Consider the following 115,692-nt stretch of genomic DNA (forward strand, 5'->3'; position numbering starts at 1 on the left):
AAGAAAAAGACAGAGGCAGCCCTTAGACAAGGTTTGAAGTATCATTTGGAACTTGAAGGCTACATTGTTCCTAGAGATTACGCCATAATGACGCCAATGCACAATTTATCCGGAGGGGGGCGGTAATGAGCTACGTTTGTCCGCATCCGCCGTTAAGCAGCCAAAGAAGAAAAAGAAGAAGCAGCAGCAGCAGCAGAAGTAGAAGAAGACGACGACGTCATTCGCCCGTGACGTCACACCCGGAAACAGCAGACGGAAATCAAGATGGCGCCGCTGGAAGAGGCCGCGGAGAGCAGCGGTGTTTGTGTGAATTAAAGCCTGAAAAGCGCGGTCCTGAGGCGGCGGTGGAGCGGGCGCGGCTCGGGGACATTCTCTGGTTCAGTGTGATCGACGGGATCGGGGTTTGGACCAGGTGAGACCCGCGGAGTCTGGGCTTTTCGTGGCTCTTCTGGTGTGAGGGGTGGTGCCTGCCCCAAAACATTAGCCAGGCCAGTGCTAGCGAACCTGCGAGCCCCAAATCCCACAAACATCAGCCGTAAACCACGTGAAAACCACCACAGCCGTAAATATATGCCGTGTGTTAAAGTCACGCGAGGACACTGAGGGTCGGGGGTTAAACATTTGGTGCTTTGTGTGTAAATGCTAGCCGTGGTTTAGCCGGGTGCTAGTGTGCTAATCGTAAACGCAGTTAAATTAATGATCTGAAGTGAGAGGAGCCAGAGCACGCACTGTTCTGGGGTTTACTGATTTTTTTCGGATCCCTTCACATCTCCAACACACGAGAGGATTTGGATTTGTGGTGTTCGTCACTGTGACCGAAACACGCAGTTCTTCTCAGATCATTTGGTCGCGGCCTGAAATAATCGCGGTGTGATGGTTATTTACTCCCTGCGCTCGTAAAAGTGGCCGGTCACGGTGTTGCATAAGGGTGGTTGTGACTCAGCTTTTAGAGAAAGGTCCTTTTCTTTCCCGTGTGAGAGACTATGGGCCTGAGGCGGAGTTCAGCAGGACATTTAGAGCCAAGATGAGACTTCACGCGAAGATGTAAAACTACTTTATTTACCTATATATTCAGAACCAAAAAGAAGTATGTAGAAAAATGACGTCTTTGGATGGGACTGATTCTTTTTAATGGTGCTCCGTGTTTATATATCCTTCTGCTTGTTTAATTACATGTTCTTGTCTCAAGTCAAGAGAAAGGCCATGGTTTTGTGTATGATGAAAATCTGACACACTATAGGCTACTGTTAAATAAACACTGTGCTGTTTGTTCACTTTTGTCTATGACGTGCTTTAGGGCTGAAACAACTCATGGATTGACCGAGACTAAAGGATGTTGGATGAATGTTTTTCTGGTTTACACAGACTCATGGTATAAATATGATGTCGTCTGTGTCTCAGGACAGTTATCCAATCAGAAAGTAGAATGAGCTCCACTCTCAAATAGTTTAAACCGGTTTGAAGATAAGATAAAGATAAGATGGTACTTTCTCCATCTGTGAGATCAATAAAGTACCATCTTATCTTTATCTTTATCTTATCTTAAGATCCCAGCTTCTGTCCCCGATAAAGTCCCAATCAGTGTCAGTGCAGCCTCCAGTCCTTTCAGCTCAGTGACTGAACTCTAGAGGTTCTTAGCTTTCAAATATTCACACAAATTTGTGCTTGTGCTCTGACGACACCATCTTTCTCTCCCTACTAGATACGAAGGTCGACCCCAGCGTGTATTTCAGGGAGATAGACAGTTGCAATCTTGGTGCGATGATCATTTTTTGGGCCTTAACACAAAGAAAGTAAAAGAGATGATCTTCGACCCTCGGGGGGTCGCAGCGCATGACCCTGTAATAACTGGCAACAGTGTCATAGAACAAGTGCCCACATATAAATACTTAGGCCTGATGGTGTCTCACAGCTTGAGCTGGAGTGAACATGTAGAGTATTTACGCGGTAGATTAGCTCAAAGGCTGCATTTCCTCAGAAGGCTGCTCTTGTTCGATATGTGTGCAGAGATCAGGACTATATTTTACAATGCAGTTCCTGCAAGCATTGTGAGAAGTGGCTCCCTGACCAGAGTAAGACCAAGCTGCACAGAGTGGCAACATCAGGAAAACCAGACTCACGGCCTCTTTAGTCTTTGTGAGGAGGTTGTTGCAAGCCTCTAAAATTCTGCTTGATTAAACTCATGTTTTGTTTTCAGAGTACGATCTGTTGCCCTTGGGGAGGCGATACAGAGCCAGCCGATGCAATGGCAACTGCTTTAAATGTTCTTTTATTCCCAACTAAACAAACAGAAAAGCAAGGCTCGGTCCTTGCCCCCTCCACTCCCCTCCTAAGTTAGTGAGGAGGCCCCCAGCCCTGGATCCACTACCCTAGACCCTCTGCCTGGGTACTGTAGATCCCCCCTCAGTGTTTCTCAGTTCACTGGACAAGGAGAGGCCTAACTGCGGTGGATTCCCCCCGTCCTTCCCTCCTCTCAAATCAATTATTCTCTCTCACCGCTATGTGTAGTGTATTACCTGTCTGCTCACGGCTGGTTGTTTTTTTGTTCTTCAAACGTTTTATTCATCAGGTAAATGTTGTGCGACTGAAGATGGAAATATGAACTGGTCCAAGTATTTGAGAACATGTTTGGGCTGGAGTGGGCTGCTCCGCACGAGTCGGGACAGTTATTTGATGAGGGCATTGCATTATAACATGATCAGCTGAAGAAGTGAACAAATGCAGACAGATGTTTGACCAGAGGAGCTGTATTTCCTCTGGACGTGCTGGAGCCTGTGTGGAGCTGCTTGTGTTCGGTGGAAAGCGAGTTCGGTGCTTTTGCCTGAGGGAGAGGAGCAGCCCAAACAGTCACAGAGAAAATAGGCTTCTTAAGGAGTGATGTATGAATCAGTGTAACTCTTCTGACGGTCACTTTCTAGGTAAAATACTTACTGAGTGTGTCTCCTGTTTCTACAGAATCGCTCATGGCTGCAAGGAAGTCTGGATCAGAGGCATCCAACAGCGGTGAGGACCCCCACATCTACAGCGCCGTCAAACAGTCTTTACCCCCTTCCTGATTTCTTACATTTCTTTATATATTTACCACGCTTAAATGTTTAGGTTCATCAAGACATTTTTTATATCACACAAGGACATAATCAGTGAATACAAAATGTAGCTTGCCAGTAGTTATCACATTTATTATGGCAAAGAAAAGTCCAAACCTCTCTGGCCCTGCGTGAAAAAGTAAATGCCTCCTGACCTTAATAACTGAAGTCACGTGTTTGCGACAGCTGCTGAGTTTGTCACATCGCTGAGGATGGATTTTAGTCGAACTCGGCCATATTGGAGGGTTTTTGTGCATGAACTGCCCTTTTGAGGTCACACCACAGCATCTCACATGGATTTAAGCCTGGACTTTGACCTGTGGGATCCTTGTCCGGCTGCATGGCCAAAGAGCGCGTGAACTGATGGCCGGACGCTCTCCTCCAGGAGTTCCCGGTAGAATGAATTATTCCATAAATGACAGCAGGTTGTCCAGGTCCTGAAGCAGCGAAGCCCCAGACCGTCGCACTGACACCTCCATGTTTGACTTGTGGCATGGCGTTCTTTTTTAATCAAATTCTGCGTTGTTCTTACGCCCGATGTAACGAGTCGCAGTCATGATAAAAAGTTCACCTTTGGTCCCGTCAGTCCACAGATCATTTCTCTAAAAGTCTTGGGAATCATCCAGATGTTTTTTGGGGAGACGAGCTGTTGCGTTCTTATTTGTCAGCAGTGGTTTTCGCCTCAGAACTCTCCGTGGAGGCCATTTTTGCTCCGTTTCTAATAGTTCTAGACTTTGACTGAGCTCAGTGAAGCTGCAGATCTTCAGACCTCGTTCCGGGTTCTTTGGTGACCTCCTGGATGAGTCGTTGCACTTTTGGACTCATTTCGTGGCGTTATAGGTTGTCTTCTGAGATTTTGTAGCTTCTTTATTTGTCTGACCGGTGTAAATGTGATATTTTCTTGATTCATCAAACGTGGTGGTAATCAGGCTTGGGAGCGGCCAAAGAAACTGAACTCAGCTTTTACAAAAATCTGGTTGTTCACTGATAATCACAGAGGGGACATTTAGAGGTTTTGACTGTTCTTTCCTTTAATAAATGTGCTAGTCATTTTGAAAGTGCATTTTGTATTCATTGTGATATAAAAATTGTCTTGATGACTGGGAACATTTAAGTGTGCTAAATATAAACAAATGTAAGAAAGATGGAAGGGGGCAAATACTTTTTCACAGCCCTGTACAATACATGACATCTGAAGCCTGTCACTGCACAATATATCATGATTGCATTATTAGGTAGAGGTTATGCGTGTGATATGATATCCCGACATAGCAACACCATGGCAGTGAGCATCACAGCAACAGCAGCATATTGTTGTTCATTGATTTTTCCTCTTAATTTGCTGCTATATTGCTTGTTTGGTATCGAAATATGGTTTAGGTACTATGAACAAAAAAGTAAAAGTATCGAAAGCAGAAGCTGGAAAAAAATCTGTATATTCAAGTTTATTTGCTGTTGGTCGTCACAATTTGAAAAACGCAGTGAAATCATGGAGGGTGGGAAAATTGGGGAAAAAACATGGTTTAAGAGACTAGATGCAATCTGGTCATTTTTTTTACTCAATATTGCCACTTCAGGTCTGAAGCGTAACTGCAGGTTCTATATTAAGCTCGTGCATGACGGCAATTAGGACCCGAATGAACACCTTTCTGAGTGACAGTGCAGGATTTTAGAGGCAGTTGTGGTTAACAGGTCTGAGCTCATTCTACACATTAGGACATGGCTGGAACATGTAGGGGGAGGAACATACTTAGTTTTCACCAGTGTTTGAAATACCCTTCAATATTCCCCATCTCCACATCAGTTTTCTCAACATAGCCTTTGCAATGTTGTGCGTTATTACAATGCAAGCAAACAACTGAATAAATGTCAGGTCTATGGACATGCAGTGCACCTGTCAAGGACTAAGGTCTAGAGACCTGGACTCCCGTCCCGCGGGGATCGCAGGACCCTGTCCGACATGTCCCGAACAGAGGAGACAACAGCGTGTTAGACGTGGACTCGAGCGCAGATGCAGATTCCATCTCCACGCCGCAGCACCTTGACTAGCTGCTTTTGCCCCGCACTGAGCGACCGAACTTCCAGCTGAAACCCGCTGTTCCCTCCCGCGCAGGGGAATTCAACACTTGTCCAAACCTCTTCATGCGCTGCACTTTGTATAAGCCATTAAAGCCAACGCACACCAAGACGCTTTTTGACCCTTCTAGACCTTTGACCCTTCTGTAGTGGCACAGACGACTCTGTGGTCTGTGGCAGACGGAGAGATTGTTAACTTTGTTGGGAGTTATAAGAGAAACGGCAGAAAAAAAGAGTACTCTGGGAAGGGAAGCTGTCCATCGCCAACTCACTCTTAAACTGCAAAAAGAGCCACGTATGCTCTCTCGTAGAACACGGACCTGCGTGTTGTATTTTCTGTCTGATAAGTGGATAAATGGTGTGTTTAAAGTGCCATACGCAGCGTGCTCCAGGGTTGGTACATGGCGTGTTGCGTTCTTTTAACAGCTCAGGACTCGTCGAGACTCGTGGGCGGCCAGTCCCCTGAAAACCATTCCCGTGCAGGTCTCTAGGGTTTCTTTCCAAGGTAATAATTGGGGACAGAGACTGCGGAGCGTAGGGAGCCATACTAACTGAATTTATAACAACATTTTTTTTCCATTTATTTATTTATTTAATATGGACATAGCAATTGGACGAACCAGATGCATTGTTTAAAGTGTTATAGCACATGTGCTAATTTTCAACACCTGTCCATAGGGGGCTTTTAGGTTTCAAAGATAAAACACATTATTAAACACAGTTACAATAAAACAGATTATTAAACTAGATAAGGCACATTTTACACATGTGAACACCTTTGGGCCGATTTGAGCCACTGTTTAAGCTCTCTGGTGAAGATGGTAACGTTCGTCTGCAGTTTCAGAGCCGTAGGGAGAGAGTTCCACAGTGTAGCCCCTCTGAAGGAGAAGCACGACTGTCCAAAAGATTTTCGAAATTTTGGGAGCACACAATCCCCATTAACTGAGGCTCTGGTGGAAGGTCTGAGAGAGCCCTGACACCTCACCATGAGGCCAGAGAACAGAGGTGACACACAATTGTTCATGGCCGTCCCCAGCTCACGCTCAACCCACGCTTCGCCCTCGCGATCGGGCCCCAGGGGTCTGATGGGTTAATCAGGGGGGTCGGACCCCCCCACACCCCCCGTATTTCGAACACTGGTTTTAACATTTTTAAACTACGTATAGTCCCTTTAAGGAAAACCGTTTAAAAATGGGGGGCAGATGAAAGATGTAGAAAGTGTTTATTCTGCCCTTTTGTAGTTAAAGAAGTGCCTTGTTTGTTTCACCACAAATAAATGATACAAATGTAAAAGAAATTAAATGGAGGGAAAAGGAATATTATTATGTTTTATTTTTCTATATGACAAATATTTTACAGGGCTGTAAACTTTGGGCGAGATTCTGCATTTTGATTTCGAAAAGGGTAATCCTCGTGAATTATGCAGATCTGTCATAAAAATACTTGGAGGGGTTAGGGGAGTCTGTGAGGCGACCCGGTGCCGTGCTGGCATTAACTGGCACTCATAACGATGACTGTTGACTGCACCAAAGGGCTCATTCAGCGCCACAACAGCCAGGTCCTGAAGAAGCTGCCCGGTTGAAGGCGAAAGGTTGGCTCTGAATGAAGTGACTGACTGGTTTGGAATCCATAATGAATCTGTTGGGTGTTTTCCCCTCGTGTCCCCAGGGCCAGTCAGTTACCTGGAGGACGTTCCCTTTAAGGTGAATGAGAAGTTCCGTTGTCCAGCCAAAGTGGGCCTCCCTGTGGGCTTCTGCCTGCCAGACTCCTCCCTGCTGCTCAGCACTCAGGTCAGTGACAACAGGCTGTTATCCAATGTGTTCATTTCCAAGGTCTGTGGGGATATCCACGTGCATGTGCAGACGTTACCGAACCTTAGCCGTTTTCACACCATTCTTGCAACAAAATGGCCTTTTCACCCTTTCAAGACCCTAATGTCAAAAGTACACTCCACAAAAGAGCCTTAAAAGAACCATACATTCAGATTTTTTTCTGCTTTTTACAAAAATGTTCAGTGGCTTTTGGGTCATTTAGATAAGCCACTGGAGCCCGCAGCCGACCACACAAGGGTTTTTAAAGGGACTAGATGCAAGTTGGTCATTTTATACTCACTACTGCCACCACAGGTCTTACACGTAGCTGCATGTTCTATATTAAGCTCGAGCATGACGGCACTTTGGACCTGAAGTAGCACCTTTTTGGTGAACAGGTGGCTGGAACATGCAGGGGGAGGAAAATACTTAATTTTAACATTTTTAACTCTGTATAGTCCCTTTAAGTCGCTCCTACAGACTCCACACTTTAGAGGCTTGGACTCAACAACATTTGGAAGGTTGTTTTCACATGGATTTTTCAGTATCAATTCATGACAGATTTATTGAGCTTTGAACCAGAGGTTCAGCTGGACTTTTTTTTTGCCAGACACTTTGCCCGGCTGGGTCATAAAATGTCGGCCATTCACTAGAATTACCGGCCATTAAAAACATTTAATGAATGTATCTTATTATCAGTAATATACACCTACATTTATTCATGGACCGAGTGCTTTAGTCCAAAAACACAGCTATTTCTAATTAAAGAACGATGTGAGAAAAATGCAACTATTCACCTTATTTCGCCCCGCCCACTTTTGCCTCTTGTTGCGTTGTCTCGGCACTTCTGTTGTCCAGACACTTCCGGTCGAGCGCAAAGCCCGTTCATTTAAACGGAGAACGAGGGAAAATATTCTCCGCTCAAATCTGATGTTCAGTCGATTGATTTGTGTAAAATGTCCGATGTTCATTTGCACCGACATGTCGACACTGCATCGTTTCTCTGTGTGGCCTGAAATTGGCCTAGTCTTTTTTGTAGTAACTGATTTTTATCTGGACTTCTCCAGTTCTATGTGAACTGATAGGAGAAAAGGGGTGGGCACAGTTCATGGCGGCGCCCACAGAAACTTCTGGAATTAGGTGAATAGCCCAGATCCAAGCATCAAGTTGTGCAGTGGCAGCGACAATGACCCAAAGCACAGAAGAAAATCCTCTTCAAAATGGTTTCAGAAGAATAAAATACGCGCAAACTTGGTGGGTGGTAGTTCAAGCAGACACTGTTTGTCTATTCTTGTGATTTAAATAATGATCAGACATTTTATGACCAATTTATGCCAAAATTGAAGAAATTCATAAAGGTTCACTTACTTTTACCTCTCACTGTAAACTTGGGCTACGAAATAAAGAAGCAACCCAAAATTTGTACTGAAATGGTAAGTGGACCGAGCTGAATGTCACATTTAAACATGGCTCCCTTGTTTTATTATTGTGGATGAATAAAATGCCTTATTTGGATTGAAACCATAATTGTATTCTCATTTCTGTCCTAAAGTGTGAAGTCCATATCTGTGTGTAAATGTTTTCCCGTGTGTCCCTCCCTCAGTATGACTTCTCGCTGGAACGCCGCAGCGCGCAGTGGGGGGTGGATTTGGCAGACGCTCGTGCAGCTCAGGCCCGTGCTGAGGAGACGGCGAGGGTTCAGAGCCAGAGCCCCCCGGAGGAGGAGCCTCCCCCTGGCGAGCTTCCTCCGCCCGCCCTGAACCCCGTGCTGGCCACTCTGAGCCATGACGCCATCCTCACGCCGCTGCCTGCCCCCTCCCTGGGCGTACGCAGCCTTCAGCCCGCCCCCGTGCCGCACTCCCTCGACCTGACCGACTTCGAGCGCGAGGAGGACCCCTTCGACAAACTGGAGCTGAAAACGCTGAACGACAGGGAGGAGCTGCGGTCCATCCTGCAGAGCCAGCCCCAGCCCCAGCCCCAGCCGCCACCAGCCCCGCCCCCCGAGAGGAACAGCCCCTCCCCCAAACCCTTCACACACAAACCAAACGGGCTGGTGTCACTGCTGGACGAGCGGCCCTGCAACATCCGCTCTCTGTCCTTCCCCAAACTGTCTGACTCTGAGCTTCCTGCTGCCCCGCCCCCCTACGTCAGGCCGCTGCTCCCCAACGGCTCCCCCCAGAGGACGCAGAGAGGAGAGGTCATCGTGGAACCGGCGCTGACAAAGACTCCGCCCACTAAACCAGTGAGTTCATAAGGGTCTTTTTATGACCTAGGGCTGTGCCCGTTTGGATGTTTTCATACCGCGGGCGGTAATCAACAACTTCCCGCGGTTTTGCGATATACCGCTCATTGGCGTCAGAAGCATTTCGAAGGTGGGGGGGACACATTTGAATGGGGAGGGGGCCTATCCAAGCGCCTGAGCCACTGTTCTCCTGCCAGACCTGGCGCTTTATGAAACACTGAGTGAATTAGGCTCTTATTATGAGGTGACGCTCATGTTCGCGTGATCATTTATTCAGCTTCAGCCTCTTCACTCCGACCATCACAAACAAACATCTCTGCACTTCTATCTTCATATTTCCCACAAATGCAGATCAAATTGAGTGAAAAGGAGAAAGGAAGCAAACATTTACCCGTCAAATGAATTGTTCTGATATTATTTGGCTTAGTTCGAGTCCAGACAGCAGGTTTAACACGCGTGTTGACCGGTTGAACACTCGTGCCAGCCCGGTGCAGTTTCCCCAAACTCACGCTACATCAGCTTCATCACCCGCTTTGTAAACACATCCAAAACTAAAGTTCCTTACCTTTAAGTTACTGGTCAGGCCCTTTGTTCTGATGAAGGGAAACACGCTGTCCACCTGCCCAGGACCGTGAAGAGTCCTGCTCCTCCAGGATAATCTGTGAAAAGTCCAAAAACACGACGCATGAGTGTCCTTGTGCTTTGGTCAAATCTGCCAGTCCGTCCAACGATCAGCCTCTGGTCTTCGTAGTTTAGCCGTTTTTCCCCGGTTTACAGAGCCATGTGTACATTTCAGCCGCTCTGAGGTGACGGTAGCGGAGCCGCATAAACACACTACACAAAGCGGAGCGGATAATGTCAAAACATTTTTTTTATGGAAAATGAGAGGCGGGTCAGATTTAATTGTTTGCCCTAGCGCCGCCTATTGGACAGGCCCGGTCTAAACTTTAAGTAAATGCGTCCTGCTCATGTGCATATGGAGCTGTGTCTCGTCACCCACACACTCCGCGCTCACATAGGCCTGACGTGCCTGCTGCACCTCCTGCTCAGGGCGGCTGGTTGTTCATTTTATGTTCACCTGTGGCTGGTCTTTTTTGAGACTTTTGTTAGTTTTTTCTTTGAGACACTTGTTCAGGTTTATTATTAGTTCCTTTTCTGGTTAAATTTCATTTACTTATAGGCCTTTTTTTTTTTTTTTGCCGGTGATGACGGTGAGGAACTCAGACCCGCGGTAATCCGGTTACCGCCACAGGCCTATTATGACCTTCAAAAGTTTTACATTTCCTGGACATTTTACAGAGTGGCTAACGCGATTAGCATGGCCTCGACACCACTTATAGTGGTGTGCAAAAGTAAGAGAAAAACAGGTGAAAAAAAAGGTAGAAAAAGTCATGTGTCCCGGCTCTCTAATGTTACACTTTACCATGAAATATCCGTCCAATATTCTTCTGCTTTATCTGGGGCCGGGTCGCGGGGGCAGCAGTCTAAGCAGAGATGCCCGTGGGAGGCGACCAGGACGCATCCGGAACAGATGCCCTAGCCACCTCAGCTGGCTCCTCCGAGCTCCTCCCGGGTAACTGAGCTCCTCACCCCATCTCGGAGGGTGCGCCCAGCCACCCTGCGAAGGAAACTCATTTCGGCCGCTTGTATTCGCGATCTTGTCCTTTCGGTCATGACCCAAATCTCATGACCATAGGTGAGGGCGGGAACGTAGATCGATCGGTAAATCGAGAGCTTTGCCCCGACTCAGCTCCCTCTTCACCACGACAGACCGATACAGCGACCGCATCACTGCTGACGCCGCACCGATCCGTCTGTCCATCTCACGCTCCATCCGTCCTTCACTCGTGAACAAGACCCCGAGATACTTGAACTCCTCCACTTGAGGTAAGGACTCCCCACCGACCTGTAGAGGGGAAACCACCTTTTTCCGGTGGAGAACCATGGCCTCGGATTTGGAGGTGCTGATCCTCATCCCGGCCGCTACACACTCGGCTGCAAACCGCCCCAGTGCGTGCTGAAGGTCCAACAGAACAACATCATCTGCAAACAGCAGAAATGAGATCCTGAGGCTCCCAAACCGGACACCCTCCGGCCCCTGGCTGCGCCTAGAAATTCTGTCCATAAAAATAATGAACAGAACCGGTGACAAAGGGCAGCCCTGGCGGAGACCAACACGCACCGGGAACAGGTCTGACTTACTGCCGGCAATGCGAACCAAGCTCCTGCTGCTCATACAGGGAACGGACAGCCCTTAGCAGAGGGCCCCGGACCCCATACTCCCGGAGCACCCCCCACAGGGCACCACGAGGGACACGGTCGAACGCTTTCTCCAGATCTACAAAACACATGTGGACAGGTTGGATGAACTCCCACGAACCCTCGAGCACCCGACGGAGGGTATAGAGCTGGTCCAGTGTGCCACGACCAGGACGAAAACCGCATTGTTCCTCCTGGATCCAAGGTTCGACTATCGGCCAGGAGGACCTCCTCTCCAGCATCTACATTTTAATTATGTCCCTGGGTTTTGACTCAGTCCTGTTACCCTGACACATTACCCCAGCTATAAAAATTGTAGCATTCTAGAAGTCACATTACATGGTCAACAAAAGGTTACATTTGTTGGATGTTATTGAGGCCATGGGAAGACCAAAAGTAATATATTTGTCAATATTTCTACTAGTGCTGTCCAATGATTAAAATATTTAATCGCAATTAATCGCCTGTTTTTTATATTCTAAATGTCCTTTGAATGATACTTTTAATACTCTAATGCTGCTATTGGGTTCCTCAAGCAAATGCACAGAAAACTTGGCGTGCAAGCAAGGTTGGGTTAGAAACCCTTACATTGTTGTTTTACAACATAAGGTTCATTCTTATCCACACATTTCTCTTAATGTGTGGATAACAGGAGGGATGAAATAGAACGAGGCTTTGTTCTTGCTAACCGGAGGAGCGCAGCAGCTTCGTAGCTCAGGTAAAGGCGTCTCTGCTGTAGTTCCAAACTTTGTTTTGGTTGACCAAAATACTTGTCCATGTCGTGGTAAACAGTAAAGCCTTGGGAATGAGTGTGCTCCATCTGTCATCAGCGGGCAGACGGAAAACAAACCAATGTGATATTTCTTTTTCTGTAAAATGATGTGACGCGCTCCCACAACAGCAGCAGCAGAGAGCTTTGTGAAGCCGGCCCCCCTTGACACATACATTTATATACAACCGATTGACACACATTAGAGAATGATGAGGGGAGGTTCACGGAGGTGCAGCACAGCGGCTCATGCAGCGGCTTTGTAGGTCGGAAAATGAGACAAATTAATCTCGCAATAACAACATTTATGGAATAGATATATAGAATTGGACAGCGCAACTTTCTACTGAAACTTGGTTTGTCACTTTTAATATTGTATCCTGTTACCTCAATTATTTCTAAAATGTTGATTGATTTCTTAAAATTGGAAAGCTTTGACATATCATTAAAATGTGCTCGATGTCCACATGTCACCAGACGCTGGGTTCCATCCCTGGTGATGTTCTGCCAGGCCTGATAGTGTCCCACGAACAGTTCGTGGGACACGATCCCTTCAGTTTGGTCTTCAAGTGAAATGCCGCTCAAATGATTGACTTGGCCATTGAATAACATTTCACTTCTTTGCCTTAAAAAGCTCTTTTGTGACTTCTGCAGTAGCTTCGGGTCATTGTGGTCGCTGTGAAGCAGCGTCCAAGCATTTGGCTGAATATGAGCTCATAATATTGACCGAAACACTTCAGAATTCATCCTGCTGCTTTTGTCAACAATCACATCATCAATAAATACAAGTGAACCAGTTCCATTGGCCCAGACACGCCCATGGCAATTTGAGTATGACAGAGACTTGAACTTTGATTTTATTATCTCATCAATCAATAAAATACATTTTGATAATGTCAGGTCTCGCCAGTGATGAACTCCAGGACTTTGTTAAATCTCTTTGATCAAACTTTTTATTTAAATGTAGGTCCAAATTATGATATAAATGGAGTATTTCCAATATTTTGCACCAGCTGTAAAACTATACTTGATTCTCTCTGGATTCCAGTTCTCCTTAATGTGTAAAATAAACTTATTTCATCCATGTTGTCCAAACTCCCAGTTTCGAGCAAGGCCATTGTTTAAAACCTGGTTATTTCACAAGCTCCACTCACCATCTGCTTCTCTGTCCTCAGGCGAACACAGCCAACTGCGGCGGTGGTCTACCATGTGGGGGCGCTCTTCTCAGTATGACCCCGGGGGAGCAGCAGTGTGTAGAGACACTGGTGGGAATGGGCTACTCCTATGAGGGGGTGCTCCGTGCCATGCAGAAGCAGGGCCAGAACGTGGAGCAGGTGAGAAACTGCACTGTCTACTGGCAACCTTTCACTACACGTCAAACAGCACCATCTACTGGCAACCTTTCACTACACGTCAAACAGCGCCATCTACTGGCAACCTTTCACTACACGTCAAACAGCACCATCTACTGGCAACCTTTCACTACACGTCAAACAGCACCATCTACTGGCAACCTTTCACTACACGTCAAACAGCACCATCTACTGGCAACCTTTCACTACACATCAAACAGCGCCATCTACTGGCAACCTTTCACTACACGTCAAACAGCGCCATCTACTGGCAACCTTTCACTACACATCAAACAGCGCCATCTACTGGTAACCTTTCACTGCACGTCAAACAGTGCCATCTACTGGCAACCTTTCACTGCACGTCAAACAGCACCATCTACTGGCAACCTTTCACTACACGTCAAACAGCACCATCTACTGGCAACCTTTCACTACACGTCAAACAGCGCCATCTACTGGCAACCTTTCACTACACGTCAAACAGCACCATCTACTGGCAACCTTTCACTACACGTCAAACAGCACCATCTACTGGCAACCTTTCACTACACGTCAAACAGCGCCATCTACTGGCAACCTTTCACTACACGTCAAACAGCACCATCTACTGGCAACCTTTCACTACACATCAAACAGCGCCATCTACTGGCAACCTTTCACTACACGTCAAACAGCACCATCTACTGGCAACCTTTCACTACACGTCAAACAGCACCATCTACTGGCAACCTTTCACTACACGTCAAACAGCACCATCTACTGGCAACCTTTCACTACACGTCAAACAGCGCCATCTACTGGCAACCTTTCACTGCACGTCAAACAGCGCCATCTACTGGCAACCTTTCACTGCACGTCAAACAGCACCATCTACTGGCAACCTTTCACCACACGTCAAACAGCGCCATCTACTGGCAACCTTTCACTACACGTCAAACAGCGCCATCTACTGGCAACCTTTCACTACACGTCAAACAGCGCCATCTACTGGCAACCTTTCACTACACGTCAAACAGCACCATCTACTGGCAACCTTTCACTGCACGTCAAACAGCACCATCTACTGGCAACCTTTCACTACACGTCAAACAGCACCATCTACTGGCAACCTTTCACTGCACGTCAAACAGCGCCATCTACTGGTAACCTTTCACTGCACGTCAAACAGTGCCATCTACTGGCAACCTTTCACTACACGTCAAACAGCGCCATCTACTGGTAACCTTTCACTGCACGTCAAACAGCACCATCTACTGGCAACCTTTCACTACACGTCAAACAGCGCCATCTACTGGTAACCTTTCACTACACGTCAAACAGCACCATCTACTGGTAACCTTTCACTACACGTCAAACAGCACCATCTACTGGCAATCTTTCACTACACGTCAAACAGCACCATCTACTGGTAACCTTTCACTACACGTCAAACAGCGCCATCTACTGGCAACCTTTCACTACACGTCAAACAGCGCCATCTACTGCCGACTAATGATGGGAATGGAGAATCTACTTGAGTAATCCATTGGAACCGTATGTCTCCTTCATAATCGATTGTTCTTATCGATGCCACAGCCTCTTTACCGCTTTCACTTCATCACAAACTTAAGTCTCGTTATGTCGTAACGAGTCCGTGTATCTGTCGTCTCTATTCACCTTATTGTGGAAGTTCCAGTGAGCACCACAAGTACCTGTCCCTGTCCCTTCTCTATTAGTTTACATCGAACCATAGACGACAAGACAAAATCAGTTACTCCAGAAATACAAAGCTGTTTTCTGCCCACAGAAACAGAGCAGTGTCCACTTGTTGGTGCAAATGAACATTAGACACTTTACACAAGTCAATCTACTATAAAACTACAAGAATCATGCTCACATTATAGTCTACAGTCCACCAAAATATCTGCAGATTTAAGTCAGTTTTAAACTCATTGACTACATTCTTAAGTGAATGTAATGTAATGTGTAAGCATCATTCTTGTCACAAAATCTGACTTTGGTTAAATGTATGGTGAAATGTTGAAGTTGCTGAAGTGAGTAGTGCCACAGTCACTGAGGCGTTTGTTTCAGCCTGTGATTGGACGTAAGGATCATGTGACCGTGTGTGTGCAGGTGCTGGATTATCTGTTTGTTCACGCACGCCTGTGTGAGAGAGGCTTCGACGCCGGCGCCGTGGAGGAGTGTCTGGAGATGTACCAGTGCTCGGAGGAGAAGGCAAGTCAATCATCAATGTAGCTTTATGTTACTTCAACATCGTAAGGCTCATTTATGCTCCATTTCATTTGTAAATCAATCAGTTTGTTCCAAACTTAGTTACTGCCATCTGCATTTATGCTTCCACCCGTTTATAATGTCCAGCATGAGTTGTGGAAAGTTGCCACCAGAGGGCGCTGGAAGATGTACTTAAAGATGAAGAGCACCACCTCCAATGTTTTTTATCATTATCCCTCACGAAACCACTGGTCTCCGCATCTACCATATTGTCACTGAAAGTCCTCTCATCTGACAAACAACATACCTGTGTTTTTGAATGTCTCCACTTTGGTGACAGTCATGTGACCTGTGTTTTTGAATGTCTCCACTTTGGTGACAGTCATGTGACCTGTGTTTTTGAATATCTCCACTTTTGGTGACAGTCATATGACCTTTGTGACAGTTCAGTTTCATGTGGATCGCTCTAAAATCCAGCATTTTGACTGAACAGCACCAACTCCATCTGAAGTGATAGGCTGTTTATAATGTTGTGACATCACTTTGCATGTATCGTCATGGTAACAGTCCCCTGTCCCTCTCTCCTCAGGCGCTGCGCTTCCTGCAGCTCATGTCGCGTTTCGGGGAGATGGGATTCGAGCGTGAAGCCATAAAGGAAGTTCTACTGTTCCACAACAACGACCAGGACAAGGCTCTGGAGGAGCTGATGAGCCGAGCTGCGGCCAGCTGAGAGCGCCCTCTGCTGGGGCGACACTCGCTTTACTGACACTGTGCCTCAAAGCAAGACACACTGGGGTTCCAGAGTGTGTGGTGAAGTGCCGGACTAGAACCCGAGTCTGTGACAAGACTTTATCTAAGTTTATCTTGTGTGATGATGGAGAGACGGTGATGGAGAGGCGATGATGGAGAGGCGATGATGGAGCGTTCTCTGAGGAGCGCCTCCCAGGCTCAGCTGTAGGGGGCAGTGCGGGGCAGACCTCTCACTTAAGTGCCCTCTGCACGATGGGTTTTTACTGTTGGCACTTTTTAGACGTTTAAGTTGTTCTGATTTTGTAAAAGTTGAAGCGCACTGCAAAAAGAGGTGCCTCTGAATCTGCTGCGTCTCGGTCTGTCCAGAAAAATCACTTAAATCACCATCACTGACTTCATTCTGTCAATTTAGATTCAGAATCACTTCAGCTGCACAAAGGAAGAAATTATTAAACCAAAAATGTTCAGAAGATTTCAGATCTGTCTGAACCTTGGGGCCCCAGACAGACAGTCCTGAAATCCAGGCTTTTGTCTCTAAACAACACTGACCCGGGATCAGTAGCAGTCATCGCCTGACGCTGACGCCTTTAGAAACTATGAAAATGTACAGGGGGCGCTGTAAACTGTGACGACAGACGAGATCTGCTCTGTCTGAGAAACTCCACTTACAAAAAGTCATGTAAAAGTATGTCTTCTCCAAATCAGTGAAGTTGTCATGGTTTGAAAAACTCATGTCAGTTAATCTGTCCATGAAGAACCGAAATTAAGAAAACACATCCACAGCCATGCTCATTTAAACTAAATACGATTTTTTTTCATCTAATTTTGAGTGAGATCTTTTTTCTTTGCGTTAAGGAAAGACTTAAAGACCTAAATCAGGGTTGAATCAGGGGATTTCTTTCAAGAACATCGGACTTATTTCTCGAGGACTTTTGTGGGACTTACCTGTAGAAGGTCCCCGTGATACATTTAGTCTGTGATCATCCGATGAGGCACTAGTTTAAAAGTCTCTTCCCAAACTCCTCCCAGTCACCGCCCATAATGTCCTGTTGGAAACTACTTCCTGTCCACATTACAGCTACAATTCTAAACTCCGAAGTCAAAGTCAGTGGTTATGAACAGCTGCTTGTTTCTTAACCGTCTAACTCTCCATAGGAATAAACCAGTGAGCCTCTGCATCAGTGTAATGTTGGAGCTCTGGGTAGACCCTGAACGCAGCACTTCTATGATTAAATAAATGTCCTGTTTCTAACTCACCACAATCGCATCATTATTTAGAACGGACTCGACACCTTCAGCTGAGGTGGTGGTCTGGACTGGGTTTTGGATGTAATCTGTAAAGCATTCTTTCCTTCAGTAATATTTATTTAATCATTTTGTGAGTTTCTAAAATAAATCACACACAGTTGGTCTGCGTTACTGACTTCACTGAACACAGTCTCGTTAAACGGATGTAACGCTTGTTGCTGCCGCCGTTCTGCTGCACAGAGAGTTTCTCCTCACACCCATCAGTCTGCCCCCGGGCAGCACAGAGCCGTGTGAGTGCAGGAGAGGAAACTGCACTGGATTACCAGGGAGGCCACGGCTCAGCTGGTCTACACAGAGGTGGGTACCGTTAACAATACCCATACCTATACAGTACTTTTTGCCCATACCTATACTAAAATATAAATGGAACAATAAATGTGTGGAAGATCTGCAAAGTTACAATATTGGGTTCATCTCTAGTATCAAGAAATGTGTGAAAAAATGGGAGAAATTGTGGCAAAAATAAGGGGAAAAAAAGGGGCCTAAATAAGAATAAAAAGGGGAAAGATAGTGCAAGCTTTGGGCATGGATTGGATACCGGCCGCACCTAAACAGTTTTTTCGATATCATAAAAATTGACTTTTTCAAGCTTTACATCCTGTTATTCTGTCCCTCCCTCATTAAAAACATGGCTGAAGTGTTGCCTTGGCACATTCACGTATTTCTGAGTAATCTGTAAAAACTCTGATGGCGGCCATTTTAGGGATAGGTTTGCCTGAGTCCTCCTAGGAACGCCCCCACCTCCTGGAGACGCCTCCGAGCTTTGGTCACCAGCCGAGTAACCAACCACTGCTCCTCAGCAGAACCCCCTCCCCACTGATGCCACAGACAGCGTGTGGAGGGGGCGTGTCTAAAGGCTCAGAGGTTCTTAAAGAGACAGAGGCCTATTTCAAGACATTCACTACAGACATTTTGAGAGAGACATTTTATACAAGGCAGTTATTCTAATTTACTGCATTTACAGACCAACAGAAGGTTTGTCATCATTGTAGTGTGATATAGACTGGTGCTGTGGGGCTGACAAAAGCAGAACACCCCCTCTTTAAGAGTTCCATCAACACAACTGTATATGTTCTCAGAGGTGTTGATACTCTTACATGAGAACATTTACTTACAATTACACCTGTGCATTATGCAACTTTGTGTGGGGAAAAATGCATATTTGACCTTTGTGTGAACCCGGCGGCTGTATGGGCGGCCAACATGGCATCTTTACTTTCCATCATGGTGGCCTCAACGATGCTTCAGGGCCAATTGTGTTTTGGTAGGTTTTCACTGCTGATGGATCTGTCTCCATGGATACGTATACATTCCATCTAGAAAAGCTGAAATCAAATAGGTTTTGTGTTCTTAGTTTGTTTCACATGACCGTGACAGTACTCCTGAAAGTTGTGAGAGATGTTTTTACACTCATTACTGTGAAGAAAGACCGAGGTGTTCAAGTCTTTGACCGAGCGCATTTTCTCCAGCTCGGCTTTACCCAAATCTTAAAGCTTCTTGACTGGGGAGCAACAGTCTGTGGCAAGACGAGTGGTTAAAAAAATATAGTATTTCCTTTATTTACATGGGTTTTTAACATTTCATGGCATTTAAGTTCACAGATCTTACAATCCATATCAAACAGTAGAATGTAGGCAAGTTTCACAAGCTTCATATTGTGTCTATGTTGATATAGAAGAGAAACATGGGTGACTTAGAAGAGAAACATGGGTGAGACATAACCATAGACATGGAAGAGAAACATGGTTGAGACATAACCATAGACATAGAAGAGATACATGGGTGAGACATAACCATAGACATGGAAGAGAAACATGGGTGAGACATAACCATAGACATGGAAGAGAAACATGGGTGAGCGTTGATGTCACTTCCTGTTGTTTCTGCTGTTGGGTAGGGACGGTCGTATTGGGCAAACAGCTCTGAACCTTTAGTTCCTAAGTGCATAGGGATCTAACAGTTGACCTTATGTTCGGACCTGGTTCTTTTGTATCACGCCAGAACAGATATTTGGAAATAGCCAAAGCAAACACTGGAGATAGAAGTCGTCTCAAAGATAAGGCGTTTATTGCCGTTGTTCCTATAGTTACAAAGAAGTAAAACCAGCTGATGACTTAAGAGAGAGAGAAGTCCAGACCTGTGGACACGCTGTCAGGACGCAAACACCCGGAGGAACCAACATGGAGGACAAAACCCACGCCATCAGCCGCCATAGGCCATCTGTACACCACGGCACAGGCAGGATAGGCCGTAAGGTGAACCATGAAAAGTTGCCCAGAAATTGAATCTCGTTCCACGGAAAGGGAACTTCACAATCTCCAATTCATAAATAATGAGTTATGTTAAGCAACCAAAAACAAGCTTGTTGCAAATTATCCTGCCAATTGGTTATTCATACTGAAGAATTTAATGCTGAACTTCAGGCATAGTGCGATATTGGTGGCACCTGACTGGTGCAGCGCGATCACCGGATTGACCGTGTCGCCAATATCGAATTACGCCTGAAGAAAGTGGTTCTGCAATAAATGCTTCAGTATGAATAATTGGCAGTATATTTTGCGACAAACTTTTTTTTTGCTTAACAGTGTTGCCACAGTTACATTACTGATTACTTGATTTTAAAAGTAACTAAGTTAGATTAAGTTACTTTATTAGTTACATTCAACTGTGGCCACAACACAGTAATGACAAACCTTTTACCAACAGTCACATTAACAAAGCTGAGCAGACTCAGTAAAGTGCTGTATTTCCCCCTCTCTCCCCGACCAGTGTTTGTGTCTCAGGCTGAAAACAGGACCTGTCACATTATATTACGTCACTCGCCGACATTCAGATTGTTTTTTTTTCTCCAAAGCAAAATGACGAAATTATAACTCAGTAATTTGGAAAAGTTACTTAAATCTGATAACTTGTTTGGAAATAGTAACGCGTTAGATAACTAGTTACTAAAAAAAGTAATCCGATTCCAGTAATAATAATTACTAAGTAATTAGTTACTGGCATCACTGCTCGTTTAATATTTATGGGGTGAGATTGTGGAGACGCTCATGCATGCTTTTATCACCAGTCGTATCCACTACTGTAATGCCCTGCTCTCTGGACTTCCCAAAAAGAGTAACTCAGGTTTACAACTTTTACAAACTTCAGCAGCTCGTGTCCTGACGAAGACCAGGAGGCGGGACCACATTACACCGGTTTTAGAATCGCTGCATTGGCTCCTTGTGTGTTTCAGGATTGATTTTAAAGTTCTTTTAATGGTTTTTAAATGTCTTAATGGTCTTGGTCCTTCTTATCTTTCAGAACTGCTTTGACCTTATGAACCTTCACGGCCCCTTCGCTCCTCCGGCAGGGGCCTATCCATCCATTTTCTTCCGCTTTATCCGGGGCCGGGTCGCGGGGGCAGCAGTCTCAGCAGAGATGCCCAGACTTCCCGATCCACACACACCTCCTCCAGCTGTTCTGGGGGGACCCCGAGGCGACACCAGGCCAGCTCGGAGACATAGTCCCACCAGCGTGTCCTGGGCCTTCCACGAGGCCTTGTGTGGCTGTGTGGGTGCTGTCCTGTGGAGGTGTGGCCCTTGTGGGTGCTGTCCTGTGGGTGCTCAGGTGGAGGTGTGGTGTCTCTGTCCTGTGGGTGCTCAGGTGGAGGTGTGGGTGCTGTCCTGTGGGTGCTCAGGTGGAGGTGTGGGTGCTGTCCTGTGGGTGCTCAGGTGGAGGTGTGGGTGCTGTCCTGTGGGTGCTCAGGTGGAGGTGTGGCCCTTGTGGGTGCTGTCCTGTGGGTGCTGAGGTGGAGGTGTGGCTGTGTGGGTGCTGTCCTGTGGGTGCTGAGGTGGAGGTGTGGCTGTGTGGGTGCTGTCCTGTGGGTGCTGAGGTGGAGGTGTGGCTGTGTGGGTGCTGTCCTGTGGAGGTGTGGCCCTTGTGGGTGCTGTCCTGTGGGTGCTGAGGTGGAGGTGTGGCTGTGTGGGTGCTGTCCTGTGGAGGTGTGGCCCTTGTGGGTGCTGTCCTGTGGGTGCTCAGGTGGAGGTGTGGCTGTGTGGGTGCTGTCCTGTGGGTGCTCAGGTGGAGGTGTGGCTGTGTGGGTGCTGTCCTGTGGGTGCTCAGGTGGAGGTGTGGCTGTGTGGGTGCTGTCCTGTGGGTGCTCAGGTGGAGGTGTGGCTGTGTGGGTGCTGTCCTGTGGGTGCTCAGGTGGAGGTGTGGCTGTGTGGGTGCTGTCCTGTGGGTGCCCAGGTGGAGTTATGGTGTCCTCCTATGGGGACCCTTGTGTCTGTGCCCGGGCGGCCGTGACTGGTCTGCTGCTCCCGGGGAGGACGGCTCCTCTGATGGTGTTTCCTCACCCTGGTCATCTGTACCCAGCCTCATGAACTTGACTTTGATTCTGTGTGTGAGTGTAGAGTAAAGGTTAGGGGGGTTGGTGTGTGTGTATTGTGATAACTGTATATATTGGGAGGGTGGGAGGGTTTGACGGGCGTTTTAAATGTCTTCTAAATGTCAAGCACTTTGCGATGCACCTTTGTATGAAAAGTGCTGTATAAATAAACATTGATTGATTGATTGATAGTTCCCTTTCAGTGGAACGGGACAACACGAAAATGGGGTTCACCTTACGGCCAGTGCTTAATTTGTAAATTTGTATTTTCAGGAACACTTTTGGTCTGATGTGATGGATTGGGGAAACAGGCCAAAACATTTGCCGGAACACTCTCATTAAACACCATTATATCAGATACATTTTTTGCCGGATCCTCCAAAATATTTCCCGGATCCTTTACCCTGAAAAAAATTTGGGGAATGCTTTCCCCCAAACGGGGGATCAAATTAAGCACTGCTTACGGCCTATTTTAGGGCCATCCTGCTACAAATGTAATGCCTAATTTGAAAGCTAAGGCCTTCTGACTGAAAGCTGATCGGAAATTTTTTGTCGCAGTGTTGCCTTTTTTTCTCACATTTTTGAAGCGTTTTTGTTTCTATTAAATACGACGCTTTGTGTTGTATTTTTGTCACTTTTTAATTTTTTTGTTTAATATTGTCACTTTTCCGGCACGTTTTGTCGCTTTTTTGCCACATATTGGTTGCGTTTTCATCCTTGTCATAATGACGCAGGAAAAATGCACTCGGTTAAGGCAAGTACTTGTTATGTATTTGATAGTCAGTCGGATTTTGTCTATGACGTATGTTTAGATTAATGAATCAACTAATTTTATATATTAAATATAACAATGACATTTTCATTTTGCCTTTTCCGATTTTCATGAAAATCTCTTCCCGGATGTTTTTGTATTTATTGCGATGTCGTGAGCGCGCACGTGGATCGGCGGCGGCGCGCACGCGGTCCTGATTGTTGTTGTTGACGTTTGAGTGGTTTCTGCGTCTGCGCACTCCGCTCCGTGCCCAGGTCAGTGCCAGTTGTGTGCCAGTGTCCAGCGTCTGTTGGTGCCCACCAGAGACACTCCAACTCCAGCCGTGAATGCGCCCTCTTCCTTCGGCCTGAGCAGCGAGTGACTCCTTCACCTCACCACCCCGCATCAGAGGCCCGGTCGGCGGCTGCGCTCCCTGGGAGACTGCGGATTAGAGGCCTGTTAGGCGGCTGGACTCTTGATGTGAGCACCCTGTCTGTGCGCCAAGCGAAGGCCCGCAGCACCAGGAGCCTCCCCCCGTTTGATGAGCCCTCTCTCGGCCGCTCTCTGCAGCTCCATGTGGGTGACCGCCCTGAGTGTGTCCGACTATGGCCCGAAAAACAGTTAGCAGGAAAAGGAAGGCCCCGGAGCCACGGATCCAACAGCAGGTGAGGCTAACAGCTAACAGGCTAACCTCCGATACCGAGCTGATACTCCCTCAAACTGAACCGATACCGGGGGGACAGTCCCGCAGACCTGTGGTCAGATTGGTGGGGAAACGTAGATCGAGGATGCGGGTGTTGGTTTATTGTAATATTCAGACAATATTCTGTGACTTTTCTGACCCCAAAACAACCAGGGCTAAAGGCTAACGCAACAGCTAACGTAACTAACTAGCGTCAGCCCAAAGACGTCCGGATTATGGAGTTTACGCAGTAAATAACCCAGTTCAGTATCAACTGTAATATAAAACAGCCCTGAGCATCATATTTAAAAGTCTTCTAATGATGTTTGTGGAAATCTACTGATTTTAAGAGCTATTTTGTTATAAAAAGCCGTTGTTTATGCAGTTAGCCTTTAGCTTCGTCATCGCTAGCACAGAAACTACCGTCATGTTCTAGTTTTGATTTAAGTGTGAATGATTTAAAGAATGCCGTGCTCTCGTGTGGACTGTGTTCTAATGTTCTGATGTTTGTTACTTTTGCCATGAGGTGTCACGTTTTTTAAACTAAACCAAGGAGTTTGTGAAGGTTCAGTCACTCCGGACCCGGAGGGTGTCTCCTATGACGCGATCATCTTTGACCCACAGACAAAATGTGACAACACTAATGACCCTCACAGCAACAAGGTCCACCCGGTCCACCGCACTCCCACCCTCACAGTAACAAGGTCCACCCGGTCCACCGCACTCCCACCCTCACAGCAACAAGGTCCACCCGGTCCACCGCACTCCCACCTGACCTTACAGCAGCACCGTCTGGATGAGGCTCGTGTACTGCTTCACATGATTTCACAAAGTGTCAGCGAAATCGTGATTATTTTGTAGGAAACTGACATTTGAAATATTCAGATGTTTGGATATTTCAAAGGCCAGTTGTTTGGATTCACCTTTATTTTATTGTTTTTAGTCCATTTAACTACCTGGATGAGTGAGAAACTACATTGTTTTTCTAATGCTAATCATTTATTTTTCTTCCCAATAAGACGGAGAGATAGGGAGATACGTTTTTTTAAATCTTTTTTAATATACATAATGTATCTAATATATATTATATATTGTATATTTTTTATATATATATGTATATATATATATATATATTAGTGGTGGGCCGTTATCGGCGTTAACGTGCTGCGTTAACGCGAGACGCCGTTAGTCTATTCTCAAAGCTGGGTTGGGAGCTGGGTCTATACTCTGCTATGATGACTTTCACCGTGATATTTTAAGGTCAGCACACATTACACGACTTTTATGCCCAATTTGGGACGCACAGGAGAAACGTGAGTGATTATAGCGTCTCCAAAGCGACACACAGAAGCAGCGGCCAATGACATAGTGAAAAGAAGACAGAAAAACACCGCGGCGCCTCCCTCTTTCAAAACAGAGACATAAACAACTCATTTCATGGCCACAGCCCCACACGAAACAGCCCCACACCAAACAGCCCCACACGAAACAGCCCCACACGAAACAGCGCAACTTTATCACCAAATGTTCACCAGAGCCTTTTCCAGCTACATTTCAACCGCGAGCAGAGTTTAACCGCAGCACTTACTGAGTTTGGAGACAAACTTTCCTGCTCCTTTTCTCCGAGTCCGTTAGCTTCTCTTTCTCCGCTCCGCCCGTTTCCTTTTCTCATCAAATCCAAAGAAATACGTCCCACATCTTCGTGTTGTCGACGTTTATCTCATTTTGACAGAATATCTCCAGGTTGAAGCTCGTAGTAGCAGAAGCTGCGTTGTTGTGACAGTGATCACGTGACACTGTTGACCAATCAGGAGACGCACACATGTTTCCCACGCTCACAAACAGAGGCCTATATTTTCTGATCTGGTAAGACGGCCCACATTACCCGTAAATAAATACTTGGGGACTCCTGCCACAACTATCCCATGTGAGAGACTTTTTTCTGTAGCAGGTCATAGTTGCAGAAGAGGAGATTTAGTTTGTCACCAGAAAATGGATTAACACAAAGCTACTGACTGTAAACAGTTCATCAGGACCTCTTAGTTCAAAATGAATGTTTAACTGAATAAACAGTTAGTAAACACAAGTGCATCTTCTTGAACATGAATTATTTTCATCACCAATTATCATAGTAGAACGTTCTCATGCAGTTTGTGATGCATTTTGGAAACAGGAGAAGATGAGCCCCTGGTCTAACGCACCAGCTGACTTGAGAAACTCGTTCTCAAAGACTTACGTTATATATATATATATATATATATATATATATATATATATATATATTATGTATAAATGTTACGTATTATCGTGTGCAGGCTTTGGAGTGCCTGTAGTTATGGTGCATTATGTAAAGCTCGGCTCCATAATCTAATCTGTGATAAGTTACATTTGAAGTGTTAATATGTGCTTTTAAAAGACTGCTCAGCATCACACCTACATACTTGACAGACACTACTTCCAGAAGTGTTTCTCCTTTAACAATAGTGTGTGTCTGCAGTCGCCCTGGTGCCAGCTGAAGCGCTCCCGCCTCACCTCCCTCGCCCACCGATGTCATGGCGGCCGCTCCGTGGTGTGTGCCGTCAGGGGCAGAGAGTTCCGCCCACAGCTACAGCTCGAGAGCGCCCTCGAGAGGAGTCTGCGTGGCGTGGCGGCCGCTCGTCTGCCCGCCATCCTGAAGGAGAGAGAGCTGCCCCTGGGAAGGTTAAACAAAGTGTTCGCCGCACAGTGGCTCAACCAGAGGCAGGTGGTGTGTGGCACCAAGTGCAACACGGTGAGTTCACTGACCGCTGTACAAACGGCCCTCAAATGAACATTCTAACCCTGTGTGCTCTGTCCCTGCAGCTGTTTGTGGTGGACGTGCTGAGCTCCCAGATCACCAGGATCCCCATGCTGGTGGACAGAGAGTGCCCCCTGATGGCGAGGCGTTACCGTGCGCCACGCCTGGAGCACCTGGGCTGTGGGATCCACGCCATCGAGCTGAACCCGTCGAAGACACTGCTCGCTACTGGAGGAGACAACCCCAACAGCCTGGCGGTGTACCGGCTGCCCACACTGGACCCTGTCTGCCTGGGTGATGTACGTGTTTCTGTGGGATGTAGGTGTGAAGGAGGTCTAACCCATAGAGCAGTACAATATTCAGACACTATATTCCTACTCTCACACAGCTTGTCGAAAGCAAGTGTTAGAATGGCCAATAGTAGAACAACAACATGAAGTGATATCTTTTCTCTGAAGGAAGCATTTCAAACAAGGCGTCATTAACAATTTGTAATGCTCAGTTTAAGAGTCTTGTTTTACATGTGGCCTCCAGGACTGGCTGAGTGCATCCAATGGTTCTGCTGGCTGAGCAGCTTCTTTATCTTTCAGAGTGAGATTACCAAACCACACAGTAATAGAACTGGTTAGAATGTTCTATTCAAACGCAGACATCGCACTTCCATTGTGTAAAAGCTTCAAAAGTCCTCAAAGTATCCCATAAATAATGTCCAAGTTTTGGAAAACATCGGCTCCTTAGCCACAGCGTAGGCTAGCCTCTGCTCCACACGCAGCTAAAATATCCATCCTGGTATGGATACATTCCTGCACGGAACCAACTTCACAAAAAAATATTTTCAAAATAAACTAAATAAGCTGCATTTTCAAATATGCAACCTTTTAATGAATGCAAAGAATTGTATAAATATTATAAAGTAAAAAAAAAAAAGCTACACCTGAGCTGAACAAAACTCCACTAGAAGTGCATTTATACAAATAATGTCTGACTCCACACACACAATAAGTTACATTTATTTCAAGTAAATTACCAGTATATTGGTGCAAACATGACATCTGTTCATAGCTAATCATAAAATCTGATCAAAAAATATCAGAAAAAAACAAAAAAATACCTGTAAATAAGAGCGCCATCTGCTCTATTATCAGTGCACATACCTTCTTCTACGTCAGCACTGAAGAGCGGTCTACTGTTGCTAAGGTGTTGCTAAGGACAAATTCAACCAAAGTTTTGACTTTTTAATCCTATTTTCTCCACAAACTGATACATTATAGGTGTAAAACTGTGATATTTTCCTTAACACGGGTATTATCTCACCAAATCAAGAGGAATGACAAAAACTTTACAACCTGTCATATGCACTTTAAAGGAACAGGCCACCGTTTTTGCATACTGCGATATGTTCTTACCTTAGACGAGTTGATGCGTGCCTGACTGGTCTTTACGCGTGCGCTCAGTCACGCAACAATGGGGGTGAAGATGGAAGCGACCAAGCTCTTTCACATTTCCCCTACTTAAATACAGTTATGTGAGTAGTTACACGATCCAAGTATAGATACACAAAATTAAACAATTTTGTAAGTGGATTTAAAAAGGGGGACTATATTGTAAGTTGTAGTAAGGCTAAACGCTAACAGCATGTTTGGTGTTTGTGCGTGCGCTCAGTCACGCACAAACACCAGACAGATATGCATCAACTTGTCTAAGCTCAGGGAAGAGCATATTATCTGACGGTGGCCTGTTCCTGTAATGTTGAGCTGCTATGGTTAGCAAAACAAAGCTAGCCTCGCAATAGTGGAGTATGTTCTATCTGTGGGTGCGCCTTGTCGGTTTTCTCTGATGGCCTCTGTGCTCCTCAGGACGGACATGACGACTGGATCTTCTCCATCGCGTGGATCAGTGACTCCATGGCTGTGTCGGGTCAGTGCCTTTTCTCCTCAAAGTCCGGGCCCTTGACTGAAATTGTGACGAGATGTTTTAGTGGAGCATAGCCATGGAAATGTGGACCGACATCGTGTTTCTGTGATTAAAATGAGACCAAAGCTAAAGTCAAAGTTGTTAATGATACTAAACTGTCGACTCCTAAGAACCAAATCAAATGAAATGAAGGGACTAAAGAGGGGACATTAGAATGACTAAAACCAGTTCTAATATGTGAATGAACGCTGCTTGTAGGCTCTCGTGACGGCTCCATGGGGCTGTGGGAGGTGTCGGAAGCAGTCCTGGCAGAGGGTAGGCGGAGTCAGTGTGAGGATGCCGTGGTGCCGTCGTACGCTCACATCTCTCACCGAGCACTCAAGGACATCCCCAAGGAGACGACCAACCCATACAACTGCAAAGTCCGAGCGCTGGCCTTCAACGGGGCATACAAGGTCAGCACCTCCTCTGCTGTTCCACAGGGCTCTGTAATAGGGCTCCTGCTGTTCAGTCATATGATCTTCTACCAGCTCCCCGCTCTCCTGTCTCCTCCTCTGGCCCTCTCCCTCCTTTTCTCCTGACGCTCTCTCTCCCTCCCCTCGCTCCTCCCCTTCTCTCCTTCTCTGACCCCCTCTCTCTCCTTCTCTGACCCTCTCTCTCTCTCTCTCCTTCTCTAACCCTCTCTCTCTCTCCCCCTCTCTCCTTCTCTGACCCCCTCTCTCTCCCTCTCTCCTTCTCTGACCCTCTCTCTCCTTCTCTGACCCCCTCTCTCTCCCTCTCTCCTTCTCTGACCCTCTCTCTCCTTCTCTAACCCTCACTCTCTCTCTCTCTCTCCTTCTCTGACCCTCTTTCTCTAACCCTCTCTCTCTCTCTCTCCTTCTCTGACCCTCTCTCTCCTTCTCTGACCCCCTCTCTCTCCCTCTCTCCTTCTCTGACCCTCTCTCTCCTTCTCTAACCCTCTCTCTCTCTCTCTCTCTCCTTCTCTGACCCTCTTTCTCTAACCCTCTCTCTCTCTCTCTCTCTCCTTCTCTGACCCTCTCTCTCGCCTCTCTCTCTCTCTCCTTCTCTGACCCTCTCTCTCTGACCCTCTCTCTCGCCTCTCTCTCTCTCTCCTTCTCTGACCCTCTCTCTCTGACCCTCTCTCTCGCCTCTCTCTCTCTCTCCTTCTCTGACCCTCTCTCTCTGACCCTCTCTCTCGCCTCTCTCTCTCTCCTTCTCTGACCCTCTCTCTCTGACCCTCTCTCTCTGACCCTCTCTCTCCCCTCTCTCTTGCAGGAGCTGGGTGCTGTGTCTCTGGACGGTTACTTCCATCTGTGGAAAGCAGAACACAACCTGTGCAAGGTGAGCTCAGTGTTTCAGCGTCAAAATCCCCAAAATCAACACCGCGCACTCTGATAGCTGAGGTCAAAGATCCATTTATTCAATTGATAAAGTTTCGGCAGAGCCATCTTCAGATCATTCTTTTCTGAACCACAGTGCATGTGGAGCAGACCAGCCCAGGTGGCTTAGATCTTCTCCAAAGAGATCAATCCGGAGGCCTGTTAAGCCGCTTAATGTAATAACTCCGCAATATGTAAGAAAAGTACACAATGTAATAAAATTGTCCCTTCATTTTGTAATGAACCTATCCAACGCATTATGTCATAAATTTGCAGAATTTTGTAATAAGTTATTACATTTTGAGACAGTTTTTACAAAATGTACTTGACACATTTTTGTTTTCCGGAAAGTGTACTAACATGGTCCATTAAGTAATAGTTGTATTGCTGCTCTGTAACAATACAATTTAAGAGCAAATTAGAACCAAGCAGCTGCACAAAAGGTAATAGTATTTGATATTAAAAATCCCTTTTTTCATGTCCACCTTCTGTGCCCTGCCCCACTGTTTGAGAACCTTGTTCTTTTCACCCCCTGAGTCCTCAACTCAACTCAAGGACAAGGACACGTCACACCAAAACTCATCAGCTTAAAGTCTATAGCTGCAGGCGCCCTCTGGTCCCTGATAGGGCTGCAAGCTTTATTGATATCGAGTCGCAATCAAGGTATTGACAGCTAACCGAAGCTTACGGTTAGGTTTTCTTCTGTCTGTGGCATCTGAGCGATAGATGTCAGGGATCAGTGGCGTTTAGGAGATGCTCTGTGATTCCATCCCCCAGAGGTAGTTCTCTGCAAGAATATGTTGTTTGACTAAAGTCTAAAAGTAACTCAACTTCCTTAATTCATCATTTTAGCAGTACACATTTAATATATCAAATATAGATATCGCAAATCCAATCGCAATATTGTTCTGAAAACTTGCAATCATTTTTTTTTCTTTGTCAAAATCGTGCAGCCCACAGTTTGAGAAACACTGATTCATAGACAAACATCTGACTGACCTGCTCTGATGCAGCTGAAATCCTCGTGAAATATCCATTTATTTATTAATCCAATATCTACAGTTAGTTCTTAATGGAAATATGATGTTCTAAATGCCAAAAAGAGACTTTGATGAAAGTTGCAGTTTAACAGATCATTTTAAATCAAAACGTTTACTTTGCTACATTTTCTTTATGCGGATAAATGTGTGTGGATTCATGAGATTTCCGTATCTCATTGAATGCAATCAGAGCAGCTTGTGAAGTGTGGAGGAGAGTGAGGGGTGAGGGTGACAGGTGAGGGGAGGGGTGGTGGTGGTGGAGCAGAGCAGGGTTCACGACTCAAACTACTGATGAAAAAAAATCCAAAAAGACTCAATCACTTAAGGCAGCTTTAAATACCCAAACATACAAATACATCCAAACTCTGCTAAACCACAATCTACAGCAGTGGTTCCCAGACGTTCTGTGCCCGCTGTCCACCCTTTGGGAACCACTGGTCTCCAGCACTTACAGAGGGTGAGCCGTGTGTTTTCATCCAGACCCTCTAACGTGAGGCAAAGACGCTTTAGCTTTCTTGGATGTGTGTTGACTCCGCCCTCTCCATCCTCTCTCTCAGATCCTGTCCACAAAGCTGCCTCACTGTAAGGAGAACGTGTGTCTGGCGTATGGCGAGGAGTGGTCCGTCTACGCCGTGGGCTCACAGGCGCACGTGTCCTTCCTCGACCCGCGCCAACCCACCAGCGCCATCAAGTCTGTGAGCTCCCGGGAGAGAGGCAGCGGTACGACCCAGCCACGCAGTGTCATAATGAGGATCAATGTTAGGGCTGAACAGTTCAATCCCTATTTCCATTTAAAGTAGACTGAGAAGTAAACGTACATCAACTACAGGGATACGCATACTTTCCACGCAGAAAAAACAGAAACCGTTGATCCAGCGGCTGTGTGGTGATCAACATGGCGCTTCTTTGTGTCAAGTTCCATAAAGCATCTTAAATTGTAACTTTAAACTTTCATATAATTAATAATTGTCTGCTTCAGTTCAGTTCAAACATTTGGAACTAAATATCAAAGATATGAACAGCCTTCAAACCAGTCCCAGACGATAGAAACATCCCATAGTCTTGCTTAACCTTTTCCCTTTGGTGTGCCGCAGGAATCCGCTCCGTCAGCTTCTATGAGCACGTGGTTACCGTGGGAACAGGCCAGGGCTCGCTGCTGTTCTACGACATAAGAGCGCAGCGCTTCCTGGAAAACCCCATGTTCAACGGAGGATACAGGAAGTGTCTGTCCGAGGGCCCGCTCAAGCTGTCCACGGGCAAAGGCTGGCTGGTAAAACTCTGCACTATTACTACATGTAGGAATGGACCAAAGTAATGTGTTAAGTATTGACTCCATACCACATGCTTGTACTTGTACCCGTACTCATGACTGTGGCCCCGATGCCTCGGCACAGCGCTCCTACAGGACGCCTCTCCGCTGAGCAGAGCAAAGAGCAACAAGCGGGACAATTCTTTAGTGTCAATCCAATATTCCACAGAGAGCCCACTGTAGTACAGACTACACTCCCTAAATCAGCTAAATGTTGGGTCTGCAGTATTTACGTAGTATTTATTTAAGACCAGCAGCTAATGTTGCTAACTAGCGGCTAACGGCTAAACCGCTTCATTCTTAGTGGCTTAATGCGTCTGGAAAACTAATCCAGAGACTAAAAAGTACTCAGAATGCAAAAGAAAGAGATATAGCATGTCCATATTGATGATTCTCCTTTCTTTCTCCTCACTCTCTCCTCACTCTCCCCCCTCTCTTCTCACTCTCTCCTCACTCTCTCCCCTCTCTCCCCCCTCTCCCCCCTCTCTCCTCACTCTCTCCCCCCTCTCTCCTCACTCTCTCCCCTCTCTCCTCACTCTCTCCTCTCTCTCCCCTCTCTCCTCACCCTCTCCCCTCTCTCCTCACTCTCTCCTCACTCTCTCCTCACTCTCTCCCCTCTCTCCTCACCCTCTCCCCTCTCTCCTCACTCTCTCCTCACTCTCTCCTCTCTCTCCCCTCTCTCCTCTCTCTCCTCACCCTCTCCCCTCTCTCCTCACTCTCTCCTCACTCTCTCCTCTCTCTCCCCTCTCTCCTCTCTCTCCTCACCCTCTCCTCACTCTCTCCTCACTCTCTCCTCACTCTCTCCCCTCTCTCCTCACCCTCTCCCCTCTCTCCTCACTCTCTCCTCACTCTCTCCTCTCTCTCCCCTCTCTCCCCTCTCTCCTCACTCTCTCCTCACTCTCTCCTCTCTCTCCCCTCTCTCCCCTCTCTCCTCACTCTCTCCTCACTCTCTCCTCTCTCTCCCCTCTCTCCCCTCTCTCCTCACCCTCTCCCCTCTCTCCTCACTCTCTCCTCACTCTCTCCTCTCTCTCCTCACTCTCTCCCCTCTCTCCTCACTCTCTCCTCTCTCTCCCCTCTCTCCTCACTCTCTCCCCTCTCTCCTCACTCTCCTCACCCTCTCCCCTCTCTCCTCACTCTCTCCTCTCTCTCCCCTCTCTCCTCACTCTCTCCTCACTCTCTCCCCTCTCTCCTCACCCTCTCCCCTCTCTCCTCACTCTCTCCTCACTCTCTCCTCTCTCTCCCCTCTCTCCCCTCTCTCCTCTCTCTCCCCTCTCTCCTCCGTCTCCTCCTCTCTGACAGAATCACGATGAAACGTGGCGCAGTTATTTCTCCGACATCCACTCGTTCCCGAACGCCGTCTACACTCACTGCTACGACCCGTCGGGCACCAAGCTGTTCGTGGCCGGAGGTCCACTCTGCTCCGGCCTGCACGGCAACTACGCTGCCCTGTGGAGCTAACGGCCTCCTCTGCACCTCCCCCGTACAGCCCAGACACTCTCCTCATGAAGCACCAACGACTTTTGTACAAACCTGTCTCTGAAGAGAAACTAAGTCCCAGACGAGTCAAGTCTGAACGGAATAGGAAAAACTTTACAAAGGCTCTGCGTCTGGACTGGGCTGAAAACCAGAGACTTTTACCGACGCATCCAACTGTCATTATCAATGATTTCAATCATAAGAATCTATTGAAGATTAGAAGAGAGTTCCATCTCCATGTGATCACTGCTCCTCCTCTGCCCCGTCGCTGCTCCTCCTCCTCTGCCCTGTCACTGCTCCTCCTCTGCCCCGTCGCTGCTCCTCCTCTGCCCCGTCGCTGCTCCTCCTCTGCCCCGTCGCTGCTCCTCCTCCTCTGCCCCGTCGCTGCTCCTCCTCTGCCCCGTCACTGCTCCTCCTCCGCCCCGTCACTGCTCCTCCTCCTCTGCCCTGTCACTGCTCCTCCTCCTCTGCCCCGTCACTGCTCCTCCTCCTCTGCCCTGTCACTGCTCCTCCTCCTCTGCCCCGTCGCTGCTCCTCCTCTGCCCTGTCACTGCTCCTCCTCTGCCCCGTCACTGCTCCTCCTCTGCCCCGTCACTGCTCCTCCTCTGCCCCGTCGCTCCTCCTCCTCTGCCCCGTCACTGCTCCTCCTCTGCCCCGTCGCTCCTCCTCCTCTGCCCCGTCGCTGCTCCTCCTCTGCCCCGTCGCTGCTCCTCCTCTGCCCCGTCACTGCTCCTCCTCTGGCGGGGGTCCTGCGGGCAGTGTGGTCGGTGTAAAGTCCTGGGCCTCGTCTTGTTTCTATTGAAGCCAAAGTTATTTTTCTTAACGATTCCGGCGCCGTTTCAAATCCGACCTCTGCAACCAAAAGGATGAACCGTTTTACAAGTTTTGGAAGCGAATCTCTGAAAACGGAATGATTTTATTGAAGAAAAAGAACAATTCTGTTTAACCCTGATCTTTTTCATGATTGTTCCCCACATCCGAGGTCTTCAAACTCAGTCCTCTCCAAGATCTGACCTCGTCTCCAGGCCCAGATCCAGAACGGCTCTGAAAAGACATTCATTACAGAAACACACTGCTTCAAGCCATTACTGCTTCAAATGTGTTCCGTCAGAAATGTGCACCTGAAGAAGCTCAGGGACCACCAGGGGAGGAAAGGTTTGAAATAGTGTCAGAATGAGACTGAAACGGCGCTGAATTATGGAAAACCGCGACTGAAGCTGAACTTTGGCACATTTATCACGTCCATGTGTTTTTGTGTTTGTAAAAATCTGGGGATTCTGAGATGGACTTTGGCTTCTCGTCTCTAAATATCACGATGATTTGTCAATGTGTTGTGCAGCTCTGACCTAAGGAGAAGATTTCTGTTTCATGTGGATCAGCCCAGGAATCACACAGACAAATCCGTAATCACAGACTTATTCATGACTAAATCCAGAGATATTATTATCAGTGATATTTCCCATGACCCTCTCCTGATCAGGTGATGGCTAGGCGTGTTCAGACCCTCTATGACGTGTGTTTTATATCCGTGCGCGGCGTGGTCATGGTGTGTATTTTAACGTGGACATTTTTTACTCTTCTCGAATGTTTTTACGAGCGGACGGAGCTTATTGTATCAAAGGCATAAACAAACAGTAACATTTGAAAAGAGTCACTAATAAAGACGTGTATAATTGAACCTGTGTCTGTCAGTCTCTACCTAAAATATGTTCAATAGGGCTCTCTTTAAACCTCCCTGTGTGAGTAAATGTACTCCAGTAGATTCAGATTAGTATTTGTGTTGAGAACTTCTTTAACTCCACTCCATTTAAAGGAACAGGCCACAGTTTTTCCATACTGAGATATGTTCTTAGCTTAGACGAGTTCATTTGTACCGGTCTGGTCTTCACCCGCGTCCTCAGTCACGTAAACACAGCACAGACGCCGTTAGCATTTAGCCTCTCCTTTATAGCTCCAAACCAGTTGAAGATAGAAGCTACCAAGCTCTTCCAGGTCTTCACTATTTAAATATGGTTACATGAAGTGGATGAAAGGGGAAACTATATTGAATTACCATAATGAGACATGTAACAAAAGCTAGGCTGCCAACAACACATTCCCAAACTAATGTGTGAGACCAACACGCACCGGGAACAGGTCTGACTTACTGCCGGCAATGCGAACCAAGCTCCTGCTGCTCATACAGGGAACGGACAGCCCTTAGCAGAGGGCCCCGGACCCCATACTCCCGGAGCACCCCCCACAGGGCACCACCTCCGAGTCCCCACGTCTTCCTCATCGGAAGACGTGACGGCGGGATTGAGGAGGTCCTCGAAGTACTCCTTCCACCGCCCGACGACATCCCCAGTCGAGGTCAGCAGCCCCCCACCCGCACTGTAAACAGTGTTGGTGAAGCACTGCTTCCCCCTCCTGAGGTGCCGGATGGTTTGCCAGAATCTCTTCGAGGCCGACCGATAGTCTTCCTCCATGGCTTCTCCGAACTCCTCCCAGACCTGAGTTTTAGCCTCCGCGACCGCACGAGCTGCAGCACGCTTGGCCTGCCGGTACCTCTCAGCTGCCTCAGGAGTCCCACAAGCCAACAAGGCCAGGTAGGACTCCTTCTTCAGTTTGACGGCATCCCTTACTTCCGGGCGCCACCACCGGGTTCGGGGATTGCCGCCGCGACAGGCACCAGAGACCTTACGGCCACAACTACGAGCAGCCGCATCGACAATGGAGGAGGAGAACATGGTCCACTCGGACTCCATGTCCCCAGCCTCCCTCGGAATCTGGGTGAAGCTCTTCCGGAGGTGGGAGTTGAAGACCCCACTGACAGAGGGATCCGCCAGACGTTCCCAGCAGACCCTCATCACATGCTTGGTCCTGCCAGGTCTGACCGGCTTCCTCCCCTGCCAGCGGATCCAGCTCACCACCAGGTGGTGATCGGTTGACAGCTCAGCCCCTCTCTTCACCCGAGTGTCCGAGACACGCGGCCGGAGGTCAGACGACACAACTACAAAGTCGATCATCGACCTCCTGCCTAGGGTGTCCTGGTGCCACGTGCACTTATGGACACCCTTGTGCTCGAACATGGTGTTCGTTATGGACAAACTGCGACTAGCACAGAAGTCCAATAACAGAACACCACTCGGGTTCAGATCGGGGAGGCCGTTCCTCCCAATCACTCCCTCCCAGGTCTCACTGTCGTTACCCACATGGGCGTTGAAGTCCCCCAGTAGAACAATGGAGTCCCCAGTCGGAGCACCATCTAGCGCCCCTCCCAGGGACTCCAAGAAGGCCGGGTACTCTGCACCGATGTTGGGCCCGTAGGCCGAGACAACGGTCCCGAACGCCAGAAGCTGTGCATGTGGACCAGGTTGTCGAGGCACCTGCCTCTGACTGCCACCCAGTCCTCTTCGCACCCGACCCCTACGGATCCCTCTGCGGGTGGTGGGTCCACAGGAGGGCGGGCCCACGTCGTCCCCGTGGGCAGAGGCCCGGCCACCAGACACCCGCGTTTGGGCCCCAACCCCAGGTCTGGCTCCAGGGTGGGGCCCCGGCTGTGCCATGCCGGGCGACGTCACGGTCCTTGTATAGTGTACGTCCATAAGAGTCTTCTGAACTGCTCTTCGTCTGACCCGTCACCTCGGACCTGTTTGCCATGGGAGACCCTACCAGGGGCATAAAGCCCCGGACAACATAGCTCCTTGGATCATTCGGGCACTCAAACAACCCCACCATGTTAAGGTAGCAGTTCACGGGGATGTGACTTTACTAATCCAGACAAATATGCTTCAATGCAGGATCATTTTATGTACGCCTGAAAATGATGAATAGCTTTAACCGTTTTCAATAGAAATGTAAAGCTCATATGTTATTAACAGTAGCTAACCTAGCTGCTCACTCTCCTCTACAAACATTTATCAAACATTTTGTTTTGGCCAAAAACTTTGTAATTACCACAAAATCCATCTCATACGTTCCTGTCAGTCACTAATTACGCCTTTATCTGATTCAGCTGTGTCATGCGTTGCTATGGCGACGCCACAGCGGAGTGATATCCCAGTGATTTAACTACCGGACTACGTGTGCGGTTATACCAAAATAATGCACCAGCCAATCAGAATCCAGTATTCACCCAGACCATGGTATAAAGATAAGATAAAGCAATGGGGATAATTAACAAACAATTTGTTTCTGTAACTTGTTACTTTTGTAAAGTGTTTCCCCCAACGATTATTATAAGCGGTAAATCATTATATTTCTGACCTTTCTCCAGCTATGGGTTTATTATGATTATTATAAATGTTGAAATATGTCGGACCTGACACCGTGCTCCGGCGCCGCAGGTTCCTCTGGTGCCTCCTGCCGCTGTAGTGCTGCAGCGCCATCTGTCTGAGGGTGAAGGAGGTGCCGCACAGAGAGCACAGCCGCTCTGGGTCATCCTCTGGACCAGGGGGTGCAGAGGAGGAGCAGAGAGCAGAGGAGGTGGGGGCAGGTGCAGAGGAGGAGGGGGCAGAGGAGGAGTCCAGTGTGAATGTGGGAGTGTTCTCCGCTGGAACAGAAAAGGTTTGTGTCTGAGGTCGAACTGTGCCTGATAATCTTCTCTTTTGTGTTTTTACATAAAAAAAGAAAGGTTTTGTAAGGTCGGTCAGGACAGGAGTTTGAATTGGCCTGCAGCGCCCTCTGCAGGCAAAATTGGGAATGAATAAAACAGTGAAAACCAACTTTAACGTTCAGCTAGTCAATGGCATCATGATAAACAGGTAATGGACAGGCATGAAAAGCCTCTTATGATTCACTCAGAAACAAAAGTACTTAACTTCACAAATGTCCTTGTTTTGGACCAGCCTCAGTCACCTGCAGTGTTGTATTACTCAGAGGTGTCAGTAACTAAGTAAATGTACTCCAGTACTTTACTTGAGTAGTATTTGTGTTGAGAACTTTTTACATGTTTGGTTCATGTGAAAAGCCTAATAATGCAATCTCTATGAACAGTAGGTGGCGCTGTGCAGATGTACTGTCAATGCCCCTGACTCACAACAAGGAAGAAGGGAAATTAGGCACATTCAACAATCACAGTGATTGTTCCTACCACTTTTTATTGAAACAGATTTGAACTAAATACTTTAAATACTCCTGTATTTTCAACAGCAAATACTTTCACTTATGGAATAATCTGACAGAGCAACTTTTGCTTTTATTGGAGTAATATTTGACCAGTAGTATCTGTACTTGTACTGTAGTACTGAAGTACTACGACTTCACAGGTATTAATGTAGTACTACTGTTGTGCTCACAGTTAGGGGCGTGGCCGCGCTCCGCAGGTTTTTGCGGTGGACTTTCCCGTCGTAGAGAGACTTGGCAACAATGGCAGAGCTGAACACCATGTTACAGAAGGAACAGAACCTCTGACCGTCCACTGGGGGGCGCTCTGTCGTCTGCTCCCTCAGCTTCTGCAGGTACAACTGCAGCTTCAGCACATGTTTCGTCCCCTGGACACAGACAGAGACTTCATTCGTTCCTCGACGACAAATGTGTTTGCAGCATTATTGCCTACAGTATGTTCATACTATATGTTTATACAAACAACACAAGCTGCACATGGAGGCGCACAGTGCCTAGAGACTGTCGTCGGTATAGCATAACTAAACTTACTACTGAGAGGGAAGAGCACCTTCTGCCCGAGAGCCGCAGTGAGAAGGATGCTCTCAAACGACCTGTGCAGTCTGCCTGAAGACTCTTCTCCAGGCTCTGCAGAGGGACCGAACTGCTCACTGGCTGTGGTCACAGTTCTTTACACAAGTGCATTACAGAACCAACCTCTCACATGAATGAAACATTAAGAATGTTGTAAACATTGAAAGAGACCGATTTCTTTAACACCTACAGCCTCTGGTGACCTTTGGCATTTCCGAATGATGGATTGAACAGTGCCCCGTCAGATGTTCAAATCTTGGGAAATCTTTGAATAACTAAACGCTGCTTTAAACTTCTCCACAGCTTTATCCCTGACCTCTCTGGTGCTCCTTGACCTTCATGATGTTGTTTAGTGACCACAGCTCTAAGGCCCTCACAGAACAGCTGTAATTATTCTGAGAGTAAATTACACACAGGTGGCCCGTGTTTAATGGTTAGGGCAAGGTGTGAACATTCTGCAGTCATTAGGAATGTCCGTCCGTCCGTCCATCCATCCATCCATCCATCTTCTTCCACTTGTCCGTAGCCGGGTCGTGGCCCCTTATGGCTCCTCCTGCAGGTGGTGGGTCCACAGGAGGACGGCCTCTCATAAGGGGCTTCTGAACAGCTCTTTGTCTGACCCGTCACCTAGGACCGGTTTGCCATGGGAGACCCTACAGGGGCACGAAGCCCCGGACAACAGAGCTCCAGGATCATTCGGGTGCTCAAACCCCTCCACCACGTTAAGGTGGCGGTTCTAGGAGGGGTCATTAGGAATGTTATAAAGGCAATTTAATGCACTCAGAAAAATGCTGTATGAATACTTATGCACGGCTATTTCTATTTTTTGAAAAATCTCTGTCTGCAGCTCTAGTGAAACATATGAAGACTGAAAGCAAAAGTGTAACATCAGGCGCAGCAGCTCATGGACCCGCTGTGCCTTTCTCTGTTTCATTACGTTTCTTTTCAGGATAAATAAGACGAGAAGCTCTGCTAAAGTTGAAGAAATGAAACGGGCTGAGAGGAAGTCTGACACGGAACCATGGGGGCAGCACATTTCACAATAAAGCACATGGTTCGTGTTTACATTGCGGCGAAACAGAGACAAGTGTCACACGGAGACGTCTGACCTGGAGGACATTTGAGAACAGGGACGATGATGGAAAAAGAGAACTACCGCTTTATTTGGATTATATGGAGCAGATGGAGGAGTGAGGGAGTAGGAGACTTAAAGGTGTGATTAATCTCTCTTTTTCAACATAAACGCACGTTTGCATTGCTTCTACGCAGGGCTGGACTGGCCATCGGGAGATTCGGGAGTTTTCCTGATGGGCCGACGTACTTTTGGGCCGGTCAGACCGAGATAAGGCCCGTTTTACTTTACACCGGCCCACAATTAACGGAAAAGCCATCAGAAGCTCTATCATTACACTTATGCAATTACACAACTCCTCCACTAGAGGGGTGTGACGCCTTTTATACCCTTCTGGTGGCGCTTTCTTGAGTCATGGTTCACAGATAATCTCGTATAATGAGCAATGGGCCTCTGGGACATAACACTCATGCCCCTCACATTGTGAATATAAGAGGAAATAGTTTATTGTAACTCCCTCCAGGACCCACAGAACCTTAGACCTCTATTTTTTATACATTTTAGACAAATGTTTGCAAAGAAGTGCATGCTGGGAGTTGTCAGGTGACTCCGTCTTGCCCCTCGTCGTCAGCGCAGTTTGTGAATCTTGTTTCCATTAAAAGGATTTACAATGTTTGGCCTTTTTGGGACTTCTGTTCTCGCACCTCACCTCTCTGACCCTGTGGTGAGTTTTACCATTTCATCTTCATCTACAGTTTGATCACTTGGTTGGTTTTGAGAAGTTTATTTGTGTTGCAGTCGCGAGTGGAACTTCATTAACGGAACGCGCATTTTAAAATTGTTAAGTCATTTTACAAAAATTCCTTCAAGTTATAAATGACAAGATTAAAGTGTTGAGTGCTATGAGGTGTGAGCTTGAATTCAGCAGAAACAATATGCAACTATTGTCCTCGATTTGCAGCTTATACTGTTTTAGTTCAAGCCAAGGGCTTATTGTTTTGCTCATCACCTCGACTATTGCATTGAACATGACTGTTTTTTTTTAGAGGGCCGGTCTTGACCCAAAAGTCCCGGGCCGATTTTTTCTGCCAGTCCAGCCCTGCTTCTACGTATAAATAGTAGTTACAGCACAAGCTCCTGTAATGTTGTCTTGTGAGTGCAGTTTGGGTCAGATAAGTTATAGTTTTGTCAGCGGCGTGCACAGACGCACTGTTGTTTAAAATGAAGATGGGTATTACACCATGCTCAGATGTGTAAAGGGATAGTTCAGGAGTTTTGACATAGGGCCTCATTTCCTATTTATCCAGAGTGTTGCTGATTTCTGGAGATATTTTTTTTGTGTAATTCATGCAGTTCTTATATTTGAAGAGTTCTGTGGTGCTAGGCTGGTGCTAGGCTGGCGCATTTCCATGGTCTGCATTAAAAACAGTCTGACACACTCCACAGTGCACATGAGGCAAATCACTTATAACACCAATATAAAATATAAATGTTTGTGTTGATAGAATAATTTTTGGAATATAACTCTAGCAGATCACTCCGCCACTGCGTAGCTTATTCACCTTATTCCGGAGGCTCACGTGGGCGCCGCCATTAATTGTGCCCGCCCCTTTTCTCCTATTTGTTAACACCGGACTGGAGAAGTCCGCATAAAATCAGTCACTACACGAAAACAAAGCCGTTTTTCGGTCACGCAGACAAACGCTGCAGTGTTGACATGTCGGTGCAAATGAACATTGGCCATTTTACACAAATCAATCGACTTAACATCAGATTTGAGCGGAGAATATTTTCCCTCGTTCTCCGTTTAAATGAACGGGCTTTGCGCTCGACCGGAAGTGTCTGTACAACGGAAGTGCCGAGACAAAGCAAAAAGTGGCAAAAGTGGGCGGGGCGGAATAAGGTGAATACAACCACAAAGCTGATGCTGCTCAAATATAAGTTCTTTTAAATGCAAAATGGTTAAAACTACTCTATCGACACAGACATTTATATCATTAGTTAATGCAGGCTAGCTGATATCCTAGAAATGCGCTAGCCTTGCACTAGCCTAGCGCCACGAAACTCTTCAAATCTAAGAATTGCTCGAATTACAAAAAAAAATCTCCAGAAATCAGCAACACTCTGGATAACTGGGAAATTAGGCCCTATGTCAAAAATCCTGAAATATCCCTTTAAGAAGCCAATTTTACAGCCCTTAGCCTCAGTGCAAGATGCCTGACCTGATAATGTGAGCTCCGCTGAGACTCGTGGACCAACACGGCATCGCACACGTAACAGCAGGAGTCCGTCAGGACACGCTTCAACATCTGTTCCTCCCATTCTAGACAGAACACAAAATGATCAACATTTAACAACAACAAGAAGTCAGTCTGGTGAGAAAACACAGAATTACTATTCAATTTAACTGAAAAACTCAGCAGTTACTCCTCAGGCCCTGCATGTGTCAAAATGTAGACACGGGACATTACAAGATATTATTATATGCACATTTAAGAAGGGCGCACAACTGAAAATGCTCACCCTTTTTAATTGCCTGCTCCTCAGATGTGGCATTGGTGATAATCTTCAGTTAGCTCTGAAGCTTGAATTCCTCTTACTGTGCTGCCAGGCATAATACACTGCCCATAACTACTTTTTCTCTAAATACGCAACTAGTTTTTCTGAAATAAAAAATTCGGAATTACATTTGATCAGGACTTTTCACTCATTAAAGGGACTATAAGGAGTTTAAAAATGTTAAAATTAAGTATTTTCCTCCACCTACATGTTCCAGCCATGTCCTAATGTGTAGAATGAGCTCAGACCTGTTCACCACAACTGCCTCTAAAATCCTGGACGGTCACTCAAAAATGTGTCACTTCGGCCCGAATTGCCGTCATGCACGAGCTTAACATAGAAGGTGCAGTTACATATATGGCCAGAGGTGGCAGTAGTGAGTATAAAATGGCGAACTTGCTTCCAGCCCCCTTAACCTGTGATTTTATTTCAATGATTGAGTGGAAGCTTTTCAGATTTTCACCAACAGGTTCTTTTATACTGGAAACTTATATTCAAGCACAATTTCACACCACACAATACACCAGTGTGGAATAATAGGTATATATTGGTGAATAGAAAGTCTATTTTCATTTCAGAATGGTTCTCTAAAGGTGTCTGGGCTATTGCCCACTTAATGGATGAAGAAGGAAATATTTTACAACATAATGATTTCTGTGACAAATTTCAAATTAGATGCACCCAGAATAAGTTCAAACAGATTGTGAAAGCTCTCCCAATATCACTTGTAGCTATGATTAAGCAGGATATAATATATTCAAAAGTCTCTCCTACCTTAAGACAACTTTACATTAATGGTATTGATTTTCAGAATTACAAATGTAACAACAAACATATAAGAAACTGTCTACTTAACTGTCAAACGAGCTCTCTCAAAAGAGATTATATTCTTAAAGACTTTGGAAAGGAGATTGTAAAAAAGATTAGATGTAAATATTTAAAATTCCCAGTCCCGCCAAAGATGAAAGAAATTCAATTTAAAATAATCAATAGGATCTATCCAACTAGTAGTTTTTTAAAACAGAGATTTAAAATGGATGTAGGAAACTGTAGCTTTTGTGAAAGTGAACCAGAAGATTTAGATCATCTTTTTTGTTTGTGTGAAGTTGTCCAAAGGTTTTGGCTGGACCTTCAACAATGGATTGTCTCTAAAGGAACTCAGATTATCAACCTAACAATTAATGATATAAAATATGGTATTTTTCGCAATAATCATAATGATTTTGGTCTTAATAATATTATTTTGTTAAGCAAACATTATATACATAAATGTCGTTTTTTCAAGACAAAACCTAACATCACTCATTGGAGGAATGAGCTGAAACTTTTTTATAAATCTCTAATATTGATCAACACCCAAAATGCAGAAAAACTGGCTTCTTTTATAGACAATCTTATAGAATGAAATGCCCTTTTACATATTTTTTTTATTTTTTATTTTTATTTTTATATAACCTGCCCCATGTTCTTTTAAATATATATATATATATATATATATATATATATATATATATATATATATATATATATATATATATATATATATATATATATATATATATTCTGTATTATGTGCACTGTACATAGTGAGGTCTTTACGCTGTACCTTTTTTGTTTGTATTTGAATTAAAAAAAACAAAAAAAAAACAAAAAAAAGATTGAGTGGAAGCTTGTATTATGGGAGGCCGTTTAGGAAAAAACACATTGAAAATGAAAGAATACCCATTACACATGTGAAAAAACACAACAAAAATCACAGGTTTATACATTAGATGGCGCACTTGTACATTGTTTGTGTTTGAAACACGTTCAATGAAGAGCAAAATGTATAGAAAATGTTTAGAATTAAAAATGCATTTTTATTTATTTTTTTACACAGAAAATCTTGAAAAAGCTGGTCAGGTTTTTTCACATCGAAAATGAATATGTTTTTTTTTTTTTCTTTCAAAGTTCACCTCAGATCTTTATTTTTTATTTTTATTTATTTTTTACATTTAAAAAAAAAAAAAAAAAGAGGTTGGTGCAACCGGAAGTTGATTGTTGTGACCGGAAGGTACCTGCTGTTGCCGGTGTTGAGGATCAACCTGGGCGGGGTTATTTTGGGTTTGAACTGAAGTGCCTTCGCTTAATTTATTTTATAATTTATTTTATCTATTTTAATTTTTGTTTTCTACTTTCTTGTAGAAATGTTTTATTTTAATTTTATATGTTCTGCATTTTTTTTATCTCCCAACGAGAGTTTTCTGTAAATAAAAAAAAAAAAAAACAAAAAAAAAAAAAAAAGGACAGTCTTGTGGACATCCTTATATGTCCATTAGATGGCGCTATGAACCTCAATAGGCTCACCTCAAACAGATGCACCTTCACGTAGGCTATGATAAATGACATTTAAAAATAAACTTTTGGCTGGTATTTCCATGGGGCTTCGTGGAGGTGAGGTTGGCTGTGTCCATGCCTGACAACAATGCACCTTTCGGACGTCCAGTGAACAATAAAGAACAAGAAAGAACAAACTCACTGTCTTTTCGTCGTCTTAATCGGGATTGCATTAGTTGTGAAGTAGTGTTAATATGAGCATAATCGCACTGTATGATGGCAGACATATAAGCCTATTTTGATGCCTGATGAATTTGAAACGTGAACTGAAACAATATTGTGGACAGGCATAGAGCCAGCCACCGGCTGCCTGTCGTAGCCAATTTTAAACTTTAATTTATTTTCACTATTTAACCAACATTAAGATGATCTATATCTCTAGGAACAGAAATAATGGTTGATGCTTCTGCCTGTATGTCTCACAATTGGATTTATTATTGACAGTTTGGCCATATCCCCGGTTTATTGTAATTAAAGCCCTCTGTTATTTAAATGTCATTTATCATAGCCTACGTGAAGGTGCATCTGTTTGAGGTGAGCCTATTGAGGTTCATAGCGCCATCTAATGGACATATAAGGATGTCCACAAGACTGTCCTGAGACACGCCGATAAACAAACCCAAAATAACCCCGCCCAGGTTGATCCTTAACACCGGCAACAGCAGGTACCTTCCGGTCACAACAATCAACTTCCGGTTGCACCAACCTCTTTGTAAAAAATAAATAAAAATAAAAAATAAAGATCTGAGGTGAACTTTGAAAAAAGAAAAAGAAAAAACACATTCATTTTCGATGTGAAAAAACCTGACCAGCATTTTCAAGATTTTCAATGTAAAAAAATAAATAAAAATGCATTTTTAATTCTAAACATTTTCTATACATTTTGCTCTTTATTATTGTGTAGGCAGTGTATTTGAACGTGTTTCAAACACAAACAATGTACAAGTGCGCCATCTAATGTATAAACCTGTGATTTTTGTTGCGTTTTTTCACATGTGTAATGGGTATTCTTTCATTTTTAATGTGTTTTTTCCTAAACGGTCTCCCATATTGAATTAAGCTCCAAAATGCATCTATTCCGTTTTTTTTTAAATTTTATTTTATAAATTAATGTCCAGCATCAAACATACTATTCACCAATGCAGGACCATTGATTAGTAAAATTATAGTTGGTATAGTCATTTCTCAGTAAAGGCTGAGTATCAGGTACAATTCTGTAAACGTGATTCTGCCGTAGATCAGCTGAATAATGTAAACAAACTGTTAGCATGTGTGGCTAACGGGTTAGCTCCAGGTGGCTAGTCTCCGTATACAGCGCTGAATGTTCCCGCTCTGAGGTAGACTCACCTGGGCCTCGAGCACTACCTGCGTGAGTGTTTGTGACAGTGTTTTTGTCAGACTCAGGGTCCGTGTTTAGGACTTTATTTTTATTTTTAGCTGACGCTGGCTTCGTAAACTGTTCTGTGGCCGCCATCTTGAACTGCACGAACATGCGCAGTGAGTGAGTGGATCTGAGTTACGGTGACACCGTAAAAGGCTTTAATTGTGTGTAATCACTATTTATCTTTCATTAAAATGCCTTCCAAAATATGATATACTTGAATCAATGCATAATTTTATTTGACAAAAATATGCTTCTGTAATTTATATAATTGTATTTACACTCGGGAACACACCACAATTTTGTTTTCTTTAAAAACGACGTAAAATAAATAAAATAATACTAATTTTAAAAAAATTGTGACAAACAATCTGGGCAGCACTAGAGCGCGCACGTCACGTCCAGAACGTACGCGCTTTTACGTACACAGACACGCGCAGTGGTAGCCGGAAGCGTCGACGGAGAAAAATAAATTCCAACAAACGGTCTGAATTTAGTTTAAACTTGCGCGTTTCTCTTCTAAAACCCTCCACTTGAACAACATTACACTCCTCTGCTGCGTCAGCGCCACTGAACACGCCGGACAGAGCTGTTTCTGCCGCAACTTCCTCTGCGACTGCAGCCTCCTCCGAGTGCAACAAACGTAAACAACAACAGCTGTGTCCGAGGGAACTGGGACAACCAGGCCGAACCGGGACAAACCAGGATAAACCAAGATAACCAGGTCGTACAGGGACCAACCAGGACAAAGCGGGACAAACCAGCCCCAGCATGCCCCAGCTCCGACACTGATCCGCGGCCTGAACAGAACCAGCACCGACCCCCGAGTCTGCACTGTCCCCGTGTCCCAGCTCCGAGCGCCCAGGCCCGGCCAGACATGAACCAGTGACCCCCAACCAGCCCGGGGACAGAGAGTACACACACACACACACACGGAGGTACGACACCAAGGCTTTTATCTGCGAAAAACATCTGGATGTGATTCATGTAAGGCCTTCTGCAGGAAAATAATACAAATCAGTCATTTTAGTCAAAGTTGAAGACTTGGGTGTTTAAACGATTTTCATCTACTTAGAAGAATGGGGATTTTACAATATAATGTGTGATATCCTTTTAAACAGTAGGTTGCATCACAACATTCTAAAGAGCCCATAGTTTAAAATTGAGGTGGCGGTAACTATGGTAACTGTGGTAACTGCAGAACTGCAGATATTTTCCTCTTAGTTTTGGTGAATGTTCAGTCATTAGTGGAAGAATCCATATGAAACAAAAACTGTTTCAAAGTTCATTATGTCCTCTGTTAGCATATGAACACATATGGCCACATATGTCCAATTATTTTCTCTGTAAAGTGGAAACAATAATTGAAAACATGAGCGTGAGGTTGGCCAATAGGAAGGACTTTGTTTTGAGATTACTTACAAAAAGTGTATTTCTCCCATAGAGTTGTATCGGCTCCTGCCCTCCACCAGACATTATGACATCAACCTTAAAAAAAGTGCAAATTACTTCAAAAACTGGAGGTGGGCAACAAGATAATAGTTGTTTGGGAGATATAAAAAAAAAAAAACAGTATATCGCCTGAAACTGTCCAGAAACTAAAAAGTAGCAAAATCTGCTGCTGCTAACTGTTAGGTAGGTAAGTGTTTTATACTGCAGTTTTGCAGCACAAAGTAATCGAAATGAATATTCTTGCCAGGATGTTTTTGCATATTTTTCATGGTTTGCATAACAACGATAGGGCTTCATCATTGTTATCAAAAATGCCCCCCAAAATATTGATATATTAATATATATAAAATGAATGTATATACATTCTTTTTTTTTTTTAGATAATATTTGTACTTGATTCGTTTCATAATTGGAGTTTGCGAATACAAGCAGTTGAAATAAGTTTCCTTGGCAGGGTGGCTGGGCGCACCCTTAGAGATAGCGGGAGGAACTCAGTCACTCGGGAGGAGCTCGGAGTCATTCATTTAGAAAAAACAAACAATCAGATTAATCACACTTTGGAAATTTGATTAAGTTATACTTTATTAATCTCCGTAGGAAAATTCGTTCTCAGCATTTGACCCATCTTTAATGCCGCAGGGACGACCTGTAGGAGCAGAGGGCAGCCAGTGTAGGCAAGTTTAAACAAAACTGTAAAAAAGTGAAATAAAATAAATGAAGAATTGTCTAGAGAAGAATACTGGAATTAACAAACTATGAAAAGATGCCACAAACACCATAGTGTGAACATATTTTGAATATATGAAGTTATTTAGCGTATATTGCAGAATTGTAGATGGAAAATGTTAGCATAGGGTTCTGTGTCGGGCTGTTCAGCTCCAGTCTCAGTCACATGCTGCAGGAGGCTGGGAGGGCATCTGCTTTACTCTGTGTGTGCTGCAGGTCCGGAGACATGGCGCAGCAGGCCACGCCCTCCTCGCAGAAGGCGCTGATGGTGGAGCTCAAGTCGTTACAGGAGCAACCGGTGGAGGGCTTTAGGATCACCCTGGTGGAGGAGTCCGACCTCTACAACTGGGAGGTGGCCATCTTCGGACCACCCAACACGCTGTACGAGGGCGGCTACTTCAAGGTACTCACTACACGCAGTACGAGAGCGGCTACTGTAAGGTACTCATTACATGCTTTACGAGAGCAGCTACATCAAGGTACTCACTACACGCTGTGAGGGCGGCTACTGTAAGGTACTCACTACACGCTGTGAGAGCGGCTACTGTAAGGTACTCGCTACACGCTGTGAGAGCGGCTACTGTAAGGTACTCACTACACGCTGTGAGAGCGGCTACTGTAAGGTAATCACTACACGCTGTGAGGGCGGTTACTGTAAGGTACTCACTACACGCTGTGAGGGCGGTTACTGTAAGGTACTCACTACACGCAGTACGAGAGCGGGTACTGTAAGGTACTCACTACACGCTGTGAGGGCGACTACTGTAAGGTACTCACTACAGCGTACAGCGTACGTCTCGTACAGCGTACGTCTCGTACGTCTCGTACAGCGTACGTCTCGTACAGCGTACAGCATACGTCTCGTACAGCGTACAGCATACATCTCGTACAGCGTACAGCGTACGTAGCGTACAGCGTACGTCTCGTACAGCGTACAGCATACGTCTCGTACAGCGTACATCTCATACAGCGTACGTCTCGTACAGCGTACGTCTCGTACAGCGTACGTCTCGTACAGCGTACAGCATACATCTCGTACAGCGTACAGCGTACGTAGCGTACAGCGTACGTCTCGTACAGCGTACAGCATACGTCTCGTACAGCGTACAGCATACATCTCGTACAGCGTACGTCTCGTACAGGGTACGTCTCGTACAGCGTACGTCTCGTACAGCGTACGTCTCGTACAGCGTACGTATCGTACAGCATACATATCGTACAGCGTACGTCTCGTACAGCGAACGTCTCGTACAGCGTACGTCTCGTACAGCGTACGTCTCGTACAGCGTACGTCTCGTACAGCGTACATATGGTACAGCGTACATCTCGTACAGCGTACATCTCGTACAGCGTACTTCTCGTACAGCGTACATATCGTACAGCGTACATATCGTACAGCGTACGTCTCGTACAGCGTACATATCGTACAGCGTACGTCTCGTACAGCGTACGTCTCGTACAGCGTACGTCTCGTACAGCGTACGTAGCGTACAGCGTACGTCTCGTACAGCGTACGTCTCGTACAGCGTACGTCTCGTACAGCGTACGTCTCGTACAGCGTACATATCGTACAGCGTACGTCTCGTACAGCGTACATATCGTACAGCGTACGTCTCGTACAGCGTACGTCTCGTACAGCGTACATATCGTACAGCGTACGTCTCGTACAGCGAACGTCTCGTACAGCGTACGTCTCGTACAGCGTACGTCTCGTACAGCGTACGTCTCGTACAGCGTACATATGGTACAGCGTACATATGGTACAGCGTACATCTCGTACAGCGTACATCTCGTACAGCGTACTTCTCGTACAGCGTACATATCGTACAGCGTACATATCGTACAGCGTACGTCTCGTACAGCGTACATATCGTACAGCGTACGTCTCGTACAGCGTACGTCTCGTACAGCGTACGTCTCGTACAGCGTACGTAGCGTACAGCGTACGTCTCGTACAGCGTACGTCTCGTACAGCGTACGTCTCGTACAGCGTACATATCGTACAGCGTACGTCTCGTACAGCGTACATATCGTACAGCGTACGTCTCGTACAGCGTACGTCTCGTACAGCGTACATATCGTACAGCGTACGTCTCGTACAGCGTACATATCGTACAGCGTACGTCTCGTACAGCGCACGTCTCGTACAGCGTACGTCTCGTACAGCGTACATCTCGTACAGCGTACGTAGCGTACAGCGTACGTCTCGTACAGCGTACGTCTCGTACAGCGTACGTCTCGTACAGCGTACGTCTCGTACAGCGTACAGCATACATCTCGTACAGCGTACAGCGTACGTAGCGTACAGCGTACGTCTCGTACAGCGTACAGCATACGTCTCGTACAGCGTACAGCGTACGTAGCGTACAGCGTACGTCTCGTACAGCGTACAGCATACGTCTCGTACAGCGTACAGCGTACGTAGCGTACAGCGTACGTCTCGTACAGCATACATCTCGTACAGCGTACGTCTCGTACAGCGTACGTCTCGTACAGCGTACATCTCGTACAGCGTACGTCTCGTACAGCATACATCTCGTACAGCGTACGTCTCGTACAGCGTACATATCGTACAGCGTACGTCTCGTACAGCGTACGTCTCGTACAGCGTACGTCTCGTACAGCATACATATCGTACAGCGTACGTCTCGTACGTCTCGTACAGCGTACGTCTCGTACAGCGTACAGCATACGTCTCGTACAGCGTACAGCATACATCTCGTACAGCGTACAGCGTACGTAGCGTACAGCGTACGTCTCGTACAGCGTACAGCATACGTCTCGTACAGCGTACATCTCATACAGCGTACGTCTCGTACAGCGTACGTCTCGTACAGCGTACGTCTCGTACAGCGTACAGCATACATCTCGTACAGCGTACGTAGCGTACAGCGTACGTCTCGTACAGCGTACAGCATACGTCTCGTACAGCGTACAGCGTACGTCTCGTACAGCGTACGTCTCGTACAGCGTACGTCTCGTACAGCGTACGTCTCGTACAGCGTACGTCTCGTACAGCGTACGTATCGTACAGCGTACGTCTCGTACAGCGTACGTCTCGTACAGCGTACGTCTCGTACAGCGTACGTCTCGTACAGCGTACGTCTCGTACAGCGTACGTCTCGTACAGCGTACATCTCGTACAGCGTACATCTCGTACAGCGTACATCTCGTACAGCGTACTTCTCGTACAGCGTACGTATCGTACAGCGTACGTAGCGTACAGCGTACGTCTCGTACAGCGTACGTCTCGTACAGCGTACGTCTCGTACAGCATACATCTCGTACAGCGTACAGCGTACGTAGCGTACAGCGTACGTCTCGTACAGCGTACAGCATACGTCTCGTACAGCGTACGTAGCGTACAGCGTACGTCTCGTACAGCGTACAGCATACGTCTCGTACAGCGTACAGCGTACGTAGCGTACAGCGTACGTCTCGTACAGCATACATCTCGTACAGCGTACGTCTCGTACAGCGTACGTCTCGTACAGCGTACATCTCGTACAGCGTACGTCTCGTACAGCATACATCTCGTACAGCGTACGTCTCGTACAGCGTACATATCGTACAGCGTACGTCTCGTACAGCGTACGTCTCGTACAGCGTACGTCTCGTACAGCATACATATCGTACAGCGTACGTCTCGTACGTCTCGTACAGCGTACGTCTCGTACAGCGTACAGCATACGTCTCGTACAGCGTACAGCATACATCTCGTACAGCGTACAGCGTACGTAGCGTACAGCGTACGTCTCGTACAGCGTACAGCATACGTCTCGTACAGCGTACATCTCATACAGCGTACGTCTCGTACAGCGTACGTCTCGTACAGCGTACATATCGTACAGCGTACGTCTCGTACAGCGTACATCTCATACAGCGTACGTCTCGTACAGCGTACGTCTCGTACAGCGTACGTATCGTACAGCGTACGTCTCGTACAGCGTACGTCTCGTACAGCGTACGTCTCGTACAGCGTACGTCTCGTACAGCGTACGTCTCGTACAGCGTACGTCTCGTACAGCGTACATATCGTACAGCGTACGTCTCGTACAGCGTACATATCGTACAGCGTACGTCTCGTACAGCGCACGTCTCGTACAGCGTACGTCTCGTACAGCGTACATCTCGTACAGCGTACGTAGCGTACAGCGTACGTCTCGTACAGCGTACGTCTCGTACAGCGTACGTCTCGTACAGCGTACAGCATACATCTCGTACAGCGTACGTAGCGTACAGCGTACGTCTCGTACAGCGTACAGCATACGTTTCGTACAGCGTACAGCGTACGTAGCGTACAGCGTACGTCTCGTACAGCGTACAGCATACGTCTCGTACAGCGTACAGCGTACGTAGCGTACAGCGTACGTCTCGTACAGCATACATCTCGTACAGCGTACGTCTCGTACAGCGTACGTCCCGTACAGCGTACATCTCGTACAGCGTACGTCTCGTACAGCGTACGTCTCGTACAGCATACATCTCGTACAGCGTACGTCTCGTACAGCGTACATATCGTACAGCGTACGTCTCGTACAGCGTACGTCTCGTACAGCGTACGTCTCGTACAGCATACATATCGTACAGCGTACGTCTCGTACAGCATACATATCGTACAGCATACATATCGTACAGCGTACATCTCGTACAGCGTACATCTCGTACAGCGTACGTCTCGTACAGCATACATCTCGTACAGCGTACGTCTCGTACAGCGTACATATCGTACAGCGTACGTCTCGTACAGCGTACGTCTCGTACAGCGTACGTCTCGTACAGCATACATATCGTACAGCGTACGTCTCGTACGTCTCGTACAGCGTACGTCTCGTACAGCGTACAGCATACGTCTCGTACAGCGTACAGCATACATCTCGTACAGCGTACAGCGTACGTAGCGTACAGCGTACGTCTCGTACAGCGTACAGCATACGTCTCGTACAGCGTACATCTCATACAGCGTACGTCTCGTACAGCGTACGTCTCGTACAGCGTACGTCTCGTACAGCGTACGTCTCGTACAGCGTACAGCATACATCTCGTACAGCGTACGTAGCGTACAGCGTACGTCTCGTACAGCGTACAGCATACGTCTCGTACAGCGTACAGCGTACGTCTCGTACAGCGTACAGCGTACGTCTCGTACAGCGTACGTCTCGTACAGCGTACGTCTCGTACAGCGTACGTCTCGTACAGCGTACGTCTCGTACAGCGTACATATCGTACAGCGTACATATCGTACAGCGAACGTCTCGTACAGCGTACGTCTCGTACAGCGTAAGTCTCGTACAGCGTACGTCTCGTACAGCGTACGTCTCGTACAGCGTACATATTGTACAGCGTACATCTCGTACAGCGTACATCTCGTACAGCGTACGTCTCGTACAGCGTACGTCTCGTACAGCGTACGTCTCGTACAGCGCACGTCTCGTACAGCGTACGTCTCGTACAGCGTACGTCTCGTACAGCGTACGTCTCGTACAGCGTACGTCTCGTACAGCATACATATCGTACAGCGTACATATCGTACAGCGTACGTCTCGTACAGCGAACGTCTCGTACAGCGTACGTCTCGTACAGCGTACGTCTCGTACAGCGTACGTCTCGTACAGCGTACGTCTCGTACAGCGTACATATGGTACAGCGTACATCTCGTACAGCGTACATCTCGTACAGCGTACTTCTCGTACAGCGTACATATCGTACAGCGTACGTAGCGTACAGCGTACGTCTCGTACAGCGTACGTCTCGTACAGCGTACGTCTCGTACAGCGTACAGCATACATCTCGTACAGCGTACAGCGTACGTCTCGTACAGCGTACAGCATACGTCTCGTACAGCGTACGTAGCGTACAGCGTACGTCTCGTACAGCGTACAGCATACGTCTCGTACAGCGTACAGCGTACGTAGCGTACAGCGTACGTCTCGTACAGCATACATCTCGTACAGCGTACGTCTCGTACAGCGTACGTCTCGTACAGCGTACATCTCGTACAGCGTACGTCTCGTACAGCATACATCTCGTACAGCGTACGTCTCGTACAGCGTACATATCGTACAGCGTACGTCTCGTACAGCGTACGTCTCGTACAGCGTACGTCTCGTACAGCATACATATCGTACAGCGTACGTCTCGTACGTCTCGTACAGCGTACGTCTCGTACAGCGTACAGCATACGTCTCGTACAGCGTACAGCATACATCTCGTACAGCGTACAGCGTACGTAGTAGGGATGGCCGATATATCGGCGCCGCCGATATTATCGGCCGATATTTGTCCTTTTTTCTCATATCGGTATCGGTCCGATATGGGAAAATATCGGCCGATATTTTTTTTTTCTTTGAATTATTTACTACACCGTAATGTCATAGCGCACCTGAAAGCAGCAGCGGTGTAGATGGGCTGCACTGACCTGACTGGGGCAACAATTTATTCAAATTATCTCAAATAAACAGTGGCTCCTAAAAATAAAGAACCTCCAGCATAAATTCACACGTCTCCAAAAGAAAGTATGTTTTTACTAAGTTTAAACAAAGTGGAGCGGACACTTGGACACCACAGAGATGCAGAGCCACAAGTTACTGCTGCAACAAACTGGACTAAAACTGCCTCCATGGACATTATTCTGAGTCAGGATTAACAGGAATCATTTTCTGATGGATTATTTGTCGCTACATCTGAGGTGAGTGTTGCAAAAGTTTCTCCGTCCTGACGCCAGATTTATAACTTTGTTTGTTAGCGCTAGCATAGCTGCTAACAGGCTAAAGCTACAACACGTAAACATGACCTTTCTGTCATCATATAGGTCTCACTACAGTGATGATAATGTCTGTATTGACGTTTACTCTGCCCACTTTTGTCATGTTAATGTCCTGTGAAAACGAGGCGTTATGTCATGTCGCATTTTCGCGCATATTTAATTAGACGCATTTGCGATCGTTCGCGCATTTATCATTGAAAACAAAGCAGATCAAAGCTCATGCTAATCTTGTAAATCTACTATTTGCTTTTTGCCAGTTCTAAACCAACTCTAAATATTCAGTCTGGCCTCATAAGTTCATATAAGGTGCTTCAAAGCTTCATACAGAGCAGTGTGTCCTTTATCAGATTTGTTTAAAGTTAAAACATGTAGCTTAAACAACATGGTAGGCTACATATTTTAATAAAAAATACAATCAATAGTAGCCTAGCATATTCCCAGTGTCAGTGTTTCCCATTAATAGAGGACATGGGTGAAAGTATAATAATAAGTAGGTCTGAGTAAATATTTAGCCAAAAACAAAATGACATTTCACTCCAACATTGCATTTGGTCTTTTTAATATTTTTCTAATAAAAAGGATTGTTTCATCCTGGTGTGTGAGATGTGTCCCAGGCATAAGCATAAGACATTCCAATAATGGAACAATTTACAAACTTTACCACATTTGAGTAAGCCTTTCTATTGATTTTTAACGTTGAAATAAATATCGGCAAATATCGGATATCGGCCACACCAGTGAGGCAAATATCGGATATCGGTATCGGCAGAAAATTTTCATATCGGACCATCCCTAGTACGTAGCGTACAGCGTACGTCTCGTACAGCGTACAGCATACGTCTCGTACAGCGTACATCTCATACAGCGTACGTCTCGTACAGCGTACGTCTCGTACAGCGTACATATCGTACAGCGTACGTCTCGTACAGCGTACGTCTCGTACAGCGTACGTCTCGTACAGCGTACGTCTCGTACAGCGTACGTCTCGTACAGCGTACGTCTCGTACAGCGTACGTCTCGTACAGCGTACGTCTCGTACAGCGTACATATTGTACAGCGTACATCTCGTACAGCGTACATCTCGTACAGCGTACGTCTCGTACAGCGTACGTCTCGTACAGCGTACATATCGTACAGCGTACGTCTCGTACAGCGCACGTCTCGTACAGCGTACGTCTCGTACAGCGTACATCTCGTACAGCGTACGTAGCGTACAGCGTACGTCTCGTACAGCGTACGTCTCGTACAGCGTACGTCTCGTACAGCGTACAGCATACATCTCGTACAGCGTACAGCGTACAGCGTACGTAGCGTACAGCGTACGTCTCGTACAGCGTACAGCATACGTCTCGTACAGCGTACAGCGTACGTAGCGTACAGCGTACGTCTCGTACAGCGTACAGCATACGTCTCGTACAGCGTACAGCGTACGTAGCGTACAGCGTACGTCTCGTACAGCATACATCTCGTACAGCGTACGTCTCGTACAGCGTACGTCCCGTACAGCGTACATCTCGTACAGCGTACGTCTCGTACAGCGTACGTCTCGTACAGCATACATCTCGTACAGCGTACGTCTCGTACAGCGTACATATCGTACAGCGTACGTCTCGTACAGCGTACGTCTCGTACAGTGTACGTCTCGTACAGCATACATATCGTACAGCGTACGTCTCGTACAGCATACATATCGTACAGCATACATATCGTACAGCGTACGTCTCGTACAGCGAACGTCTCGTACAGCATACATATCGTACAGCGTACGTCTCGTACAGCGTACGTCTCGTACAGCGTACATCTTGTACAGCGTACGTAGCGTACGTCTCGTACAGCGTACTTCTCGTACAGCGTACGTAGCGTACAGCGTACGTCTCGTACAGCGTACAGCATACGTCTCGTACAGCGTACGTAGCGTACAGCGTACGTCTCGTACAGCGTACATCTCGTACAGCGTACGTCTCGTACAGCGTACGTCTCGTACAGCGTACGTCTCGTACAGCGTACGTCTCGTACAGCGTACGTCTCGTACAGCGTACGTCTCGTACAGCATACATATCGTACAGCGTACGTCTCGTACGTCTCGTACAGCGTACGTCTCGTACAGCGTACAGCATACGTCTCGTACAGCGTACAGCATACATCTCGTACAGCGTACGTAGCGTACAGCGTACGTCTCGTACAGCGTACAGCATACGTCTCGTACAGCGTACATCTCATACAGCGTACGTCTCGTACAGCGTACGTCTCGTACAGCGTACATATCGTACAGCGTACGTCTCGTACAGCGTACGTCTCGTACAGCGTACGTCTCGTACAGCGTACGTCTCGTACAGCGTACGTCTCGTACAGCGTACGTCTCGTACAGCGTACGTCTCGTACAGCGTACATATCGTACAGCGTACGTCTCGTACAGCGCACGTCTCGTACAGCGTACGTCTCGTACAGCGTACATCTCGTACAGCGTACGTAGCGTACAGCGTACGTCTCGTACAGCGTACGTCTCGTACAGCGTACAGCATACATCTCGTACAGCGTACAGCGTACGTAGCGTACAGCGTACGTCTCGTACAGCGTACAGCATACGTCTCGTACAGCGTACAGCGTACGTAGCGTACAGCGTACGTCTCGTACAGCGTACAGCATACGTCTCGTACAGCGTACAGCGTACGTAGCGTACAGCGTACGTCTCGTACAGCATACATCTCGTACAGCGTACGTCTCGTACAGCGTACGTCCCGTACAGCGTACATCTCGTACAGCGTACGTCTCGTACAGCGTACGTCTCGTACAGCGTACGTCTCGTACAGCGTACGTCTCGTACAGCGTACATATCGTACAGCGTACGTCTCGTACAGCGTACGTCTCGTACAGCGTACGTCTCGTACAGCATACATATCGTACAGCGTACGTCTCGTACAGCATACATATCGTACAGCATACATATCGTACAGCGTACGTCTCGTACAGCGAACGTCTCGTACAGCGTACGTCTCGTACAGCGTACGTCTCGTACAGCGTACGTCTCGTACAGCGTACATATCGTACAGCGTACATCTCGTACAGCGTACATCTCGTACAGCGTACTTCTCGTACAGCGTACATATCGTACAGCGTACGTCTCGTACAGCGTACGTCTCGTACAGCATACATATCGTACAGCGTACGTCTCGTACAGCGTACGTCTCGTACAGCGTACATCTTGTACAGCGTACGTAGCGTACGTCTCGTACAGCGTACTTCTCGTACAGCGTACGTCTCGTACAGCGTACTTCTCGTACAGCGTACATATCGTACAGCGTACGTCTCGTACAGCGTACGTCTCGTACAGCATACATATCGTACAGCGTACGTCTCGTACAGCGTACGTCTCGTACAGCGTACATCTTGTACAGCGTACGTAGCGTACGTCTCGTACAGCGTATGTCTCGTACAGCGTATGTCTCGTACAGCGTACGTCTCGTACAGCGTACGTCTCGTACAGCGTACGTCTCGTACAGCGTACGTCTCGTACAGCGTACGTCTCGTACAGCGTACGTCTCGTACAGCGTACGTAGCGTACAGCGTACGTCTCGTACAGCGTACGTCTCGTACAGCGTACGTCTCGTACAGCGTACGTCTCGTACAGCGTCTCGTACAGCGTCTCGTACAGCGTACGTAGCGTACAGCGTACGTCTCGTACAGCGTACGTCTCGTACAGCGTACGTCTCGTACAGCGTACGTAGCGTACAGCGTACGTAGCGTACAGCGTACGTCTCGTACAGCGTACGTCTCGTACAGCGTACGTCTCGTACAGCGTACAGCATACATCTCGTACAGCGTACAGCGTACGTAGCGTACAGCGTACGTCTCGTACAGCGTACAGCATACGTCTCGTACAGCGTACAGCATACATCTCGTACAGCGTACGTCTCGTACAGCGTACGTCTCGTACAGCGTACATCTCGTACAGCGTACGTCTCGTACAGCATACATCTCGTACAGCGTACGTCTCGTACAGCATACATATCGTACAGCGTACGTCTCGTACAGCGTACGTCTCGTACAGCATACATATCGTACAGCGTACGTCTCGTACAGCGTACGTCTCGTACAGCGTACGTCTCGTACAGCATACATCTCGTACAGCGTACGTCTCGTACAGCATACATATCGTACAGCGTACGTCTCGTACAGCGTACGTCTCGTACAGCATACATATCGTACAGCGTACGTCTCGTACAGCGTACGTCTCGTACAGCGTACGTCTCGTACAGCATACATATCGTACAGCGTACGTAGCGTACAGCGTACATCTCGTACAGCGTACGTAGCGTACAGCGTACATCTCGTACAGCGTACGTAGCGTACGTCTCGTACAGCGTACGTCTCGTACAGCGTACGTCTCGTACAGCGTACGTCTCGTACAGCGTACGTCTCGTACAGCGTACGTCTCGTAGCTCATTTCCTGCAGAACAGCTCTTTCACTGCAGTGTTTTATCAAACTTGTGAGAGACTCTGTTTCAGACCTGCACCCTGCTGGCCAGCCCTCACACCTGCAAAAGTAAACTGAGCAGCGTGGCCTGATGACATCATCACACAGCGCTGTTTGTTTTTATGTCAGGCAAAAGCATGAGCCGTGGCATATGAAATGCGAAGGGAAAATAATCCCAGCGCCATGAAATAATGCAAGTCTGCTTTGCAAAAAATAAATAAATAAATTGAAAAAAAAGAAGAAAAAAAAAACGTTCTTTTTCGATTATGCTAATTTTGTAATCGTTTAGTGTAATAATCGAAATTGTAATTGAATTTCGATTAATTGCACAGCCCTACTCCATGATATGCAGGTGGGAATCGAACCTGCTGCGCCACCGTTTATTTGCCAAATTCTGCTGGCATGCTTGTTCCAGAGGGCATACCTCTACTGGATATTTGGGTATTTCACAGTTTAATCGAGTGGTAGAGTTGGCTAATCAAGCCAGAATTAGAAACAACACATGACTCAATGAAAGGCAGGGACTGAAAAGTGTGCTCCACCAAACGGTTGAGGAAACCATTAAAGGGTTTCAGCGAGACTACAAGTGTGACTATAATGTGCAGATATTTTGGTCGACTCCTAAACTAAATCAAAAGTAAAAGAAGGCAATAAAAAGGTGAACTTCAGTGAGACAGATGGAAGGAGTCTGTTCTCTCACATGGACAAAGCACAGACAAACACGAAGCACAGTGTCATCATTATACAGTATATGCTCGTATCCAATCGGAGGCTAGGCCTGTCACGCTAACAAATTTGAAGTTCGATATATTGAGGCGGGAAAGTATCACGATAAGCGATATTATTGACTAATAATACTGGATACTGTTAACTCTTGAACTTCAACTTTTGTTCTTAAGGTGCATAATCACATCCTAAAATACCACACAAGCTACAGTAAACATGAAATATAATGTAGCTCAATTTGCTTCAGTTAGAAATCAAAGTTTTACAAAGAAGAAACGGGAAGGGAATGCTAATGCTGTCTGCTGTACAGACCATAAATATCAAGCCCAAAAATGTATCGTTTATCCGTTTTTTATTGAACAATAAGTCGATATAGTAATTATCGTGACAGCCCTATCGGAGGCATGCAAAATAAGTGTATATGAAGTATTTATCAACTAAATTAAAATATGTGCCAGAATGAACTTTGGTTTGTGTAACCAAGTGTAAGACAGAACTGTTTCTGTGCATGCAGCTGATTAACGACTGTTTTGAAGAGCAGCTATCGAGGATGTTTCGAGGCATGACTGTCCAGAAAAGGCCATTCTTCCACTTGTTGTGAAAAGCTCTGAATGTCCAAAAGAAACAGTTGGCTGGGTGGTCAGTTAACCGCTGTGATGGAGCAGCTGCAGTCATTGAATCAATCATGCTCAAATCAACTCGTTAAAAAGCAATTCATTTGATTCCAGCAAATCTATATGTCTGACATATATTGACATTGATCGACTTTATTTTCCTCATAATTTCAGTTAAAATACAAACTTTATGATTCAAACCAACCTTTTTTAGAGACAAGGGCTACTTTAAGTTGTTCAAGGGCTACCAGTATGGCAAATTCATGCTTTTAAACAAATACTGATTCTCAACACAAATAACTGTTTTTAACATATATATATATATATATATATATATATATATATATATATATATATATATATATATATATATATATATATATATATATATATATATATATATATAACTGAAGTGGCTATATATGGATATACAGAAATCCTACCAATGGCTAGACAGAGCAGGACTAAAGGACAGCACAGAGGCTCATCATGGCTGCACAGGAGCAGGCCTTGAGCACCAGAGCAATAGAGGCCCAGATCTACCACACCAGACAAGACCCCAGGTGTAGACTGTGCAAAGAGGCCAATGAGACAATCCAGCTTTACATAACTGCAGGGTGTAAGATGCTGCAGGTGTAAGAACATAACTGCAGGGTGTAAGATGCTGCAGGTGTAAGAACATAACTGCAGGGTGTAAGAACATAACTGCAGGGTGTAAGAACATAACTGCAGGGTGTAAGAACATAACTGCAGGTGTAAGAACATAACTGCAGGGTGTAAGAGGCTGCAGGTGTAAGAACATAACTGCAGGGTGTAAGATGCTGCAGGTGTAAGAACATAACTGCAGGGTGTAAGATGCTGGCAGGGAAAGCTTACATGGAGCGCCATAACCAAGTGGCTGGTATAGTGTACAGGAACATCTGTGCAGAGTATGGGCTGGAAACCCCAAGGTCAAAGTGGGAAACACCTCCAAAGGTGGTGGAGAATGACCGAGCCAAGATCCTGTGGGACTTCCAGATACAGACGGACAGAATGGTAATGAACCAACCGGACATTGTGGTGGTGACAAAGAGCAGAGGAGCCATTGTGGTCGACATAGCAATACCAAGACTTCAACATCTGGAAAAAGGAACACGAGAAACTAGAGAAATACCAGGGGCTCAGAGAAGAGCTGGAGAAAACCTGGAGGGTGAAGGCATCAGTGGTGTCCGTGGTCGTTGGGGCACTCGGGGCAGTGACCCCCAAACTGGAGGAGTGGCTCCAGCAGATCCCAGGAAATACATCAGACATCTCGGTCCAGAAAAGTGCACTTCTAGGAACAGCAAAGATACTGAACCCTCAAGCTCCCAGGCCGACGGTAGAGGACCCGAGCTTGGAGGAAAAAGAGACCGCCCGCGAAGGGTGAGGAAGAGTTTTTTACATTTATGTATTTGAAAAGTCTCGTGAGCTACGGTGGGCTGCAGTAACATGCTTGTTTATAGGATGTTACTGCAGAGCTAAGTAACTCATGCCCCTAGAGGCCATAAGCGCCACTGAAGGTGTCGTACCACACTGTGTTTTTTTACTCATTAATTGTCCGTGAGAGCAAATACTACGCTGATCATCCATACAGCTTTAGCTTTGTCCGTTATTCTGTTAGCTTCTTCTTCGTGATTCCATTAGTGTGTATTGGTGCTCCGACCCCGAGGCAGGAAAGTTGCAATTTTGGTTTTCTGGCTAGTGACACCAGGGGGAGATGAACGACCCCCCTATCACCCCATTAACACTTGTATTACCCCCAGAGGGAGTGCGGAAATGATTTATTAAGGTAAACAAGTTACGTACTTCTTTAAATTTTCTCAGTCTTACACATTTTTACTAAAAATCTCCCCTTTGTGGCTAATCTTTTTATTTATTCAATGTCCACTTTTAAATCTATTTCCAAATGGGTTTGGTTTCAAATCTTACGGGGAAAATGCGCAGATTGTTTGCACTTTAACTTGCTGCTGTAGAAACCACTGTGGAAACATGAGAGGTAGAAGCTGGAGACATTGACCCATATTTCAAACTGTTTCAGTAGCTTCAGCAGTGTCCCCATCGACCTGCAACCAGCGCTCATCCTCCTCCACACTCACATTAGAAGCTACATTATTAATAGATTGAAAGATTTTGTAAGGATGTTTGAAACATTATCCAGGTGTCCAAGTGTAGTGTGTGCAGCGGGTGGTATTTTTAGACAGACAGATATAACTCAGAGGAGCGCGAGCTGCCTCTGCATCAGACACAGGCATGAACTTTATGCACCTTTTCCAAATGCTTTTCTGAATCATTTCATGAGACTTAAAGTGCATTTGACGGTTGTCAAGTTTTTGTAATTCTTTTTGATTTGGTGGAATAATACCTGTGTTACAGTTTTACACCCATAAAATATCAGCTTGTGGAGAAAGTCTGATTAAAAAGTCCAAACTTTGGTTGAATGCACCTAATTTAGTTTCTTTTTAATATGTTATGGTGAAGTTGGTTCCATGCAGCAGCTATAAGCTCCTCCTTCACGTGCGCAGCATGTAAAGTGTAAACAAAGCAGCCACCATGACGTAAACAAACTACAGCCGTGGCAATTAGCTCTAGCCTACTAGCTTCTCTGCATTACCAGCGCGGTCCTCCATTCATTACACTGAGACCTTTTTAAATGTCAGAGCTCAACATTTGTTCTTATGGTTGGTCCTTAGTATGTCACATTTTGCCCCAGGTTTGCTAATGTTTGTGGGAGAGAGACAGTTTACAGTTTATTTGGACAAATGATCCCACTGACTAAAATGGCTTATCATTAACAATTCACAGTTTCATTCTACGTCACTTCTGGCCTCTGTGGCCAAGAATTTTTTTTTTTTTTTTTTTTAAATACATACAGTATATATATATTTTTTGGACAAATTCAGGAAAATGTTTGAACATAAATCTTGAATATAATTGTTTTAACTAGGTTTTGGTGAAATGGGTTGTCTAATCTGTCATATGCACTTTAAATTGGCAGCTTTTTCACACTTATGTGAATCGCTGCAGGTGAAAACATGATCAGTTTAGAACATCTTTGTTTTAATGTCATGAGTAAAAACTGACTAAACTCTCCCTTTCCGATGTTTATTTATGACAACACTCTGTAATCCAAATATGGTCATTTCCTTTGTGGAAGACGCAAGCTCCCATTGTTAATTTCGGCCATTTTTACTCTTAAAACATGTTATTTTTATATGAAAACATCAAATGACAGAAAATTGCCATACCTTTTCCCCCATATTTCTGTCAATAGACACATTGATATCTCAGTGTTTCTGATATCCCAGGGTCATGCACATGATGTCCCAGTGATGTGAAGTTCTCTCTCTTCTCTGTCCAAAGGCTCACATTAAGTTCCCAGTGGATTACCCCTACTCGCCCCCGACCTTCCGCTTCCTCACCAAGATGTGGCACCCCAACATCTACGAGGTACTCTCTCCCTCTCTGTTGCTGCTCATGTCAAAGTCACTGACTTTCCCTTGTTCCCCCAGAATGGAGACGTGTGCATCTCCATCCTGCATCCCCCTGTGGACGACCCCCAGAGCGGAGAGCTGCCATCGGAGCGCTGGAACCCCACGCAAAACGTCAGGTACTCCCTAACTCCACATCTACCACCCTGCCCCATCAGGTACATCAGGTACTCCCTAACACCACCCGTAACCCCTGTCCCATCAGGTACTCCCTAACACCACCCGTAACCCCTGTCCCATCAGGTACTCCCTCTCTGTCCACAGCTGAGCATCTTTTATCACGTAAAACAATTTTGCGATCTTGAAGTACCACCAGTGTAGTACATCAAGATCTACAAAGGACTAGGCTGTATTGTGAATTATCATCAGCTCCATAATAATAAATCAAAAAGGTGAAAAAAATGTGTTTTTTGTTAAACTGCCGTTCTTATTTTATAAAATCAAAGAATTCATTATAAAAAAATACATTATATATATATTAATAATATGGTCAGGGAAGGAAGACCAATACCATTAGGTCCTTGTCCCTGAAATGTCTGTGGACAGTCTGTGAAGTCCAAACCCTTTCTGTGACCATATTGTGAAAGCTCACTGAGAAGGTGTCAAAAGTGTAAAGCAGTAATCAAAGCTAAAGGCAGCCCTTATGGAGAATTCATAAATGAAAACCTACAGTGAGAAATAAAAGCAAAAACACTCCATATAAAAAAGAGTTTCCAAACGTTTGACGGGTACTAGAGATGCGCCCGTGGATTTGGTCGGGTCGGGTCCCTCAAAATTACGGCAAACTTGGGGTGCGGGTGGGTCGGGTCACAAAGCGCACTGTTTTTTTTGTCCTTATATCGTTGGCTTACTACATACAGTGCATTCTTATCCATAAATGCCACACAAAGTCGACTGTGTTTAGATGAATGTTTAGTTTGAAGGGGTAAACGTGTCAGAACATGTTTTGTTTAGATGTCACCTGACCTATCGCTTCTGTTTGACTTTGATCACCTCTACAAAAGCGTCACAATAGCCGTGCCCGAGCACATAATGACACGTACATGTGATGAAAGTAATGCATCAACAAGAAGCAAGGTAAAACTAAGATCAAAGACACAGCATCTTACTGACCTGAGGAGAGCAACTTCTTAGCGTCAGGTAAAGCTGCTCCACTTCAGTCCAAACTCCATTTACTTTGACAGACAGAGTCGTCCATGACGTGGTGAAAGTAAAGCCTCATGATAGTTTCTGCTCCTTGTTTCCTGATAAGTCCATAAGTGATTTCAAAGGTTCCTCAGCAGCACAAGTGCTAATTCTCCTGTAAACTCTCCGTCACGTGACGCGCTCCCGTTTGAGTGATAGCCACATGCAGCAGTTTTTTAATGTGTGCGGGTCGGGTCGGCAAACTGAGAGGCTTCGGGTTGGTGGGCCAACTTTATTCCCCAGAGCCTCTGTCTTTAAAACTGCTGTAACATGCAAAGAGCGCACTGCTCCCAAAAGTGTGCGGAGCGCAAACTTCAGTTTAACATGTTTTAATGACGTCTACATCGGAGAAAGGTTTCTTTTGTTTTTACCGAGGCCACTCAGAATGAAGCTTCTGTAGCCTTCACTTGCACATTTACTGCTCCTTCATATTTTAAAAAAAACTTTCTACAGCTCGATATTGCTCCTGTGATAACGCTGGGTTAATAACAATGAAAAAGAACCAGTCTGGTTTTTGTAAGGTACATTTTACAAATCTCATATACAAATGAGGGCCGGACCTTGATTGACTGGCCCCGGGAGGGCCGAGTCTACAGTGAAGATCCCACCCTCATGCCCTTTTAAGGAACATGCTCGGTCAGAGCTGGGGAGGGATGTGGTCATTATGGCAAACGGGGAGGAGTGAGCAGATGATGTCCATGTGTGTGACATGTTGGTGTGTTGTGTCCAGGACGATCCTGCTCAGTGTGATCTCACTCCTGAACGAACCCAACACCTTTTCTCCGGCGAACGTCGACGCCTCCGTCATGTTCAGGAAGTGGCGAGACAGCAAAGGCAAGGAGAAGGAGTACGCAGAAATCATCAGGTAAAAGTACTACCACTGCTGCTACTACATATACAACTACAAATACTACTGCAGTAAACAGAAGTAATCATCAGGTAAAAATACTACTACTCAGAGGTGGGAGACTCGCGTCAAATGACTGAACTCGAGTCAGTCGATGAGCAATTTTCAGGACTTGAGACTTGCGTGACCAATGCTCAAAAAGACTGGACTTGACTTAGACTTGCTCGTTGTGACTTGAGACTTAACTTAGACTTGAGGTCGATGACTCTCCATGAGGTGTAACATTAAATTTATTGATTGATGATATTGATTTGATTGATTGAGTTCAATTGTTGAAAGAGCAGGATTCATTGTGTATGTTGTGCCTATGTTTACATATGGTAATTAGCCACATGCTTTTTCGATTTCCCAACACAGTGAGTCTAATCAATGCAGCGGGAAAAGGCAGGAGGAAAATGTGTGTTTCTTTGGATGCAATGAACGTTTTCTACAGTGAGTGAAGAGATGAAGATTCATAGACTTCATAAGGATAGGAAAACATTAGAAACGATTGGTTTCTAATGACTTGCATTTATGACTTACTCCCACATCTGCTGCTACTACTAATACAAATACTACTGCATTAAATGGAAAGAGGAGTATGCTGAAATCATCAAGTAAAACTACTCTTCCTGGGACAAAAGGTATTGGTATTAGTATTTGTTCCAGTATTGGCTCTGATATCCGATACCAGTATTGGATTGCTCTGGACAGTGTTTAACTCAGCGGGTCATTCTGCCTCTGGTGTTCCACAGGAAGCAGGTACTGGCCACGGCAGCAGATGCAGACCGCGACGGCGTAAAGGTGCCGCGGACTCTGGCGGAGTACTGCATCCAGACCCGCGTGCCGTCACAGGACTCCAGCTCCGACCTGCTGTATGACGACCTCTACGACGACATGGAGGAGAGCGAGGAGGAGGACAGCGAGGGGGAGGAGGGGGGAGGGGCCTACGGGGGAGGGCGGGTCTACCAGGACCAGGACGACTCCGGCAACGAGGACTCATGATGGGGGAGAAGAGAGGGGAGGGGGAAGAAGGGAGGAGAGGAGTTAGAGGGTGAGGGCGGGTCTACCAGGACGACAGGCAACGAGGGAGGGGTAGAGAAGTGAGAGGGGAGGCCTACTTACTTTAGATTACGGAGATACGTTCAAGCCGAAGGCAAAAGATGTGTAAGAACCGTGTTAAACGCCTGCTGCTGGTTGCGTGAACATTTGGGTGTCACTAGCACCTGTCGCTGGAACATTTCGGGGTCACTAGCACCTGTCGCGTGAACATTTGGGGGTCACTAGCACCTGTCGCGTGAACATTTGGGGGTCGCTAGCACCCGTTGCGTGAACATTTGGGGGTCACTAGCACCTGTCGCGTGAACATTTGGGGTTCACTAGCACCTGTCGCGTAAACATTGGGGGTCGCTAGCACCTGTCGCGTGAACATTTGGGGGTCACTAGCACCTGTCGCGTGAACATTTGGGGTTCACTAGCACCTGTCGCGTGAACATTTGGGGGTCACTAGTACCCGTCGCGTGAACATTTGGGGTTCACTAGCACCTGTCGCGTAAACATTGGGGGTTCACTAGCACCCGTCGCGTGAACATTTGGGGGTCACTAGTACCCGTCGCGTAAACATTTGGGGGTCGCTAGCACCTGTCGCGTAAACATTGGGGGTCACTAGCACCTGTTGTGTGAACATTGGGGGTTCACTAGCACCCGTCGCGTGAACATTTGGGGTCGCTAGCACCTGTCGCGTGAACATTTGGGGGTCACTAGCACCTGTTGTGTGAACATTCGGGGGTCACTAGCACCTGTCGCTTAAACATTGGGGGTTCACTAGCACCTGTCGGGTGAACATTTGGGGGTCACTAGCACCTGTCGCGTAAACATTGGGGGTCGCTAGCACCCGTCGGGTGAACATTTGGGGGTCGCTAGCACCTGTCGCGTAAACATTGGGGGTCGCTAGCACCCGTCGGGTGAACATTTGGGGGTCGCTAGCACCCGTCGGGTGAACATTTGGGGGTCGCTAGCACCTGTCGCGTAAACATTGGGGGTCGCTAGCACCTGTTGTGTGAACATTCGGGGGTCACTAGCACCTGTCGCGTAAACATTTGGGGGTCGCTAGCACCTGTTGTGTGAACATTCGGGGGTCACTAGCACCCGTCGCGTGAACATTTGGGAGTCACTAGCACCTGTTGTGTGAACATTCGGGGGTCACTAGCACCTGTCGCGTAAACATTTGGGGGTCGCTAGCACCTGTTGTGTGAACATTCGGGGGTCACTAGCACCCGTCGCGTGAACATTTGGGGGTCACTAGCACCTGTTGTGTGAACATTCGGGGGTCACTAGCACCTGTCGCGTAAACATTGGGGGTCGCTAGCACCTGTCGCTGGAACGTTTGGGGGTCACTAGCACCTGTTGTGTGAACATTCGGGGGTCACTAGCACCTGTCGCGTAAACATTTGGGGTTCACTAGCACCTGTCGCGTGAACATTTGGGGGTCACTAGCACCTGTCGCGTGAACATTTGGGGGTCGCTAGCACCTGTGTGAACATTCGGGGGTCACTAGCACCCGTCGCGTGAACATTTGGGGGTCACTAGCACCTGTCGTGTGAACATTTAGGGTTCAGTAGCACCTGTCGGGTGAACATTTGGGGGTCACTAGCACCTGTCGCATTAACATTTAGGGTTCAGTAGCACCTGTCGCGTAAACATTGGGGGTCGCTAGCACCTGTCACGTGAACATTTGGGGGTCACTAGCACCTGTCACGTGAACATTCGGGGGTCACTAGCACCTGTCGCGTGAACATTTGGGGGTCACTAGTACCCGTCGCGTGAACATTTGGGGGTCACTAGCACCCGTCGGGTGAACATTTGGGGTCACTAGCACCCGTCGGGTGAACATTTGGGGGTCACTAGCACCCGTCGGGTGAACATTTGGGGGTCACTAGTACCCGTCGGGTGAACATTTGGGTGTGTTAGTGAGTAGTGAGTGGTAGTGAGGAGCACGACTGAATTGTAAAATGGCTCATCCTGCGTTTGGCCCAGACATGATACACATGCCAGTCACACATTGGCCCTGCTCGTCTCCCTGGGCACCGCGGGTGTTTGCACCTGATCGTGCCTTTGCCTTCAGCGTGAACGTACCTTTGTGATGTCAGAGCAGAAAACATTTAAACAAATACCACCTGCCGCTGTGCCCGTGTTCAAAGCACTTGGCCCTTCCTCTCCGTGGTAAAGTGGGCGGTGTTTGAGCTGTTTGTGGAGAACTGTCTGTGTGAACTTACTGACACAGCTGAAATATCGGACTGTGGTTTCTCCGTTTGGACTTTTCTCTTTTTCAAAGGGTCACAAACTTTTGCCTCCAACGCTGCTCTCTCTTCATTTCACTGTTTTAATGTGTCCTTGTCCCGGGTTCCAGCTGATGCTCTGGGTCGGACTGTGCTCCTCCAGAGGCGGTTTACTTTTCTGCAGACAATGTTCAACTTCAACCCAACTGTGATTGTTCCTCGAGACATTTGGAGGATGCAGAAATAGGTTGCGTTCACAATGATATTACAACATTCTAAACACTCTAAATGGAACTGGTGCAGTGAAAAATTCTATGGTTTATTGTTAGTATTTCTGTAACAACTGGACCTAACCACAAGAAAAAAACTGCCCTGAAGTTCAGTACTAAGGTCACATTTACACCCTTATGACTGTCTCATAAAGACGTCCAAACGATGAAAGGACTTTCAGCCACAAGATGAATCTGGCTGGTTTGTGAATCCAATCACTTCCAAATAATGATCAGAGATATTATTTGGACATTTTCTGTTCGGACACTTCTTTCCAAAACCATGTCTCTCCTAATCAGCCATGAGTCATTGATTAATCTCTCATTATGTGCATTTTCTTAGGTGTTTAGTCAGATATAGAGTATACCTAGTATTTGGAGAAAAATGTGACATTGCAAAAAAAATGTGTTAAAACTCGTGCGTAAAGGTCTCAATTATCTTCTTGTCAATATTAAGGCTCAGATTTCGCCATAAAAATGTAAATTGAAGCTTCTTATTTGAACTACCTCAATTTTAACGTAATGTTTAAGAAACACAGTAGGCGAGCAGGGCAATATTCAGCTGTTCACACTTTCTGTCCTTCGCAGATTTATCCAAGTCAATGCAGCTCCAATGTGAGAGAAGGAGAGCCTGTTGGTCTGAGCAGTGCTGCTTTTGGGCTCTGGACTTTCATTGCCACTTGATTTTCAATCCGGCAAAGAAAATTCTGCAAATAATTGATCATTGTAACCTCTGGCGTCAACGCAACCTATTTTGCTTCTTTATTGCACACATGAGATGTCACTGGAACCTGCTCAGAATAGTCATAATTTGGTCTAACCAAGTGGCCCATTTAAGCCCGGTCTATGGCCCACTTCCGGCCCACAGCCTCCAGCCAAGAGCCCGGTGTTAAGCTCCAGTTGTTTGTTTGTGTTCTCCTAGTGTGACTGTTTCCAATGCAGCGCCAGGACATTTTCAAAGATGATTCTGAAATGTTCTGAGAGACTCCTCGATCAGAAACTGTGCTCCGCTGCGATGGTGGATGGACAGACCACCTTCTGCACTTGAGACACTTCGTTCTGAGGAAAGACGTTGCAGAGGCATTTTCAAACGTGTGGGTTTGCGTTTCAGCGTTAACAGTGTTGTGTGCTTTGGGGATTTGTCAAAAAAAATGCACAATAGTGGATCTGAAGCTAATCACTCGTTTTCTCACGTCATCGACAAACCCTTCGGAATTAAAGCCTGTTTTAACTTTGTCACAAATGTAAAAAATGCAAAGCCACCTTTTAAGTTTCCAGTCGTTTCACAGAGAGGCGGCTACACAGGCTTTTCAAACAAAAACCTCTGCTGTCTCTCCACTAATGTTTTCAAAGAGTAAGACGTGGAAATGGTCAAGTTCTTCCATTTTACTGCCCACTCTGAGGATAATCTGTGCTTAAGCCAGGTCCAAGTCAGACCTGAATATGAAAACACATCGATATTTGCCCCAGATAAAGGCTTTAATTTCTCTGAGTCTCTAGAGAATCTGTAAAACATGAATTGAAGAACCGTCCCCGAGTCGGAGTGAGTTACATCAGTTTAAAGTTTAAGATGCAGCAAAACATGTTTGTCTTTCTGTTGTTGGATCATAAAGTTTGTTTGAAATACAAGCGTTTGGGATGTCGTCATTTCTCAGAGCCAGGAGCAGGAGCCGCCGGGATGGTCCTGGGTTCCCCGAGGAGTCAGGGCATTGAAAACCTTTACAAATGATAACATTTTACAAACAAATGTTTCATAATGTTTTGTCAAACGGCTGATCAGCTGCTCACTCGCAGTCAGAGTCACACAGTCTGTCACACGTCCTTCACACTGACTTTATTTCTGTATAAATACATGTAAAGACAGTCTGGAATTGTGGTAATGGGACACAATTTCCAAATTGAGACTCGAGGTGGGGCGAACGATCACAATTTGAACGAGAGCACCAATCAGCGACCTACGCTTTGCTTTTTATGTCCTACACCATGATTGTTTGTAGTCCACGAACAATCATGGTGTGCATTCAGTTCAGCTCATTTAAAACAGAAAAAAGTGCACTGGTTAAAGGTCACAGTGTCGCGGCCGCCATCTTCACTGTTTTGATTACAGGAATAGCACTGGTGTTTGATGGGAAATCCTGTAGCGGAAGATGACACACCATTAACTCCCGCCTTCCGTGTTTTGATTGGCTCAGCTTGGTGTTGCCTGAGTCAGTGAAATTCAAATCGCACAATACCAGACTGCATCCCCATTTAGCTTTAACACATTGAGTGCCGCTCTGTTTTTGGGATTTAGCTGTTGAGTGCCAACAATCCAGACCATTTTTTGTGATATTTGTAGCACCACAGCGTATTCTATGTTATAGCTATGGACACATGCTATGGAAAGGTGAGACTCTAAGCTCTCTGTAGGTGATTTTTTTTAAATTCTATGTACCTCGGTTTCTGAAAAATCTAAGCTAAACAGAGGCTAGCTTTGATCAAAATCCATCCATCCATCCATTTTCTTCCGCTTTATCCGGGGCCGGGTCGCGGGGGCAGCAGTCTCAGCAGAGATGCCCAAACTTCCCGATCCACACACACCTCCTCCAGCTGTTCTGGGGGGACCCCGAGGCCACACCTCCTCCAGATGTTCTGACCCCGAGGCGACACCAGGCCAGCTCGGAGACATAGTCCCACCACCGTGTCCTGGGTCTTCCACGAGGCCTTGTCCCAATAGGACATGCCTGGAGCACCTCCTGCGGGAGGCGACCAGGAGGTATCCGGAACAGATGCCCGAGCCACCTCAGCTGGCTCCTTTCGACGTGAAGGAGCAGCGACTCTACTCCGAGCTCCTCCCGGGTAACTGAGCTCCTCACCCGATCTCGAAGTGTGCGCCCAGACACCCTGCGAAGGAAACTCATTTCGATCGGTAAATCAAGAGCTTTGCCCCCGACTCAGCTCCCTCTTCACCACGACAGACCAATACAGCGACCAGATTCACTACTGACGCCGTTCCGTCAATCTCACGCTCCATCCGTCCCTCACTGAGAACAAGACCCCGAGATACTTGAACTCCTCCACTTGAGGTAAGGACTCCCCACCGACCTGTAGAGGGGAAACCACCTTTTTCCGGTGGAGAACCATGGCCTCACATTTGGTGCTGATCCTCATCTCAGCCGCTACACACTCGGCTGCAAACCGCCCCAGTGCAGCTGAAGGTCCAACAGAACAACATCATCCGCAAACAGCAGAGATGAGACTCTGAGGCTCCCAAACCGGACACCCTCCGGCCCCTGGCTTCGCCTAGAAATTCTGTCCATAAAAGTAATGAACAGAACCGGTGACAAAGGGCAGCCCCTGGCGGAGACCAACACGCACCGGGAACAGGTCTGACTTACTGCCGGCAATGCGAACCAAGCTCCTGCTGCTCATACTGTGAACGGACAGCCCTTAACAGAGGGCCCCGGACCCCATACTCCCGGAGCACGGTCGAACGCCTTCTCCAGGTCCACAAAACACATGTGGACTAGTCACATCGGTGACTTCAGCCCCGGTGATGGGCGAGCCCACCTCCGAGTCCTCAGCCTCTGCTTCCTCATTGGAAGACGTGACGACGCCCGACGACATCCCCAGTCGAGGTCAGCAGCCCCCCACCCGCACTGTAAACAGTGTTGGTGGAGCACTGCTTCCCCCTCCTGAGGCGCCGGATGGTTTGCCAGAATCTCCTCGAGGCCGACCGATAGTCTTCCTCCATGGCCTCCCCGAACTCCTCCCAGACACGAGTTTTTGCCTCTGCGACCGCTCGAGCTGCAGCACGCTTGGCCTGCCGGTACCTCTCAGCTGCCTCCGGAGTCCCACAAGCCAACAAGGCCAGGTAGGACTCCTTCTTCAGCTTGACGGCATCCCTTACTTCCGGGCGCCACCACCGGGTTCGGGGATTGCCGCCGCGACAGGCACCAGAGACCTTACGGCCACAACTACGAGGAGAACAGAGTCCACTCGGACTCCATGTCCCCAGCCTCCCTTGGAATCTGGGTGAAGCTCTTCCGGAGGTGGGAGTTGAAGACCCCACTGAGGGATCTACCAGTCGTTCCCAGCAGACCCTCACAACACGCTTGGGCCTGCCAGGTCTGACCGGCTTCCTCCCCTGCCAGCGGATCCAGCTCACCACCAGGTGGTGATCAGTTGACAGCTCCGCCCCTCTCTTCACCCGAGTGTCCGAGACACACGGCCGGATCAGACGACACAACTACAAAGTCGATCATCGACCTCCTGCCTAGGGTGTCCTGGTGCCACGTGCACTTATGGACACCCTTGTGCTCGAACATGGTGTTCGTTATGGACAAACCGTGACTAGCACAGATCAAAATCACTGTTTTTTTTTTTCTAGAAATGGAGATAGCAGGGGTTTTATGCAACTCTCTCCTCTATCCTCTCCTCCTGGACGGACACAATGTTATGGGAAGAGGCAAATGCCTAAATATCTCGATATCAACAACAACAGTGTTGACATGTTTTGAATCACGCGTGTTATCGATGGCTTTTTATCACGCATGCCGGCCCTGATGCGACCTGTGCAACGGTCCTGATGCTCCCGCGAGAGCAAGGCGCCGGCGAAGATGCTTTTCACCGCCTTTCTCCGCCAAATGAAGTCCCATCAACACGTGTGCTGACAGCGGACTGACAGATTGGATCTGAAATGTGTCGCCCTGATGCTCCGCAGCCTCCTGCCTCCTCTTTTCTCATCACAGATCTACTTCGATCTGCAGAAATGCCTTATATTTGACAGAAAGTGCCATGGATGAGTCTAACATATTACCAACATTTAAATATGCAGCACTTTATTATTCTAATCCTAAACTGTAAGAGAAGAGAGTTCTTTTCTCTGATGAAGTGCATTTCTCATTTGGTGTGTATTTCTCTGGTTCTATTCAGTTTCACCATTTATTTTCTTTTTTTAAAATCTGAGGTCCTTCCAAGGTCCCCGTACTCCTGGTTGGGACCTGCAGGGGGCCCCGGACGCCACTTTGGGGACCACTGCTTTAGAGTAATTTGAGCCCAAACTGCAGTTTAAAGAATTTGCATTACTACTGTATTATTAATGAACGGACGTAGAGAAAACAGTCCAATGTCATTATTTTCAGAGAATATTGGATTTAATGTTTGAATCACATTTAATGATATTCACAGTTGTCATTAGCAGGTTTTTCAGTCTCCAAGTTAATCAAAAATGAGTCCAATGCACCATGAGGCGCTCTCTCCCTCCACGAGATGTGCTCTCCCACTGGTGAGGCCCTCTCTCCCTCTCCCCCCTCACGAGGCGCTCGGTCCCCGCAGCAGGTGCTCGTGCGCCGCCCGGAGCGTCTGCTGGAGGTCCGAGTACCCGGCCAAGGCGCAGGCGTCCTCCAGCCGTGCCCAGTGGAAGGCCTGGTGCTCAGAGGAGAGGGTGACCATGGTGTGGGGGTCGAGTAGCTCAGCGAGCCAGTACAGTGAGTCTTTAGGCCGCCCCCGCACCTCGTAGTGGAGCTCCCGCACAAACCCCGGCACCACAGACAGCTGCTCCCTGCTCAGCCCCGCCTCCTCCTGGGTCTCCCTGAGCGCCGTGGTCAGGTCGTCCTCGCCTGGGTCCACGTGGCCTGTGGGAAAACACATTCATACAAGAGTCACAGCCCCAAGTGTCACAACATAACATTTGCAAGTTGCTTAAACCTTCAAAGTTCATGTTTTAGCTGTTGCATTTCTGTTTTATTTTCCTTGGTACTCCCACCAGAGGGCAGCATTTGTCCACATTTGTTCTCATCACGGCTTACAAAACTTTTAATGACGATCTGTGCAGTTAAAAGTGTCACAGCCCCAATGCAGAACCTCTCCATCAGAACATCCTCCATCAGAACATCCTCCATCAGAACATCCTCCATCAGAACATCCTCCATCAGAACATCCTCCATCAGAACATCCTCCATCAGAACATCCTCCATCAGAACATCCTCCATCAGAACATCCTCCATCAGGACATCCTCCATCAGGACATCCTCCATCAGAACATCCTCCATCAGAACATCCTCCATCAGAACATCCTCCATCAGAACATCCTCCATCAGAACATCCTCCATCAGGACATCCTCCATCAGGACATCCTCCATCAGGACATCCTCCATCAGAACATCCTCCATCAGAACATCCTCCATCAGGACATCCTCCATCAGGACATCCTCCATCAGGACATCCTCCATCAGGACATCCTCCATCAGGACATCCTCCATCAGAACATCCTCCATCAGGACATCCTCCATCAGGACATCCTCCATCAGGACATCCTCCATCAGAACATCCTCCATCAGGACATCCTCCATCAGGACATCCTCCATCAGGACATCCTCCATCAGGACATCCTCCATCAGGACATCCTCCATCAGGACATCCTCCATCAGGACATCCTCCATCAGAACATCCTCCCAATGAGCAGCTCCACACAGAAAAGTAGCTTATAGGAGAGTAACTCTTAGGGGAGTAGCTCGTGGGAGAGTAGCTCATGGGGAGAGTAGCTCGTGGGGAGAGTAGCTCATGGGGGAGTAGCTCGTGGGGAGAGTAGCTCATGGGGGAGTAGCTCGTGGGGAGAGTAGCTCATGGGGGAGTAGCTCGTGGGGAGAGTAGCTCGTGGGGGAGTTGCTCGTGGGGAGAGTAGCTCATGGGGAATAGCTCGTGGGGAGAGTAGCTCATGGGGGAGTAGCTCGTGGGGAGAGTAGCTCATGGGGAGAGTAGCTCGTGGGGAGAGTAGCTCATGGGGAGAGTAGCTCGTGGGGAGAGTAGCTCATGGGGAGAGTAGCTCGTGGGGAGAGTAGCTCATGGGGAGAGTAGCTCGTGGGGAGAGTAGCTCATGGGGAGAGTAGCTCGTGGGGAGAGTAGCTCATGGGGAGAGTAGCTCGTGGGGAGAGTAGCTCATGGGGAATAGCTCGTGGGGAGAGTAGCTCATGGGGGAGTAGCTCGTGGGGAGAGTAGCTCATGGGGAGAGTAGCTCGTGGGGAGAGTAACTCTTAGGGGAGTAGCTCGTGGGGAGAGTAGCTCGTGGGGGAGTACCTTTTGGGGGAGTCCAGTGGTGCTCTCCGTAGGACGTCTGCAGCAGCAGGAACTCAATGGCGCTCTCTGGAGGCACACGGCGGAATATGATGAAACCGCACGCTCTTAGCGCCATCTCCTGGGCGAGAAGAAAATGACTGGTTATGGTTAAGATTCACCTATTGTACATAGGGTTGTCCCAGTGGATGATATCATCCATCGTGATGGATGATATCATCCATCGTGATGGATGATATAATGGAGGTACTCCATTGCTGCAGTACCTCCATATCGCCGCTGGTCGCCCATTGAAAAGCATTGGACTTCAGACACGTTAAAAACAACTTTAAAGTCTGGTCCCAATTTTACAGCTACAGCTAGATATTCCTCCTGTGATAACGCTGGGTTAGTTACAATTAAGGGGACCAAGAATCTCGTACTTAATGAGGGTCGGACTGTTGGCATTGGAGCTGCGCGAGCTACACGCATAACTACACGTCACGCAAGGGCCGAGTCTACAGTGAAGATCCCGCCCTTAGGAACATGCTTTGTCAGAGCTGGGGAGGGGGAGTCTGTAAATCCGCCATAATGAGGGTAAACGGGCAGGAGTGAGGAGAAGCTGTCCATTTATATATAGCCTACAGCAGGGTAGGCAAGTTTGCTCGATGGAGGGCCGGTTTTCTTCATTGTCAAAAGACCAAGGGCCGGACCCTCCAACTGAAGGATTTGAAGTAAAGCATCACTTTCTATTATGCCAGTTGTAATAGATGGGAGTGTTATGCTACCACTGACCTATAGGGGGCATGGTTGTACAAGGCGAGAATGAGAGCAGCATGTTGTATTGCTGGCTGCCCCAATGTTCATTAAAAACTACAAGTATCATCCATCTGATTTCTCCACATCCTTTAATGTCAAGGATATTACATTTGGCGATGAGGAAACTGGTGAGCTTGGAAGACGCTGTTAGGAAGAAAACGGCTTGAGAGTTCTACGGTGCGGATTCTCGGCTAATGTTGGACAACGAGGAAGCTAGCGCGGACGGCGGTATGGCGACTTCCATGCTGGGAACCCTTACTGCATTTGACAGTCAGACGCAGGCTTGTGAGGAATATTGCAAAGTTTTGGGACACTTCTTTGAGGCAAATAGGATCACAGATGCAGGAAGAAAGCGGGCTATATTGTTAAGCTCAGTGGGAAGCAAGACATACAGTTTAATGAGAAACTTGCTAAGCCCAGACAAGCCGGGGGATAAGTCATTCACGGAGTTGACTGATCTGCTTCAGTCACATTACAATTCAAAGCCCAGTGAAATAGTCCAAAGATTTACATTTAATTCCAGGATGAGAGCGGCAAACGAGACTGTGACAGAGTATGTGGCTGTGCTGAGAGAGCTAGCACAACATTGCAACTATGGAGACAAACTGAAGGAGATGCTACGCGATAGGCTTGTGTGCGGCATTGCGGATGATCGCATACAGAGGAGACTGACGTTTGAAAAAGCCTTGAAAGTCGCGCAGGCCATCGAGACAGCAAACAGGGATGTACGGGACTTGCAACCGACAATGGACAGTGCTGTAAGCAAAAGTGCGTCATCAATGACAGTGCATAAAGTGAAAACGGGACCTAAACGGGAAAGCAGGGGTGTTCCATTGGCCTGTTATAGGTGATCATTTGGCACGGGACTGTCGGTTTCTAAACGAGAAATGTCATTGCTTTGGAAAAAAGGGGCACGTGAAGAAGGTGTGCAGGTCCGCGCCTCCTGTGGCCCGGCAGGCTAAGGGGGGAGGAAGGAGTGTTAAGGATAGCCGAAAGGAAAAAAGGCAGTACACACATCACATGAATGAGTCCTCCGACACACAATCTAGTGATGAAGAAGTCTTTACACTGCACAACGTGAAAGATTCAAAGATAGTAAAAGTCGACCCTATTACCACACAGCTGGACATAAATGGGAACAAAGTAATGTTCGAAGTGGATACAGGCTGTAGTGTGACGATTTTGACAAAAACTGAATATGGCAAGTTGTGGGCAGCAGGAAATGCACAGGAGCTGCAACGCTGCTCATTGACTTTGAAAACATACACAGGCGAAAGGGTATCTACACTTGGGACTGCAGATGTGACTGTAATGTATAAGGACAAAGTCAAGCAGTTACCCGTTGTTGTGGTAGCCAGCAGTGGACCAAACCTGTTAGGCCGAGCATGGCTAAGGGAGTTGGAAATGAACTGTGTACATGTCAACAAGATGGATCAGTCTCAGCTGATTTTACTGAACGCGCTTAATCAAAACGAAGAGGTTTTCAAAGAGGAACTGGGGACCTGGAGAGGCCCGCCAGCAAAAATATATATTAAAGAGAACGCTATACCAAAGTTCTACAAGCTGAGGCCTGTACCTTATGCCATGAGGAAGAAAGTCGAGACAGAGCTGGAGAGACTCACAAAGCAAGGCATCATTGAACCAGTGAAGTTTTCAGAGTGGGCTGCACCAACAGTGCCAGTGTTAAAGCCTGACGGGACGGCGCGCATTTGTGGAGACTACAAACTCACAGTAAATCAAGTCTCTAAGCTCGAGCAGTATCCAATACCAAGGTTGGAAGATTTGTTCGAAAAGCTGACTGGGGGGGAGAAGTTTAGCAAACTAGACCTCAGTCACGCATATCAACAAGTCACTCTGGATGAGGCATCAAAGCCATATGTCACCATTAACACACACAGAGGGCTCTTCCAGGTGAATCGCTTACCATTCGGCGTTTCTTCCAGTCCAGCCATATTTCAACAGGTGATGGAAGGTCTGGTGGCGGGAATTCCTGATGTGGCAGTTTACTTAGATGACATCTTGCTGACCGGCCGGAACGACCAAGAGCACCTGGAGACCTTGAACGAGGTACTGAGGCGGCTACAGGAGGCAGGTCTTCGACTTAAGCGCAACAAATGTGCCTTCATGGGGCGAGAGGCTGAATTCCTCGGGCACAAAGTGGATACCTCGGGGCTCCATCCCCTGCCAAACAAGGTAATGGCCATTGAACAGGCACAAGCACCCACCAATGTCACACAATGTCTTACTTAGGTTTACTCAACTACCACAACAGATTCTTACCAAACCTTACATAGACTGTTGAGAAAGGATACACCATGGAGTTGGCAGGAGGAGCAAGAGAGAGCTTTTGAGGAATCTAAGAAACTCATGCAGTCATCAGACGTCTTAGTGCATTATGACAGCCATAGAGACTTGATATTGGCCTGTGATGCATCGCCTTACGGAGTGGAGGCGGTGTTGTCGCATCGTATGTCAAAAACGGGCAGGAGCGGCCTATTGGTTTCATGTCACGGACACTCACGTCAGCCGAAGCAAACTACTCACAACTGGACAAAGAAGGACAGGCCGTGATGTTTGGCATTCAGCGCTTCCATAAATACTTGTATGGAAGGAGGTTTGTCATTTCCACAGACCACAAACAGACCCTGCGTTCCAGCCTTGTTCTGTAAGAACAGAGTTAAGTGTGCAAGATGGTTGTGTATTGTGGGGGTCATTGTGGGGGTACCTGCGCCAGGTCGGGGAGCTTTGATTCGCCAACTACATCATGGTCACCCTGGCATCACCAGAATGAAAGCTTTAGCACGAAGCTACTTCTGGTGGCCAAAGTTAGACACAGACATTGAAGCAGCGGTGAAGGGATATAGCACCTGCAAAGAACATCGCAACTCACCAGCTCCAGCACCACGTCACCCTTGGGAGTGGCCAAGCAAACCGTGGCAGAGGCTACACATTGACTATGCAGGACCTTTTATGGGCCATATGTTTTTGATCTTGATGGACGCTCATTCAAAATGGATGGACGCTTACCCGGTAACATCAGCAACTTCAGCCACCACGATTGAATGTCTCTGGAAAAGTTTCAGCTGTCAAGGATTACCGGAGATGATGGTGTCGGATAATGGTTCATGTTTTGTGAGTGCTGAGTTTAAAGACTTCATGCGCAAGAACGGCATTGAACACATTACCTCAGCTCCTTACCATCCGTCTTCAAACGGCTGCGCCGAGCGAGCAGTCCAGACATTCAAGTCCATGATGAAAAAAGTGGGTGAAGGTAGTATCCAGAGCAAAGTTTCAAGAGTGCTGTTTAATTACCGCATTACCCCTCAGTCTACCACGGGGCTGTCACCTGCTGAAATGTTGCTAGGCCGTAGATTGAGATCCACATTGGATCTGGTACATCCTAACCTTCGATCCAAGGTTGAACGGAAGCAGGGCATTCAAAAGAAACATCACGACAAGCAAAGAGCAGGGAGAAGTTTCCTGGTGGGAGACGGAGTGATCACAAGGAACTTCAGTCATGGGCCAAAATGGTTTCATAACCAAGGTCACCGGTCCCGTGTCTTACAAGGTCATGTTAGGAGAGGGAACCGTGGTGCGAAGGCATGTTGACCAGATTCTGACAAGCCCTGAAGAAAAGGACATAATAGAACTGAAAATCACAGAACCACCCATAGTGCCATATGTCATCGGCTGATGCTACAGCACTGTCAGAGGAATCTGTGGCAGTGAGGGAGAGTTGTGCTCCAGAAGGAGATCTTCAGCACAAGGACAACGCAAAACCATCATCGACGGACATACCATCTCCAGACGCAGTGAAGAAGCACCACCGCAACAGGCAGTTGCGCCTGCACGCCGGTCTCAACGGACCGCTTCTAAACCCAGTTATCTGAAAGACTATGAATGTCTGAAGTAAAGTAAAAAGAAAATTAAGAAAGAAAGAAAGGAAAAGCAGCATGGATTGTAATGGTATGGTTACTATATTGTTTACTAAGGTTTTAAAAAATAAATATATTGTACGTTGTTGAATTATTTCTAAATAGTAGTAATAGGACATAGTATTTGTTTAAGGGGGGAGGAATGTAATAGATGGGAGTGTTATGTTACCACTGACCTATAGGCGGCATGGTTGGTTAAGCCGCACTTGTACAAGGCGAGAATGAGAGCAGCATGTTGTATTGATGGCTGCCCCGATGTTCATTGAAAACTACAAGTATCATCCATCTGATTTCTCCACATCCTTTAAAGTCAAGGATATTACACCAGTGTTGTACAACAAATACACTGTAAAAATGTCCATTTAAATTAGATAAATTACTTAAAATCACTTGAATAAAGGTTTTTTATGTTAAATTTATGTCGGTTTGAACTATTCTAAAATCAGATAAAAACGCTAATGCCAATGGAACACTTTTACAGTAAAACATATTTATTATTCACTTGAAATTATTATACAAAATAATCTGAATTAAGAAAAAAACTTGTGCTTGTTCCATAGGCAAGAATCGGTTTTATCTGCTCTAAATCCAGACCAAATCTACTCCAACTTTAGATTTAACCTCTTAATTCAAATAGATTTAAGTCATTTCTACCTATAGATGAGTATTCTTTTAGGATTATGGCCTATAAGGGTGTTCTGTTAAGACATTTTAATGAATTGACAGTATTTTTCACATTTCTAGAGTACTTTAACAGGCATTTGATCTCTGACTTGGGTCATAATATTTCACAAAATCATGATGGAGGGCCGGTTTTGGCCCCCGGGCCTGACGTTGCCTACCCCTGGCTTACAGTCTGCACTTCAATAAACGGGGACACGGTCCAGACCTGTCCTCCGCTACAGTAAACCACCTGTTTAGTGGCTTACAGCAGCTACACTGTTTCTTAATATCGCGTGGCTTCGCTTTGCTTTTCGTATGGAAACTTAACAGTTTTATAGCGTTGTGATGGATAACACATCGTAGCAAGCTGAGAGCGCACAAGAAGCAACGACAACAGCAGAGAGCGTTGAAATATGGTCATATGTAGTAAATAAAATCACTATTTTAGATGAAGACTTTTCGCTGTGGTCTAGGTAAACTAACATGGGAGATGTATCTCAGTGTCCTCGGCAGAGTGTGTGATATAGAGACGTGACTCTATGTATTACAAAGTTTTTTATTATATTTTTTCTTAAAGCAAAGTGCACAAAACAAATCACATAAATAAAATATATATAGGCCTATATATTATTGAGCAGGAACACTGTCTTTTTAAAATTGTTTTCAGTTTGCCATTGAAGATGTGAAACAGAATCATCCAGGTCACGTTTCTCTAAAGGCTCGACTGTAACATTGTGAACCCAAAGAGTCAAGTTAATAGTCCGAAGTAATTCAATTACTAAATTTAGTGAATTAAAGGTTTAACCAATGCAACACATACACTAAACTACCACTGAATAATGACCCTGTAGAGAAGAGACTATAATGAGGTCTTTATATGTATGCTTATTTAGTTGAATGATGAAATAATAATGAAAATTCTAGATCCTTTTTTGTACCAGTTTTCTTACTTGATTCTGTACTTCTGGCTTTTACAACAGTGCAGAATTTCTTTGGTAAAACTTACTACAAACCTACTACATCTGACAGCTCATATTGTACTTGAGGTTGAGCTGCATGTGCCACTCACTTGGTCTACATAGATGTGTGCAATAAACACATTGAACAGACAAAGTTGACAATACCAACTATAAAATGTATTGCAGTAAGTTTTCAGCTTCTAGAGACAGAAAGTGGTGCAGCATATACCTTCCTGTGACATATCTGACAGAACATATACAGGCTTCATTTTTTTTCACTGCCCACAATTAAATCTCGCATGGAACATTGATTTAATCTATTACGTTGTCCAATGGGCACAGATGGTTCAGGCACAGGTACTTTGTCTGTGTGCTCCTGATATGGGAGAGGATCCTCGACCACACTTTCAAACAGCAGGGCCATTAGTTGGTCAATGTAGACTGTAAACACAGCACAAAACATTTGTCTTTGTAAAAGCATAGGTTGTTTTGTTTTTGATGTGACATACCTGAGGTAGCTCTGGTCTTCAGGGCTCGCACGGTGTAGTCTCCACGTTTGTACTTTGGGTACACTATCGCATACCGCAGTACACCTTCAGGGGTTGTTGCCTGTGACCTTGTAGCGTTTTCATTGTAGTGCAGGGCAGCAATTTGCAACCTACAACATTTTTAGGTACAGATTCACACAGCACAAATTTCAGATTTTGAAAAATGTATGTATGCATTACCTGGCTAACATTCCTCTGAAGGAGAAGCCTGCACTTTTGGGGGAGAACCTAATTATCAGGCTGTGGAAGGCCTCAAGGGTTGATGTGTGGTACACCGGGCTGATTTTCTCCACATCCTTCACAAAGCACGGAGGCAAAATAATGTCACTGAGCCTCTCACATGCTGCTGTGCCTACAGAGTAAATTACCATGACATAATTGTAAAGCATTTTTTTGTTTAGAATGACAATACATTTATGAAATTTACACAAAATTTCAAAAATGTTATTACTGATAACAAATGCTATACTTACTTGGTTTGAGCCAACCTCTTGACCCTTCCCCAACCAGAGGCCCGTGTAGGCACCGAGGGAACAGGGCATTGTCGTGGGTGGGCACATTCTGCATGTGATTGGCCGTAGAAGTCGAGGAGGACGTAGAAGCTGCCTGATAAAGATGATTCAGCTTTCCCAGCTCATCATTTTTTCCCCCAATTCCTAGAGATAAAAATAAAGATTTACTAAATGCATAATAACCATAATATTGCACATTCCAAAATGCATGCATACCCTTTCCCATGTGCCGTGGGTCAAAGTAGTGCCTGATTTCCTTCTTTTCCTCCCTTAAAAACTTTTGCACGCCAGTGTGTCGGTCCGTCACAATGGCCTCCACATTGACACCCCTCTCTTCCAGCATGGTCAGACTCCGCACAAAGCCCTCCTTCTCCATGTCCACGCTGTTTCCAACCTCATTGCTCTAATAAGGAAAACAAATTAAGAATAAAAGTATTCTGTCATAACGCACAGAGTTATCCCAAATTACATAGTTATGTTTTTATTGTATTGCATTACCTGGACTAGCTGGATGTCAATGACTTTGTTACACGTTAGATTCATCATGGTGTAACTGCCATACTTGGCTGAATGTCCTACACGAATGCAAGTTATACATTAGCTGACTTTTATTAATACTTCAGATAAATGTTTATGAAATGTATTTACCAGGTGAATCTGCCCGCATGTCCCCGCCCAGTGACACAGAGCCGCTTTCAAGAGCCTCCCTGATGAGGTCATCCTGCTGCAGCTTCCACTGCCAGTTGACCGTAGGGATGAGGAGCTTTGCCTGATGCCTATAGAAGCACTGCTCTGACAGTCCCTGAATATTGAAGGCCCCCAAGAACTATAAAATTAAAACATCTGTTATCAGCTGATAATATATGGAAAAATTATCCAAACAATTCAAATGTTTTTGCTGTACCTTTGAAATCTGGCTAAAGGATGAGCCGGTGAACAGCACAGCAGCACAGAGCTGTAGGTTTCCAGCTGGGATGTTGTTCACCATGGGCTGACTGGACCACTGACTGGAGAACTCACAGCGAGGACACTGTTGAGTGACCCGCAGCATTGTGCCCATTGTGATGGTGTCCACAGCACAGCAACCAGTGCAGACAGGACAGCGCCTGAACAGCTCCAGCAGTTGGTCCTCATGAACAATATATTTTTTGTCCTTGTGTGGAGGGACTTCAGTGGGAATGCTATATAAAACAAAGAGGCATATTTCATTCCTCAAAAAACCAGGACGCTGTATATATTTTTTCAATCAAAAAGCTAGATTTTCTTTTTACCTTGAAAAGTCATCTATGTGGAAGCTGGGGTCAGACGCTGACACCTCACACCTTCTCCTTTTTAAAGATGTAGAGGCTGCTCTGGGACTGTCAGGAAGAGGGATTTCCATCAGGTCCTCAGGCCCACAACCGACGCTTGTGTAAGCGGTCCGGGCTTGAATAGCTGTACAAAACACAAACAAAACAAACACGTTTAAAATGGCAGTAATTACACAACTTGTGTCTAACTATATAAAAAAACAAAAGCGTAGACTGTTTTATACATAAAATGACAGTACTGTATAAAGGATAAATAGAGAGATCACCTTTGCTTCCCCTGCTCGGCTTCACATTGGCCTGGGCACTTGCATGCCTTGTAATGACTGGATCAGTCTGGCAGCCAATTTCTCTGCTCACTTTTGGCTGAAAACATAAAAATAAATATTATTTATAAAGTGTACACACAAGCGACATGCAAACACATAGATTGTAAACTTGTATTGATGATTTAGGAATACAACCTAGGATATACTTTAGAATATGCCACTGTATAGCAGACAAACCAAAAATTTGTATCAGGTTCATTCTGCCTATAGTAGGCTACTAAAAACTTCTAAATGGTTTGGCATTTTGAATAGCTGCGTCCAAATAGGTGTAAACTCCTCCACTTCCTTCTTCGTACTTCTGTCATGGACTCGGCCGTGTGTACGCGGACCGCTGTGTGTGACAAACTAATGAATAAGTATTACGTGGAAACCTGGTTGCTCGTTATCGCTATCCATCCGCACACGTCCATGCCTCCACATTCACCATCACCAAGTTACAAGTGTTGGCGTAACTTTGCAGACTGATGCATTAGCAGGCAGCGAGTAGACGCTGCTGTTCCTCAGCCAAAGTGAGCGAGTGCAGGACACATCGCCTGGAGCTGAGGCTGCATAGTCTGTTTACACGCCACATTTTTTCAACAGATCTACACGACTCATGTGATTGGTATTTTCAGAGGCCAAAACGGCGAATTTGTTTGAGACACTACAATACTACAAGACTAATATACTGTACATGACTCAATCTTTGAGCAAAGTAGCTACTATTGACAGAAATGACCGGGACAGAAGGAACCAAGTGCCTCTTCAAAATGGGTAAATCATTATTTTCTCACTCACCTCACATTGGCGCCCGAAATCGTCCTGTTGGCGGGGCAGCAGTGTCGGTGGGCTACGGCTCAGTCGTGGAAGAGCAAGGGTGGGGACGGCCTCGCTCTTCAAACGGAGAAGACTAGCATAGCCCAGTTCAACCTCCATGAAGTTGGCGAAGGAATCGCACGTAAAATGGTCTTTGCAAACTCCAGCCTGAGCAGGGAGTTCGCAGTTTTCCCCCAAGCCAATGGCGCGCGTCCACTGGCGCCTCATTTCTAAGTTCTGCGGAAACCTGTGCAAACCTACAGAACTGTGGCACCCCACTACACTACACTTCCTCCCCATCCTAACACAGTACAATTAACAATATACAATAACTTATACACGGCAGAACACTAAAAATGTCTAAAAATGTCCTAAGCTAAATTCAGCTAACAGCTAAAAGCAACTAATGACTAAAACTACAATATTCAACAACTAACACTACTAAAACTGTACAATTATCTATAATAGAAAAGGCTATCCTCATAAAATCTACCTAAATGCTATGGTAACTAATCGCAAACCTGACAATCAATGAAAATATTCTCTCGCTATTCCAACTCCAACTCCAACGGAGGCGTGAGCGGGACTGGGACGCTTTTACAGCCCAGAGCGGCAGGGCAACTGACGTCATCTCCAACCCCCGACGTCATCTCAAAAGCCTGCGCAAATGATAGGGGCACCAAATTCAAAAATCAAACACAGTACAGTCTGTTTGCTGTAGATGGCGCCTCACTGACGGTTTTAGGCAGAAAGTTGATCTTTCAACTAATTTGCTCTAAATATCCAAAATTATGACCAGGACATGTAGAAAACACAATTGGACACTCATTTATACAGTTTATCGCCACAAAAGTGGACTTGAGGGTGAGTTACTCTTGTAGCTCGTGCATGACGGCACTTCAGACCTGAAGTAACACCTAGTTCTGAGTGACAGGGCAGCATTTTAGAGGCAGTTGTGGTGAACAGTTCATTAGGACATGGCTGGAACATGCAGGGGGAGGAAATATTTAGTTTTTTAACCGTTTTAAACTCTGTATAGTCCCTTTAAGTGTGACGTCACGACTTCCGCTTCCACTCCTAGCATACCGGCAAATACAGTATGTGAGAAAAAAAACATAAAAAACTCTTAAAAACATCCATCAATATTTCTGAAACTCTGCGGAGAGTTACTGAACCTACTTATTTCTCAGACTCATTAGCCAAAAATGCCGCAATTACTGCTAAAAAAGTTATATTTACTAAAGTCACTACTACCGAGGTTAGCGCAGCTGCGCTGTTAGCATTTATCTCCGCTGACCCGGATGTTGTTAAATATGACTTTTATAGCAGTAGGTTCAGCAGGTTTGGCTAATGGGCCTGATAAATAAGTATGTTCAGTAACTCTCTGTGGAGTTTCACAAATATTGATTGAAGTATTGAAGAGTTTTTTGTAGTTCGCACATCTGTGAACCCGGAAGTAGAGCTGTGACGTCACCGCTTAACAAACGTACACTGCGTTCCAAATTATTATGCAAATTGGATTTTTGTGTCAAAAAGGTAAAAAAAAAAACAATAATAATGAAACTCATGGATGGTATCGTGTCTTGGGGCTCTATGAATCACTGACATTAATCTCAGACCTGGGATGATTAGTTTTCAGGTTAAGCCCAGTTAAGGGAAAAACTACTGAAAAAGGGTGTTCCACTTTATTAAGCAGATCATAATTTTCAAGCAATATGGGAAAGAAAAAGGGTCTCTCTGCTGATGAAAAGCGTGAAATAGTTGAATGTCTTGGTCTAGGTATGAAAACCTTCGATATTTCATGAAAGATTAAGTGTAATCATCATACTGATAAGAGATTTGTGGATGATTCAGACACACTCCGGTTTGTGCCGATAATGGCACAATATGGACGGTTTCTGCCAGACAAACACATCATATTAGGAGAACAGATGCCACAAAGCAGTATACAGGTATTTGAAGCTGCTGGTGCCTCTGGAGTTTCCCAAACATCAAGGTGTAGGACCCTCCAGAGGCTGCAGTTATGCATAAACCTTCTATCCGGCCTCCCCTAAACTGTTAATTGAATGCTGATGAACAGAAACGGCTGCAGTGGCTCAGAAATACATGAGGACTCATTTTCAAACAGTCTTGTTCACTGATGAGACCGTGTAGCCCTGGATGGTCAGGTGGATGCAGTAGTGGATGGTTGGTGAATGGCCACAATGTCCCAACAAGGCTGTGACGTCAGTAAGGAGGTGGCGGAGTCATGTTTTGGGCCAGAGTCATGGTGAGAGAGCTGGTCGGCCCCTTTAGGCCCTTTTGGGCTCCCTGAAGGTGTGAAAATGACCTTTGAAAAATATGTGGAGTTTCTGACTGCCTACTGTCTTCTGTGGTACAAAAAGAAGAGCCGTACTTTCCCAAACAAAATCCTCTTCATGCATGACAACGCACCATGTCCTGCTGTAAAGAAAACCTCTGCATCACTGGCTGCTATGGGCATAAAAGAAGAGAAACTCATGATGTGGACCCCCTCTTTCCCTGACCTCAACCCTATTGAGAACCTTTGGAGCCTCAACAAAAAAAAACTTCTATGAGGGTGGGAGGCAGTTTTCATCAGAACAGCAGCTCTGGGAGGCTATTCTGACGTCCTGCAAAGAAATCCAAGCAGAAACTGTCCAAAAACTCACAATTTTAATGGATTTGAGAATTTTGAAGCTGCTATCACACAAGGGCTCCTTTGGTAAAATATAACTTGACCTGTTAATATTTTTTTGATTGAAATAGCTTTTGATTTCAGTAAATATGACCTCCTAATGCTACAAATTCAACAAATGACCATTTTCAGTTAATTACAAGCTTTAAAATGTATTGAAACGATGAGTTGCATAATAATTTGGAACAGTGGATTTTGAGGTTTTTACTATATTTATTTTTGAAAAAAAATACTGTTGTCACTAGGAATTTTTTTCCACCACATTTAAATGATCCTCTACCAGTTAAAGACTTGAAAATGATGCTGACTCTCATTTGAGTTGACAATTTAGAAAATCTTAGAAAAATGTCATTTGCATAATAATTTGGAACGCAGTGTATAAACAGAGAGAAAAGTCTAAAATAACTGCAGTTTAGCCTGCGCCTTAGTCTACATGTCCCTTTGAAAGAGATTAAAGATCAACTCTTCAAAATGGCTTTTAATACCAACAACTCACTGAATTATCTTACGTTTTCTTTCTGTGAGGCGCTTTGGTTTTCCTGATGTTGTGAAGTACTATATAAATAAACTTTGATTTGTTTCCTGTAGCGCCTCTTGTGCTGCAGGTGTGGGGGCTTCAGTGTTACAGAAGGAGAAACGTGTCAGTCTCAACTCTCAAATGTCTTAAGCTCATAAGCGGCCGTTTGTTTCCTTTTAAAAAGCTGCTTCTTCAGGACCGTTATGAACTCTGCAGTAAACAAATCCACCAAACCCCACAAAATATGGCAAAGACGCACAAAAGTAGCCAGTAAAACTGTGTGGAGCAGAAACCACACACACAGTTCACAGAAAAAGGCAAAACACCAAGAGAGAGGGAGGTTGCAGTTTGTTCACACGTCGCCATGACGACAGTTTACTTTGGAAGAGGACAACTGTCAGACGACCGTGTCTTACTGAGTCTCCAGCTGAAAGAGTGGATTAGCTGGGTTTCCAACAGTAAATTGTAAGTTTGATCGTCTTTTATGCGCTGTTTACTCGTGTTTCTTTAACTCTTTGTAAAAGTAAAGCATCTTATTACTTGTGATGTCATAACTGTCTTAGTGTGGTCACGCCCACTCAGAGCGCCAGCCATTGTTGACCAGCTGTGCCCTCAGGCAGACGCAGGACAACTTTCTCATCCTTTTTTCACCTTTTTTTCTGCAGAGGGATGATCTGAGAACTACAGCCGTACACCGTGCTCCAACAGAAGTGGTGCAGATGGAGCCGACAACTGAAGCAATGCAGCCCGTCCACTATGACGGTGCCCTGGACCAGCAGGAAGGAGGCGCCCCTCACATCCTGGTCCCTGCCATATCCAGGAAACGGCTGGAGCCACTCGTCAACACCTTCTGGGAGAAAATGTCAAGTGCAGACATGCGCAGGTCCGAGTCCAGAGCAGAGCTGGTACAGCTGTTTTTGGAGATTGTGGCCGTCACCTCCCAAGAGATCCTCGAGTCCTTCAGGAAGTATGTAGGAGCTCTAAATCCACCCAGGACGCCGCGAGTTTCCAAAAGGACAGAAGAAGAAGAAGTCATGCAGTTTTTTCAGATGTCGCTGTGGTCATGAGTCCTCTGAAGAGCAGGTGGACCTGGTGAGCGATGAAGTGTCCTACAGGGTCAACAAGGCCCTGTGTCAGAGTGAGGGGGGCAAAAACCAGCCCCTGCCAGCAGAGGTTACCTGCCGCCAAGTGCCAACAGACGAGAGTGCGCAAGACAGACAAGATCCCAAGCGTACAAAGCTCCACACTTTCAAAGAGCATCTTTTATGCAGATGCTTTCCAGGTCCACGCACCAGCTCTGAAGAATCTTCATCATCTGCAGACTCAATAGGATCAACTGTACCTCTCACTCCACCCTGCATCAAAGCGTGCACTCCCGATAGTCTGAAAGAGGTGCGCAGGCGCCTCACTGGCGGTTTTAGGCAGAAAGTTTATCTTTCAACTAATTTGCACTAAATATCCAAAATTATGACCAGGACATGTAGACAACACTATTGGACACTCATTTATACAGCTTATCGCCACAAAAAAGTGGATTTGAGGGTGAGTTACCCCTAGAGACCATAAGCACCACTGCAGGTGTTGTAGCATGTTACGTTTTTTTACTCATTAATTGTCCGTGAGAGTAAATGCTGATAGAAAAGACAAAGGGAGAGGGATATTGCACATTCAATTACATTTTTTGTTTCATTCAAACTTGGCTGTAAATACTGTTTAAGTGGCGCTAGCCCATAGTTAACTTTGCCCATTAGCTTCTTCTTCTTCATGATTCTGTTAGTGTGTATTGGGGCCTCCGACTCGGTACAGGCAAAGCTGCAATTGCAGTTTTCCAGAGACACCAGGGGGAGATGATCCCATTAACACTTGTATTACCCCCTGACTACGAAAAGGATTTATTAAGGTAAACAAGTTACTTAGTACTGCTTTAAATTGTTCTTAACTTTCCGAACACATTATGGGACTGTAGCAGGCACATTTCACAATGTTCTGAGTTCACTATACACTGGACAGGAGGGTTCTACAACTACAAATAGATCAGGTACAGTGCCTATAAGTAGATAGTAAAAAGTACTGCCTGATAAAACTAGACCAAGTGAGTGAAGCCGCTCATTAGTTTTATTTGTGCTCTCTCTGAGCACACATCAGGACAAGATTAGGACCATAGACTGTAGAAAATAAGATTAGGACATGTGTTTGTTTCCACTGACTTGAAGACCAGAGTTTCGCCTTAATAAAATTGGAACCATCAGTGAAAGAAGCAAAATAAGTTCTAACAAACGAACACAACCTGGATCTAGTTCATGTTAAAACCAATAAATCTCTCTCTGCGCAAACACTGAAGCTTTGTTTTGTGTTTACCTTTTCCACTGGATCAACCGAGGCGCGCTCTTTAATTCTGTCCGTCCGGGAAACACACGCAGACAATGGTTCCTTCCGCCTTCCTTCTTCTTCTTCGGTTGTTTAACGGCGGATGCGAACTAAAAAGTGCATTTCCGCCCCCCACTGGCTTTAGTGTACAATACCAACGTTCAGCCAAATGCGTAAAAAAAAACAACAACAGTGATTGCTACTTTGACCCTCCTTCGCACCCTTCCTTCAGAGTTTTAACCATGGATCTATTATATTAAACAACTCCTAACCTCTTGACCCCCACTTGAACCGAGTACATTTTCTCCAGTTCGGCTCATCGTCTTTACTTATGCTGCCTTCATGTGCTCTGGTAAATATGATTGTTTCAAGTTGTGAAGTGGAAGTTACGAGGGCAGTGTTCAAGTGCTTTTGTGTCGTAGCAAAGTGAAACATAAAAAAACAAAACAAATCATAAATAAACTAAACAAATAAATGATCATGAGGTCCTTTACAAACCGCTGAGCTCCTGAAGGCAGCACCAGTGTTGGGGAATGGGGAGATAACTGATATTGTATTTAGTTACTGTTGTAGCCACAGTAAGACTCGTTACTAAAATCACATCACATTCCAATAGCACCGCCTAGTGGTCGGTCACAGACATGTACTGTTTACTACTGCGATATACCACATCCCTCTTTATACCTTTTATACCTTTGGACTCATAATGTAGTTTATTTTCAAAATGCATAACTTTTCTAAACATATGAAAGCGTTTCTTAAATGAATGCACTGCACTTGCAGAGTGCAATATAAACATCGTGGCGGGGTGAATATGGGTAAAGTGGGACACTTTTGGAAAATTCAGTTTCCACCTCATTTTTGGTTTGGAATTAATGCCAAAGTCTTTAATGTTACTTATTTTTAAAAAAAAGCTTTAGATTCTATTTTACACCAGTGGAGGAAAAAAAGTCAAATGTTTGACACAGAAGTTATACTTTTGCCTCAAACACAGGTTGGTCCAATGATAATTTTTTCGAGGTGCTATTGGTTAAGTGGGACACTTGTAATTGGTAAAGTGGGACACTATTAAAATGGTATTTTTTGTATTCAAAATCATTAATATTACTGTAGCAACTACTTTTTTGAATATGTGAAGAGGTTTTGAATAATAATAACAGAGAATGGTTGTAATGGTTATTCTAACTGTTGTGTGAGACATTGGCCCATCATGGACCTGTGTCTGATGTGCAGCCTGTGCTGTCAGACATGTTCCAGTGTGGAATAGCGAACCGGGAGCTTTGGTATAAACTGAAAACGAGTGACAGGACAATGGAAGAATAATACAGTAAAGTGGCTTCATCAGGTTTACTTTTGTTTATAAATGAGTGAGGAATAATCTGAAGGACATGTCCAAAAAAACACATGTTACTCTGTGAACCCAGGCCGCCTTTGATTGGTGAAGTAGGAACAAACATGTTTTAAAGATTTGCAAAGAAATATATATAGCCGATATTTTAAATAAATCTACAATTAAAGAACTTAGAAACCTCAAAGAACAACTTAATGTTGAAATGTTGCTAAACGGCGAACAACAGTTCATAGTGAACAAGAGCTACAGTTGAAACTTCAATCAGAAATGCAATCATCAGAAAACTTGATCAAAACAAGAAATATAGAGTTAAATGTATCTGATTTGAAGATGTGTGAATAAAAGAAACACCTCATACCCAGGATTTTCCACAAAAATACACTGTCCCACTTTGGCAATATGACGCTGTCCCACTTTAGCAATAGCACATTGGTAAAGTGGGACAGTGATAAAATCTCTTAGAAAAATAAAAGTATAAAGAATAAACATGTGATTTTGAGATGTTTTGTTTGCAGATGCATTCCCTTATATAAAGTATCAACAAAAATCTGCATGTGTGTTAGTTTTAAAAAGTTATAACCTTAAGATTATAAATCCACAAATGCTATGTCATTGGACACACCTCTGCTTCTTTACTACTCGGTGGTAGATTACGGTTTGCCACATATGAAGTGAATAAATATCCACAAAACCATTATTTTCTCATCCTGCACATTCTAATTATTGGGTGTGTTTGTATTTTTAGTAATAAAATATGACACATTAAAAAATAATAATGATTAAAGCTAAGTGTCCCACTTTACCCATTATCCCACTTTACCCATATTCACCCTATGTAAAACTTGTCTACAACTCTTCACTTACTGTTTTTTTTATTTTGATTATATCATATCAAAACAGATAAAACAATTGGACTATTGATTGAAAATGTCCATTTAATGGTCCTTGTACCTGGCAGGGCGCCGGGTTGCCCGGCCACTGCGAGTGCAGCAGGGAGGCGTGCTGTCCAGAGCTGCAGGTCCAGAAACGTTTGGTGGGGGCTCTTGTGATGGCTCCACATGGTTCTTCTGAGTCAGATTGTTCATCATGTCTTTAAACAGACTCGGATGAACTTTCCTCAGATGTCTTCTGTTTCTCCTGAGCATGCTTCCTGCTGGAGTCTGCTCGGTGTAGGAGCGTGGCTGGCTCCCAACCACGCTGTGTTTGCATAAAAGAAGAACCGTCTGGGCGCTCGCGGTCCAATCACGCAGCAGAGAGCCCCCACACCTGCAGCACAGTGGAGGCGTCACAAGAGGAGCTACTGGAAACAAAGAAAGGGACGGGAACGAGGGGAAGGTGAAAGACTGTTGTGGAGCGGAGGGAGCTGCAGGAGGAAGAGGTGGAGGACCTGACCAGTGCAGGACACCACGCTCTGAGACGGGACATTCGAGACATTTCATTTTAGAACCTACACTTACTTACTTACACTTACAAGAGGTTTAGGCTACACTTGCTACACACTGGTTACACTTATTTACCACGAATTTGGAATGCAACAAAAGGACTTTGCAAGTGCCCACATCCCAGAAGGACAGAGGCGGGTTTGATCCTTTCTTTCTTCTTAATGTTCTGATTCTAAAACTGAAATTGAATGACTGAGTACTTTGTAGCCTGGCACGAGCCGGGCTGATCCTCCTGTTAAGACAGACATGGGGATGCAAAGTCTGGTGTTGTGCCGTTTGAATTTCACTGACTCCAGCAAAACCAAGCAGAGCCAATTCAAAGCACGGGAGGCGGGAGCTGACGGTGGGATTTCCCATCAGCCAGTGCTCCTCCTGTAACTAAAACAGTGGCGATCTTTTACCAGAGCCCTTTCTTCTGCTTCAAATGAGCTGCACTTGTCCTGAAAGCCACAGAAGCTTTTCAGAGGGCCGTCACCGGAACCTTTACTCCACTGACCTGGAAGTAAACGCAAAGGTCGCTGATTGGTTCGCTCTCGTTAGCCCCGGCTCCAGTCTACATTTGGAAATGATGTCCTGTTAAGTACTTTTATGTATTCCTTTGATATCAAGAAAGTAACTGTATTCTAAACACCCACTGATGAAAGAGTAACTGTACCTGAATACAGTTGCCCAAAATGAGTATTCTAAACAGCTGTATTCAGTTACTACCCAACACTGGCTTTGAAAAAAATGCCAAAAAAAGCAACAAAACTGAGATGAAAAAGCGATGATAGAGTGACAAAAATGTGTGCCAAAAACACAATAAAAAATCCACTAAAGAGCAACAGAAAAGTGACAAAAACGCAATAAAAAGATAAATGAAAAAGGTGACTGCAACGCGGCAACAATGCAAGGAAAAAGATCTGTGACAGTGGTCTGTAACCTTTAAGATTTGGGTAAAGCTGAACTGGAGAAAGTGGGGATTAAGAGGTTTTAAGTAATAATAATGTAAAATGGTCTTGCATCATTGACCCCTGACCCTGAGAGTGCCACCGATTTTTGAGAAAAGCTATTTTCAAAACAAAACTTTGAAACTCTTCACAGTTTGATTTCTTTGATTCATGTTAATGTTCTAGTTTAGCTGAGTTTCTGCTCTGAAGTAAAGAGCCCTGGTGCTTAATCAAGTGGAGCTTCTCCAATAAATAAACATACAAGCAAACACATACAAATCGAATAAATAACAAATACATCAAATACATATCAGTTACATAAAGTTCAAATCCATTCCAAAAAGAATGAATGTAGGATTTTATTGTATCTTGAACATGTAAGCGACAATACACCTCTAAAAAACTAAAGGCTGTTAAAAAAGTAACCATGACTAACCCCCGTTGTTCATGTTGTGGTCAGCGCGCGGTCGTTGCTGATTGGCCGCTCTTGCTGATAGCGCCAACTGTAGTTTCTCTAAGTTTGGAGATAAAGCTCAGACTCTGGAGCTCCAGGACGCACCGCTCTGTCAGGGTAAGGAACTTTCTACTTAATTCACATATTGTGTATATTCTTCTTTTTTTCCCTTCATATTTTCAAACCACAAAGGCAAGGCAAGTTTATTTATAGGCAACTCAGTTTGCCTTACAGAAGAAGACTGAGAGACGGTGGAAACCTGACCACTATTGATCGAGACACATGAGCTGCTTTTTGGCAGTGCCTCTGACCCTGAACACCTTTTACTTCTGAACACTTCAGGTCAGATACAGCAGCTGAAAATGACAGATCCTGAACCCTCAGCTTTATGCTTGATTTACGACAGTTTGTGCTTTTTTCTGTCATCTCACTATGACCTTGACTTATGACCTTGTTGACTATTGGCAACAGAGTGTTTGATGGTTCTGTGTCCCGTCTCAATATCTTTTGATATTTCGAGAGTGCTGCATCCCTCTGACCAGCCTGAACAATTGGTGATGTTTTTTCTTTCTCACTTTGGTGACTATTGCGTCTGAGATCTCAGCTCAGAACAGAGCCTGCCTCACTGACCTGGGCCTGTTCAGGCGGGAGCTTGATTGTTCGGAATTTTCTACATTTCTTCCCAATTTCCCTCAATTTCTTTCTGAATGTCCTTATTTTCTACCAATTTTTTCCATTTTTGCCACAATTTCTCCTAATTTTCCTACATTTTCCCCCAAATTCTCTTCTTCCCAATTTATCACACATTTCTTGACATTAGCGATGAACCCGATAGTGTATAATATATTATATATTTTAATCTAAATTAAAAAATGATTAAATCGATTTAATCGAAAAAAGTATCATTAAAGTACCAGTATCAAATCTTTTTTTTACAGTACCCAGCCCTGTGGAGGCTAAAGTAAGAGACGAGAAAAAGTGGAGTCCCTGCACATGTTTATTTCTCACTCCAAAAAAGTGAGAAATAGTGAGAAAAAGTAAAACAGGAAAGACCTGGCACCAGTCGAACACAACATCTTCACGGAGACCAGCGCTTCAGAGTAAGAGAGTTCTGCAGACGTTACAGCGACCTCCCTCTCTCCTGGTACAGCTGCGTTTGTGGTTTCTGTGTTCCACATTGTTTTACTGGATGCTTTTGAACATCTTTGCCGTGTTTGTGGTTTGTGGTGTTCGATTGAGAGAGAGAGAGAGTTCAGCAGCTTTTTAAAAGTAAACAGCTCATCAGCCAAAGTTATTTGAGACCTACACATTTCTTCTTCTAAAACACTGAAGAGACATCAAGAGCCTCCCACAGCTGCAGCACAGAGGAGGCGTCACAAGAGGAGCTACAGGAAACACGGAAGGGACAAAAGAGGAGGTATCCGGGCGAGCCTCACAGCTACAGTAAGCCACACATGCCTTCTATTGTTCTGGCTAATGGACGTTGACTGGAGCATAAAACAGATGAACTGCTAAGCTCTTCCCAAAAGATGGTGAAAGACTGTTGTGGAGCGGAGGGAGGAAGAGGAGGAAGAGGAAGAAGGAGGTGGAGCTGACCAGTGCAGGACACCATGCTCTGAAACCGGGAAAAACTCAGGAGGCGCAGCACAGTTTCAGAGGATCACAGAAGACTGAAGGCAGTCAGTCAGGTTTCCTCTGAGTGCTACAGTTTCCCTGACCTCCAAAAACATGCTGGTCAGGTTGGCCCACAGCGGCAGCGCGGCTCAGCGGCAGCGGCTCAGGACTAACACCTGCACACGTTTCGTTGTACGCTTGTACAATGACTAATAAAACACTTATTTGATTTGCTTCACCCACTTGTCCACCTTTCTGTTCCTTGCCTTTTGGCTTTGATTCTGATAGAATCTTCTGAATCCCGGAATCGTCCATCTGGCTGATCCTTCTCCAACACTTCGCTCTTCTCTTGGGACTCTGACGGTTCTGTCTTCAGAATCACATGATCCTCTGGTGGCGCAGCGGTTAGTGCTCTCGTTTCACTAGAAGGTCCAGGGTTCGATTCCCACCTGGACGGGAGGAGTGTGGAGTGTGTGGAGTTTGCATGTTCTCCCCGTGTCTGCGTAGGTTTCCTCCGGGTACTCCGGTTTCCCCTACCACTAAAAACCTGTACAATAGGCCAGGATGACTGATGTGTGTGAGTGAATGTATGGTGGTGGTCAGAGGGACCGTAGACGTGTGCTTCTGTCAGTCTCCCCCAGGGGAAACTGAAGCTGCAGACGTAGTTTCCACCACCGAATGTGGAGTGAATGTAATTGTCTGTAAAGATCTTCTTCTTTACTAGGACACCAGTTATCCTTCTGACGCCTTTGGAGCTTCTAGAACTCCAACCTGCTGTTTTTCTTGGTCCATGTTTCTGAACCATATAAGAGTAACTAAACACTACTACTACTATTACTACTACTACTACTACTACTACTTCACTGCTGCTGTTACATAAGCGCTTGTCTTCACGTTGAACTGAATCATCATTTCTTTTTTTACACAGACTCACAGCTCCCTCACATTCGTGTGTGTGAGGTCCGTGTGCACGTGTCTATGTCGCGTGTGTGTGTGTGTGTGTGTGTGTGCGTGCGTGCGTGCGTGCGTGCGTGTGTGTTCTTGTAAAGCATCACATGTGGGGACGTCCACCTGTATACACACCAGCCATGTGGGGACCTAAAACCTTATGAGGACCTCATTCGAGGTCCCCAGAGGCACAATGCTTTTAAACGGCTAGAAATGGCCTCAAGATGGGCCCCATGTACTTTTCCTGAGAAGTCCCCAGAATGTCCAAAACCTGAATTAGTGTGAGTGTATGCGACCCTAGTGGACACACTGAGGTACTGCAGTCCCCATATGACACCATGTTCTGGTTCTGTGTATCACAGGTCCCCACAAAACAGCGCCCCCACAAGGTGGCTGCTGGTACTGCATCAGTCCTCATATGACACCATGTTCTGGTAGTGTGTATCACCAAGTCCCCACAAAACACCACCACCATGTGTTTGCTGTTGCACTGCACTTATTACAACTTCAACCTTTGTAACCTTTTACGTTATAAATACATGAAAATATTAGTTGTTCTTAATGTAACATGCAATTAAAAAAAAGCAAATAAGCAGGATATGAGAAATATTTAGGGCTTGACGATTACTGTTTTTCTTAAGTTACTAGCTACCATTGCTAAAACTAAAATGGATATATTTTATTGGTAAATGGTCTCAACTTATATTGCGCTTTTCCACCTACATACTGTAGGCACACAGCAAGGAACCATTCACTCTCTCATTCATACAACAGTGTACGCAGACACTTGAGGCATGGAGGGTGAAGTGTCTGGCCCAAGGACACAAGGTCAGTACGCAAATTTGAACCCCCGACCTTCTGATCATGAGATGACCCGCTCCACCAACTGTGCCACAGTCACCACCATTATCGTTTAATGATTATTATTTCAACTTAATTCAATATAAGCGTAATGTTAACATGATTTGTTAACACAGACAACCCAAAAGAAAATCCTAAAAAATAAAATAAATGTTCTCTTCAGCCTTCAGCCCTATCTGCAGAGGGACTTTTATCTGCCCTGAGTCTATCTATAGCCTGTCCTAGGAGCGATCACTGTTATTGTTTGCCTCCACGATTTTTACCAGATGAAGGTAGAAAAGTGCCATAAATGTGATTTAATGTAGGCTTCACATGAACAGGATTTCACCAGTCTAGAGCTGTGGGCTGTGTGGAACATGCTGTAGGTGTCTCCAGAGCAGTAGCCTACCTAAGTGTTGGAAGTGAATATCCAACATCCAACGTGAAACCAACTTCAATGTGCACCACATCATTTGCCTCCCATGAACTTTCATAGCGGCCTCTATCTTTTTATCTTCACTACAAGGGCGTTTATTAACAGCGCTGGCTGCTTTGAATCAAGTCTAAATCAGTCATTAAATCTATGTCATTAACCATTGCGTGAATATTTGTAAAGCACTTTGAGTTATTTTGCATGAATGGTTCTCTTCAAATACAGTTGATGGATTGACAAATAGAATTATAAATTGGCTTGTCTGAGTGTTGGGGAGGGACTTGTGTCCTGCTTCTGCTCCTCCCTCTCACCTCTCTGTATGCAGGGGCTCCACCCTCCCCCATGGCTACTGGGTGTGGCTTCTCAGCTGTCCCCTAAGATTGGCTGCATCTGGCCTGGTGGCTCAGCTCAGTCCCAGCCTGGTCTCCAGCCACCTTTGCCATTTTTGTAGTAAAACTTTGTAATAAAATTGGTATTTAACCGCCCTTCTGGTTGCTTTCCTCATTGAGCCGGTCGGGACAATTTGTGAAAAAGGAGCTATATTAAAGCTGTTAATATTGTTGTTTTGTTTACAATAGTGACGTTTAAAGAACAATTAACACTGAGAGGTCCATTAAAACGAACTAGAAAAAAAACATCTAGGGATGCACCGATAGTATCAGGTATCCAGGACCTAGGAAACAAATGACAAATTAAGCCTTGGAAAAAATGATTAATAATAATGAAAATTATATTCAATAAAAAAAAAAGAATAAAATAGCATATGTAAGATTCTCATATAACTAAATCTACGTTTCTCAGGTAAATGGGTAACTACTAACTAGTCTGCTATGATATAGTCTATAAACCATCTATACACAAGAATGTTTGAGAAAAATGCATGGTACTCGTTTTGGTATTCGGTGTTGGCAAGTAGGCTACTCAAGTCAAAGTACTCATAACAGTTTTAGAAAAAAGTAGTATCGGTGCATCCCTATCAACAATAACAACAGACTGGTGGTGATGCTCCATCATGACACAAACTGGGATTAACAGGTCCTCATAATGTCCATCTCTAAACTGTCTCATTATACAAAATGGTGGCTTGACTACATCGTGATACACAAACCAGGATAAACAGGTCCTCATAATGTCCATCTCTAAACTGTCTCATTATACAAAATGGTGGCTTGACTACATCGTGATACACAAACCTGGATTAACAGGTCCTCATAATGTTCATCTCTAAACTGTCTCATTATACAAAATGGTGGCTTGACTACATCGTGATACACAAACCAGGATTAACAGGTCCTCATAATGTCCATCTCTAAACTGTCTCATTATACAAAATGGTGGCTTGACTACATTGTGACACACAGGTATTAGCTATGTGCTAACTACCGACCATTGCACAATATTTTACAAGAAAGAAAACATTCAATACTACATTGAAAAACTTTTCAGTTTATAAAGTTTTAGACAAATCTTCAATTGAACATTTTTTATTCTGTGTCCAAAAGTTGGAGCATAGCTGATTAGCAGACATCATGCTTTAAAACTCTTAATATTTAATTCTTCTTTTGAAATCAATGCTAAAAATAAATTGGATATTAAGGCTTTAAGTAGCCTGTGGACACAGGCACAATTTTCACTGTAGGCATATGTGAAAATGCCATTCCTCCTTCGTCTAATTTATTTAACCCTTTGTCTTTTGATATTCTTTAAAAAATTAGCATTGGTTTGTTTTGGTTTGCAAAATCCCTGGCCGCCATTTTGTATTGCGGGGGAGGAGCTAGTGGTGCCACTACCCGTGCTCTGCATCTCTCTGCATCTGCGTCCACGACAGATGTCACGTAGCTTACAGTCAACAAACTGGTAAGTCTTTTTTGGAGAGTTAACTATGTTAGACATGACAAATTAGTTTGCAATGTTCATGTTCTAAGATATGTGCTCAAAAACGTTTCAAAAACAGTGCTAAGTACTGTGGCAATGTGCTAGCTTTTCTGTTCATTTCTACCACAATATAAAGAGACAGACTTATTTTTTGCTCAACTGTCTACTTGAAGGAAGGTATGTGAGGCTCTTTTTTTTTTAGATTAGATTGTTGAAAAGTTTAGTGGATATTAGCTTGATTAGCTAGCTGCATGGTGGTTAGCTATCATGCTAGTTGTACATTAGCAAAACCAGACTCACGTGGCCTCACTTTTCTTTAACAAGGAATACATTATACAGTTAAAACGTTGGTGTAAAGTAATTAGACATTTATCTTGAGCTCCACAATACTGGTGGGCATTTTTTTTGCATTGGGTCGTCCATAACTTTTCTGTCTGACCCAGTCTTAGCTTTGAGAATAACCATAACATTGAACATGTTTAGCATAGTGGTAAGAAGCTGCTGTAGCACCATGTGCTGTGGGAAGTGGAGCTGAGACTGCCACAGAGGCATTAAACATAAATAACTCATCTAACAATGGGACAATAGACTATGTCTGAGATCTCAGGACGTTAAGCAAAGATTGTTCACAGCTACCATAGTTAACTCAACCTTATTTTTTCAGCAACAATGAATGAGTCGAAGGATAAAGAGGGACATGGGAAATCTGAGGTGAGATGTTTTTTCTTCTTCTTGTGAACCACTGTACTGTATAGAAAAGGCTTTATTTATTCATTCATTTTTTAATACATGTATAAAAGGAATACCACTACATGGCCATAATGTTTTATCCAATGTTTTAACCTTAAGTCTCATGCTGTTCATAGGGCAGATACATGTAAACACAGCGAGTGATTTTTTGTTTTGTTTTGTAGTCACAAGTAAGATATTTGTGTTGTCTGCAGACATTGAGAAATCACCACGATGCCTGTGTGACCCGACAAGAAGAGTGGCTCACAAAGGAACCACACAAGAACTTTGAAATTACATCACTACCTCAAGTTGTAAGTCTGTGCATACAATATTGTTTAAGGCAAGACACTGCAGGGTAATGGGCTATATGCACAGTGACCCCACGTGATTTCCGCCTGGACAGTCAGCCAGACGCTGTCCTTCCTGTCCGAATTAGCAGGTCCCACAGAAATGAAGCAATAGCTTAAGATTTGGTAAAGGACAGCGAGTAAAAGTTCGGATGTGGCTGGAGCAGGTTAGAAAATATTACATGAGACGTAACGACTTCACTGGAGGAAACTCCGTGTTCATAACGTGGATGTTTTTGTCTTGAGGCTAACGCGGCTAACACACAAAATAAAAAATAAAACTAGCAAGGCGTTTGGAACGAGCCTGCGCAAAAAAGAATCGTCCTGTTAGTTTAAATTATATTGACTTGTTTACATGTTATATTATCATTTTTAACACTAGCCTTTAGCTCTAAGATAAAAGCTCCGCCCTCACGACAGCTGGCGTTTCCTTTGGGACAGATTCACAGTGAACATGATGTTTGTAACACGTTGCTGTGACTCCATCAGTAACTCGTTCTCCTTAACCAGATCCTGAGCTTCTCTACATTTGTGTGGGAACCTGCTCATTGTGAATGTAAACGATCAGCGACAAGAAGTCCAGCGTCTGGCTGACTGTCCAGGAAGACGTCACGTGGGGAAACTTTGCATATAGCCTATAAGGAAAAAAATAACGCCCCATAGTTAACCGGATATTTTAATAAAGAGTTTTCTACAGCAATATAAACAAATATCTCTGTCCACATGACAGATTATGCGCAAAACAGATTACTCTATCCCACGAAAGTTATATATTTTCCCAACACTTTTTTTTTATATAGCAAATAAAGTTTGACTTTGCATTTTTTTTATTTTGCTGAGGTTTAGCTCAGCCACTCAACTCATGGAGAAACTTTAGCAAGGTCAACCCGTCAAAAAAAGGTCTCTCTGTCTAATGAATAAGTTCTGAGAAAAAAGAAATAAAGAAATCTGCAGCCGCAGTGCATGTGACGTCGCGCAGCTCGGAGAAAGTAGTGGCTTCTGTCCAAATCGCTAACAGAATGAGTGGACTATACACTACTATATAATGCAGGCCTATATAGTGAATGAGGGGTTAGGGACTAGGGTGGACATTCGGACACAAGCCAGGTCTGGTCTCCTGTCCAGACCTGTTCACGTCCAGGTCTAGTTGCGTCCAGGTTGTGTCCTGTTAAATGACTGCATGCCCAAATCCATAATTGAGTCTTGTCTTTTTCAGTCAAACCCCAGAAAGGATGACATGTCCACATCTGAAGGCAGCCAAGATGAGTATGTCCCAGATCACACAAAGAGCAGCACAGACAGTGAAGACGACGATTCATCTGCCCACCAGAAACAACCACATAGAAAGAATCTGGATCAAATAAATATAGATCCACAAGGTAAGATAAGTTTCACAATGCCATGTACTGTTACTTCCTGTTATCTATTAAGTGTCCTGGTAACCATTTCATTTTTGTTTTTAGAGGGGGTCATGGAAGACACAGAAGCATCAGATGATGAAACTGATCCAATCTCAGCCCCAGATTCGTCATCTTCAAAATCTCCAGGTATTTGAACAAGTAACACTTGACACATGTGGGGGAGAGGGAGAGGAGGCGAAGGACACAAAGGGAGGAGACCAAGGACAAGAAAACAAGACAATTATTTCCTGTATTTTGCTTAGATTAATCTCATTATGTCCACAGGAACCAGGAAGAGGGGAGAGCCTGCACTCTTTCAACCAGGAAGTGAAGATCATATCCCTGGGTTTTCTTCGAAGTCTCCAGGTATTTTAAACAATCAATGAAGGAGAGAGTTTGGCTGTTTGTTTCGGTAAGAAGAGATTCAGGACAGAAGAGAGAGTGTGACCGGGGAGAGGAGACGGGTGAGAGAGATACAGGACAGACATAGGGGAGAGAGGAGGAGACTGATGAGAGAAATACAGGACAGACGGAGGGGAGAGAGGAGGAGACTGATGAGAGAGATACAGGACAGACATAGGGGAGAGAGGAGGAGACTGAGGAGAGAGATGCAGGACAGGCGGAGGGGAGAGAGGAGGAGACTGATGAGAGAAATACAGGACAGACGGAGGGGAGAGAGGAGGAGACTGAGGAGAGAAATACGGGACAGGTGGAGGGGAGAGAGGAGGAGACTGAGGAGAGAGATGCAGGACAGGCGGAGGGGAGAGAGGCTAACGGATGAGAGGGAGGAGGGGAGTGAGAGGAGTAGAAATGGGAGCGGAAGGGGGAGAGAAGACGAAGGAGAAACGGATACAAACAGGGATGGAGGAGTAAAGAGAGGGAGACTGCAGCAATGCTCAGCATTGCGTCTCTATTATTCTGTGGGTCTTCAAACACGTGTTGACGTTGGCATTAGTTACTGTGTGAACCATGTATATATTGCTCTCACAATTCATACATTTAATTTAAAAGGGACAGAAATAAAGCTGAAGCTGTAATTACAAAAAAAAAAAAAAAAAAACAATTTCATGTTGGTGAGTGAAATCAATGATTTCTTTATGCCCATAGAACCAAGGAAAAGATTATTATTAGCTATATACTAGTTTAGTTTACTAATAACTTGTCTTGAACACTCAGGACAGACGGGAGGAAAGGGCAGACACCGACGCCAACAGAAGAAATGTCTACTTCCACTGGTAAAGCTCATTCCAACTACTTGCAATACAATTGGTTATTGTCTGTAAAGTCATAGTAAGTCATGTCTATGTCTTTGTTGTCGTCTTGTTATATTTTACTTTTTTTTTTTTCTGCATGCCCTTATGGCCTTGTAGATTTAAAGTTTGTATAGCTTATTTTTACCTGAATTCTATGTTTGTTGCACGATTGTACTGAGAAACATTGCTAGTTTGTGAACCTGTTCTCAAACAATGGCAATAAAAAGTGTTCTGATTCTAGTTTTTGCATATCTTCCAGGATCTAAAGGAAAAAAGAGACCGTGGACAGTGCAGGAAGTGAATGCAGTAGAGGAAACCCTCATGGACAACATTCAGTCTGGAAAGGTCCCTGGTAAGGCGCAGTGCATCCAATGTATTGAAGAGTCTGCTGGGGCACTTTAAACAAGGACATGGGAGGGTGTCAAATTTTACGTCAAAAACCGGATTGAGGCTGGGAGACGACAAAGTTGTAAAAGAAAGTAATAAGTAAGTGCTTATGCCACATTAGGTACGATGACAGAAACCGTTTTTGTAAGAGTTGGCTAAAGAAAACGTTGTCCTGTTGTATATATTTTTTTTGGCTTTTATTGATCCTTAAAGGAATAGGCCACTGTGCTTCCATACTGAGATATGTTCTTATCTTAGCTTTGACGAGTTCTTTAGGACCTGTCTGATCTTCCCCCGTGGCTTCAGTCACGTAAACACAGCGCAGACAGCGTTAGCATTTAGCCTCTCCCTCTCTCCTCTATAGCTCCAAAACAGGTCAAGATAGAAGCTACCAAGCTCTTCCACATTTTCCCTATTTAAATATGGTTACGTGAAGTGTTCCACTACAAAGTATAATTACACACAATTAAACGATGTGGATTTTCTAAGCGGATAAAAGGGGGGACTATATTGTAAGGCGTAATAATACCAGGAGTAATTTGGCATCCGCACAGTAAAGTGAAGATTACTGTGCAGTAAAGTGAAGATTACTGCGCGGATTTCGATCTACTTCTGGTATTATTACGCCTTACAATATAGTTCCCCTTTTTATCTGCTTAGAAAATCCACATTGTTTAATTGTGTGTAATTATACTTTGTAGTGGAACACTTCACGTAACCATATTTAAATAGGGAAAACGTGGAAGAGCTTGGTAGCTTCTATCTTGACCTGTTTTGGAGCTATAGAGGAGAGAGGGAGAGGCTAAATGCTAACGCCGTCTGCGCTGTGTTTTTTTGTGACTGAAGATCAGACAGGTCCTAAAGAACTCGTCACAGCTCAGGTAAGAAACATATCTCAGTATGTACAAACAGTTGCCTATTCCTTTAAAGGAACAGGCAACTGTTTTTTCAGTCTGAGATATGTTCTTGCCTGAGCCTGATTGTGATTTGATGTGTGAAACCATACACATTAGCATTTAGCCTCTCCTCCTCTCCTCTATGTGGCCAAATGGGGGTGAAGTTAGAAGCGACCAAGCTCCTCCACGTTCCCCCTATATGGTTATGTGAGATCCAAGTATAGTTACACAAAATTAAACATGTCAATTTTCTAAGTGGATGAAAAGGGGAACTATATTGTAAGGCGTAATAACACTTAAGAAGCACTTTGGCGTCTTACTGCGCAGATGTCGAGGTGCAACTACTCATGTAACTGTATTTAAACATGGGAAACGTGGAAGAGCTTGGTGGCTTCTAACTTAACCCCATTTAGCCCCATAGAGGAGTGGAGATGAGGCTAAATGCTAACAACATCTTTGGTCTTTTTGACTGAGTGCACGCACAAAGACCAGACAGGTGCACATTAACTCGTCTAAGCTCAGGTAAGAACATATGTCAGTATGGAAAACCGGTGGCCTGTTCCTTTAAATACAGGAAGTAACAGCTAGAGGTAGAGTTTTCATACTGTTGTGCAATCGTAAAGTTGTGCAAGAGTCTAAAGTAGAGACCTGTACAGGAATGGATTTTGTGGATTATGTTTTGGTCTGACCGCCCGTTCCCGCCTAAGGCTTTATGAATCCTGACCGATCCTACAAAATTAGTGTCGAGTCCTGCAAGTCTCGTGAGAATTCCCGCCCGTTGCAGGTCTCTAGTCAAGAATTCTATTAAACTTTCCCTCCAACTTACTCGTGTTGAAGAACATGCATGATAACTGGCAAACCGTTGGGCGACAGACCCATGTTCACTTTTTTGTAAATAAATATTTCATTGTTAATGAACATTTGTTGGGCATTGATTTTTTTGTTTTAAACCTCCTCCTTTTTCCTGTTAACCTATCTACCAACATTCAAAAATAACAAAAAATACAAGAAATACCATTTTCCCCACTATTGCCATCTGGTGGTTGTTTCAGGTACTACATAATAGACAGGTCCCCAAAAGTCACCAATTACCGGACAAAAAATAAAAAAGAAAACTTAGGAGATTTTGGTTCAAAATTTGCATTTGGAGCCCAAGGCTCAAGAAAAAATTTTGAGAGTGGTTTTAGTGGCTCTATTCCCTTAAAAAAAATGGGGTCCCCATATGGAGCAGTTTGCCTTGAGGTCCCCATTTGTACTGATTTACAAGTATGTGTGTGTGTGTGCGTGCGTGTGTGTGTGTGTGTGTGTGTGTGCACGTGTCTATGTCGCGCACGTGTGTGTGTGTGTGTGTGTGTGTGTGTGTGTGTGTGTGTGTGCGCACGTGTCAGTGAAGTGTTAGTGAAGTGACTCGTATCATTCCCCTGAGCTGTGGGTCACATGAGCGTCTCTCAAGGCTCAGTCCTGACTCCCATTGTCACATACTGAAAATACTATACTGCAGTACAATGGTAGTACTGTGATATGGTTGATTAGAACATTCTACTGGCTTGGTACAAACAAATATTTTCAGTAAACATCCAAGAAAGACAGAAAAGATGGTCACTAGTCAGAGGAACAGGCGACTTTAAAAACTAAACTAAGTAATGGATCAAAACGACTGTGAAAATGTATTTTGGACGTGAATACTGTGAGGGGTGGGCGTAAATAATGTACAATCTTCTGGTGTTTGTGAAATCTGTCAAGAAGGACAATCTGGAAGTGACTGAGGTGAATGAAGATGGCTCATGTCCTTCAGGCTGCATGGACTTGGTCTGCTCGTGTTTTTGGTGTCACTTCTGAATGACACTGTCCCATTAAAACGTTTTCACCTTGCAAGAACCAATCACGTAATCAATTTGGCCAATTTCAAAATGTAGTAAGCCAATAACGTAATAATGATATGTTGCCGATAATGTTACTCATCCCTAAACGTGACCCAACCGTCCTATTCGTCGTATTCTGCAGATGCCACCATATTAGTCCAGTGCTCCGGTCTCTGCTCTGGCTTCCTGTCGCTCAGAGAATTGGGTTGCGTCTGAAGTTCTCAAATACGTAGCTCCTAAGCCCTGATCCAAGCTCCTAACACTTATGACGTGGTGAGGTCAAATCAAAATCAAATAAAAAAGGTCAACCCTATGCAGCTTCTGCAGCATTTTCCCAATCGTACCGTCCTTAACCAGGGCGGGAGACACAGAGGAAGTGACATCATCATCAGCTGTTTCAGAAAAGACTACATCACCCATATAGTAATGGACTACAAAAACACCCCAACTGCTGCCACTGACTTAAATGACTCAAACATGAACCACAATAATGATATGAGCAGAGAAAACAGACAAAACAGAGCAGAGAAGACAGACAATGATAAAAAAGCTGTTTGAGATTTACCTTCATCACAGAAATAAAACATACTCTGGTCAAATATTTCACCAAATCCTGTGCTTTGGTTCATCCTCAGAGAAAGAGGCAGTGTTAAAGGAATAGGCCACCGTGTTTACATACTGAGATATGTTCTTACCTAACCTTAGTCGAGTTAATATATCCCCGTCTGGTCTTTGTCCGTGCGCTCACACATACGCAGCCTCTCCCACATGTCATATAGCTCCAAAAAAGCTCACGATAGAAGCTACCAAGCTCTTCCACGTGTTCCCTATTTAAATAAAGTTACGTGAAGTGTTTTCATGCGAAGTATATTTACACAGAAATGTAACGATTGTGTAGTCGATTTTAGAAGCAGATAAAAAGGGGAACTATATTGTGAGGCGTAATGATACGAGGAGCACAACATCCGCGCAGTAACTCCTAAAGACTTCCCCCGCTCACTTCCGTCAATAACCTTTTGCGTTGGCGGCCGTTAGTACGTTATTGGCCGTCATCACGTTGTCAACCGTTATTGTGTTATCGGCCGTTAAAATGTTTTTAGCCGTTATTACGTTATTGGTCGTCACTCCTCTTTAAGTCATTATCGAGCACTGACCTTCACGTGTTTGTCTTACGACTAAATACTGTCCTATTTGTTTCGTTTACACTCTTCTAAATAACGCTCATGTTCCGGGTCAGATGGAGGTCGGGGCTCAGGCTTCAGATGGACTGTACTTCGTGGGGACGAAGGAGGAGCTGATCGCAGCCAAACGAACCGTTCTGACGCTGGACGGGCGAGATGTTCTCATCATCCACCACCAGGGGGAGTTCTACGCCATCGACTGCTACTGCTACCGTCAGTAACTCCTTCATAATGAGCTCACCTCATGACAGAGACAGGTCCATGTCAAATTTATACGTTTAAGTCCAGGCTGTGGTGGAACACATGGATTTTCCCTGTTGTGGTCAGTGGTCAGGAGTCCAGTGCTCCAGAGACCAAACTCTCCCTGTACAATGATTACTTTGAACTAAACAACATTTGGATTATGAATGTTGAGAGATGGTGGACGGTCTGTTGCGCTCTCTGGTGTGGCAGTGCAGTATTTGTACTGTGTTTGTAGTAGTACCTAATGAAGTATACTGTGTGTGTTGTTCCTCCAGATGCCGGGACATCGCTGCAGAACGGAGACATTGAGGTAAATCCTCCTGAAAACTGTTTGGAATTAAAGAGACATTCACCTAAAAAAAAGATGAATTTACAACATTTACAAGGAGTGAATCGCTTGTACAGGCTCTCAGTCGTCCAGGAAATTCACATTAGAGTGAAGGTTTGAATTGTTGACTGGACTGAGTTGGTTGAGGATGTTTTGAGTCAATCATCAGAAGCTTCTTCCAAAGCTCCGGTCTGGGTCTGTCTATAGTCTGTCGTCAGCCCTATCTGCAGAGAGACTCCCATCAGCCCTGGGTCTGTCTATAGTCTGTCGTCAGTCCCATCTGCAGAGAGACTCCCATCAGCCCTGGGTCTGTCTATAGTCTGTCTTCAGCCCTATCTGCAGAGAGACTCCCATCAGCCCTGGGTCTGTCTATAGTCTGTTGTCAGCCCTATCTGCAGAGAGACTCCCATCAGCCCTGGGTCTTATAGTCTGTCGTCAGCCCTATCTGCAGAGAGACTCCCATCAGCCCTGGGTCTGTCTATAGTCTGTCGTCAGTCCTATCTGCAGAGAGACTCCCATCAGCCCTGGGTCTGTCTATAGTCTGTCGTCAGTCCTATCTGCAGAGAGACTCCCATCAGCCCTGGGTCTGTCTATAGTCTGTCGTCAGTCCCATCTGCAGAGAGACTCCCATCAGCCCTGGGTCTGTCTACAGTCTGTCGTCAGCCCTATCTGCAGAGAGACTCCCATCAGCCCTGGGTCTGTCTATAGTCTGTCAGCCCTATCTGCAGAGAGACTCCCATCAGCCCTGGGTCTGTCTATAGTCTGTCGTCAGTCCTATCTGCAGAGAGACTCCCATCAGCCCTGGGTCTGTCTAGTCTGTCGTCAGCCCTTTCTGCGTTGTTAATGTCAAGCCCTGATTGTAGTTTATAAGTCTTTTCGTTTTATTGCTATTTACAGTGATTCCAGTGTACAGTGGCGAGAAAAGTAAAGTAAGTCTGGAATTTCTCACATTTCTGCCTAAATTGGCCTCTAAATGTGGTCTAATCAGTGTCTGCCTGAACTAACACCACCCACACATTTACATTTGATCATGTTTTTATTGGCAATAACATGTAAACATTCACAGGAGAGCGTGGAATAAGTAAGTACACTGCCTGGCTAAATATCCTTCAAGAGCAAATTAAACAAATGTATGCAGATATTTAGAGTCAGGTGTGAGCCAATCTGAAGTCCAGTCACTGAAGTGTGGCTTAAAGCTGCTCTGGGCACTGAAAAACACACACTGTCTCTTATTGAGAAGCATTGTCTGATGTGCACCATGCCTCACTTCAAAGAGCACTCTGAAGACCAACAATTAAGAACTGTTGATTTGTATAAAGGTCACAGAACCATATCTAAAAGTCTTGATGTTCAAAAATCCACGGTTAGAAATTGTTTCTATAAATGGAGACAGTTTGGCTTGTCTGTTGCTTCACTTCAAAGGAGTGTCTGTCCTGTAAAGATGACTCCAAGAGCTCAGCGCAGAATACTTAATGAGGTAGAAAAGAACCCTAGAGTGTCAGCTAAAGACGTACAGAAATCACTGGCACAGGCCGACATCTCTGCTGACACGTCTACAATGCGTAAAACATTGAACAAGAATGGGGTTCATGGAGGAAGCCACTGCTAAAAAAAAAACATTTCTACACGTTTGAAGTTTGCAGAAGAGCACTTGGATGCTCCACAGCACGCCAGGCAAAATATTCTGTTCTTTGATGAACCCAAAGTTAAATAGTTTGGGAGGAACACACAACGTCATGTATGGAGGAAAAATGGAACAGCACAACAACAAAACCCTCTGCTCACTTTGAGGTCTGAAGCAGGAGCATCATGGTGCGGGGCTGTTTTGTTGCCTCAGGGCCTGGACAACGTGACATCATCAATGAAAAAATGGGTTCACACGTTTATAAAGATGTTTTTGCAGAAACGCTTGAGGCCACCTGTCCAACAGCTGAAGCTCAACAGAGGATGGAGCTGCAGCGAGACAATGACCCAAAGCACAAAAGCAAATCCACTTCAGAATGGTTTCAGAAGAGTAACATGTGCGTTCCCCCATTCCACACCATCTTGTGAATATTTACATGTTATTGCCATTAAAAACATGATCAAATGTAAATGTGTGGGTGGTGTTAGTTCAGGCAGACACTGTTTAATCATTCCTGTGATTTTGATGAAGATCAGACCACATTTACAGACCAATTTAGGCAGAAATGTGAGAAATTCCAGATGGTGTTTACTTTCGCCGCTGTAAGTCTGAAAAATATAGTTTTTTGGCTTTTGTTTGTTTGTTTGGCCTCTGACCCTCTTTTGAGGCCTGAAGTGGTGAAATGTTGTGCTTGGTGTGTGTTCTTGTACCTACAACATTGTGAGGACCAGTGTGAGTTTTTAACCAACAGAGTGAGGACATTTTGGATGGTCCTTACGTATTTGAAGGACTGTTTGAGGGTCAAGATGTGGTTTTAGGGTTAGGGTTGGGTTAAGATCAGGGTTAGGATTAAGGTTAGGTTTAAGGGTTAGGGTTCAGGGTTAGGCTCTGGGTAATACATTATGTCTATGTGTGTCCTCACTAAGATAGAAGTACAAGATTGTGTATGTGTGGTGGAAGTGTCTTGCTTGTGGGCACAGTGTCAGTCCTGTCTCTGTTCCAGGACATCGACAGCCAGCGCTGCATCACATGCCCCAAACACAAGTACAAGATCAGCCTGCCCGCGGGGGAGGGGCTGTACCGGGGGCGGGACCGCAGCCAGGACCCACCCCCTCTGCGTTGGTTCTCCAAGGGGGTGAAGCAGCGCGTGCACCAGCTGACGGAGCGGCAGGGGGCGCTGTTCCTCCGCCTCTCCGCCGGCGGGTGGGTGGAGTCAGACTACTACCAGGGCGAGAAAGGGCGGGTGGAGAGAGAGAGGGCGGCGTCGCAGGACAGCGGCGGCAAAGACGACAGCACCGAGTAAATGCTTCAATAAAAAACACAACGAAAACTATCTCAGCATTTTCTTTACTGCCCCCTGCTGCCAGAGGCGGGAAAGTACTACTGCTTCAGATAACTCCAATAACAGTCCAAATCTTTAAGCATTCCTGATGCAAGTCAGCCATTTTATATCCCCTACTGCCACCTCTGGTCATACGTGTAACAGCAGCTTCTATATTAAGCTCGTGCATGACAGCACTTCAGACCCGAATGAACACCTTTCTGAGTGACAGTGCAGGATTTTAGAGGCAGTTGTGGTGAACAGGTCTGAGCTCATTCTACACATTAGGACATGGTTGGAACATGTAGAGGGAGGAAAATACTTAGTTTTAACTCTGTATAGTCCCTTTAAGGAAGAATCTGAGTAGAAAGTCCAAATACTTTTACATAAAATAACTGATGAAAATGTACCGGAACATGATGGGGACAAACCTCTTCCTTCCTGAGTCAATGGAATTGACAGTGCATTTGCACAGCGCCACCTATTGTTCATAGACTGTGCATGAGCAGGCTTTTAACATGAACCAAACAAAAGGACAAACGGACATTTATAAAAATAGAGTGGAGCACAATGTTTAAGATTTATATTTCAAATGAAGAAGTTCTCAACAACCACTACGCGAGTAAAGTACAGATCCTCAAATACTACTGTAGAGACAGTACTGTAGTGAAGTTACTGCTGCTGGACGCCTGGCTACATCAATGTTATTCTGCTTTTATCAACTAAAAAATGTAATAAAATGAAATGCTTTTTGACCTAGTATTCAAACTCTGTGAAAGTGATATCACATCATTCCAGTCCTGGCTTTGCTTCATTGGGTGCTCCTCAAGTTAAGTGCAATAAATGAAACAATATAACGAGTCAACTGACCATTGTACAGATATTTTACAAAAAGTAAATTACCATATATAAAGATTGTGTGTGTGTGTCGGTCCATGTCCTTCAAACCCTTCATATGAATCTTTTTCTGATTTGTAAATGCACTTCTCTAAAACACACGCACATGTTTATTTTTGTGTATGATTTGTGTTATGAACTAGTTTAACAGTCGGGCCCAGTGGTTTAAAGTGACTATGAAAAAGGGGCGGGGCATAGAAACCAGGATGTACCGCTGAGGTGGGGTTGTTAAGAAAGAGAAAGAGGAGAAAGGGGGAGGGAGAGGGGAGAAAGGAGAGAGAGAGGAGAGTGAGGGGAGGGAGAGGGGAGAGAGACAGAGAGGGTAGGGGGAGAGAGGGAAGGGAGAGA

The 115,692-nt window shown here is 45.4% G+C and overlaps 7 protein-coding genes and 1 long non-coding RNA gene across 8 annotated transcripts; 4 read left to right on the forward strand and 4 right to left on the reverse strand.

Annotated features, from left to right (window-relative positions):
* Nucleotides 1-229: 229 nt before the first annotated feature.
* ubap1 (ubiquitin associated protein 1) lies at nucleotides 230-16,933 on the forward strand. Its single transcript, XM_079582110.1, has 7 exons — nucleotides 230-412; nucleotides 2,956-3,003; nucleotides 6,831-6,952; nucleotides 8,577-9,215; nucleotides 13,419-13,577; nucleotides 15,711-15,812; nucleotides 16,399-16,933. The coding sequence occupies exons 2-7, from the start codon at nucleotides 2,964-2,966 to the stop codon at nucleotides 16,537-16,539; spliced, it is 1,203 nt and encodes a 400-aa protein (XP_079438236.1). The 5' UTR covers nucleotides 230-412; nucleotides 2,956-2,963; the 3' UTR covers nucleotides 16,540-16,933.
* Nucleotides 16,934-23,207: 6,274 nt separating this feature from the next.
* dcaf12 (DDB1 and CUL4 associated factor 12) lies at nucleotides 23,208-33,754 on the forward strand. The gene is made up of 9 exons (XM_079582366.1): nucleotides 23,208-23,649; nucleotides 26,164-26,436; nucleotides 26,508-26,741; nucleotides 28,299-28,359; nucleotides 28,615-28,811; nucleotides 29,632-29,697; nucleotides 31,333-31,495; nucleotides 31,870-32,045; nucleotides 33,384-33,754. The coding sequence occupies exons 1-9, from the start codon at nucleotides 23,590-23,592 to the stop codon at nucleotides 33,540-33,542; spliced, it is 1,389 nt and encodes a 462-aa protein (XP_079438492.1). The 5' UTR covers nucleotides 23,208-23,589; the 3' UTR covers nucleotides 33,543-33,754.
* Nucleotides 33,755-37,795: 4,041 nt separating this feature from the next.
* LOC306982477 (zinc finger matrin-type protein 1-like) lies at nucleotides 37,796-46,731 on the reverse strand (the record flags this gene model as incomplete). Its single annotated transcript, XM_079582413.1, has 5 exons — nucleotides 46,594-46,731; nucleotides 42,534-42,634; nucleotides 38,836-39,034; nucleotides 37,864-38,094; nucleotides 37,796-37,818 (listed from the first exon to the last, which is right to left on the reverse strand). The coding sequence occupies exons 1-5, from the start codon at nucleotides 46,718-46,720 to the stop codon at nucleotides 37,796-37,798; spliced, it is 681 nt and encodes a 226-aa protein (XP_079438539.1). The 5' UTR covers nucleotides 46,721-46,731.
* A 327-nt stretch (nucleotides 46,732-47,058) lies between these two features.
* Nucleotides 47,059-67,967, forward strand: ube2r2 (ubiquitin-conjugating enzyme E2R 2; the record flags this gene model as incomplete). Its single annotated transcript, XM_079582116.1, has 6 exons — nucleotides 47,059-47,565; nucleotides 49,022-49,208; nucleotides 64,764-64,850; nucleotides 64,913-65,010; nucleotides 66,807-66,941; nucleotides 67,718-67,967. Exons 2-6 carry the CDS (start codon nucleotides 49,032-49,034, stop codon nucleotides 67,965-67,967), a joined length of 747 nt encoding a protein of 248 aa, XP_079438242.1. The 5' UTR covers nucleotides 47,059-47,565; nucleotides 49,022-49,031.
* A 7,807-nt stretch (nucleotides 67,968-75,774) lies between these two features.
* Nucleotides 75,775-93,041, reverse strand: nudt2 (nudix (nucleoside diphosphate linked moiety X)-type motif 2). Its single transcript, XM_079582121.1, has 3 exons — nucleotides 92,979-93,041; nucleotides 77,566-77,683; nucleotides 75,775-76,124 (listed from the first exon to the last, which is right to left on the reverse strand). The coding sequence occupies exons 2-3, from the start codon at nucleotides 77,678-77,680 to the stop codon at nucleotides 75,802-75,804; spliced, it is 438 nt and encodes a 145-aa protein (XP_079438247.1). The 5' UTR covers nucleotides 77,681-77,683; nucleotides 92,979-93,041; the 3' UTR covers nucleotides 75,775-75,801.
* Nucleotides 82,057-85,045, reverse strand: LOC306982437 (uncharacterized protein; the record flags this gene model as incomplete). The annotated part of the gene is made up of 5 exons (XM_079582372.1): nucleotides 84,939-85,045; nucleotides 84,646-84,817; nucleotides 84,427-84,575; nucleotides 84,242-84,358; nucleotides 82,057-82,115 (listed from the first exon to the last, which is right to left on the reverse strand). The coding sequence occupies exons 1-5, from the start codon at nucleotides 85,030-85,032 to the stop codon at nucleotides 82,057-82,059; spliced, it is 591 nt and encodes a 196-aa protein (XP_079438498.1). The 5' UTR covers nucleotides 85,033-85,045.
* On the reverse strand, nucleotides 86,281-87,734 carry LOC306982543. Its single transcript, XR_013794213.1, has 3 exons — nucleotides 87,391-87,734; nucleotides 86,554-86,650; nucleotides 86,281-86,411 (listed from the first exon to the last, which is right to left on the reverse strand). It is a non-coding gene; the product is annotated as an uncharacterized lncRNA (long non-coding RNA).
* A 4,153-nt stretch (nucleotides 93,042-97,194) lies between the features above and the next one.
* Nucleotides 97,195-114,429, forward strand: rfesd (Rieske (Fe-S) domain containing; the record flags this gene model as incomplete). Its single annotated transcript, XM_079582373.1, has 4 exons — nucleotides 97,195-97,280; nucleotides 110,988-111,144; nucleotides 111,450-111,484; nucleotides 114,130-114,429. The coding sequence occupies exons 2-4, from the start codon at nucleotides 110,988-110,990 to the stop codon at nucleotides 114,427-114,429; spliced, it is 492 nt and encodes a 163-aa protein (XP_079438499.1). The 5' UTR covers nucleotides 97,195-97,280.
* Between the last annotated feature and the right edge of the window lie 1,263 nt (nucleotides 114,430-115,692).

The sequence above is a fragment of the Gobius niger genome, assembly GCF_951799975.1.
Source record: "Gobius niger genome assembly, chromosome: 24".
NCBI classification, from domain to species: domain Eukaryota; kingdom Metazoa; phylum Chordata; class Actinopteri; order Gobiiformes; family Gobiidae; genus Gobius; species Gobius niger.

Bases quoted from the DNA above. Each gene is read 5' to 3' on its own strand.
- ubap1 (XM_079582110.1), top strand. From the start codon at position 2,964: ATGGCTGCAAGGAAGTCTGGATCAGAGGCATCCAACAGCG. The intron at 6,953-8,576 runs GTCAGTGACAAC...TCCCTCCCTCAG, and splicing joins CCCTGCTGCTCAGCACTCAG to TATGACTTCTCGCTGGAACG. The intron at 13,578-15,710 runs GTGAGAAACTGC...GTGTGTGTGCAG, and splicing joins AGGGCCAGAACGTGGAGCAG to GTGCTGGATTATCTGTTTGT.
- dcaf12 (XM_079582366.1), top strand. From the start codon at position 23,590: ATGGCCCGAAAAACAGTTAGCAGGAAAAGGAAGGCCCCGGAGCCACGG. The intron at 26,437-26,507 runs GTGAGTTCACTG...CTGTCCCTGCAG, and splicing joins GTGGCACCAAGTGCAACACG to CTGTTTGTGGTGGACGTGCT. The intron at 31,496-31,869 runs GTACGACCCAGC...GGTGTGCCGCAG, and splicing joins CTCCCGGGAGAGAGGCAGCG to GAATCCGCTCCGTCAGCTTC.
- nudt2 (XM_079582121.1), bottom strand. From the start codon at position 77,680: ATGGCGCTAAGAGCGTGCGGTTTCATCATATTCCGCCGTGTGCCTCCA. The intron at 76,125-77,565 runs GTACTCCCCCAC...GTTTTCCCACAG, and splicing joins CCACTGGACTCCCCCAAAAG to GCCACGTGGACCCAGGCGAG.